Source organism: Pelophylax lessonae (genome assembly GCF_965119305.1).
Source record: "Pelophylax lessonae genome assembly, chromosome: 12".
Taxonomy (NCBI): domain Eukaryota; kingdom Metazoa; phylum Chordata; class Amphibia; order Anura; family Ranidae; genus Pelophylax; species Pelophylax lessonae.
In genome coordinates this window covers 62949262-63093440 of record NC_138779.1, presented here as the reverse complement: position 1 = coordinate 63093440, position 144179 = coordinate 62949262, and the positions used below count along the sequence as shown (strand labels likewise).

General features: G+C 41.8%; 1 protein-coding gene across 4 annotated transcripts; it reads left to right on the top strand.

Moving 5' to 3' along the window:
• The first annotated feature begins 23220 nt into the window (after positions 1 to 23220).
• Positions 23221 to 134732, top strand: TMPRSS5 (transmembrane serine protease 5). Of its 4 annotated transcripts, none has more exons than XM_082274230.1 (13): positions 23221 to 23580; positions 28671 to 28761; positions 48743 to 48847; positions 69260 to 69379; positions 73221 to 73356; positions 76654 to 76767; positions 88094 to 88137; positions 99048 to 99210; positions 105919 to 106094; positions 120916 to 121014; positions 121848 to 121990; positions 134231 to 134383; positions 134486 to 134732. In XM_082274230.1, exons 1-13 carry the CDS (start codon positions 23542 to 23544, stop codon positions 134492 to 134494), a joined length of 1392 nt encoding a protein of 463 aa, XP_082130356.1. In that variant the 5' UTR covers positions 23221 to 23541; the 3' UTR covers positions 134495 to 134732. The 4 variants fall into 4 exon arrangements, with proteins under 4 accessions (XP_082130356.1, XP_082130355.1, XP_082130357.1 ...); XM_082274229.1 differs by having other exon boundaries at positions 105913 to 106094; XM_082274231.1 differs by lacking the exon at positions 48743 to 48847 and having other exon boundaries at positions 105913 to 106094.
• Positions 134733 to 144179: the final 9447 nt, after the last annotated feature.

The following is a 144179-nucleotide window of genomic DNA, read 5'->3' as shown; positions in this document are numbered from 1 at the left end:
AAAAGTGTTGTTACTCTTTAATATTACAACAGATTAGCACTCTATTGGGTTTACCTTAGCATAATTGTCTCAAACAGGGGAGAGCAGAAGAAAGAGTATATACAGTATAATGTACATTATAATGTATAATGTAACGTTAACTAGAATTCTTTAACCACTTCCCTGTACATTGGCTAGGAGAAGTGGTTGTACCAGGATGACGCCTGCAGGCATCATCCTGATACCATTCTTTAGAGCGGTTGGCTTTCATAAGATAACAGCCGATGTGGCTCGGGAGCTGCTCGGCCGTTATCCCAGCGAGCGGGAGGGGACATCCCACCCTTCCGCGGCTCTGCCCGGGTCTCCCTTCCTACCGGGAGACCCGAGCAACATGCTGGCACATCCGCCGAATTTGGCTTCTATCGGGTCTCCAATGTATTAACCCAGAAGCGGTGTCATAACACCACTTTCGGTTTACTTGGCGGCTAACGGCGCCGAATTAGAAAAAGCTGTCATTATTAAAAAATTTAGATTTCAATGGAGGGGTCTGGGGTCTTTTAGACCCCTGATCCCTCCATAAAGAGTACCTGTCACTGCCTATTACTGTCAAAAGAGATGTTTACATTATTTGTGACAGCTATAAAAGTGATCAGATTTTTTTTTTTAAAAACAGTGCTAAAAATAAAAAATGAAATAAAATAAATAAGAAAAAAAGAAAAATAATTTTAAGGCGCCCCCATCGCCGTGAGCTTGCGCACGAAAGAAAACGTATACGTTAGTCGTGCCCACAAATGAAAATGGTGTTCAAACCACACGTTAGGTATCGCTGCAATCGCCAGAGCGAGAGCAAAAATTCTAAAAAAAAGACCTGCGCGTAACTCTCAACTGGTATCTGTTAAAAAATTTTAAAGCGTCGCCTTTGGAGATTTTTAAGTACCTTTGTTTTTCGCCATTCCAGGAGTGTATTACATTTTTAAACCGTGACATGTTAGGTGTCTATTTACTTGGCGTGACATCATCTTTCACAAAAAAAATTGGGCGCAGTGAAATCTATTTTTTCCAAAATATTGTGTTTTAAAGACCGCTGTGCAATTACCACGTGACAAAAAATATTGCAATGACCGCCATTATATTCTCCAGAGTCTTTGCTAAAAAAAATATATATATATATAATGTTTGGGGTTCTAAGTAACTTTCTAGCTAAAAATACTGAATTTAACGTGTAAACAACGTGTCAGAAATAGGCCTGGTCCTTAAGTGGTTAAAGTGACTGTGTTATTTAAAAAACAATACATAAAATTGCTAGCAGGTTTAAATCTTTACTGCCAGAGCCATTTTTGTCATTCAGACAGACATGTATAAGTGCTCATTTTTTGTCTGAAAATTACTTAAAACCTCAAAACAGTTCTGAAAGCAGAAGGCCTCTAGAGTAACATGATGCTAGCAGCAATTTTTGTTATATTGCACAATGCTATAACAGCTGTTTTTTAAATCAAATTTTCTGTAAAAATACACTGAAATTAATTTTAGTGCAGGCAACCACAATATCGTTTCCATTTTTTTTTTTTTTTGTGAAATATAAAGATACGATTTTGTCAAGTAAATAGATACCAAATATGACAAATCTAAAAACTGTAAGCATCCTTAAAACTGCAGAAAACTACATTGCACTAGAATCAATCCTCTCATTTGAGCGTAGGGGGGTAAAATCAAATATGTTTTGTAAAATCCTTTTTTTGCACAGGTGCGCATCCAATGTGTGTGTGTGTTTTTTTTTTTTTTTTTTACCTAACTTTATTGCTGAATTTATTTAGGAAAAAATGGGGCCTCCTGTAATTTTAAATTCTCAATTAGAGTGCAGCTGCCATCAATTTTGGAATAACCAAAATAAATAAATGAATAGTTTAATTTTGAGGTGCTACTTTAAATCGTGATATGTGTTCATATACGTGCATACGACATGGTGAACTTATACTACATACAATCAACAACAATCTATATTTAAATATATATATATATATATATATTGATCAAAAGATGTCCATATTTATATTCCTTTCACACCACGTGCTTATATGTGCTCAATTTTCTTCTAAATCATGCTCCTTAATGGTGCTCTTCCACTGTCATATAAGGGGGCCACTCACCAGATGGATCTGGCCCACCAGGACCCTCATCGCTTTATTCGATTTTTAACCTCAACGTCAATCTTCCATCCCCAGAAGAAGTTGTATATCACAAAGTATCCTCGATCTTGACAATTTTGTATGCCTTTCCTTTATATCAAATGAGGTTCCAGGTCACCCATAAAGATCCCTAAAATAAAGCATATAGGATATGATCGTGCAATACATTTGTAGCACTCTCCCAGGTAGGTGCTAGGCAAAACATATGTGTGGCCCTGTTCTGCATATCAGGAGGGTCTGATCTGTTATTTAGCCTGTCACATGCTTTCAGGTGTGACTGTTGAGTCTGGGGAGTCTCCCCACTGTATCCTATGAGGGGCATTGTTGGACAGTGGAGGGGACCTAGCCAATAGCACACCAGGGTTTATGACTGTCCCAGTGGGTGGGCATTGCCGCAATGCATCCTGGGATTGGGAATAAATCCGGAGGGGGCATGTGACAGGGTGTCTTTTGGCGGGAGCAAAGTCCCAGGAGGATGTGGACGGCTGTCTCTCCTCCTGTTGAAGTGAGGAAGGCGGTCCAGGCAGTCGGCCTAGGGACCAGGGGTTGAGCTGTGTTGCAGAAGGATCCAGTGTGCTGACCAAGTGGAGCTGCTGGGCAGACTACTTCTGGAAAAACAGTGTCGTGAGTACTCAAGAATCTGCCCAGGGGTCTGCCTAAGAGAGGGGACCACTCCAGCGGGGTCTAGGGGATCAAGGAGCCAACCCAGGTGATACAGTAAAGGGGGTGCAAAGTTTCAAGCCCTGAAGATTAGAAGACAAAGGGGGCACCAGGAAGGGCCCTGAAGTCTTAGCGATACAGTCTACCTTAAAGATTAGCTACCTCAGGAACCTTTAAGGACTCTTTCACAGCCACGGGCAAATTGAATCATCAGCCTAGCCGTGACTAGCTCAACATAGCGTTAACCAGCATTAATCAGCATTTAACCAGCAATGTTCCAGATCGTCCCTGCCTATTGTGCATAGTTCAGTTCAGTTGGAGTATCCCACTCATCCCTTCTCCTATCCAAGTTCCTAATAAAACATAAAAACCAAAGAAACTGGACTGGTTCTTGTCTGAGGTAAAAACACTTGGAAATATGTCAGAATGTTCTGCTGTTGCTCATGGTAACCCAGGGGAATCCACACTCAGCAGCTCCCATGGGAGTAGTGCTACACATTTATTAAAACTTCTTTTTACAATCAAAATAGTAGGTAACAGACTCACATTAAAATGTGCATCCAAGCGGCACCCACTGTAATTAGTTTGGTATGGCGCGATCAACACCATCTGCTCCCCGAATTGGCATGCTTGTCGTCACCTGCATTCAACTGAAATGGGAAATTGCGAACCAGGAAGTATCACCGCTAGGGACCTCAATGCATTTCACCCGAAAAGGCGTCATCAGGAAGTCAACTTAGCAAGTTAACTTTATTGGTATCACATGGGAGCTGAAAACTTGCTTCTGTGATATCATAGTGCAGGTTACAGTTTCTCTTTAAGGAGACTATTTAAATAATAACTAAAGGCAAAAACTTGTTTTTTTGTTTTTTAGTTTTGGATAGAGTGGAGAGGGATTAGATCCCCTTCAGTTTTTATTGCAGTCTGTGCCGCCTGTTAGGGAGATTCGCCCTCTCTATGTGTCCTGTATACCTTATCATTTAAAGTGAAAGTAAAAGAAAATCCCAAATTTAGAGTTGTCCCCAGAAAAGTAACAGAGGGGAAATCTTCCAATGATGGCACTAGTTCTGGTGACCCGGGGATCCCCAAGGAATTACCTTAATTTGTAGGGATTTCCTCTCACGTCCTGTTTGGCTATGGGTCAGAAAGTAAAGGGAAATCTCTGCAATGGGACACAGATGTTAAAAAAAATCTGACAGGGTTTATAACCTTCCCTTGCTCTATCCAAAATTTAAAAAAAATGTTTGCCTATACATGCACTCTCATCACTGTACCCTCCCTTAGCAGAATGGGCAGAAACTGTGCTCAGTCTGCCGTTTCCTCAACTGCAGCAAGTGGGGATTGACAGCTCTGAACATAGAGGTGGTCGAAACTGAGTACCTCTGGGTTCAGTGATCACAGGAAAAATCAGTGAACAGAATTCTGCTGCTCTCCCAACACTCTCCATCCTGACACCCTCCATGGAGATCCTGGGCAGGAGGGACAGGTAACCCTGGGACAAAGAATGAAGGGCGTAGCATGTTTCATAACATTTAGAAGTGATTGGATGGCTTCTACCATGGAGCTGGCAGTGGAGAGAAAAAAGTTACAGCTCCCAACTGCTATAATTACCGAGTGTTTGTTTAAATGCTATTCTGCCAACACCAAAATACTTACAGCTGTGACAGCAAACTGTTTAAAGGGCATACCTGCAGCAATTTCTGTTCTCCCCTCTACACCAAAATCTTGGCCCAATCTGAACAAGAAAATTCTCACACCTCTAGATAATATCAGGATTTGCCCACCTCTGCCCTCTCTCAATAGCATCATAGGCACCTGGGCAAATAATGCTCTGGGGCCCCTACCAGCCAGCCCCCAAATTACGCACTTACTCTTAAGAATTAAAGTATAAAAAGTTGACAGAATTAAACATATATTTATTAGTACTTTCAATGAAATTTGATTTTAGACAATAAGAAAAATGCCATAAATCAAAAATCAGCAGCGTATGTAGCTTTCCATTGCAATTAGCAGTCATGGTCAGGTTGGGCCTAACAGTGGGAATGTCTTAAAGGGGATAATTAAACAGAACCTGAGCCTAGTCCCTGTATACACACACATATGCCAAAGTCCTGGTACCCACATAATAGTCCTAATTATTGTGCCACAAGTGACATCTTCACAAACATACATAAACCTCAGGACAAAGGATCATTTGTAACGTTCATTAACATATGCTTTTCTGCACACAAAAAGATATAATTTTCCTGACTCAGCCTTTATTAACTTTAATAAAAAACCAGCAACTTTTGAGATAATGAACACTTTGGTCAGGGCCATGTAATGTACAATATATAGAGTAAGAGCAGAAGTCAGGAATTAAGATGCCCATAGATTAATCAGGTTTTTGGTTTAGTCAGTGGGCAAAATAAAATTAATAAAAGCCTATTATTATTATTAAGCCAAATATAAGCCTACATCAGCACCCCCTAGTTCAAGCTCTGATGGGGCCCTCATGCACCCGGGGGCCCCTGGGCAGTGACCAGGGGTACACATGCATTAAGATAGCCCTGCCTTCTCCCACACATTTTTCTTTGCCCATCACTATAAAGTATTCCCAAACTTGTCAACAGAAAAGTATGAGAGATGAAGATGGGAGTGGGAGAACAAGCCCCATGAGTACCAGAAATTGCTAGAGCTTTACTGGATCAGTACCATTCTGCATTTATGCTAACAATGTGCTGTGAAAGCGGGTATATATAGCTGCCTGCACCACATACCTGCCATCAACTTTATGTTTTTTTAAAGTGTCAAAGTCAATTTAAGCAATAAAAACTTTTGAAGTTACTGTAAGCTTAAGATGTGCTAGGATAAAGCCTGCATGTTTGGAATATACCCAAGACTCACAGAATCATATGACATGGACCTGTCAGGGGCTGAGAACATAAAAAAAGATTTTTGTCTGAGCCTTTGAATTTCAATTTCACTCAACTCTATCTACTTTCATGTAAAAGTCCCCTGTGATGTGAAAATTATCCCCTTCGGTACTGGAAGATTCATCGATGCACACAAATATAACCAAAGGAGCTGTTGAATCCAAGTGAAGAAGACCTGAAGTTTGAACTCTTGGGATGATGTGCAGCAATCTATGTCACTCTTCTACTGGTCTGACTTTTCACACCAAGACACATGACAGCACAACTTGACCATATTCTTTCACTAGCTGTCAATGAAACAGTCAGCTGTATCACACAGTGGGACAGGGTCACTTTCTCAATGTGTTTCACAGAGATCTGCTTCCATGGGAGATATAAGGAAAAGATTTAGGCGCTATGTGATTGATTCACTAAAGCAAAATTAGCTGTTCATTTCCCAATGGGATTTTCCCTTAGTTTAGCGGGGTGAAGCTCTGCTGACTTTCATCGTACAACCATGTGCTTGCAAAAATACTGTCTTTCCTTGCTCCTTATTGAATATTCTTTGCAAAGTGAATTTTCATCACATCCAAAAACTAAAGGAAAATTCCCCTGCAAAGTAAAAATTCTCTTGTTTAATGAAGAGCTTCTTTGCCTTTATTAAAGCAGTTGTAAACCACTGGGTGCATTTTTTAAGACCTGCAAGGTAAAGCCATAATGTGCTAGTATGCATGGCTTACTAGCGCATTATGTGAAACTTACCTGAAAACGAAGCATTCCAGCGATGAGATGTCATCACTAAAGGCCGCTTCCATCTTCACCCATCTTTCTTTTGGGTCCACGGACTCCAGCTGTGTGACTGCAGGAGCCGCTATGACGTCACTCCCGCACATGCGTGGCGGAGCCGCCATTTACGGCACAGGATTCTGAAGGAACGGTCCGGGTGGCCGCTCATTCAGTGCGCATGCGCCAATGACGTCATCTGCTGCGTATATAGTAAATATCTCCTACACGATGCACGTTTAGGAGATATGTACAGTACATATAGGTAAGCCTTATTATAGGCTTACCTATAGGTACAAGTACAAGATTAAAGTTTACAACCACTTTAAATCACCCCCAATGTGTAAGCTCGAGAGGGCTGTAGCCACCTATCATGTAACACAAGCATTGCTGTTTGTTTGCCTTAAAAAATAAATTGTCCTCTCCTTACTACATAGCTAGGAGATGCTCTGTATAGCGATTCCCACCATCTTTTCAGTGTGTCCTTAGTATCTTTTCTGAGCACATGTAATTACTGGAGCTAGAAATTCTATATCTTTTTTTTAATATCTATCTGATGTTTATTTGTGAAAATCTGCACAAAGTGTTTGGATTAAAGCTTTCTACAATCTGCAGGATGTCATTTGGTTTGAGTTACCGTCTGTAATTCTATAGTTATAGTTATCTTGCCACAACTGGATCAGTTATATAATTTTTAATGCCTGGAATGGAGAAGCAAAACACCATCTTTTAAAAAAATGTTCTCAGGGAGATTGCAGGAGATACAGTATGTATGTATGTAAATCCAGACCACAAGAAATAGATAGTCCTATTGATTATCAGATGTAACAATTTTACTGATGTATTAGGAATAAATATCCAAAAAAGAAAGGGAACATTCCAGTAGATAACATACAAGACAGCAATGATCCTATTGATTGTCAGACATGACACTTTCAATGTTGCATTAGAAATAAATATGCAAAAATGTAAAGTGAACATCATACTGACCGCCCGCCGCAGTTTTCCTGTGGCAGGCTGGCTCGGCTGCGCGAACCAACGTAGTACTACGTCGGTCGCGTGCGTGGTGCTGGGGGGCGAGCTTGCACCGCCAACAGCGCGCTTCCGCCCCCACTAGGCAGCGGGGATTGCTGCCCGCAAAGAGAGAACTGTCAGCTTTTGTAAACACAGCTGACAGTTCTTCTCTCTGAAATGATCACAGAGCGCCTGTGATCCTTCTAAATAGGATCAAAGGTCTCTATGATCATTTCACAAGTCCCTCCCCCACAGTCAGTAAACACGCCCCTAGGCTCACATTTAACCCCTTGATCACCCACTAGGTTAACCCCTTCATTGCCAGTGTCATTAATACAGTAACAGTGCATATTTTTAGCACTGATTACTGTAGTAATGTCATTGGTCTCCCCAAAAGTGTCAAAAAGGTCAGTTAGGGGTCCGATCTGTCGTAGTCCCGCTAAAAATCGCAGATCGCCGCCATTACAACAATAATAATAAAGTAAAATAATAAAGTAAAACAATAAATAATAAATAAAAATGACATAAATCTTTCCCCTAGTTTGTAGACGCAATAACGTTTGTGCAAACCAATCAAAATATGCTTATTGCGATTATGTTTACCAAAAATATGTAGCAGAATACAAATTGTCCTAAAAGGATGAAAAAAATTGATTTTTACATTTTTTTGGGGGGAATGTTATATAGCAAAATGTGAAAAATATTGTTTTTTTTTTTGTTTTGTTTTTTTAGAATTGCCGCTCTTTTTTTTGTTTATAACGCAAAAAATAAAAATCACAGATGTGATCAAATATCACCAAAAGAAAGCTCTATTTGTGGGAAAAAAGGACATCAATTTAATTTCGGTACAGCATTGCATGACTGAGCAATTTTTCATTAAAGTAACGCAGTGCCGAATCGCAAAAAAATGGCCATTAAGGGGGGCAAATCCTTCCGGTCCAGAACTGGATAATAGATGAAAAAATGGCAACAATGATCCTTTTAACAGTTGGATTTAATAACTTCACTGCTGTTTTAGAGATTGATGTAAAAAAACTGAAAATAAACATTCAAATGGCTATCCTGCATTTGATTTTGTGGGGGGAAAAAAACTGCAAGAACACAAACTCCTAAATATGCATCCACCCTTAAAAAGAAGCTATGATAATAGAAATATTGGAGCTGCCATAAGTGACCTATTTTTAAATAATATCTAAGTGGTCACTGACCTGTTAATAGCAAATTTGTTCTAGATCAGTGGCCCACCTGAAAGTGAAGCTAGGATCTGTATGACAGCCCACAGCCTAGCACACAAAACAGCAAAGTTAACTTCCACATTGCTATTCCTATGGGTTCCTTTAAATTCAGGAGGGAGCTATTAACATTCTTGTGCGTTGTTATGCAGTGCTGTTAAAATTAGTCTATGGGATAGAAAAACAAGGATTATCAGAGGTCTCAAATATCCTGAAAGGTGTAACCCTTGTTTGTAAACTGTCATTCTAATTTACCAAGGCTAACTATATACCGATTGAAATAAGCTCAAGGCAAACTACCAATTACAGTATCATCTCATTTAATAGGGGCATATATCAATGTAACAAGGATGTTCTTCTGTTCAGAATTAGAGCAGTCAAGCATGGATCTGAAAGCTCCATACCTGATTAATTAGGTGGTCTGGTATCTCAAGGTTTTTGTACCCGATAATTAACTTGGTTTAATGATGTTTTTACCTTGTAACAAAGTCTTGGGAAAAGAAGACTCATCAGTCTCTGTTACTTTGCTTGCTGTGCACTCTATTGTCAGCTCTCACAACAGCTACCATTCTCCCAATATACTGTGACATAGCATTGACAAAATAATATTCGGCCTGGATGCTGGATGCTGGAAGCTTTCCTCATCAGCTGTTCTTATCAAGACTAGAATATGTCATATCTATGCCCGTGCTTGCTTCAATGGTCACATCTGTGGGAGATCTATGTACTGTTGGATTCCAGCTCTTCTCTTCTGCAAGAGGAATTTCTGAATGTATTTTGCATGCTACAATGAATTTTTTTTTGGCATACCTTGGGGACATTAACTTGACTGCAGGAAGAAAAATGGACAGTTTAGGTAAAAAAAAAATTAAGAACCAATAACACACTGAACAAACCAATCTTAATTATAAAGACAAGCATCAATAATAGTAATAATAATATTATTATTATTATTGCTATTATTATTATTATTATTATTATTATTATTATTATTATTAACAACAATAACAATAATAATAATATTATTATTTATTATTAATAATAATAATAATAATAATAATAATAATAATATTTAATAATAATAATAATAATGACAATAATAATAATATTAAACAATAACAATAAATAGTAATAATAATAATAATAATACAAAATAATATTAATAATACTACTTAAATAACACTAAGCTAGAAGGGGTTTCAAACAGTAAATACCTAGGTAGCTTCTTGTAAGCATACATTCAATAGAGCTGATTATTTTTCTACAAAACAGAGGAGCTCATACTATACTTGACTGATTTATTTCATATTCAGCCAAGACTAGAGACCGTAAGATAAAGTTGGTTTGTTTATTTACATGGAGACACAATGAACCTAATTCATCAAGCTGTGATAACATGCTGCATGCAAAAAAAGTCATGTAAAGTGTATGTCGCTTGATTCCTGGAAAAGGAAAACCTTGAAGACATTATAAATGTCTTAAAATGTTTTAATGCAAAATTACAAAACATGCCAACTCTGCACTTCAGGCAAACAACCTAATATTTCCATGGCTAGAGAGCCAGTAAACATGAGACCAAATGCCTGCTGATTTAAGACTAAAGGCCCGTTCACACGTGCAGATTGTCTGCCGAAAAGATTCGGCCGACGACCGATCGGCCGATTTTCGGCTTGTTAGTATGATGCTTCCGACAGCCAACAGCGCACTTTCGGCCGAACAGAATCTGTCGTGCAAGCATTAAAATTTTTGTATGCCGACACCAGAACGGCCGATTGTTCGCCAGTCAGTACAGAATTCGGCCGACAGACAGCAGATTTGCAAGACTGGGCATGCTCAGAAAAGAAAAAACACAGGGAAAGTTAACCATCACATGACATCACTTCTGCAGTCGGCTGTTGTTGGCCGACAAAATTCGTGTGCAGTCTTTTGCACTTTTCAGCGGATACGACAGCCCGGGGACAAAAGACGGCCGATCGTTCGGCCGACGATCGGTACGTGTTTACGGGGCTTTAATGTGCTTCACAAACAATACATGCTTCAAGGAGGAAAGCCAATTATGCTTTTCCTTGGCTCCTGTTAAAAACTTTATGTGCATCACAATTTTTTTTTGTTTTTTTTACTATATCTACCACTAACACCCCCAGCAAAGGCTATCTGCAAAGAACAATACTCAATGGCAGCTAAATCAGAAGCCAAGCCTCCCCATCCCTATATCAAAATGTTGGGTGCAAAAAAGCAACCAGGTCTTGTGTGCCTCACAATTACTTATTTAGAGACCCCTTAGTATTTGTCTCACACACATTGCTAATTTTTCCAGTTCGCTAGACTGCCTTGTTGATTTTATCAGTATTTGTACATTCTATCCTTTACCTTGTTACATAAGCAACTACTGCTGCAGGTTTATTTACTTTAGGCAAAATATAATTAGATGACAGGAAAAAAACTATAAAGACAAAATATGTATTTGTGCTTTTTTAATAATCCATTATGCAGACAGATGGTAAGTGTGCAGATAGAGAAAAAATGTGGCATAACACATTGTTGTTATAGACTCCATAAAGTTGTATATATTTTAAAGAGATTTTCACTTTGCACAGTGTAATTTTTGTTGTTGTAAAAAAAAAAGAAAACAAGTGTTGTGAAAATCAGATCTACAACTAAATTGAACATTACAAAATTTAAAGCAAAATCAGAAATCCACTGAAGAACACTAGTAATATCTTTGTCTCTATTATTTGCTCAGTGATTCTATATTTATTGGTGGCTTTTCCCTCAACTAAATAATGTGGCTACTGCGACGGAGGCTGCAGTAGTTTACACATACAAAACTCTGGCCAATTCCTGATGGCCCACTGTTGGCACAATATGGTTTAAAATATTTGCACCAGCTCTACTCCCAAGGCTCTTTAAATCCTTTTTGATACTAGAGCAGGAGCTGGAGATCTTAGCACACTGGTATTTTTACCATATACAGCTACACTGCAGAAGTTCAGTTCAGGCTATGTGCATCTCTCTAACTCTAAACTGGAAAGAGCCCTTCTCCACCCTACTCACACACGATTCACTTCTTCCTTCTATCGCCAGCTGCTGGATGACAAATGTCAGCCACTTCTTCTTAACCACTTTACCACCGGAGGATTTTGCTGTCTTACGTCCAGGCTACTTTTTGCGATTCGGCGCTGAGCGACTTTAACTGACAATTGCGCGGTCGTGCGATGCCGTACCCAAACAAAATTTACGTCCTTTTTTTCCCACAAACAGAGCTTTCTTTTGGTGGTATTTGATCACCTGTGCGATTTTTACTTTTTGCGCTATAAACAAAAAAATAGCGTTTATTTTGAAAAAATAACAATATTTTTAACATTTTTTTATATGAAATCCCCCCCCCCCCCCCAAAAATGTAAAAATCAAATTTTTTTTACATTTTTGGCCAATTTGTTTTCTGCTACCTATGTTTGGTAAAAAAAATCACAATAAGCGTATTTTAATTGGTATGCGCAAAAGTTATTGCGTTTACTAACTAAGGGAAAGATTTCTGTCATTTTTGGTGTTTTTCTTTTAACGCGTAATGGCGGCGATCTGCGTTTTTTTTGTGGGACTGCGACATTGCGGCGGACAGATCGGACCCCTAACTGACATTTTTGACACTTTTGGTGGTACCAGTGACATTACTACAGTAATCAGTGCTATATATATGCACTGTTACTGTAAAAATGACACTGGCAGGGAAGGGGTTAATTTTATTGGAGAGGGAGGGGTTAATGTATGCCTGGTGCTTACTAACGTGTGGGGGGGGAGGTGACTGTGTGACACAAGGACAGATCGCATGTTCAGCTATGCTGAACACTCCGATCTGTCACTCCCTGTCACTTAGGAGATCTGCCCGCTCTGTTTACACAGGCGGGCGGATCTCCAAACTAGATTCCCCGACGATCTAGGTCTACATCGCTGGACGATAACGAGCCACATTGCTGCAGTAGCAGCAATGTGAGCGGAGGCAAAGTGGTTAAAGTACAGACACGATGGTAAACTGATATTCCAGATATTACTATGGAAAATTGTCAGGAAGTCTTTAACTCCTATAAACACTTATTTTATCCAGAGATAAGATGATTCAATTAAGATATTTACACAGACAGGATATACTACACCCCACAAAATCACAAGACATGGGTATAGTTTGCTCTATGGTAAGTGTTTGTTTTTGTTTTATTTGGTTTAGATGGCAGGTGAAAGGTCATGATCTGGCAAGTCCTTTCGTACTTTTATATGATGCTATCTTGGTTTTGTTTTCCCTCCATAGTTTTGGAGTAGGATTGTTCTTTTACATACAGTATATCGCTTGTGGTTTATCATTTCCTATATAAGCTGGTTTATCATTTCCTATATTATGCTGGTTTATCATTTTCTATAAATGCTGTACATTTCTCGTGACGTTTTACTCAATACCACTTCTTCCGAAAACATTGTAAACTACGTGCACACAACTTTGCATTGCAAATGTACATGTATTTCTTTTTTGTGCATATACAATAAAACAAGTTTAAAAAAAAAAGAACACTAGTATTATGTTTCTAGTAGTAAAGGTTAAACATTTGAAGCCCAAAACAATGAAAATAGTACTGTTCAAATGCCCCCCAAACTTGTATCAGTCAGATCAGCATGTGAACAGACTAGTGAGAGACAGACAGGGTCAGCTTGTCAGTGAGGATGATCTTCAAGTTTGAGTCGAACATTGCATGACATCATCTTTCACAATATACAAAAAAAATGGGCTAACTTTACTGTTTAGTTTTTTTTTTAAATGCAGTGAATTGTGATTTTTCGTAATTTCTCTAAAAAAATGGTGTTTGAAAGACCGCTGCGTAAATACCGCGTGACAAAAAATATTGCAATGACTGCCATTTTATTCTCCAGAGTCTTTGCGAAAAAAAAAAAAAAAAAAATATATATATATATATATATATATATATATATATATATATATATAATGTTTGTGGGTTATAAGGTTATAAGTAGTTTTCTAGCAAAAAATACTGATTTTAATTTGTAAACAAAAAGTGTCAAAAATAGGCTCGGTCCTTAAGTGGTTAAAATGAGAACTTTTGATTTTTCATATTCGAGTCCCATAGACTTCAATGGATTTCGCATGGCCTAACAAACTTTTCCCCGGTTCGCGGTGTTTTGGTGTGAACTGAACCGGGGGGGGGGTATTCGGCTCATCACTACTTGTCAGGTTCTAGTAGACTTGGCAGCTGTCTCCACACAACATTGACTCCCTGTTGCATGAATGTGAATAAAATGAGTAAAAAGTGGCTTCAGCTCCGGTTCTCCACCTGTTGAGAACTCCTCAGATGCTTTTCACCCTACGATTAGGCCTCAAAAGGGTGAAACGCATCTGAGAAGTTCTCTACAGGTGGAGAAAAGAGCCAACATATCCCTGAGTGAGCATGGAAGCACATAACCATAGGATTCACTAAAAAGGAAAAATAATATACAGTATTTGACCACATACCTAAATACACAAAAATTTAGTGAGTGAGAATTACTCACTTACACTGATAAACGAAACAAGGTATGCAAGGTAACAGATTCATCTTATATGGAAAATGTTCTTGGTCTCAAACTAGAGCTACAGACTCAGGCTCGGTTCATACTGGTGCAACATAGGCTCCGACTTTGGGAGCACATGTCGCATGACGTGTACAAATCAATGCTTCCCTATGAGAGCCGTCTTAACTGATCTGGCACAAGTCGGCCCTGCACTACTTTGGTCCAACTTTGGTCTGACTTGAGCCCATTCAATATCATTAAAGTTGGATCAAAGTAGGATCCTCGTCCTAGCCATCTGACTTGCGACATCCGACATGGTAATTACAGCAGCAGGAAAAGGAATTTATGTCACACTGGGATTGTTTTGCTTTGGTCAAAGGCCAAGTTGGACTATCTCAAAGTTGGAGCAAAATCGTATCCTGTTCATTCAAGTAGGATGGAAGTAGGACCAATGTAGGACCGATGTCGCAGAGCAAAGTCGGGTCGACAGTTGTACAACAGTCATGTCGAACCAGTGTGAACCCGGCCAAATACTTATGATGCTGCAGGTTTATATTATATTTGCCTATTTTGTGGAAATATGGCAAAAATTGTCAAGTATGTCACATACTTGACTAGCAAACCAATATATTCTTTGATCAATAAAACCCATCTTAAAAGGAGCATCCAAAATCAGCAATGTTCTAAATATTTTATTAAAACCGTAAGCATAAATAAAAACATCCTATGTCTAAAATCCTGAAAAGGCTTTTGTTTGATAATGATAATATATTGCCTTTGGTTTTTACAGGGGGTATTTTTACCAGATTGCATGATCCTTATTAAAAGTTTAACTTTTTCTATTTTTTCCAGAGCCCTTTAAAATTAACCGATACACATTAACCACCATCAGATAAGCATCAACTGTTTTGCACTTCAAAATTACTATTACAGTCTCCAACTGCAGCTGCTCATTTACATTTATGTAATTCCCACTTACCCAGGTGTAGGCATCAGACTATGCCTTATTATGTATTTTCATATCAAGCTTGGATTGGATGAACATTTTCATTTCAGTGTTTTATATTCGACCCCTGCAGATGATACCACATGGCTAAAGGTTTTCTTTCAAACACTCCAACTGGCAAAACATGACTCACTGGCCAGAACAGCTTTGGCTCAGCAGGGAAGAAACAGGCCGCTGTGAATATGAGACATATAAGATAAATTATTATTTTCTGTGTGCAAGCTACTGAAAAAGCAAACTTAGAATGAAAAAGTTCAACTCTACCTGCTAAACAGCATTGATAGTACTGCCAGATTAGTTGGGTAATTGCTTTAGGATAAGTGTCATAAGGTCAATATCCCAGTGGGATTTTCTTATATAAATTGCATTCAGACCTCAACTAAAGCAAAACTATTTACATATACTTTGAGTTTACTAGTTTAAAACTGCTGATTTTTTAAATTCTAATAAAAAATTGCAGCGCTTCTAAGAATCATGAAACCCCAGCTAGTAGTGTACTAGTCCACAACTGGGTGATAAAACCCAAAAAATGTCCATACAGAGTCCAACTGCGTTCCTCATTTCTTTAGAATGAAAAAGTCACTCACCACAGAACTGCAGGCTATGCGAATTTATGAAGATACCTGCATAAGTCTCCAAAAGGGGCTGTTTGTGTTGAATAGTAATTGCAACTCTTTCACCATCATACCCAGAAAGAAATATAAAAAATATTCATAGCGCAGTATGTTATTAAGATGATAGCCAAGGGGATAGAGCACCCGTGATAAAAATTAACGTATAAATCCAATGCTTTGCTCTATCTTCCCCGCATGCAGTGCAAACTCACCAGATATTCAAATCCAATGAGCCTATCACCATCATGTGCATATCATAGGTGGTAGATCGATTTCCACAGCAACATCCCTAGGGTTTCAGCCCATGTATCGCTGAGGGACCTTCAATTACTCTCACCTCATCCAGATGCCCAACAGAGTAGACAGGATATCTTAATGTAGCATCTTCTAACTCTTGTCCATGTGATTTGGTTGATATTGAAGACCAGGCCTAGAGACCCTTGGCATCTTTGACAGAGTTGTGGAGCGAAGGGGATAGATCACCCGTGATGAAAATGAAAGTATAAATCCAGTGCTTCGATCTGTCTTCCCCGCATGCAGTGCAAACTCACCAGATATTCAAATCCAATGAGTCTTTCACCATCATCTGAATATCATAGCTGGTAGATCGATTTCCACAGCAGCGTCCATAGGGTTTCAGCCCATGTATCGCTGAGGGACCTTCAATTACTCTCACCTCATCCAGATGCCCAACAGAGTAGACAGGATATCTTAATGTAGCATCTTCTAACTCTTGTCCATGTGATTTGGTTGATGTTGAAGACCAGGCCTAGAGACCTTTGGCATCTTTGACAGAGTTGTGGAACATGAGAAGCTACCCAAGGAACACTGAGCTGAGGTGCTGAAGGAACAACATACTGCTACTAAGTATTATCTTCAGGATCTGCACTTCAAACCAGCAACCCGGACTTCTGTATAAAACAAATTCCTGTTTGATTATTTTCCATTGTTATAAATGGGTATTTTTTTCTGGGTATGATGGTGAAAGAATTGCAAGTACAGTAAAACCTTGGATTGCGAGCATAATTCGTTCTGGAAACATGCTTGTAATCCAAAGCACTCTTATATCAAAGCGAATTTCCCCATAAGAAATAATGGAAACTCAGATGATTCGTTGCACAAGTCCTTCAGTTTATAGTCTATATACAAAGATTATAGCAATGTGATAGGTTGTGTAACCATAAAATGTCCATCCACGAGATGAGAGTGTAGCAATATGGTTACATTTAATGAAGGTTCAACATTTAGCAACTCACATGGTTGATGATTAAAATAGGCACACCTAAGTATGCAGGCATCTGGGGTAAAACTGTCCACATAGACCATCTTCTGAACCACCGGCTCTCACCACTGTCAGTCTGCAATCATGACCGGGAAGAATAGCCTGCAGTAGAGTGATCTGAAAGTGAGGCTTTGAATCACTCGTGCAGTGCAGCGGGGAAGGGATGATGAAGATTGCTGTGCAGAGTATGGTCTATGTGGACAGCTTTACCCCAGATGCCTGCATTCTTAGATGTGCCTGTTTTAATCATCAACCATGTGAGTTGCTAAATATTGAACCTTCATTAAATGTAACCATATTGCTACACTTTAGAGGCTCCTCTCTTCTTTTTTATACATGACGCTACTTGTACTGTATATCAAGACATCACTTGTATATCAAGTCAAAATTTATTTAAAAAATTTGCTTGTCTTGCAAAGCGCTCTCAAACCAAGTTACTCTCAAACCACGGTTTTACTGTACTCTTCAACACAATCAGTCCCTTTTGGAGACTTATGCAAGTATCTTCATGGATTTGCATAGCCTGCAGTTCTGTGGTGAGTGACTTTTTCATTCTAAAGGAAGGAGGAACGCAGTTGGACTTTGTATGACATTTTTTGGGTTTTATCACCCAATTGTGGACTATTACACTACTAATTGGTGTTTCATGATTCTTAGAAGCGCTGCAACTTTTTATTACTGTTGATTTGAAGGAAGTGTGTTTTCCTTTCATTGCTAGCAGCTCGTTATTAGATGCTTGCGCTGATCTTTATCTTATATATGATTTTTTTTAATTGTTCAGGTTTTGTATAAAATAATAAAAAATAAATAAATAAAACTTAGTCTTAAATTAAAGGACTTACAAATTTCACTTCTATCCTCCAGCTTAACAGTCAGAGGAAAGCCTTTAATTTACAATATCACCTCGCAGCCACCTTTACAAGGGATTACATACTTAAATAACATAAAACATCCTTTTTGTAAGTCCTTTAATATATTTTGCTTGACTTGTGCCCTTGGTTAGGGTGTCCCCCAGGGGAAGTTGTTAGATATGGTGCTCTGGGGGACACCTATTAGCAGTTCTAGTCTTTGAATTAGTGAATTAATGAGTCAGCTGGGACACTAAAACCCTGCCCTATAGAGGCGGATTGGTTGTCTGATCATCAGCTGTAGTTGTGTATTTATAGAGCAGAGATGAGCCAGAGTTTCACCCCCAAATGAGGAAGTCCATGCCCAGGGACGATAAACGTGTAGGGGACAGAGCCTTCCGATTGAATATCATCCCGCGGCCATCTCTGAAGTGTTTTACTGATATGTCTGTACCAGCTACCGCCACTTAAGTGCACATTTATGTGAGTGTACCACTTTTTTCTTGGTTTTGGAATTAAAATTCATGCAGAGAGCACTAGATCTTTTGTTTTGTCTTTCATTTGGAATTGCCATATGCTATCTGTTCCCATGACTGAGAGTTGACAGGAGTACATTGGAGATATGGGGAGACAGATCGCTGCAGAGACCTAACATTATCCCAAGAGGGGAACAACTGATTATGACCCACTGGTGAAACAGGAGTCATAATGTGAGGTGACACATGCATTTTATAGATTTGTTTCATTCACATTACGGTGGATCAACACTTGGATGAGATTGTTTTTTGTTTGGATTTATAATTGGCTCATTGGAGCATATTTATGGACTATTTGCACTTTATCATACTAAATTAGTTTACATTGCACTTTATGTATATATCCATTTTCATTGTATGTATTTTTGCACTTCAGGAAATTTTTTATATGTTGGATTTAAACTATTTATTTTACTAAGTATTTACATGAGTTTCACTATATAAGGTGGTTTTGGGAGTTTACAGTGTAGCGCTGCACTAATTTTTGGTTTTATGGGGATCCACCCACATGCCTGGAACAGCACCCACTCTCTGCGAGCCCCTGTGAGCCTGAGCCGGCGGCTCCCGCAACCTCCACAGCCCAGGGCTCCAGTGAGCACGGTGGGGGGGGGGGGGGCAGAGCAGAGAGTCGGTGACTGCCAGAGATGAGCTCTCTGCTCACAAAGCACTGTATTTTATCACTCGGTTTTCAGTCTAAGAGCCCACGGGGAACAGATGCAGCATTGGACCGATACTGCATCCACCTAGGTAAATATGATTCCAAAACAAAAACCCATTCCCATACTTCTCTTTTAATAGAATTTGTTTTTCTGTTAATCTATTTGCAGAGTGTGATAGAAGTAAAATTAGACAAGAACATGCTATGAAGCTGGGACCATCAATAAGTGCAATATTAGTGCACTATTTACCAAACGGAAAAGCACACCCTCCTGCCTGCATTCCTGAGTTAAGGGCAGATAAATTCCAGGAAGCAAATGCTACCTAAATCATCTGCCCTCACGCAAAATGGCGGCAGCAAGAAATGCTAGGAGGAGTGTTTTTCAAAGTGAGTTAGTTTGCTTTGAATATAAAAAATGAATTAAATAGCCTTTTCAGTTTTTGGTGTTCAGATACAGGTTAGGCTTAGCTATGTACAGAGGAGTGCCTGGTACAAAAGTTCTGCCTACTTAAAAGACGTTTTGAAACATTAAGTGGTTAAAAACATCAAATGCAGTTTCTTGGGAAATGCATCACACGAAAGGAATGACACCTGGCATGCTTAGGGGGTCAGAGGGGGCAGGGTTAATCTAGATTTCTATAGGCATAATCAAGGTCAGCATATCATTTTTGCTGCCTTTTAGGGATGATCGAAAGGTTCAGGTTGGGTGTTCACATTGGGTGTTCGAAATACGGCCGAATTCCGAACTTTTTGCGGTAAATGTTCGGAATTCGGCCACCAGAACCGCCCAAAATGCAATGGGACAGGAACTGGGCTTTAAAAGCCCATGATTGGCCCAGAAACATCAGTAAAATGTGATTGGAGTGACTACGGGGTCCAGAGGCCAATCAGGAGTGAATACGCCCCTCCATACGCCCCCAGTATATAACATTGCCCCGCCAAAATTCTAGAACTGTAATACAGAGGCTGTGGAAGAGAGTGGAAGCATTTGTGTTTCTCCTGCTGCTTGTAAAGCTCCAGTGTCATTTTGCAATTATTAGTGTGAGGAAAGGGATATGCAGTGTAGTTAGGGTACTATATACCACTATAGTTAGATTCAAAAATCTAGTTTTTGTAGGGATAGCTTTAAGTGTCAGGGTGACCATAGTGTAGTTTAGGGTGACCTGACTCTGCCATGTCAGGGTGACCGTAGTGTAATATAGGTGACCTGACTGTGCCATGTCAGGGTGACTGTAGTGTAGTTTAGGGTGAACTGACTCTGCCATGTCAGGGTGACCGTAGTGTAGTTTAGGGTGAACTGACTCTGCCATGTCAGGGTGACCGTAGTGTAGTTTAGTGTGAACTGACTCTGCCATGTCAGGATGACCGAACTCTGCCATGTCAGGGTGACCCCACTATGCAGATTCTGGGTTAGGGGTATACATATATACATATATACAGGTCCTTTTCAAAAAATTAGCATATTGTGATAAAGTTCATTATTTTCTGTAATGTACTGATAAACATTAGACTTTCATATATTTTAGATTCATTACACACAACTGAAGTAGTGCAAACCTTTTATTGTTTTAATATTGTTGATTTTGGCATACAGCTCATGAAAACCCCAAATTCCTATCTCAAAAAATTAGCATATTTCATCCGACCAATAAAAGAAAAGTGTTTTTAATTCAAAAATTCAACCTTCAAATAATTATGTTCAGTTATGCACTCAATACTTGGTCAGGAATCCTTTTGCAGAAATGACTGCTTCAATGCGGCGTGGCATGGAGGCAATCAGCCTGTGGCACTGCTGAGGTGTTATGGAGGCCCAGGATGCTTCGATACCGGCCTTGAGCTCATCCAGAGTGTTGGGTCTTGCGTCTCTCAACTTTCTCTTCACAACATCCCACAGAAGCTCTATGGGGTTCAGGTCAGGAGAGTTGGCAGGCCAATTGAGCACAGTAATACCATGGTCAGTAAACAATTTGCCAGTGGTTTTGGCACTGTGAGCAGGTGCCAGGTCGTGCTGAAAAATGAAATCTTCATCTCCATAAAGCTTTTCAGCAGATGGAAGCATGAAGTGCTCCAAAATCTCCTGATAGCTAGCTGCATTGACCCTGCCCTTGATAAAACACAGTGGACCAACACCAGCAGCTGACATGGCACCCCAGACCATCACTGACTGTGGGTACTTGACACTGGACTTCAGGCATTTTGGCATCTCCCCAGTCTTCCTCCAGACTCTGGCACCTTGATTTCCGAATGACATGCAAAATTTGCTTTCATCCGAAAAAAGTACTTTGGACCACTGAGCAACAGTCCAGTGCTGCTTCTCTGTAGCCCAGGTCAGGCGCTTCTGCTGCTGTTTCTGGTTCAAAAGTGGCTTGACCTGGGGAATGCAGCACCTGTAGCCCATTTCCTGCACACGCCTGTACACGGTGGCTCTAGATGTTTCTACTCCAGACTCAGTCCACTGCTTCCGCAGGTCCCCCAAGGTCTGGAATCGGTCCTTCTCCACAATCTTCCTCAGGGTCCGGTCACCTCTTCTCGTTGTGCAGCGTTTTCTGCCACACTTTTTCCTTCCCACAGACTTCCCACTGAGGTGCCTTGATACAGCACTCTGGGAACAGCCTATTCGTTCAGAAATTTCTTTCTGTGTCTTACCCTCTTGCTTGAGGGTGTCAATGATGGCCTTCTGGACAGCAGTCAGGTCGGCAGTCTTACCCATGATTGCGGTTTTGAGTAATGAACCAGGCTGGGAGTTTTTAAAAGCCTCAGGAATCTTTTGCAGGTGTTTAGAGTTAATTAGTTGATTCAGATGATTAGGTTAATAGCTCGTTTAGAGAACCTTTTCATGATATGCTAATTTTTTGAGATAGGAATTTTGGGTTTTCATGAGCTGTATGCCAAAATCATCAATATTAAAACAATAAAAGGCTTGCACTACTTCAGTTGTGTGTAATGAATCTAAAATATATGAAAGTCTAATGTTTATCAATACATTACAGAAAATAATGAACTTTATCACAATATGCTAATTTTTTGAAAAGGACCTGTATATATATCAAAAACAAAAAATTTTAAGAACTTTTTTTAGCCTGATTCATAGTCCCTGGGGCATGACCCAGCACCCTAACCACATTTTAGGGGCATTTATTGGGTTACAGTTTTAGAGCTTCAAAATTGTGTTTTTTGATTCCAGAAGTTCGGGTCCCATTGATTTCAATGGGGTTCTGGAATCCGAACCGAACTTTCGGGAAATTTGGGTGTTCTGGTCGAACCGTACTTTTCAAAAGTTCGATCATCCCTACTGCCTATACTTCTAGATCTACTGGTTTATTTTATTTTTGTTTTTTCATTAAAAGTAAACACTGATTTTCTTTCATTGTATACCATTTGAAGTATACAATGTTTCCTACCAGTAATAACAGGTCACTGCTTAGGCCCCTTTCACACATATGGTCCGTTTGTCCATTTTTCATCCAACCGTTGACAGATGAAAAATGGACATCAATGCATTCCTATGGAAAAACGGATGACCATCCGTTTACATCCTTTTTCATCCGCTTCCGTCAATATCCGTTTTTTTGTTGTTGTTTTTTTAACGGATGAAAGCCCTATTTTTCTTCTGTTAAAAAAATGGATCGGACTAAAAACAGATGTAAACTGACAAACGGTCCTTTTTTTATCCGTTTTTGCATTGGTAGTGGATGTAAGAAAAACGGACAAAAACGGATGAAAAATGGATGAAAAACAGATAAATACTTGATCCATTTTGATGTGACTGAACTTATGAAATGAAAGGTCCATATGTGTGAAAGGGGCCTTAATCTATAATAAAGAGAATGCTCCTCTCTTACCTATTAGTGTTTGATCCAAATATTTCCAGTTTATCACTGCAATGGTTGGATGTAATATTTTGAGCATATTCCTGATACATTCAGCACACCAGTCTGCTCATAGAAATAGATAGCTGTGTATAACAGAAGTTGTTACTGGTCCTCTACCCCTGACCCGAGTACAAACAACAATCCTATTCAGCTGAGCTCTGCTGATTTGGCTCTCTCGTTTGACTAGATAACAATCTGTTCTAGCTGACAACAAGAAGTCGCCATTGAGATCCCTTCATCATTCAGCAACTGTGAGCAGCGAAATGCATTATGATGCTACTATTCTGTTCTCGGAACTAACAAGGTCTTGGATCTGTTATATTAATGAGTGTGGATTATAAGTAAACTTCACATAAAGCCTTCTTGTTTTTTTTTTTTTTATTTGTTTTTTTTTTGTGTATTGCACATTTCAAACAAGCTAAAAATGTGCCCGAAATACACAGACACAGACAGAAAAAAACAGGTAAGTCAACTTATAACTATTATTTTGTGATAATGATTACAATATATTCTGTAAATATTAAAAAAAGGAATGTTTTAGATAATACTAAACTATAAATATTAGAGTAATGGTGTTTTATGATGTATTAATATAGTAGGTCTGGGTAAAATATAGTAAAATGAACTGAGCAGATCAATTAAAACCAGATGCTAACAGCATTTAAAGAAGCTAGGAACTACCTTGCAGGTACGAGTGAATCTCAAAAAATTAGAATAACATCAAAAACTTAATGAATTTAATTGATTTTGATGATTATGACTTACAGTTAGTGAAAACCCAAAATTCTGTATCCCAGACAATTAGAATATTACCTAAGACCAATGAAAAAGGATTTTTATTACTGAAATGTTGGCTTACTAAAAAGTAGGTCCATGTACAGCATAGTATGCATTCAATACTTAGTTATGGCTCCTTTTGCATGCATTACTGCATCAATGTGGCATGTCGTGGAGGCAATCAGCCTGTGGCACTGCTGAGGTGTTATGGAAGCCCGGGTTGCTTTGAAAACGGCCTTCAGCTCTTATGCATTGTTGGGTCTGGTGTCTCTCATCTTCCTCTTGACAACACCCCACAGATTCTTTATGGGGTTTAGGTCAGGCGAGTTTGCTTACCATTCAAGCATAGTTATACCATGATCATTAAACCAGGTATTGGTACTTTTGGCAGAGTGGGCCAAGTTCTGCTGGAAAATGAAACCAGCATCTTCATAAAGATGGTCAGGAGAATGAAGCATGAAGTGCTCTAGAATTTCCTGGTAGAGGGCTGCGCTGACTTTGGACTTGATAAAACACAGTGGGCCAACACCAGCAGATGACATGGCTCCCCAAATCATCACTGACTGTAGAAACTTCAAATTGGACCTAATGCAACTTGGATTCTACAACTCTCCACTCTTCCTCCAGACTCTGGGACCTTGATTTCCAAACGAAATGCAAAATTACGTTTCCGAAAAGATGACTTTGGACCACTGAGCAACAGTCCAGTCTTTTTTCTCCTTAGCTCAGTTAAGATGCTTCTGACGTTGTCTCTGGCTCAGGAGAGGCTTAACACAAGGAATGCGAAAGTTGTAGCCCATGTCCTGGATATTTTTTTCTGTTTGTGACTCTACTGGTGGGATCCCCTGCCCTATGTGTCTCAGTGACACCTCGGTGACACCAGTAAAAAAGAGAAACTATGCTCACTGAGACAGGAAGGTCGATGTAACAATAATGACCTAATCAAAGTTCTAACTTTTCAAACAATTCTCTTGTTAAAATTGTTAAAATAGGTACGTTTTAACAATATTATAGTCAACAAAACATTATAATTTTTCCTATCTAAAATACCTAGGTTAGGCTTTAAAGAGAAGTATGGCCAAAGTACAAAACGAAATGCACTTCTGTGACCCACAAGGGATATATGGCCAAAAGGGCTTTGGCCCTACTTTTCCTTTAACCCCTGATAAGCAGTAATCTTCCCCAAGATTGCTGTGATACCTGTATAGCATTTAGTTCTGCACTCCTGTGACCAAGATTCAGCCGGCAGCGTGCCTAAAGGGTAACTCCACTTTCATGGGGAAAAAAAATAGCAAATAAAGAAAAAACAATATAGCGTATACAATTGCGACACAAATCATATTGTGTTTGAATGTTATTAAAAATGACCTTTCCTTTTCAATCTGCAGCTGTTGTAATTTTCTAAAAATGCCATGCAACATGGCTACCTGGAGCTGTTCTGTACACAGAATGTGTACTGACCACACCCCAGAAACATAATTTCCTGCTTGTGTTATTGACTCACCAATTTTCCCAGAAGTCTGTCTAAGATACAAGTCAGATTTCTGGCATCCCCTGCAACAAAAATGCCATTTTTGGTCAGATACTTCCAATAGGAAGTATTTTGGTGAGATACTTCTAATAAGAACACTAAAGGGAAGCAGGCCCAGCATATTTCCTAATTAGAGCCCTGCAGCTGCCACAGCCGATAGATAATTATGAAACCACTCCCATTAGACCCACTCAGCACAGAGGCACAGAGGAACAAACAGTTATTTCTTCAGAATAACAAAAGGTAAGTATCTGCAACAAAGTTTGTTAAAATCCTTGTAATGTCCATAGATCACCCAGAGGGGAATGTTTTTTTTTTTTCACCAAAAGTGGAGTTACGCTTTAAGAGCCGATCTAGACTCTGGAGAGATCCTGACAATAATGACAGGCACTAGGTTGTCACTAGATGCCTTACAGGCAGCTGGCTCAGCCTCTCAGTGCACTGCTGAGAGAATGAGCCAGCTGCTCCCACCCTCTCTCTAACCGAACGCTTCAGTGAGCACTGGATGGGCAGAGCAGAGAACAGTGATTGACAATCACCACTCTCTGCTCAAAGTAGATCGAAGAACTGAGCCATCAGCAAGCATATGATCACTCAGTTCTCAGACTTACAAGTGGAGGGGGACAGCATGCAGAATCAGACCAATGCTACAGTAGGTAGGTATGTATGTATGTTTATTTTATTTTTTTTTTGTTCCTGCGCTTCTTCTTTAAAGCACAAGACCGTACAGGGTCCATACAGTGTACTGGTCTGCGTACTGACATTCCCAGAAACAGGCAACTATTGAGATGCATTCGAATAAGCAGCTGTACCTGGTTGTACACTGGGGGTTGCATAAAGTACTCACATGTAGATTTCCAGGACTGTCAGTACACAGGCTCTGCACGCTGTAAGGCCCTTTTACAGCCATGTGCATGAGGCCTTACTGTGTGTTATTTTCTCATTGATATGTTAATGACAGTCTAGTGATCAACTGCCTAAACTTTATACAGATTCATTACTAAGCCTTTTATAAAGGCTAATTTATTCTGTCTATGAAAACACATAAGTGGATGTGATATAATCTGCATAAATTAAAGCTGAAGTTTAGGTTTAAAAAATGCTACAACTTTATTATTATCACTTACCTTGTAGGAAGTTTGTCTAGCATTGTGCAGGCAGCTGGATCCTGGAAACATTTACTGCAGGGATGCCTGTCCTCTTCCTGTGTTTACATTTCCAGAGCGGCATTTACCAGTTATAACAAATTGCTTGCAAAGGTATATTTAACAGACCAAAAGGAAGCAAAAAAGCAAACTTTATTCATATTTCTGAATTTCATTTATTATGGCAGTGGAAAGTGAGTACAGTGCCAAATAGGCTAAGATGGTACTTGTAAAGGGTTTAGGTGCCACAACATTTTACTGCAGTAAAGTATATCTTTAGAATTTAATGCATTACTTGTTCACACTTAAGGTCTAATTGAATTTAAATGAAAAATTATTCCTCTAAATTAATTTGGCAGTACAACAATTGTAAACGTCTACTACTGCCATATGATAACTATTTGAACTTTAGCTTGAGTATAAAGCCTTGAGCCCCAGGCAGAAGACTGGGGACAGGAGGACAACTGCTATCTGTGTGTGAGGATTAGCCATGTTGATCCTGCATTGTGCTGACAGTGGTTTGCCAAAAAACGATCCTATGGGGCTCTGTGTAGAAAGATCTGAACTGAAGTCGATTCAGCTCTTGCGTTTAGTGGTGGATGCTGGCTGTCTTTGTAACAGCTTTCAGGAATCATAGTCCCCTTTATATTGTTGGTGACGCTCCAGTATCTTTTTCCCACCCTTTTCCCGGTGTCTTTAGATCTGACTAATAAAATCCCCCTCCATCCTTCTCCAGTGGAGCGTCCAGAGACGAAACATGTAGAGCTGAGATCCTAGATTGGATTTTTTGACTGGGGTCACCCGAATTGGAACACCACACTCATTATCCAACTGGAGGAAGTGTGATACTGTTTAACCTTTTAAGCTATGTTGGCCATATTTTTTTTTTGCTGACACACTTTGTTACGTTCTGTTTCGCTCTTTATGGATGTTGTTTCATGTAATATTGTTATTAATACATTTTGTATACAAATCTTGTCTGTGTAATCCATACCATACCATGAAAGTCCTAAGTGCCTCTAACCCCCAGTTTTTTGTATTCCAGTATCATTGGTCTGTTAAATTAAAAAAAAAGGTTACTATTAATTATTTTTACTCTGTATTCCAAAGGTTGATTGTTGTATCTAAAATACACTATATTGTCAAAAATATTAGAACATCTGCCTTTACACGCACATGAACTTTAATCGTATCCCAGTTTTAGTCCGTAGGGTTCAATATTGAGTTGGCCCACCCTTTGCCGCTATAACAGCTTCAACTCTTCTGGGAAGGCTGTCCATAAGATTTAGTAGTGCGTCTATGGGAATGTTTGCCCTTTCTTCCAGAAGCGCATTTGTGAGGTCAGGCACTAATGTTGAAGAGAAGGCTTAACTCACAGTCTCTCCTCTAGTTCATCCCAAAGGTGTTCTATCGGGTTCAGGTCATGACTCTGTGCAGGCCAGTCAAGTTCCTCCACCCTAAACACGCTCATCCATGTCTTTATGGACCTTGCTCTGTACACTGGCCAAAATCATTTGATGGAGGGGGGCTTATGGTGTGCGGTGGTTTTTCAGAGGTTGTGGCCCCTTAGTTTCAGTGAAGGGAACACTTAAGGCGTCAGCATACCAAGACATTTTGGACAATTTCATGTTTCCAAATTTGTGGGAACAGTTTGGGGATGGCCCCTTCCTGTTCCAACATGACTGTGCACCAGTGCATAAAGCAAGGTCCTAAAATATATAAATGAGGGAGTTTGGGGTGGAGGAACTTGACTGACCTGCACAGAGTCCTGACCTCAACTCGATAGAACAACTTTGGGATGAATATGAGCAGGGACTGCAAGCCAGGCCTTCTCGCCCAATATCAGTGCCTGACCTCACAAATGCGCCTCACAACATTCCCATAGGCACACTCCTAAAAAGTTGAAGCTGGTATAGCTGCAAAGTGTGGGCCAACTCAATATTGAACCCTATGGACTAAGATTGGGATGCCATTTAAGTATGTGTGTATGTGTAAGGGCAGGCATCCTAATACTTTTTACAACATAGTGTAATGGTCACTGTGTGTTGCCTATGTAGCATTTGCTAATAAGTCCTATTTATCGCTGGTTTCTCTTCACAGAGTACTTCAGAAACGCACAGTGTTAATATTCCTAAAGCTACAATCAACATTAGAGGGGATCTCTTTGAAATTGTTAATTCTCTTGAAGCAGGTGAGATATAAAGTGACATTGTATTTGGTATGAATATTATATTGTAAATTGACATAAAATGACATTTACTTTCACAAGCTGCTTTGAGCTCTGAGAAGGGCAGTGGAGAGTTTTCTAAGCATATTTCAAAGAAGCCAGTCCTTTTCATTAGTCTGTTTAAATGGAGAAGGTGAAAGGGTAAGGATTCGTAATGACAAGAGAAGGACATGTGTGATAATAAACCACACTGGAAGTACTGTACCTACCAATATTCCCCAAATTGCTTCAGTTTCTATACAGATAAAGTTAGGAGACATTTTGACCACAATTCTTAACCCCTTGCCATCTATTTTTAAAAGGGTAAGAAGTGGCAAACAGGTAATTAATTTAGAATAGATAGTACAAAGTTAATTCAAATGTGCTATTAAAAAAATTCACAAGCTCTCAGCTACACCTAGCACTCCAAGGGGCACTACAATAAGTAGCCAGTCAGTTAATCTCCAATAAAAAAATATTTCACTCCGGTTTGGTTTTCCTGGCCAATAGCTGTTATATTCCTGAGATAACTGTTTAGTGGACATTTCTCTGTGCTATAAATATGCACAATATACCATGACAACCAAAAACATTGTCTAACCCATATGGAAGAAAAATGTATTTCCAATATATTTAGGGAAAAAATATTTTGAAATATATTGAATATGGCCAAAATTGTAGCATTTCAAATATATTTCCAATATATTTGGGAAAAATAAAAAATGTTTTTTTTAAAATATACTTTTAATATATTTTTCTTCCATGTGGGTAAAGCCAGCCATAGATGGATCAAGTCGTGGCAGGTTCAGCTATGGGAAGGCTGGCTGAACTGAAGTTGATCCATCAATTGACTTCAGTGCAACCAGACTGTCAAATCTTTTTAATGCGAGTGATTATTGTGTTCTGCTGTTATAGAAATCTATGGCAAATTGCAGATAACCCACATGGAAGCTGTGGGTAAAAAGTGCTGCACCCACACTGTGGGGAAACCACAGCAGATCAGTGTGAAAGGAGCCTTAAACACAAAACTAGAGAAAATTCCCAGCTCAACTCACCAACAAGTCTGCTTACCAACCAAATTAACCTGTCTACCAGTATGCGTTAAAAACAGGGGTTTCAGTAGCACACATTTGCAAATGCATACGTAACCTGCAAAGCCCCTTCAGGGCACCCTGTTTTACTTGCAGTCCTAACCCTTCTAAATTGATGAGAGTCTCCACAGTGGAAGCACATGCATTCTAATGGATAGATAAGGAGGTCTGGAGGCAACCCAATCCTCCTTAAAGGCACAGGGGCACCCAGCACATAGCACAATGGCAGCAAAGGTGTACAGTGTGTCCCCTCACCAGTATTTACACCAGTAACAAAGAGATGGTGAGGGGACACAATGGACACCTTTGCTGCCATTGTGCTTTGTGCTGGGTGTCCAGGGTGCCCCTAAGCCTTTAAGGAGGGTTGAGCTACCTTCAGGCCCACCTGTTCTTTATCTATCCATTGGAATGCATGTGCTCCCACTGTGGAAACTCTCAAGTAAGTAATACTCGCAAGTAATACAGGGTGCCATGAAGGGGCCTTGCAGCTTTTGCATGCGTTTGCAAATGTTTGCTAACTAAACCCCTGTATTAACGCATACTGTTGGACAGGTTCATTTGGTTGGTAAGCAGACTGGTTGGTGAATTTAGCTGGGAATTTTCTCTGGTTTTAGTCTTCAATGCGTTTGCCCTTCTATGTGCTCCTTACTGTGAAAGCCAGTTATAGATAGGGGCAGGGGCCAAAACTGCAAACTTAAAGTGACACCCAGTGATGTGAATGGACTCTTACCACAATAGAGAGAGAATGGAGCATGTACTGTGGTACCAAGGCATCCAGTCAAACGGCCACACTAAATAAAATATCCAGAGGGATGGATGGATGGACGGAGCTTCCCGGTATCTTTTTATGGGTCTGGAGGCTTCTACAGGTAGAATTGCCAGCAGGAGGGCCACAATAAAGAAGAGGAAGGGACTGATGCGTTACCCACAGTTTATTGAATAAAAAATGGTAAAAACACTTACAAGCATCCTTTGAGGTGTACAGCAAAATGCTCAGAAGAAGTCACGGTCGCCTGCAGTGCGATCCGGGACCTGTAGCAGCACGGCTGGCTCCTCCCAACGCGTTTCTACTGAAGAGTCGGCTTCTGGGATTGGAGCCTTATTATTATAATATTATTATTATTATAATTTTTTTTTTATTACAAATTATTAAAGTGGTTCTAAAGGCAGAAGGTTTTTTACCTTAGTCTATTCTCTGCATTAAGGTAGAAAAACCTTCTGAGTGTAACCCCCCCCCCCCTTTCAGCTCTCTCCCTCCTCATGGGCTCAGAAATAGACAGTGAACAGGGCGTGGGGGTGGAACTGAGCCATGCTCTGTAAGTCTATGGACACACAGAGCCGGCTCAGGAGCGAGCCCACACGTGTGCCCTCATAGCATGCAGCTTGCTATGGTGAGCACTTGGCAGGGAGGGGCAGGAGCACCAGCAGGGGACACGAGGAGAGGAGGATCAAAATCATTGCACAGAGCGGATAAGTATAACAAGTTTTTTTATTTAAAAAAAAAGGGTTTGCAATCACTTTAAAACCATAGGAGGAAAGAATCTGATAATATAAGAACTCTTACACCCTTGGAGACTAGAACCGAGGAGACAACACTGGGATGGGAAATACATATGTATTGTTTAAAATAATAATTATAATAATACTTATTATTATTCAGTTTTAGCTATAGCAGTTTCCATTTGAATCATCCACAGTTTCTGAATACCTATTAATATTCTTTACATTTTCAGTATTAGGATTAAATGGTAAGAATTCAATGTACAAAATAAGATAACTGTTTTACCCTGTTATTCTATAACATTTTAAAGTCAAACAACAGAAAGTTATAGATGACTATGACTTTCATAGCAGAACAACATAATCATAACATAATTGTATTTTACTGGCTGAAGAGGCTGCTTTTACAATAGTGATAACATTTTGTCCATAGCAATACTAATTTAATGTAACAAAGCTCTATTATAGAGAAATTTAATGAGGACCTTTAAAATATCATTGTTGGAGTAGAAATTACAAAAACCCTACAAAACTCTTACATGAAAAAATATCCAGCAGCAACCAATGTGACGAGCAGAATATTGGCATTCATTATAAGGGATAAGAAGATTGTGCATTGCCCTTTCATAAACATGATTTAACTGTAAATAAATGGATTTCAATGAAACTGTATTTTTTTTTTATAAACTCCCAAAGAGATAACATACCACAATAGGAATGGTTACAGAAATGTTTGAAATTATATGAAAAAAAAACAGTTTACAAATGCTGCTCTAGAAAGGTTCTTTCAGGAAATAATTACGTTGTGTCACATGATTTGAACACTTCAGAGGCCCTTTCGGTGCTTCAGTTTTACTTGACTCATGTAAGTTTTGAATCATTTAGTGGTCTGGGTTGGATTACTTTCATATACAAATATCACCCGCAGTGCTATCTGTAGGTGAAATGTCCTGATTTTGGATTAATTTTTGTAAATTTATAAGGCATAGTCCACACTAAAGGAACACGCAACACAATGGGGTTGATTTATTAAAGGCAAATACATTTCTCACTTTGCAAGAGAAGTTGTGCTCTGCAAGGGAACTTTGCCCAAAGCTTAGTGAATGAGATGAAACGTCACTTTGCAAAGAATACCCAATCATGTGCAAGGAAAGAAAAGCACTTTTGCTTGCATGTAATTGGATGATAAGTATAATATTGATCCATGGAGTTGCCTTGTTATAAAGTATCAGAATGTCATGATAATTAAAACTAAAATTACGTTTATCAGGAAGTCAGATTTACATGTAACAGCACCCCCATTTCATATCAGGAGTCCTCCCTTAACATCAGGAGCGCTATATTTGCCATCAGGAGCCCCCTATGTAACATCAAGAGTCTCCTTTTACATCAGAAGTCCCCCCCCTTTACATTAGGAGTCTCTCGCGGCTTTTGTTCTTCTACCCCCTATGCGCGTGCCTGTGTCCTCCCAGGGCTGCTGTTAGAAATCGCGGGGCCCCGTACAGACTACCTGGCAGGGCCCCCCCAAGAAAATATTAAAGATATATTTAGCTAAAATTACAACAAAATCACTATTATCAGACACAAATATAACATAACTCGCATAATTCCTGCTAAATCTAAAAAAAAACTATGTTAAATAAAAAAGAAGATGAGATGAGAAAAGTATACAGGCTGGGCAGTTGGAGCTCAGTGATCAGAGAGACAGAGACAAATAAACTCCTGAGCAGAGATAAGTGCTGGGAGGGGGGCCCACACAGGGAGGGGGGATTAGGGAGGGACAACTGCCTCTTTCTCAACAGATAAAAGCTGATAGCAGGGAGAGGGACAGATCAGATTCAGGTGCTGGAGGAAGATTTCTGTTTTTGTTGTCCATCACTAATCCCCCTCTCTGTGTGGGCCCCCCTGTGTGCTCGGGCCCCCTACAAGAGGGCTGGTGGTCCCCCCCTATCAGCAGCCCTGTGTCCTCCTCCGTGCGAGTGCGCAGGTCCGGCCCCAGAACATGCACAGGCTGGTGAGGTTAACAAACAGCCTGCTGGCCCCAACCTCCATCACCACCAGTGGCTGCTCGACAGCCTACAAACTTTTGCACCCTAAACTATCTTTTCCATGTGGAGCAAGCTGAGGAGCCCGCTCAGCTGCTGGCGCCCTCTTGCCATTGGCTGAGCCGGGAAGGGGATGGAGGGTGTGCACAGCCTTTAAAGAAGAGGTGCGGCCCTTACATGGGACATCAGTGTGGGCCGGGGGGAATTTGGCACCCTGCCCCCCCTAGGGTGACAATATTTCCAAAATGCCATTAAGGGACATTTTTGCCAAGGACAGGGACGGGGGATGAGGGGGGGGGGGATGTAATCTCGGGGTTGATCAGCGGTGGGGTTGATTTGTCAGGCAACTGTCTGGTGTTAGCACTTAAATCATCCCGACACCATGCTTGATATGGTGTCAGGATGATCAAAACACATTATTTCTTTTACTACATTGTAATATATAATGAAATTATTTAACTCACCATAATGCAGAATCAGTGGGAACACTAAGCTTGCCACTTGCCACCAGATGCAGCATGCCACCATTGCCTGCTGCCAGATGCAGCATGTCACTTGCCACTGTCACCTGCCGCCAGATGCAGCATGTGACTTGCCACCGTCGCCTGCTACCAGATGCAGCGTGTCACTTGCCATGTCACCTGCCACCAGATGCAGCATGTCATTTGCCACGTCACCTGCCACCAGATGCAGCTTGTCACTTGCCATGTTGCCTGCCACCAGATGCAGCTTGTCACTTGCCATGTCACCTGCCACCAGATGCAGCGTGTCAATTTGCACTGTTGTTTGCACAGTGAGAGGAGGGGCAGAGAGAGCAGGAGGCGGGGAGAGAGAGAGGAGACAGAGAGAGAGGGGAGCTGTTGGCTGCTTGTTTAATCTTCCTGCCCTCACATCACCTCCACAGATGCAGTACACTGGCAGGGAGAGAGGGGTGGGAGAAGGGATGTGTGTGTGACAAGCTCAGGCATTCTGGATGGAGCAGTGTGTGGATCCCCTCCTTCTAGGACAGCTGCAGTGAGTCGGCTGTCATCCGCTGCCCGCACAGTAACACCAGAGATTATCAGGAGGATGGAGCGGCAGCGGCCGTCTGAGGACTTCTGTCCCCGCCCACCACCTATCAGACACCTATCACAGAGCCAAAGGAAGTGCTCCAAAACCCTGTTGGCTCTGTGCTACAAGTGGTTGGCAGGCCAGCAGAGAGAAGAAGCCTGCAGCTTTGGGAGCAGCAGAGAAGCCCAAAGTTCCGCTGAACCCTGAAGCTCCCAGCACACGCACCCCCCCCCTCAACATTTTGTCCCTGCCTCTCTTCCGCATGCCTTACACCCTACCCTCCGGCCCAGTCCACCCCTGATTTGCTGCCCCTATCAGAGTTCCACCTGGGCCAATGGACCCCCCGGGACCCTAGGATTAAATTCAAATCAGTCAGCAATCCCAAAGATTAAGGAGGCATAAGCCTCTGGGTTTCCAAAAATACTATTATGCTGCACACCTCCTCAGAATTGTCATGGAATTGCCATGATGGTAATAAAGACAGGAAAGAATTAGAAAGCAACCTCACCTCAATACCACTAAAATACTGTCCCTGGGTATCATGGTCATGCCTATCTAAACATCTGAAACAGTACCCATTGACAGGAATCACACTTAAAGTGTTTCATTGAGCAATTGCACAACACAATATCGCATATTCGCCAGGTTCACTGACCCCCATAGCAGATAATCCAGAATTTCCACAAGGTGGATATACTTACAATTGTCTTGTTATATTGTTAATCATAAACAAAAACATAACTTTATCAGACCTCTACAATTTAGGAGAAAATGTGTCTAAGTCCCCGTTCACACTAAGGCGACCTGTGAGGCGACCTGGTCGCCTCACAGGTCGCCGTAGGTCGCCTCCCATAGGGAAGCTGCGGACCCGTTCTAATAGGAGCGACACAAGTCGCTCCGACTTAGAAAAAGGGTCCGGAGCTTCTTTGGGGCGACCAGGAGGCGACCGCCATAGACTTCAATGTTATGAAGTCCGTGGCGGCCACTCCGAGGTCACGGCGCGCTGCTCGCACCGCGACCTCGGAGGTCACGGTGCGAAGTAGCGTCGCCCCTATGTGAACGGGGCCTAAAGGGTTTAGAGTTCAAAATAAACACCTCAAAAGCATATACCTGGCTATAACAAACAGAAAACACCACAACAGATAGATTTAACCACTTGCCGACTGCCTAACGACTATTTACGTCGGCTGTGAGGCTCTAGGGAGCGAGCCCGCGCCGCGGGAGGCGCGCTCCCGCTCGCTCACGGACCCCCCGCGCGAGTGACCAGCGGACCTGATGTCCGCCAGTCACTCGCAATCGTCGGTTACACCGGGAGAAAGGCAGGCGGCTAATGTAAACAAAGCCGCCTGTCTTTCTCCCCTGTGTAACAGCACAGACCATACGGTCCTGCTATGTAGGACCGTAGATCTCTGCTGTTACATCACAAGCCACATCCAATCACAGTAAGAATCACGCCCCTAGGGACACACTTAACCCCTCCTTCTCAAATAAAGTTAACCCCTTCCCTGCCAGTGTCATTTTTACAGTAACAGTGCACATGTATAGCACTGATTACTGTAGTAATGTCACTGGTAACCCCAAAAGTGTCAAAAAATGTCAGTCAAGGGTCCGATCTGTCTGCCGCAATGTCGCAGTCCAGCAAAAAAATCGCAGATCGCCACCATTACTCGTTAAAAAAAAGCAATAAAAGTGACAAAAATCTTTCCCTTAGTTAGTAAATGCAATAACTTTTGCGCAAATCAATCAAAATACGCTTTTTGATTTTTTTTTACCAAACATATGTAGCAGAAAACAAATTGGCTTAAAATGTTAAAAAAATTAGATTTTTACATTTTTTTGGGGGGGGGGGGGAATTTCATATAAAAAAATTTGAAAAATATTGTTATTTTTGCAAAATTGTCGCTTTTTTTTTTGTTTATAGCGCATGAGCAAAAAATCACACAGGTGATCAAATACCACCAAAAGAAAGCTCTGTTTGTGGGAAAAAAAGGATGTCAAATTCATTTATGTACAGCATCGCACGACCGCGCAATTGTCCGTTAAAGTCACGCAGTGCCGAATCGCAAAATAGGCCCTGGTCAGGAAGGGGGTAAAATCTTCCGGGGCTTAAGTGGTTAAGGAATGGTGGGAAAACACATTCTAATCTCCAATTCAGGAGAACCAGTAGATAATAGCCAGCATTATGGTCAACAAGGGTTCAATAAGCACACGTATTCATGAAAGTGCTCCATTTTGGAAACAGATTTGTGACCTGACTATTTATATCACAGACATAAGAATAAGTCTCACACCAGCATGTTGTCTGTTACACATCTCTACATGCTCCATATAAACTTTCTCTGACTAAACACATGCTAAATGCAGACCAATCCCTAATTCCACAACACTGGAAATCGACACGTTCTCCTTCGATCAGAAAATAGCTACACAACTATTAACTACTATCTAAACTTCGGATAAAATATGTATATTCCTTTACCACCCCCTACGCTTCCTACTAACCATAAATTGCTGATATTAACCCATTTCATGTACCTGTATCTCCTACACAATTGTCATATACGACTATGTAAAATGCTGCTGTACCAATATGACATACTACAGTAATATACCATGTCTCTGTAATTCTTTTTTTTTTTTTTGTAATTAATAAAAATTCATATTGTGAAATTTGGCAGCAGAAACTCTGAAATATGGAGGTGTTCACAAATCCTCCCTATAGCTTCATTTTTTTTTAGCAAGTTTGCAATATAGATGTGGTTTGTTTGGAATTGTTTGGAAGCAGCATGATTTATAGTGAAAGCTTCCCTTAATTCCATTAGTATAAACTGTTCTTTTTGTTACATTGTTAATATGCATGAACATAGTCTCATAGTTATGTACATAACAAGGATATTAAAATCACAATGGGGTTGATTTACTGGAAGCAAATAGACAGTGCACTTTGCAAGCACAGTTGCACTCTCCAAAGGCATTTGCTCCAGAGGTTTAAATGTAGGATTAGGCATAAAATGCTTTATTAAGAATATTTAAAATGATTGATTTTGATCATTCAACAAGCAGTTGTGCAGGATGTATATGTTTATATACACATCATTTATGCAATATGGAATGCATCAGAGATTTGTATTCATGAATTCTAAATGATCTGTATGCTTGCATGTATATGTATATGTATGGATGGATGCATGTTGAATGTCCAGGGGTTTATTACTTGATTTATTAAAGGAAAGGGAATTTGTGAAAAAAAAGTCTGTATAAATTTATGTTAAGTATTGTTTAATATTATTAAAAAAGAATAGCGCAACCATGCAAAAGAAATGACTATCAAATATGGAGACGATCCATAAATAAAAATGGGGATTTAGTTCCACCATATGGCCATATCGTGCTCAAGCCCACCACTGCGTCAAAGTACCCCATTATCGGTGGGTCCTACACTATCCATAAAAAAGGGGTGAATCCAGCCTCTCTTACCCTTGGAGACAACACTCCTTGCTGGGAAGGTGTGCTAATGCACTGCAGGGGACTCCTCCTATATCTACTTGATAGAGGACACCAATAGAGTACAGGTGTGTGTGGGGGATGGGATGCTCAACCCCATAAGTCTGGTCAGACCGAATACATAATAAACAAGCAAAAAATTGGGGGAGCAAACCCTGAACATGTATATCTAAAGCCGGTGCAGCTATGGACCAAGCAACATGTATAATATTAACCACTTTACCACTAGAGCATTTTGCTGTCTTACGTCTGGGCCACTTTTTGCGATTCGGCACTGTGCGACTTTAACTGACAATTGCGCGGTCGTGCAACGCCGTACCCAAACGAAATTTACGTCCTTTTTTTCCCACAAACAGAGCTTTCTTTTGGTGGTATTTGATCACCTGTGCGATTTTTACTTTTTGCGCTATAAACAAAAAAAGAGCGTTTATTTTGAAAAAATAACAATATTTTTAACATTTTTTTATTTGAAATTCCCCCCAAAAAAGATGTAAAAACCAATTTTTTTTTTAAATTTTTGGCCAATTTGTTTTCTGCTACCCATGTTTGGTAAAAAAATTGCAATAAGTGCATTTTGATTGGTTTGCGCAAAAGTTATTGCGTTTACTAACTAAGGGAAAGATTTATGTAATTTTTGGTGGTTTTTTTTAACGAGTAATGGCGGCGATCTGCGATTTTTTTTGCGGGACTGCGACATTGCGGCGGACAGATCGGACCCTTGACTGACATTTTTGACACTTTTGGGGGTACCAGTGACATTACTGCAGTAATCAGTGCTATAAATATGCACTGTTACTGTAAAAATGACACTGGCAGGGAAGGGGTTAATTTTATTGGAGAGGGAGGGGTTAATGTATGCCTGGTGCTTACTGATGTGTGGGGGGGGGGAGGTGACTGTGTGAGCCAGGGACAGATCGGATGTTCAGCTATGCTGAACACTCCGATCTGTCACTCCCTGTCACTTAGGAGATCCGCCCGCTCTGTTTACACAGGCGGGCGGATCTCCAAACTGGATTCCCCGACGATCGGGGCAGAGCAGCGGCGATCGCCGACGCTCGTCCCCTGGCCCAACTCCCGCTGTGAATGAAAACAGCGGGAGCGCGCCTCCGGCGGCGTGCGAGCGCCGCCTACAGCGGGGGAGTCTAGCGACGTAGGTCTACGTCGCTAGACAATAACGAGCCACTGTGCCGCAGTAGCAGCACAGTGGCTAGTGGGGAAATGGTTAAGCTATATTTTTACGAAGAACTGCTTTGACGTTTTAGAATTATTAATTATGGATCAATTGTTTAAAGAGAGTGTTATAACAACTGGTGATATTTCTATGTAATTTTCTATTACTGGAGTATAAGGTAGGTAGATGTAATATAAAAATGAATCAGGTTAGTGATGTATTTGTCTAGCAAGATAAATTAATCTAATAAGAAGATGGGTTGTATAAGCAAAAGGGTTAGGGTTCATATAAAATGAAGAGTCTTGTTTTACTATGACATACCCTTGACTATTGAAAGTAGTGCGGTGAGTATTGTGGGAGGAATTTGTGTATCCTGGAGAGGACCAGGTACCACTTGGTAAGCACCTTGTAGTTAGTTTCTAGGGCGGCTATGTTTGAGGAGGAGGATTTAATCGCCTGTCAGATGAACGATCAATCAGCATGGTCAAGCGTGAGCTTGAGGTCTCCTTCCTATCTGCTAACATAATCCTGGGGAATTTGCTGTTTTTGGGGCAACTAGGAAGGTTAAAAGCTCTGAGATAAGCCCCTATCTGTGAGGGTCAGACTTGTACGCTCATTAAAACGCTGTAAAACCTGAGTCTGAGGCATCAGAGGGGATAAATGGTGTAAGAAAATGTTTGATTTGCAGGAATCGGAAGGGATCAGAGGAAGGAATGTTATAGGACTTGGTGAGTGTCTGGAAGGGTTTGAAGCAGGTGAACGCAAAGAATTGATGAGCCATAATAAGGCCAACTTTCAACCAGGCCGAGAATGTAGTCAGGAAGGACCAGGCTGAATAAAAGGATGGGTTGCGAAGAAAAGAGTGTAAGGGATTATGAGGGGACTGGAGGCCAAATCGAGTCCTAAGTCTATCCCAGATCATGAGGCTATGTTTCGTAACCGGGTTGGTGATGGTTCTATGCTGGGTTGGGGCCAACCAAAAGAGATTGGCTGTGGAGAGGGGATCACAATCCACTGATTCTATGGCTACTCATAGTGGGGTTTCAGTTGTAGCGTGGTATTTTGAGAGTTGGGCCAACTGCACAGCATAATAATACTTCTGAAAATTTGGTACACCTAGGCCCCCTAATTCTAGAAGTATATAGAGTAGGTTTAAGTAGGTTTAGGTAGTCGGGGTCTCAGTTTGTTCCAGATAAAGGCGGATGCGCGGCGCTGCAAAATTTGCAGTTAGTAAGAAAGTACCGTGGTAGGGAGTACCCAGAATAGGTAGAGGAGTTTTGGGAGGAAGGACATTTTCACAACAGTAATTCAGGCCATCCAGGACAGTGGTAGCGGGGCCCATTAGGACATTAGGGCTGTGAGGTGGGAGAGGATAAGTGGATAGTTCACTGAGAAGAGGTGGGAGGGGTTAGCGGTAAGGATATTACCCAGGTATGGGATGTGTCTATTAGCCAAGGGAAAAGGGTGGACCTCACTAAGGTGGGTTTGGAGAGAGCACGGTAATGATATGGTAAGGGCTGTCGATTTCTTAGGGTTAATCTATAAATATATATTTTTCTTGTTTTGAAATTACATTAAACCCCCAAACAGGAATATATTTTCTGCAAGCAGCCTCTAGAATAAAATAGCGACAGTGGTAATTTTTTATATTGCATGATATATGCACAACTGTTTATCAAATTTATATCTCAGGAAAAATACACTAAAATTAATTTTAGCACAAACAAACACAATATAATACCCATTTTTTTAAATATAAAAGAAGGGGTTTGCATTGAGTAAATAGATATCAAACATGTTAAAGAGGAAGTAAACACTACCTCTTTTTATATTTTTTTTGGTCACCTGCAAAGTAAAAGCATAATGTGCTAGTATGCATCGCATACTATGAAGCGTGCCCAGCAAAAGAAGCCCCCGTCGTCCCTGCTGGATGCCGCATCCACCTTCACCTGTCTTCCTAACGGGTCCGCAGACGTCACTCCCACGCATGTGCGCGGGAGCCGCTGGTCACGGCACAGGGCCCTGAAAAAACGGCACGGGCGGCAGTATACAGTAAATATCTCCTAAATGGTGCAAGTTTAGGGAATATTTACAGTACCTATAGGAAAGCCTTATTATAGGCTTACCTATAGGTACTAACATTAGGGGGAAGTTTACTTCCTCTTTAAGGCTCAAAACTTTGTGCACCCAAAATTCTCCATAAGCAAAGTTTTAAAAGCCTTTACAGGTTATCATTTTGGCACCTCACATACGTGCGGATCCTACATTTAGGTGCACATGGGGGTGAAGGGGTGTTTTTAAAGGTTTTTTATTATTATTTTTTTGGGGTTTTTTTTGTTACAATTTATATTTTTTACACTTTTTTATTTTTATTATTTCATTTAAGTTTATTGCCATCACAAGAGGGTAAACACGCTGGGATTTGACTGTAAAAATAAATCCCAAGCACACGGCTACAGCAGCAGCTGTGAGCTTGTTTAAACTCCTTGACTACCAAGACGTTTATAAATGCACCTTGGTCAATAAAGCATCATGTTAATCAATATCCGTACTTACGAAGAGTTAATCATCTTCACCCCTCTCTCACATGATAGTGTTCAGGTCTGGTGATTGGCTGCTCAGGCCACAGTACTGCATCCTGGGAGTAGAGAGAGAAGGGCAGAGAGCCCCTCCATAGTTGGAAATGCTTCCTATCACTGAAGGGGTTCTCTTTAAATTTTCTATGATATCAAATATACTCCAAAATTAAAAAAGGAGAGTGAGAACCCCTTAAAATTGCCTAGTGTCTTTAACCATTTCCCCCAAATGTATGGGACAGAGGGGGAGGGTTATGAAGGCAAGTATAAACGGTTATATATCTACCAAGTGCCACCAAATCCCAAATAATAAAAATGTTAACCTTTTAAATGAATAACATTTCTTGTAAATTTAAATCTGAACTCCAGCAAGCTGCAAAGTACAAAGATGAAATACAAAAAGGGGTGGCATTTTACTTAAGCTGCATAGGGGGGTTTTCACTGTCAGGGTGGTAGGAATGTGGAACTGTCTTCCACAAGTGGTGGTGTTAGCGTGGAGTATTGATACTTTTAAAAGACTCTTGGACGTGCATCTCAAAGAACACAATATACAGGGATTTGGGAAATGATTATTAACACTGACACACACCTACACAGGATGAACTGGATGGACTATTGTCTTTATTCAACCTTAACTACTATGTTACTATCTTACTATGTATTTTATTTGCCAAGGATTTGTAAATCTTTCTATCAAGTTCTTACATTTTCCAAAGTTGCAGCACTTGAAGTAAGATTCCTCCTTTGTCATTTCCACTGCTAAAATGTGACTTCCGTCACAGAACAGAAATAGCAACCAGACAGTGAGACCTCAGACATTGATAAATCAAAAGTCTACTTCACGTTGTAGATCAAACTTTATAAAGTGAAGCACTTAGCTATGTACTCATCAACCACCATTTAGCTGGAGAGGTGGATGGACACTTAACATTTGCAGGGTATGATCCTGAGCTCCACACAAGGTCCACAGCCTGACTCCATGGCAATGTCTACAGCAGGAACATCCCTGCAATCATAGCACTCTAGGAATACCTTTGCTTTGGCATTTGTTATGCCTCCCCATCATTGTTTCTGATGCTATTTACATGCTCTACGGTTATGCACTTTAACCGCTTGCCGACTGCTCACAGTATATTTACTGCGGCAGTCAGCCCCTCACAGGCAGAGCGACGTAGGTCTACGTCGCTAGCCTGTGAGGCTCTGGGGAGCAAGCGCGCGCCCGCGGAGGCACGCTCCCGTGCGGTCACGGACTCCCCCGCGCGGTCACGGACCCCCCCGCGCGTGTGACCGGCGGACCCGATGTCCGCCGGTCACTCGGCGATCGTCGGGGGAGAGGGAGAAAGTCAGGTGGCTTGTGTAAACAAGCCACCTGTCATTCTCCTCGGTGTAAAAACACTGATCACACGGTTCTACAATGTAGAACCGTTGATCAGTGTCCCTACAGCTCAAGCCACAGCCAATCACAGTAAGAATCACGCCCCTAGGGACACACACAGCACCTCCCTCTCAAATAAAGTTAACCCCTTCACTACCAGTGTATTTTTACAGTAACAGTGCATATGTATAGCACTGATTACTGTAGAAATGTCACTGGTAACCCCAAAAGTGTCAAAAATGTCAGTCAAGGGTCCGATCTGTCCGCCGCAATGTCGCAGTACCGCAAAAAAATCGCAGATCGCCGCCATTACGCGTTAAAAAAAAAATACAACAAAAATGACAAAAATCATTCCCTTTGTTAGTAAACGCGATAACTTTTGCGCAAACCAATAAAAATACGCTTTTTGTGATTTTTTTTTTACCAAACATAGGTAGCATAAAACAAATTGGCCGAAAATGTAAAAAAATTTTGATTTTTAAATTTTTTTGGGGGAATTTCATATGAAAAAAATTGAAAAATATTGTTATTTTTGCAAAATTGACGCTCTTTTTTTGTTTATAGCGCGTGATCAAAAAAATCGCACAGGTGATCAAATACCACCAAAAGAAAGCTCTGTTTGTGGGAAAAAAAGGACGTCAAATTCGTTTAGGTACAGCGTCGCACGACCGCGCAATTGTCCGTTAAAGTCACGCAGTGCCGAATCGCAAAATACCCCCTGGTCGTTTAGCAGCCAAATCCTCCGGAGCTTAAGTGGTTAAGGAACATTTTAATTGAGATATGCTTCAGTGAATGCTAACATCAAATCTCTGTTATTTAGGTATCTCATGTTATTCTTACTTATGGAACTCATTAGGTGGATGTCCTCTATATCTCCATTTTTTCGTGTTGCTTGAGTTTAACTTTTCCTCTACATTACAGCCAACAGTGCAATATCACACTTCATTTTTTTTGCGTACATCCATACCGTGTAGATACTGACATTGTTAGCTTTGAAGGCCTGGTTTGAGCAACATGACATGGTGGGCGCATTCAATATGAGGTTGATATGCAGGAATTTATTCATAATTCTGTCATTTTGAGTCTGGGCCCTGTTTGTTTCGTTTTTAGGTAACAACGTTGTTATTTTTAAGTGATGGGTGGCGGCATATGATTGCTACTTTTTTGTGGTGTTGTCTAATATGTTTCTCAAGTCCAACAAAGGAGTATATTCATATCTTTGACATTATGATTTGGAGTCCCTTGAATATCTACTTTACTTTGGGGGTACTTTCCCCATTTTTTCCTCTATACTAACCAACCACCAATAAAAGCTAAACACAATATTTTACCAAAAGATTGGACCCCAAATGTTACAAGGCAAAATGTGCTTATGAATGACAAATTTACATACAGGATTAACCACTTTCCAACCGCCAGCAATACATATACTGCGGCAGATTGGCTTTGTCCCGCGACACGACGTACAGTTACGTCGTTTTGCGGGACCACGTGCTTATTCGCCACAGGGGGATCTCTAGCTCACTCATCACCTCCTCCCATGCTCGCCTCCAGGACTTTTCCAGAGCCTCTCCAATCCTATGGAACTCCTTACCCTTATCTGTCCGATTATCCCCCACTCTATTAGCTTTTAGGCGATCTCTGAAAACCCTCCTCTTCAGAGAAGCCTATCCTACCAACCCCTAACAAATGTACCTCCTTTTCCCCATCAACCCATCCCCCACAGTTATTGCCTTTTGTTTCACTTGACCCTCCCTTCTAGATTGTAAGCTCTAACGAGCAGGGCCCTCTAATTCCTCCTGTTTTGAACTGTATTGTAACTGTATTGTCTTCCTTCACATTGTAAAGCGCTGCGCAAACTGTTGGCGCTATATAAATCCTGTATTATAATAATAATAATAATAATCAGCTGGTCCGGTGGCCACAATTGCCGTCGGGCTCCCCGCAGAGACAGAATGGCTGTTCTGTAATGAACACAGTGATCCTGTGTTCCTTTTATTTAGAAACACAGGTCTCTGTGTTCATTCAGTAAATACATACCCACCACAGTTAGAAAGCACCCCCTAGGGACACATTTAACCCTTTCATCGCCCCTAGTGTTAACCCCCTTCCCTGTCAGTGTAATCAGTACAGTAACTGTGCAGATTTTTAGCACTGATTACTGTAGTAATGTCACTGGTCCCCCCAAAAGTGTCAAAAATGTCAGTTAGGTGTCCAATCTGTCTGCCGCAATGTCGCAGTCTCGCTACAAATCGCTAATTGCCACCATTACTACTAAAAAATAAATAAATAAAAATGACATAAATCTTTCCCCTAGTTTGTTAACGCAATAACTTTTGTGCTAACCAATTAATATACACTTATTGGGATTTTTTATGTAGCAGAATACAAATTAGCCAAAATGATGAAAAAAATGTGATTTAAAAAAAAAAAAATTATTGGGAATGTTATATATATAGCAGAAAGTAAAAAATATTGTTTTTTTTCAGAATTGTCACTCTTTTTTGTTTAAAGCGCAAAAAATAAAAATCGCACAGGGGATCAAATACCACCAAAAGAAAGCTCTATTTGTGGGGAAAAAAAGACATCAATTTTATTTGGGTACAGCGTCGCACGACCACGCAATTGTCAGTTAAAGTAACGCAGTGTCGTATCGCAAAAATATGGCCTGGTCATTAAGGGGGAAAACCTTCTGGCCCAGAAGTTGTTAAAAAGGAACGCGAAGTTGTGAACCACCAGAACCGCTCTCCCAACAATGTACTGTCAGCATTCCTTCACATGCCCCCAAAATAAATAACAATGCTCCAATAGTACAGGTCAACCATTACTTAATTATAAATCTATAAGATATTACATTTACCTTGTGTTGGTGGTTGATGCATGCACATCTATGGAATCTAACTTTAAGTGTTTCAATTTAAAAGGATTTGATCTACAAAGTGCATTTGACCTCTGATTTATCTGGATTTCACTGTCTGGTGAGTTGCTATTTCTGTTCTATAGTGGAAGTCATGTTCCAGCAGTTGTGATTACAAATAGCTGCCATTTTTGAAAGTTTACTTTTATGGAATTCAAAAGCAAATGTGGCCTCTCTGTATGCTGCTATGCTTTTGTAATTTATTTTGTATCACACATATTTATCATTTATGATATTAGTGTAGATTTACCTAAAACCTATAGTAAAGTTCAAAGCTTTACACAGCTCTGCCACACAGCACAACCTTATCTGGCAGGATAGGAGACTTGATTTTTTCTGTCTGTTAGGGTTAACACTTACAGGTCTTGTCCCTCCCCTAGCCTATGAATGGACAGTAAAAGGAGAAGCAGCACACAAATGTGTTCATCCCTGTGTCACTCTGTCCCCCCCCTCTCCATATTTCTTGTCCGAATTAAGCAGAGCCATACACCTCCCTGGATCCTTGCGTTGCTTCTCTCTTTTCCAGTTGGAGCTCTGCTTCATAGAAGATTGCAAGGTGCTGATACCAGGTTACATTTAAGTACTTACACTGCTTGCATTAAAAAAAGTAAATTTAGTTATAAACTAGAGCAGGGTTTCAAACTCAATTGAATCGCAGGCTGCATCAGCGATATGGTTGCCCTCAAAGGGCCAGTTGAATCTGCAAGATTATATAGATTTATTCAAGGCTTTTTTTCTCAGAGAATATGTGCAGGAACTCAATCAAACCCCCCCCCCCCCCCCCGCGGCACAGTAGGAATCTTAAAGGACCAAAAAATACCAGGAGTGTGTTATGTGCAGAGTTCGGGAGTGTGCTATGTACGAAGTACGAAGTATAGATTTCAGGTGTGCGTCATGCACAGAGTGCAGTTTCATTCAGGGATACCCTATGCACAGGGTGCATAGTTCAGGGGTGTGATATGTACAGAGTTCAGGAGTGAGCAACATATAGAGTGCAGAGTTCAGAGGTGCTCTACGTACGGTGTGTAGGGTTCAGAGTTGCGCTATGTACAGAGTGCTGGGTTGAGGAGTGCACTTCATACATATTGCAGGGTTTAGGAGTGCGCTACATACAGGGGTGTGCTATGCACAGTGTGCAGATTTAAGCTCTCTTTCACAGGCTGTCCACATCTCACTTCCACCCCTTCTCGGCTCTGACCTCTGAACCACTCTCCTCATTCCCCACCTCTGCATACATCTCCCTCCACAGCCCTCATTTCTAACCCCCCCCCCCCAAAGCTTTCTCTCATTTCACCTACCTGGCCCAGCTCTAGTACCGCCCAGCAGTGTAGGTGGTTTTTGCCTCTTTCTCTCACTTGCAGGGAGATCACTGGTTGGTATCTGTGCACTTTGGGGATGGGGATCACAGTGCAGCTTACCATGTGATGACCCATCTCACACTGAACCTGCATCTCTCTTGTCCCCACTGTTAGTGCAGGGCAGACAGGGATCTGTGAGAGCTGCCGAGAGGACAGCTGTCCTTGAAAAACCAAAAGGTTTCAGTGTTTACAACTGACAGTGGTGAGCAGGGAGCAGAGGACGAGAGCCAGAGGTGACGGAACAGAGTTCTGCCACGTTTCAGCTGAAAAAAAAACCCTGGGTACAAGGGCCACATGAAATAGCCAGACGAGCCTTGTGTTTGACCTGTGTGACGAACGCCCATTTGCTGGGACGTTCGCCACGGGCTACTGGAGGAGTGTGGAGGCCTGCCTCCTGCCCACGGACTATGGGCCCTGGCTTGTGCGGCTCTGTGTGGGGGTGTATGCTGGGGGACCTTTGGAGCACTGTTGCTTTGAATTCAAGTCCATGTCACCTCAAGAGACACAGACTCTGGGCCTAAGCTGCCTATTACAACAAAGTACTTCACACAAGGAGAGACTAAACAGACTAAACAGATGCAAATGACATAAGACTCTACTGTGGGGATGTGTATTGACACTTATAATAAGGTGTGTTGAAAACGGAGATGGGCAGTCTGCGAGCCTATGTCTTCTGCTTTCATCTGTTTAGAGGTGGTGTGTGTTCACACTTCTAGGAATGAATATTCGGCTATGTTTTGGGCTTGTTGTTTATTGAGTCAATTATTATAATGCTAATCCTGTCTGAGCCTGCAGTGTCATTCACCTATTGTTTCTGTCCAGATGGTCAGGTATGTTAATTATGTTCTGTATACAATACATTTGCATATGATGTAATCAAGCACCTAAGACATTGGAAGTGAGTTGTTGAATAAAGAGCCTTGGGTTTACCCTTCATCGAGCTTAGGCTGATGTGTGGGGGGAATTGGGAGCCATAGTCACTGCATCACGTGGGATTCGGGAGACCTAAGACGGAAATACTTGGTCGAAGTATTGGGGGACCGTTACAACCTGTATAAAGAGACAATACAGAGTTTCTTTAACCTATATCTTAGACATTATCATCTTTGTTAAGTATGACAGCAACAATGCCCAGTAGTATTTACAATGCCAATCCAAAGCCTACATTAAAAAGTCATGGGGAAGTGATTGTATAAATGGTATGTTTCATGGTCATAATAGGGGTTGACTACAATGCCTAGGTATCACTGGTTATCTTCTAGGTAAGAGCCACTGATATAAAGCCCTGAAATCATAGTGATTGAACTAAATCATACAAAGTGTATTTTGTGCATCATCAATTGTTTTATACCAAATCTGATAACTGTTTTGTATTTCAGATCTAGATAAATCAAGAAAGCAACAATGTAGTGCCCGGAAGATTCTGATCCTCCTTTTTGCTGCTGGAGTTGTCACAGGGACAGCTGTGGGAGTTTACATACTAGGTATACTTATTATATAACACATTTTAGTTTGTGGTGGTTGCCAAGTAGACAGCAAACACCAGATAAATCTTGATGATAATGGTTACCTTTTTCCATACACATATGCAGTCCTATTTGGTGCATAATTAGCTATAGCAGGTACTGTATACTAAACAATATACACTATATTGTCAAAAGTATTGGGAGGCCTGACTTTACACGCACATGAACTTTAATGGCATCCCAGCCTTAGTCCGTAGGGTTCAATATTGAGTTGTCCCACCCTTTGCAGCTATAACAGCTTCAACCCTTCTGGGAAGCTGTCCATAAGGTTTAGGAGTGTGTCTATAGGAATTCTTGACCATTCTTCCAGAAGCTCATCTTTGAGGTAAGGCACTGTTGTTGAAAGAGAAGGCCTGGTTCCCAGTCTCCACTCTAATTCATCCCAAAGGTGTTTTATTGGGTTGTATAAAGGTGTGTGTTCAGGTATGTGTAAAGGCAGGCAACCCATTACTTTTGACACTATAGTGTATATATATCCAATGATTAATGATTATGGATAATTAATAAACAATTTGTAGTCTTTTTGGTTAACTTGTTTTGAATTATTGCTTCCTAATCCCGCTGCAAACATATTGAAGAGCCCTGTTTAACCAAACAGGAATTCCAAAAATTATAAAAATAACATACAGCATTATGAGTAATAAATGAAAACAACTAAATACTATCAACAATAATTAACAACAAATAATATAACAACTCTTATTGATCTTTATATATAATCAACATATTTTAAAGTGACCAGCGCAACATAACAAAAAATATAGGGATTGGCTTTTCACCCATTCGACAAACATCCGAATTATATGGGCGTTCAGCTGTTTGTTCGGCCTGATGAATGACCACAATGCACTGCGCCACTGCACAGTGCATTGGAAGCCCTGATTGGCTGAATCAATGAAAGCTTTGCCCAATCGAGGCACAGAGCACTGTCCAGAGCATCCAATCATGGCTCATTGATCGTAGTCCCACGCCACACTATAAAAGTATTCTTTCAATAGTGGCCATTTGTAGTGTGATATTGGTGTAGAGAGAGATAGAACAGGGCTCTGTCCAATGCTACTAGAGAGTTAGAGTGCTATAGTGTGCCATTCTGATTCTATTGTCAGTGTAGAACAGCGATGGCAAACCTTGGCAGCCCAGATGTTTTGGAACTACATTTCCCATGATGCTCGTGCACTCTGCAGTGTTGAGGAGTATTATGGGAAATGTAGTTCCAAAACATCTGGGGTGCCAAGGTTCACCATCACTGGTGTAGAATATCAGTTTAGAGTGAATCTAGTGATAGTTCAGTCAGTGTGAGTGAAGTTAACATTAATTTTTACTTTAGTGTGAATCTAATGATAGTTCAGTGAGTGTAGTGAGTGACCATTCGTTTTTACCTTAGTGTCAGTTTGTTTTGTCAGGGCAGGTTTACTGCATTATAGTTCAGTGCATTAGTGCATGTTTAGCGCAGTATATTTCAGTGCGTTATGTGCCATTTAACGCAGTATATTTTTGTGCGTAGTGCACATTTAATGCAGCTTTTTTATGTACGTTACTGCATGTTTAACGCAATATATTTCAGTGCATTATGTGTACCGTTTAACACAGTATATTTCTGTGCCTTAGTGCACATTTAACTCAGTATATTACTGTGCTTTAATGCACGTTTAACACAATATATTTCAGCGTGTTACATGCCGTTTAATGCAGTATATTTCTGTGCGTTAGTGCACGTTAAACTCAGTATATTTTCATGCGTTACGTGGTATTTAACGCAATATATCTCTGTGTATTAGTGAAGTTTTACTGCAGAATATTTTAGTGTGTCGGTGAAGTGTGTCTGTGTAGTGTTAAAGTGCACCAAACACCACTTTCCATCAATTAAAGTGCATCCACGTACACATTTCCACATCTTTGTTACATTTTGGTTATAAGCACCTTTCCATTATGTATGGGAGTTCAACAAGGAGAGGCAGGCGTTCCCATGGCACTGTGCGGGGGCCAGCAGCATATGTGTCCACAGGCAAAGGTGGACGTGGTCAGTCCTCAGGCAGGGTATCATTCCCTCTGTTTAGTGATGTTACCCATGCTATCCAACCACAGCATGCAGAGGAGGTGGCTCCCCATCCTCCTCATCCTCCGTCACCCAAGCAGAGGATAGTGCGCAGTCCACTGCAGCTGCCAGAGTGGCTAAATCTGCCTCCTTGTCGACAGCTATTCCTACCATAGACCTAGTATCAGGCATAGAGGAGTCAGCTGAATTATTTGAACACAACATCAGCCACTTTCTCCTTGACAATTCACAGTCATTACTTGATTCAGATGTTGGTTCTGAGGTTGATGAAGGTAGGAACATGAGCCTTCAGAGAGAGGAAAACGCTGGTACACAAATTGGCAGTCATGCTCCCCCAGCCGCAGCATATTGCCAAGTTGTCTCCAGTGGTAATGAGGATGGAGGAGATGATGATGAGGTCACTAATGCGACTTGGGTGCTGGATAGAGCAGAGGAGGAACGTGAGGGTGAGGCACAACCCCAACGAGGCAGCCATCATGGAAGAGTAGAGAGCAGCCACCCTATTCCATTACAATGTGGAGCAGTTATCACACGGCACCCTTCCCACAGCTCAGCTGTCTGGGCCTTTTTTAGCACATGTGCAGTCGATTGCACTGTTGCATGCAGTTTGCAAACGTTGTCTCAAGCACATCAAGCTTGGCAAAATCACCAGCCATTTGGGTACCACATTCTTGACAAGTCATTTAACCTCCCACCACTCAGCTCCTTGGCAAGAGCACCTGAAAGCCACACAAAAGGGATGCAATTCTGTTCTTCCCCCTTACCTCAGTCTAACCCACTATACCTCATGAACTCTCAGCAGCCTCCACTGACAGGGATGATGGTATAGCGCAGTGTGTCCCAGGTCCGTGCAGCACATCTGCCAGTAGCACACCACCAGCTGTAGACTATAGCTGGCAAATTTCTCTGCCCCATCTGCTGGAGTGAAAAAAAAATACAGTCACTGCCACCCACATGGTCAGTGTCTCAATGCAAGCTTGTCAAAGCTGCTGGCTTTACAACTTCTGCCTTTCCATCTGGTGGATTCTGCCCCTTCCGTGAATTTGCAGAATGTGCTGTACCACAATGGCAGGTTCCCAGTCGGTATTTCTTTTCATGTAAGGCCATTCCAACTCTGTACCATCACGTGGAAGACAATGTTGTGGCATAGTTGCGCAAGGCAGTCAGCTGTAAAGTCCATGTTACTGCTGACACGTGGTCCAGCAAGGATGGTCAGGGACGCTATATTTCATTCACAGAACACTGAGTAATTCTGCTTGCAAGTTGGAAGGATGCAGGACAGGGCTCAGTGCTTCAGCCTTTTGTTCTGCTATGTCTCCATACAGCTAGTGGTGATGATTGAGATTTTTCAGCTCTACCCCCTCCCCCTCCTCCTCCTTCTCCTCTGCTAAATTGTCCTATGAACCACAAGTACCCCTTTAAGCATTAAAGGGGCTATTCAATGAGTCAAGCTAAAAGGTGCTATACAGCAAAGGGCCATCAATGAGTGCCTGTGAGTATGCTTTAGGCCGACTCAGATTTTTTTTCCCCACGCCAATGGGTGATGATAAAGGATGCATGCACTGTACTGTCATCATTTGAGGAGGCCACAATGATATTGAGCCATAAAAATCCATGCATCAGTGACACAATCCCAGTTGTGTTCTTGCTGGAGCACACTCTGCATGGCATTATGGACAGGACACTCAAGACAGAGCAGCGGAAGGAAGGAGGAGGAGGAGGACTTACTTTCCTCTCAAGGCCTGCTTTATGCAAACACCATTCTTCCTATGCCACAGAACGCACAAGAGGAAAGGTAGGAGGAAGATTCTGGCAGTTTTGGAAGAATTGAAGCAGAGGAAGACATACGTCAACCCTCGACAGATTGTTTTCCATCCCCAGAACCCTTGGGAGTAGTATGTGGCTAAGAAGGAGGCAATTCCAGATACTGTAATTCCCAGTGACCCAGAGGAGTCTGCTTCTCATGCCTCCGAAAAATTTGTGGTGCATGGGCTCCCTCATGCTTCAAGGCGTACGAAAGGACCCAAGAATAGGTAGCATCAAGGAGAAGGATTACTACTGGTTGGCAACCCTCCTTGACCACCATTAGAAGGGGAAAGTCTCAGAACTCATCCCGTCCCCACAGAAGGCGCAGAAGATGAACTCTCTTGAGGACACTTTAAAGAGGAGAATATCTAATGCTTTTCCCGACTAGGTTACAGTGTCATGGAAAACATAGTTTTGAGGCTTCTGTTGGTCAAGAGAGGAGCGGCAAAGAAGGGTGGCGCCTAAGTGATGCATTTCACAATTATTTTAGTCTCCGCTGCCCAGGGCTTTCAGCTTTCATGTCCCATTGGCAGCCTCTGCATCATATGGTGGACGAATATCTAGGGGCGGAAACAGAGATGGAGAGCTTTCCAGTTTACTATCCATTACTGGGTCATGACAATAGACCACTGGCCAGGTCTTGCCCAGTATTCAATTGAGCTGCTGGGCTGCCCTGCATCCAGCGTGCTTTCCAGTGCTGCTGGAGGTTTTATTACTGATAATAGAATGCGTCTATCCACAGACTCCGGGGATCGTCTGACATTTATCAAAATTAATCAGTCCTGGATTACCAGCAGCTATGAAGCCCCTGATGCTGATGTCACTGATTAAGTGTTTTTGGGATGTGGAATCTCTGCAAGACTTCTAGGCTGCCTAGTGTTGTGAGTGTTGATTTTATCTGAACTACATTTTTTTGGTGTAGGTTTCATGGGCACAATTAACACCCAAAGACCAATTTTTCCGCACCTGTTTTTTGACAGCAAGGCCAATTCTTACTTTCATCAAGAGTACCTCTATAGGGTTACCATGTAAAGGCACCACAGACACCTAAAGGCAAATTTTTCCGCACCTGTGTGGCAGGTGCATATCATTTCAATTTTTGACAGCAAGGCAATTCGTGCTTTCATCAAGAGTACCTCTATAGAGTTACGGTGTGAAGGCGCCTTCGACACCCAAAAACCAATTGTTCCACACCTGTTACTTCTATCCAAAGTCTGTGGAAGACACCAGAATTTATCCAAAGAATCTTTAATCTTGTTCCCAGTGATCTACATTGGGCCTCATCATACAGACTGGCTCCCCAAGCCGTTAACAAAATAAAGCTTGCAGGGAAAATATATTTTTTTGGCTTTCTTTCACTTTAGGCATCAGTAAATCACTGCTCATTTAAAAATTACTTTTTTACAACATTTTTCATTGATACGTGTCCCCCAAGGCAGTACCCAGACCCCATAACCATTGTACGTCCAATTACTTGCATATAAGTCTTCAAAATGGGCTCTATTGATTTTTTCAGTTTGGTTCCCATGGACTTCAATGGGGTTCGTTATTCGGTTCCAAACTTTCGCAATGTTCAAAAGTTTTTGTGCGAACTGAACAGGGTGTTGTTCGGCCCATCCCTAAAAAAATATATCACTCCATTCCAGCATATGTGCAACATAAGAGAATATATTATTTCATTCTACCTTTTGGGAAGAAATAAATGATTAAAGTCCAAAATAAATATCCAACCTGTGCAACAACTTTTAGTGTTCAAAAACACTCTCAGTGTTATTCCATCTCGAAATTAATGCCAGTATCAAACTGGGATTGTGTAAATGGTAATTTCGGACCTGGAGCAACAAAAAGTGCAAACGACCCACTCATGAAAATAAGAAGTCTCCTAATCTGGTGAGTGCTCGCTGTATGTTGTTTATTAAATATTATAGATAGCAAGGTGATATCTAATACAACACTTAGTAGGACTTGCAGAGAGAAGAAGGGCGTGAGGACTGTGTGTGCATTTAACAGTTTGTTACCCCAACACTTCATATTTCTGATATATGTCTGCTGCTACCCTGTACTTGTATGAGAAAGTACCCTGTTCTCTTTGTATTGCTTTCTTTTACGTGAAATATCTGGCGTTCCTGCCATCTTTCCTATTAAAAACTTTCCTATTAAAAACTGACCACACTAAGTAGGAGAGCACACCGTTCTCTAGCTGTGCTTGGAACTCAGCCTGCTCTCCTCCACTGATCAGACTTGTCCTGACATGTCCCCCTGCACAACCATTCACTGGGAAGCTCAGTGTGCTGCTGTTTCTCTGCCCCCCCCCCCGGGCTCTTATGCGCCTGAGAACAGAGGGAATGTGATCACTTATAAGAAAAGGGGAGAAAAGGTATTTATAATGTTTTTTTATATCTATACAAAAATATTTTGCCTTTCATTTCTATTTTGAATTGAATGGGTTGTTTTACAAGGTGATCATTTACAATCATTTTAAGCAAAGTAAACAAGCTTCAAACAGGCATGAAATAGTCCAAGTTACTAAAATTGTTCATAAACTGGTCATATAAGACCTCTTGCACAGCTTGAAAAAGCGCAGTACAGCTTTTTTCTATACTGAGCTAAAATACAGACCATTAATTATAATTTGCCTGTGCACACAGGCACGTAATTAAGCGCCATGCATTCTTCAGTAAAAAAAAATAGAAAAATCTGCATTTTTGGTGAGTAATTTACGCCTTATGCACGCAAATAGGCGCAATTGCACACAAATGTGTGCAGATGCCAATTTACAAACTATACAGAACAAGAACGCAGAAATACGTTTTTGCACATTCGCATTTGCGTGAAAATACGTGAAAAAAAAATATAAAAAATGTCTGAAAAAGTAGATGCTTAAATAGGAGTATCATGTCCAAGAGGCCCAAAACAGCAAACAAACATTACCTTCCCATCAGTGCTACAAGACAATTGCATAACACAATAATAAAAGTAGAATTTGGCATTTAAATATGAATCTATTTGATTATAAACAATGTGTTAATAAAATGATGCAGTTTTAATTACATGTGGTTTATATTCAAAATCTATGCATATTTAGATGTAAAGTTTTACTTTTGTGACTAGTTTCTGTAATTGTCTTGTTGCCCTGATGGAGTGTTCTGGCCTATGAACAATTGCACAATTATAAATAAAATAAAGCAGTATTAAACCCAGAAGCAAACATTTATATAATTGCAGCTTACCAATTCTTAGCTTTAATGGCTGTGTTGGTTTTCTTTTTTTGGGGATTTTTTTATTTTCATCTGTTGATCCAACCAGTAAGTCAGTGGTTTTGCAAAAGAACAAGTTCTCTTGCTGATTGTATGCATTAGTATAAGACAAACTATTTAATGCTGACAGGGGTGATTACAATAATCAGCATAAAAAGCTTTATCCTAAAAGGAAAAGACTGTTGCTGTAGCTGATTATAAAGTGTTAATTGGAGTTTGGCTTCAAGTTGTTAGTGTATCTAAATCTGCTAGTACATCTACCAATCTAACAGTCCACTTCCCCCACCCAGACTGACAATACTGCTCTCCAAAGGTGCCCCTGTGCTCTTTTTTCCAGAGTGGTGCCTGTATATTACAGGAGGCATGACGTGCCAGATCACCAGGTGAAAACAGAGGGGAAAAAGCCTAAAAAAGTAAACGAATGCAGCCGCCACATCCAATGATTGGTAAACTGCGATATATTACATTTTTGATTTGGGTTTAACAGGGTTTAAGAAATCTTGGATTATTTAATTTCTTTTTTTGTCTGGCACTTCTGTATTTCTTATGGCTTGAGTAACCACATAGGAAATGCATGTAAACTGGCTCCCAGTCTACTAGATAAGTGACTCTAATAAAATGTTAGTCTACTGCAACTGGATGCCCCATTTTTTAAATCCATACTATTTCTAATCATTTTTAACAATGTAGTAGCCCATAAACCTATCCTGGTAAATGATGGTTACTTGTACCCTTATTTACGCACAGCTCTCTTTCTAGGCACAATATAATATACATTGGAAGAGGCAGGTTAGAAATCATAGAATTATATGACAGGAGCAGCTTTAGCAATGTTGCAATATTTCTGGAGTAGCATTAGAGGTTCAATAAAAGGCTTGAATTGTTGTATTAAAGTGTTACTAAACCCAGGAGCCTGCATTCACTATATCTGGTCTCCCACAGTACACAGAACATGGAAATACAATTATTTTAGTAAATATAAACTGATAAATACCTTTTCTCATCAGCAGTATATAGCAGTCTTGTGACTTCTATCTGTGTCTGGTTAAAGCTTGTAAAAGGAGTTTTCATTCTCCCATGATTGTCCTATGAGAATGCAGGACCCCTGCCCTCCTGTCTGGACAGTGCTGATTGGCCCTGTGCTGATCACATGCACTCTCCCAAGAAAAAAAATCTCTAGCAATACTCACCAAACTGAGCATGTGCAGCTTGCCCCCTAACCTCTATACTATTAGGAGATGGATTGGGACTCTGAAAGAAGGGGAGGATCAGAGAAGACAGGATTAAACAGCCTTTTTACACAATATGGACAATTAACCGCTTAGGTTCCACAGTGAGTGTAACAAGCACGATTTACTGCATATAAACACTGATTTTACTGTTGTGGGTTTAGCAACACTTTTAATTTCCCTTGTATAACCTCTTTTACATAATTTACATTCGCTAGTCCATCATTTGCCAGTAATTAGTGAAAGGTATTTGTTTTACTTCTCCCCACCAATCCCTGCCGTCTAAAGTCCCAGAACTTACGAACAGAATCCTCCTAAAATTAACAAGCACTTTGCAGAATTCCCCCTGTGCGTGAGAAATAAATATAAAATATGAACTAATAAGGAGCTCTGCAAGCACATTATGCAAACTCCCGTTGAGAATAAAATATTCATAAAGAAAGAAATTAAATCATAAGGCTTTTTATGGCTTCTATACATTTCTTCTATGTGAAACCCATGAAACTGCACTGCAGGCAAAATGCGCTACTATAAAGTATAAAATATACCACATTAGGAAACTTTGGTGATGAGGATATATATATTTACAGCATTGCATAAGAACGTTGTATGAAATTGCTTAAAATCGAAAACTGTTTGAAATGGGGAATTCTCATTCCATCAGCATTAGGTTGTATGATAGCTTGTTATTCAGAGATCTATGTCTGCCAATGCCCATACATTTAATTTAAAGGAGAGAACAGGTTTTTAATAGTCCCCAGTCTACCACTTGATGCACTGCAGCCAGACACAGCTCATGCTATTACCAAAATGCAATGAACTGTGCTAAAGTAAACAAATATGGATGAAGATGCAGAATATGAATGAGTTTGAAGAGTATATACAATATATAAGCCCTGATAGCAGCTTTTAGTTAAAGCGGCCCTCGATATTAAACTAAATCTTTCCCTGCCTCCTCCCCCTTCCCTCTCTTGCGGTAGGACATCATTTTTTAATTTTATAATTTAAAAAAAAAAAATATATATATATATATATATATATATATATATTGTGGTTCAAAGCAGTCACCTAGGCAGACCGTCCTGTAGCACATCTGCCCAGGCACAGGTTTCATCTGCATGCATGACTTTTCCCCATGCAAAGGGTATTATGGGAAATCCAAAACATTTGCCATTTTCGCGCACAAGAGGAAAATCTCCGAAGTGTATGCACAAGTGCCGAAGGGCTCTGCCGGCATACGACTGCCGGGCACAGCCCTTTTGTATTTCTGTGCATGTGCCATAATGGCGGCCCCTAAGGGAGCAGAGTCTAAATGAGACTGAAGTTCCTCTTTAAATATTCACCCTCTGCACCCTTTTGCCACTTATTCCACAGAGGGTGGTGGGTTCATGCACAGTGGGCTTACACCCCTCTTCTGGATTGGATGATGTCTAGCATCACTTCAGTGTGTCCTTTAGACAGCAGCATATAATATGACCCCTACTGAAGACGTCGAATGCCCACAAGTGCATGACGACACGCGTATAGGGGGCGGGGACTCCAGAAGGACGTGACCCGGCAGCAGCACAGGAGAGCTTCCTGTGTTTCCCTTAATTCATTACAATGCCTTCTCCAGCCTGCTCAGCTCATGTGCATATATATGTGAGTGTATTCCTGCTTTATTTCTAATAAAATATATATAAACAGAGAGCATTAGATCTCCCTATTCTTTCCTTCTTGGCCATACGCTGGGACCTGAATCACTGATCGGGAAGACAGAGTCATTTATTAGCCTGCACAGTGTCTTAGGATTCCCTGGCTTGGTGACACGACCTGGCATACTGTAGTATGGTAAGCAACGGGTTAAGTTGCTGTCTGCAAAATGTTACAATTATGTATATGTCTGGGAGCTGGGTGTGGCTGAAGTTAGTGGCATGCGTGATGTCCAGAGAATAAAGAAGCAACCTGTACAGCCTGGTCTGTGTTAATACACTACATTTTGGCGACGAGGATGGCTAGTTTTCTGGATTTACCGGCTATCGGACCGTTTGATGTGTCTGGAGACCACACTAGTCTCTCACAGCGCTGGGACAAGTGGAAGAAGGGATTTCAGCTCTATGTTATAGCCACAGGAGTGACTGCACCTGCTCAGAAGAGAGCCATGCTGCTGCATCTAGCTGGACCTCAAGTTCAGGACATTTTTGAAACCCTGGGAGCAACAGGGGATGATTCAGACTACGAGACAGCTATGAATAGTACTTCGAGCCAAAGAAAAATATTCCCTATGAAAGATATAAGTTTAGACAGGCTGTGCAAGAATCGGGAGAAACCACAGACAGTTATGTGACTAGGCTGAAATATCTGGCAAAGTCTTGTGATTTTGGGACTGTAACTGAGGAGATAATCAGAGATCAGGTCATAGAGAAATGCACATCTGTGCACCTCAGGAGGAGATTATTGAGAGAACCTAGTCTCACACTTAATAGGAGATTGCAAGAGCCATTGAACTGTCTGAGCTCCAGGCTCTGCATATTGAAACCAAGGACACTGCATCTGTCAATACAGTCTCCAAACCTACCTATAGTTATAGGAATATCTGGAGTAGGAAAGAGAGTTTTCCAAAGAGGACTTTACATATAACCTGCAGTAAATGTGGCAGAGAGGGACACACAAGTCAGGACTGCACTGTGGTACAGAATAAAATGTGTTATGCTTGTAGAAAGACAGGTCATTTTGCAGCTGTGTGTAGAAGTACAACCAGAGATAACAAAACCAAAGGACCATCAGCACAAGTAAATGTTATAGCTGAGGATAAAGAGAGTGCTCCTGACTGTGAATTTATATTCTCCCTGTGTTCTCTGCAAGCTGGGACATTAACCATTAAGATTGGAAATACAGAAGTGTCAGTGTTGATTGACTCTGGAGCTACATGCAATGTTATGGACTTAGCTTCTTGGCACAGTCTTAATAGCGGAGAAAACCACCTTAAATTGTGTAACACCACTAAACAGATTTATACTTATGGCTCCAGTACACCACTACAACTTAAAGGCAAATTTTATACTTCTGTTCAAACACATGAGACTGGTCCTCCATTGCAGACCGAATTCTATGTTGTAGATGGCACAGAATCGCCTCTGCTTGGTCGTCAAACCGCAATGGCACTAGGGGTGTTAAAGATTGGCCGTGATGTAGGCAGCGCAAGAGTGAATATGCTGTCTCCTGCTATTTCTGCATTGAAAGAGAAATTTAAAGATTGCTTCTCTGGGTTTGGAAAATTAAAGGATTTTCAGTTGGAGCTTCACATCGATCCACATGTAAAGCCTATTGCACAGCCAGTACGCAGACTTCCTTATAGCCTGAGATCACCCGTTGAGCACAAACTGGCAGAGCTGCTAGACCTTGACATTATTGAACCTGTGGAAGGACCCACTCCGTGGGTATCGCCGTTAGTTGTTGTACCAAAGGGCACAGATATTCGGATTTGTGTGGACATGAGATGTGCTAACCAAGCTGTGCAGAGAGAGAGACATCCAATTCCCACTATTGAAGATGTTTTACATGCAATGAATGGGGCAAGTGTCTTCAGTAAACTGGATTTGAAATGGGGTTATCATCAGATTGAATTGACCCCAGCATCTAGAGTCATCACTACTTTTGCAAGCCATAAAGGTCTTTTTAGATACAAGAGGTTGATGTTTGGCGTATCGTCAGCACCGGAGGCCTATCAACATGTGATTCAGCAAGTGCTACATGGTTGTGAAGGCACGCATAACATTTCTGATGATATAATTGTGTGGGGAACAAACACACAGGAGCACGATGAACGTCTCCGTGCAGTGCTAAATCGCTTGAAGGAGAAAGGGTTAACTTTAAATGAGAAGAAGTGCACATTTCAAATGAATAAAATGACTTTTATGGGCCATGTGCTGTCTGACAGGGGCATTGGTCCGGAGGACTGTAAAATTAAAGCTGTGTCTGATGCCAGAAATCCTGAAAGCCCTGCAGAAGTGCGCAGTTTTCTTGGGCTAGTGAATTACTGTGCCAAGTTTATTCCAGATATGGCGACTGTCAGTGAACCTCTGAGAGTGTTAACTCGCAAAGCAGTCCCTTGGAAGTGGGGCCTTTTGGAACAAGGTGCATTTGATGAACTTAAGAGACGGCTGATTTGCGCCACAACTTTGGCTTATTTCAATCCTACTGCACACACCCAAGTTATTGTCGATGCTAGCCCTGTGGGGTTAGGCGCCATCTTGGTTCAGAGACAATGCACAGGCGATTACAGGCCTATTCAGTATGCAAGCAGATCCCTTACTGATGTAGAGAGACGTTATTCTCAGACCGAGATGGAAGCTTTGGCTGTTGTTTGGGGATGTGAAAGGTTTCACACCTATCTCTACGGCCTTGATTTTGAAATCATCACAGACCACAAGCCTCTGGAAGTGATATATTCGCCACGCTCAAAACCATCCGCCAGAATTGAAAGATGAGTTCTCAGATTGTTACCGTACCAATTTACAGTGCGGTAACCTAGACCTAGACCGACTAATGCGGCAGATGCACTTTCCAGATTGCCTCAGTCTTCAGCACCTGTTCATAACCTAGCAGAAGAGTACATTCGTTTTGTGGCTACTAACGCCATGCCTCAGGCATTGACACCGCGGGAGGTTGAAGAATTGTCATCTGTGGATCCGGACATTGCTCGATTGAGAAAATGCGTAAGACAAGGGATTTGGGTGGATTGTGACCCAAGCTATCACAGAATCAAACAAGAGCTGAGTATTGCTGGACAACTAGTTTTACGTGGCAATCGTATTGTTATGCCTAGAGACTTACGGAAACGTACATTACATTTAGCCCATGAGGGCCATCAAGGCATTGTGCGCACCAAACAAAGATTACGTGAGAAAGTCTGGTGGCCAGGAATTGACAAGGATGTGGAACGTTTGGTTTCTTCATGTCGAGCATGTCAGTTGATGGGCAGCAACCTAAACCAGAACCAGTAACTCACACTGTTCTACCTAAGGGACCATGGGAAGATTTAGCCATTGATCTGTGTGACATTCCATCTGGACACCATCTTTTAGTTGTTGTGGACTATTATTCAAGGTGGCAAGAGGTGGTAGTTCTCACTAAAGCTACATCATCAACTGTAATTGAGGGGTTGGAGAGCATTTTTGCGTCTCATGGGTTGCCTAAACAGATTGTGAGTGATAATGGTGCCCAATTTACTTCTCAGGAATTTCAGGACTATCTGAAATCAAATGCTATTGAACATCATCGTACAACTCCATACTGGCCACAGGCAAATGGGGAAGTGGAACGCCAGAATCGAACCTTGCTGAAAGCTTTGCGGATTGCTCATTTAGAGAGAAGAGACTGGAAAAAGGAACTGTGGCGTTTTCTTTTGGCTTATCGCACAACTCCGCATACTGTCACTGGAGTTAGTCCTGCAGAACTTCTTTGTGGTCGCAAATTAAGGACAAAATTGCCAGACATTGGGGGTTCTCCTACGAGTCAGAAACCTTTTCGGCATATTGATGAGGAAAGGAAGATCCGGGCTGAACAGTATGCAAACCACCGCCGCCATTGTCAACCTAGTGGCCTTCAACAGGGTGATAAGGTGTTGCTTCAAAATGATCGGTTTAACAAACTGGCTCCGTCCTTTGAACCTGAGCCTTATGTTGTAAAGGAGAAAAGAGGTACTCAAGTGGTTTTAGAGGATTTAGATGGACACACAAAAGTGCGTAATTCCTCATTTGTGAAGAAATTTATTGAGTCAGAAGGTCAAGTATCGGACGACGGCGAACAGGCAAAGAGTAGTGATGATACTGCCAGTGATCCAGACTTCAATCCACAACCATCCACATCGGAATGGCCAAGAGAAAAACGAGCAACTAATCCACTGGCCTACCTTAAGGACTATGTGTATAGTCAGGAGTTTATAGTTTAAATTTCTAGTTGTTCATCCATGCATTTTGGAGGGAATGTAGTATGGTAAGCAACGGGTTAAGTTGCTGTCTTCCCTAGGATACTGAGCGTTTGTTGACACAGTGGTGAAACACAGGTCAGAACCTAAGGTGAGAGGCCACTTTGGTTGTAGGAACACGAGCACCAACGGCATCTATTTTAGCACGTGTGCACTTTATGGTCACTGAAGAGACTTTGTGATTGCACTCGGTAACAGTGTTAACATACTATCCATTTTTCATCCACTGGATAAGCACTGAGCACTTTGTTTCTCTTTTTGCATGGACTTTTGTCTTTATGCCACTCATACCGCATTATAGGTTATGAGGTTTTTTGTTTTTTTTTTGTCAATTTGCACAATTTATTTGATGTGGTCAAGTAAGATACACACCAGTTATTGAGGTCAGCACTTATATTTGTTGATTTAGTATTTATGTTTTTTTTCTTTTTGCTAATTTGCATATTTTATTTGATGCGTTTATGTACAGTGGTGATCGAAAGTTTGGGCACCCCAGGTAAAAATTTGTATTAATGTGCATAAAGAAGCCAAGGATAAATGGAAAAATCTCCAAAAGGCATCAAATTAAAGATTATACATTCTTATAATATGTCAACAAAAGTTAGATTTTATTTCCATCATTGACACTTTCAAAATTACAGAAAACAAAAAAATGGCATCTGCAAAAGTTTGGGCACCCTGCAGAATTTATAGCATGCACTGCCCCCTTTGCAAGGCTGAGACCTGCCAGTGTCATGGATTGTTCTCAATCATCATCTGGGAAGACCAGGTGTTGTTCATCTCAAAAGTTTAAAATGCCCAGACTCATCTGACCTTGCCCCAACAATCAGCACCATGGGATCTTCTAAGCAGTTGTCTAGAAAACTGAAACTGAAAATAGTTGACGCTCACAAACCTGGAGAAGGCTATAAGAAGATAGCAAAGCGTTTTCAGATGTCAATATCCTCTGTTCGGAATGTAATTAAGAAATGGCAGTCATCAGGAACAGTGGAAGTTAAAGCAAGATCTGGAAGACCAAGAAAAATATCAGACAGAACAGCTCGCAGGATTGTGAGAAAAACAATTCAAAATCCACGTTTGACTGCACGATCCCTCCAGAAAGATCTGGCAGACACTGGAGTTGTGGAACACTATTCCACTGTAAAGAGATACTTGTACAAATATGGTCTGAATGGAAGAGTCATCAGAAGAAAACCTCTTCTACCTCCTCACCACAAAAATCAGCGTTTGAACTTTGCAAATTAACATATAGACAAGCCTGATTCATTTTGGAAACAAGTTCTGTGGACCGATGAGGTTAAAATTGAACTTTTTGGCCGGAATGAGCAAAGGTACGTTTGGAGAAGAAGGGGCACAGAAATTAATGAAAAGAACCTCTGTCCAACTGTTAAGCATGGGGGTGGATCAATCATGCTTTGGGGTTGTATTGCAGCCAGTGGCACAGGGAACATCTCACGAGTAGAAGGAAAAATGGATTCAATAAAATTTCAGCAAATTTTGGATGGTAACTTGATGCCATCTGTGAAAGGGCGGAAGTTAAAGAGAGGATGGCTTCTACAAATGGATAATGATCCTAAACACACCTCGAAATCTACGGGGGATTACATCAAAAGGCGTAAATTGAAGGTTTTGCCATGGCCTTCACAATCTCCTGACCTCAACATAATTGAAAATCTATGGATAGACCTTAAAAGAGCTGTGCGTGACAGACAGCCCAGAAATCTCAATGAACTGGAAGACTTTTGTAAGGAAGAATGGCAAAGATACCTCAAACAAGAATTGAAAGACTCTTGGCTGGCTACAAAAAGCGTTTACAAGCTATGATACTTGCCAAAGGAGGCAGTACAAGATATTAACTCTGCAGAGTGCCCAAACTTTTGCAGACGCCATTTTTTTTATTTTCTGTTATTTTGAAAGTGTAAATGATGGAAATAAATTCTAACTTTTGTTGACATATTATAAGAATGTCTAATCTGTAATTTGATGCCTTTTGGATATTTTTCCATCTTTCCTTGGCTTCTTTATGCACATTAATACAAATTTTACCCTGGGGTGCCCAAACTTTCGATCACCACTGTAAGATATATATCAGTTATTGATGTGAGCACTTTATATTTATCTAGTAATTATTTGCATTTGGATTGCAATAGCATATTTAGCACTTATTTGCACACTTCCTTTTGCACTATATTGAGATCAGTGGTGCTGTATCCCCTTACTTATTTATTTAGCAGCATATAATATACCTGCCCCAGTGTGGGCATTTCTGCTAGTGGTGACCAGGTGTAATTACCCCACCCAAAGCACCCTTTGCAAAATATTGATACTGGTTTCCTAGCAGCATACAGATGATAGAAAAGTAGCATGTCATAGCTATGCAACATATGTATGCAGTAGTAATGGGGTATATTTCGCAATAAGTGTTGTGTGTACATAAATGTCTATGCAGAACAGCAAAAAGTTCATACGGTCCAATTGGAATGTTCAGGATAACTTTCCAATGATCTCAATGTACCAGATGCAGCAACTCTGAAGAGACTGAAGTATCTCTAGGCAGAACAATAAGAACAGCAGTGTGCATACTGAGTGTAGTAAATGAACAGATTTATTTTGGTGAAAGGACAAATGGCAACTCACATTATAACAGTTAAAATCAGGCTCATCACATAGTAAGGGCTTCTGATGGACAGTCTCACAACAACAGTGAACCTCAGACTAAGAAAAGAGTACTGGGTGGATATATACACCTGCAGGACCAAGAGAACACACCGGAGGGCACCAAACTAAGTGCAGCATTAATAGTACTGAAAAATACTTGTAAATTAGTAACTCACATGGTAGGAAGAAATGCCACTTTTGGTTTGTAATCCGTGAGCAGTTGGCTCATGCATCTCAAGCTTGAGAAAGAGGCTTGGGCGGCCTTGAAATGCATTGTTTCGCCCCCAACATCCAGATGACATCACTTCCAGTCTACTCTGCATCCCACAAGAAGCTCTCCGCCATCTTGTTTGTTTCCACTTCTTCATCTAAGCTGTCATCCAGCCTGACGTCCAGACTTTCCAGGCTGCAAGTTGTAGGAAGAGGCTCCCCATCTCAGATGCATAAGCCGACTGCTTACAAATTACATACAAAAAGGGTGATTTCTTCTTCCCATGTGAGTTCCTAAATTACAAGCATTTCTCAGTACTATTAATGCTGCCTCCGGTGTTTTCTCTTGGTCTTGCAGGTGTGTACATCCACCCAGTACTCCTATCTTGGTCTTAGGTTCCCTGTTGTTGTGAGACTGTCCATCAGAAGCCCTTATTATGTAATGAGCTTGATTTTAACTGTCACAATGCAACAGTTGCCATTTGTCTTTTCACCACAATAAATCTGTTAAAATACTACACTCAGATTGCACACTGCTGTTCTTATCTGTATGCAACATGTGTATGCTATTCTACTTCACCCACAACCTAGCTCTAGATGGAAGATTGCAGAGATCACCTGATAAACACTTTTGGAGAAAAAAATTACTTTTTCAGAAAAATAAATGTAAACTTTCTAGAACTATAGCAGAGTTATGTTTTAGTCATAAATAATTATGGGTTCACTTTATTAGTTCAGCATCAGCCAACTGGATGTTTGGGCATAGGGACTACAAGTTCCAGCCCTGTTATGTTAAGTTTTGTCTTGTATCAAATTCTACATCATAGTTGTCTCTTCTCTTCAGTGATTCAGGCTGCTAGGATCCCTATAGAAAGAGTGCCAGTACATCTTCCTGAGATAGTGGCAGTAGTATGCTTGTGTTTCAAAAGAAAAGTGGTCCAAAAAAATGTCTTTTAAATTCTAGCTTGGTATTGATGGACCAGGCTCTTTCATGCTTTAATTGACTAGAAAAAGGATGTAGGGGCACCCTTGTCTCCGCTCTCTTTTTCTGCTAGTTGTAGTATTGGAAAATAACAAAACCTCTTCATAGATGTGTACACCCGGATTAGAAGGAGAGCTTGCCCTATTAATGTGCATTTAGAAGTTGGGGGGGAATCTGGTGGTGGGTCCTTACCGGGCCATTAGAAAGATCCCGGTGGGGCTCGTCAGCCCTCCTCCGGTCCTACTTCTCACCTCCCTTAGCTTTGGGCTATAGTTCTCTCCATCAGATGAAGACGAGGGATGACAGTAATGTCTTATTTGCTATGGTACGACTTGTTCAAGAGTTTGTCTTTGGATGCAATGTGATGTTGATCTACATATTGACTATGTTTGGCATGTATTATTGCTTCTCAAGTTACGGCTACCATTGTTTTCACCTATTGATGAACCATGTGTTAATGGATTTTTTGTTCTTGCACATCTTTTAAATAAAAAAAAAAAAGGATGTAAAGGATGGGGGTATTTATATGGCACAATGCTACACTCTGCCTCAGTAAAGAAAAAAAAAGTTAGAAGCAATATATTCATTATGTAAAATATTTTAAAAATCTGTTTTGTTACTGGATTAATTGGTTTTCCAATTTAGGGCTCTTTCACACGGGCGATCCGATCAGATCTGCCTGTTAGTTTTTTAGGCGGATCTGATCAGATCCTCCATGCAGCTCTATGTCACCCGCTGACATCCGTATCCGGTCCTGTCCGTGAAATCTGGATGGATGGAAACCCTATTTTTCCATCCATTCAGGGATTGGATCGGATCGGATGAGAGCGGACAGGCGGTCCGCTCTCATCCGATCCCCCATAGAGAGCAGCGGGGCTCTGGCACCTCCTTCTCCGCACTGCAATCCCCGCTGAGCAGCACAGATCCGCCTACGGAGGTGGACCGTGTGAAAGAGCCCTAACTCAGTTGAGGAAAAGCCATAAGACCCTCTTCTTACACATACTCCTGCATTACCTTGATTTCAGGCATCAGAAAAATCCTTGTGCTGTTGTTTTAGATGTAAGGCACACGTGTTCTTCTTGCTGCAACACCAGCACAATACTTATGGGCCTATGGGCTAGATTCTGTATAATAAAGGGCCAAATATTCACCAACCCTCTTATAGGCATTTTGGGGTAAGCAGTTCCGATTTTAATTAATAAGATTATAGGAGCAGACTCAACCAACTACTGGGGGAGTAAATGTTTGCATATCGCAAGTACTAGTGAGGTTAGTTAGCTAGCAAGTTTTTAAATGCTGTAGAGAATGTGTAGGAGATGAATGGCAAAAGATGCACATTCCCAGAGTGCCTTATCTCCAGAGAGAACAAGAGTGAGTAAGATGGGTTCCCTAACGTGCCCATTTGATGTTCTTTAAAGGGATGTCTACCAGTCTGCATTAGCATACCACCATGGACCTATGTTTGGCCCGATCCTACCCATCTAGCTGAAGGCTTGAGTGTCTAAATATAATTTAAATGTATTTTCATGTCCTACACCCCAGAACTTTAGAAGAGAAATATCTATATTTTGCTTTACACACATCAGTTTGTTTATATAGGTGGTAAATTCTGAGCACTTAAAAGGAAACCTACATCATTCATGTCTCTCTATTTTAATTGGTTTTCCTTGACAGCTTGTTTGGCAGTGCACCCTGCAGAGATCATACAGACTCTTACACTGAGCTAACCACTGCTCAGACATTCCTGCTTGGAAAAGGTGTGCATAATTAATACATGTTTTACTGTGTGATTTATTACCAACATTATGTATAATTAATTAGGATCTTAACAGCAACAAGATAGCGTTCCGTTATTTCTCATTTACATTTGAAGTAGCAAGTTCAATTTTATGACAGGACTACATGTGATTTTTCCCTTTTTAAAAATGTAAAACTAGAAATTCAGAAAATGAATTGCTAGTAAGTGCTACTTTTCAGAGATAAATCTTATTATGTTAATTTTGTAGAGGTAAATCACATATGTAACTGTGACTACTGTTCCATAATGAGTGACCGTAATAGCAGGGAGGAACAATGTCTTGCCAAGCATGATGATTATGTAACCACCGTCAACCCATTCTTATTGTTTTATTTTACAACTGATAAACTGTTTCAATGATTACACAACCCAAGAACTATCATTTTATTGCTTTTAACGTTTGCAGTGCAGTATTTGATGAAGCCCCTCATTTACCAAGGTTCCATTTCATTACAAGATGCTGAGGTGACCTCTCGATGCAATGACACTGACAACAACGAAGTGGCTACAGTTCCACGCCGAAAAGGTTTGTGAAGATCATTACTAATTAGTCATCGAGTGTATCACTATGAAATTAGTTAATATGCTTTGGCTGATTTTTTTTGCATTCAGAAAGATGAAGCATACATTTTAGTTTATCAAAGAAAACATACCTAACGGCCCTTAATTAATAAGGCAAACAGCAAAGAACACAGAGTGAAAGCTTTTGCCAACCAATTATAAATCACATTTAATTGCTCCAACTGCATTAGGCATCTGGATATCACTGTGCTTAATGCCATGTTATTTCAAATTCCCTTTAAAATATTTACATAAAGGGTGTTTAACAGGGACCTTTTGATAAAGTCCCACAATTACAGCTACTATCAGATGAGAAACCCGAAAACAGGTTGTCCCATTCTGATATTATGAGCATTGATAAGGAGTTACCCAACTAGCTTCTATCTTTGCAGCCAAAACGACCTTTCCATGATTTTGGAGTTTGTCAATTGGAATTTGTGCCCATTTATCAAAGAGCATTTGTGAAGAGGTATTTGGTTAAGAAGGCTTGGATCACAATTTGTGTTTCAATTCGTCCCAAAGGTTTTAATTAGGTCAGGTAATGGCTCTGTGCAGGCCACTAGAGTTGCTCCACACCAAACTTGTCAACCTATGTATTTGTGAACTTGGTTTTATTCTGCTAGGACAGAAAAGGGCCTTCTACAATTTGTTTCCATGGTTGGAAGCATCTACATTGTCTCTGTATACTATAGCAAGACTTACTGGTTTACCTTACTGGAAACATCTAAACTCAATATTTTGGAGGGGTATCTACATACTTTTGGTCACATAGGTAGGTGTGATGGTCAGTTATCCACAAATATCAGGGCATTTAGTGTAAGGAAAAAGTGAGCACTCCTTTCCACCATTCTCTTTATAGTGACCCTACTTTAAAAATGCTTAAGGCCCCTTTCACACATGCGGACCATTCAGATCCACCTGTCAGTTTTTCCGGTAGATCTGAACGGATGCCCCATGCATCTCTATGGGGCAGCGGATGTCAGTGGAGACATGTCCGCTGACATCCGATCCGATCCGATCCTGTCCGTCAAATCCAGATGGATAGAAACCCTATTTTCCATCCGTCTGGCGGATTGGATCGGATGAGAGCGGAAAGGTGGTCCGTTCTCATCCAATTCCCCCATAGAGGAAAGCGGGGATCTGACACCTTTGTCTCTGCACACAGAGTGGAGACGGAGCTGTCATCCGCCTGCTCAGTGGGGATCAGCGGATCGATCCCCCCGCTGAGCAGAAAACGGAATGGACAGGTGTGAAAGGGGCCTTACTGTTTGCAAGAAAGCATAGTAGAAGGTCCAGTAAAGCTCTTAATGTCAGAGAATGCACAGCAGTGGTGCTGGTAAAAGATTATATGGGGTAGTAAATAACTTCATGTTTGGCTGTGCTTCTTGGATGAAGATAGTAGTTATAGATGCAATGATTTCTTGATGGAGAAAAAATGGAAATGGAGAGAAAGTGGCAGAAAGGAAATGATGGAGGAACTATCCTGATTAGACAGCCCCATCACTTCTATAATGATTTGAAAGTTTTAAATCAAAGATGTCTTTTCAGATTTGACCAGAATTTGATTTGAAGCGGAGTTCCGGCCTCGGGGTTGAAATTTAGATAAAAATACCCCCGGGACAGTCAGGGCTAGTACATTCCACAATGGATAGCCTCTGAACTGTCCCGGGTCGCACTTAGCTTTTAGAAGAAATACTTACCTTGAAAATTTCTTCTCCAGCGCTGCCATCTCGGATGTGGACAGCTGAAGCCAGCGCGTCCTCTTCTGCGTCCTCTTCCGTGTCCTCTTCTCCCAGAATGCGCCTGCACCGGCCCCGCTCATCACTTCCGGTGCGGGCGCGTCATCCCTCCACAGCTTCTGGGCATGCCCAGAAGCTATTTAGCAGGTAATGACGTGCCTGCACTGGAACTGACAAGCGGGGCCGGTGCAGGCGCATTGATTCCTGGGAGCGATGACGTTCAGCTCCCAGGAATCAATGCAAGGAGGAAGTGAAGGCGTGGGCCGCGGCTGCAGAGGGAGGAAGTGGAAGAAAGGTGAGTATATTTTCTTCAATAACAAGATAAGTAAACGGATGGCCCAAAATCGATTTTGTCGATTTTGAGGCTGGAACTCCGCTTTAAAACATTTCATGTGGTCATTTAAGCTAACTGGATATGTTACCCTTGTGTAAATTAAAGTGGCTGTAAACCTCAGTCATGAAATCTGAATAAAACGCAAAACTGTAGTGTTTACTTATCTGTCTCCAAAAGCTTTTAGGCCGGCCGCACCCGGTTCCAATCTGCTGAACCAGCTGAAATTCGAACCCTTAGTGGGCAGGATAAATTAACAAAGTTGATCAATTGATTGATCAACTTCGTTACAACCAGCCTGCTGGATTCTCTTTAGCGGCTGCTATAGCAGCTAGTGATAGTCACTGTCTTCTCCGGGCATGGACAGCTTCCCCTGCCCCCTTCAGGAGAAGAAAATTGTCAATTCCCCAGAATTTTGCACTATGTATGACTGGCCTAAGTGTCGTTTCTCTTTGGTGCTTAATTTCTCTGTTATCAGCATGAGTCACTTCTGTGAAATTTTCCTGATAAATTTGATAAATTTGTGAGAGGGGAGGAGAGCTCAGCACTCAGCTTGTCTATTCACTGTCACATATATAGAAGCAGTAGAAATATTGCCATTATATAAGTTGCTCAGCTCCAACCGAACAAGGTGCTGTATAGGGAAAAGTTCAGGCAGTTGTCTGAATGTCTGAACAGCAAAAGTTTGGTCCGATGCTATTTACAAAATAAACCATTGGCTCATCCCCAGTGCCTACACTTCATACCTGCAGCAGTTTTCCTCCCCGTCCCCCTTCCCAGTATTAGGGTCTCTTTATATATGAAAAAACACCACTCGCTATCACATTGCTTTCTTTTCCCTAAAAGTGATATTCCAGTTATAACATAAAAAAGAAACTAAACCCACCAATTTAACTGTTTCCCAAAACAGTGTCATTCAGGACATACATCATGTCACAGTTGTCAACATGTTTATATCAGCTATCAGCCAAACTTTCAAGTCCTCAAATGGCTGAGCAGCACCAACTGCAGATCTAAACAGAGGTTAAGATGGCACCTTGTTCAGCTGTAAAACTTAGGAGAGTTTAGTTCTGCTTTATTACAGGGAGACGGAGCGACTTCTGGCTTCTTACATCTCTTGGGGATTCCAGCATTGAGCTATCTGCCATGGCTAGTGACTTTCTTTTCACAACCTTCTTGGAACTATGAGTGTTCCCACCTATCTTTGAGAGTTTCCCTTTCCTCCATTGGTGTTATTTAAAATATATAATGCATCACAAATCCAACATAAGGAAGGAGACCCCCTCCTAATGGATCCATCAGATGTGGAGACTTGAGAACAGAGATCTCTTTACTAGAGTCCTGAAAGACCTTAATCTTTGTGGTGGAATAAACCCTGCATGACTTACCCAAAAATGAAACTGTATGTTCCCTTACCAAATCAACAGTAAACCCAGTCTTGTTCAGGAGGCGGGAAAATGCACTCATATCTTTGCAAAGATGAGAATCCAAATATGTATTTGAGAAATGTTTAAAAATGACCAAGCCATCTGTTTCCAAGCACAACCACTTGCATTTGGTAATGTCATATGGTCTAGTGAGATCTAATAAGGCAAAGTTACAGGGCTTTCAAGGTATATTACATAAAGTATTACCATTTGGTCATGTCAGCAGTGACCTAATACATAAAGATTTAATTTTATTGCAAGCTTTTTTTTTAACTTAAGAAAACATTCTTTCATATAAAATGGTTTCAGTATCTTTCAGAATAAACACAGAAAACTTCTTGTTGGAAGTACAGGTGGAATATAGACAAGAATGGCTCCTAACCTGCCATGAAGGATGGAACTCAGCTTGGGCAACACTTGTATGTAAACATCTAGGTTATATCAGGTAGGAAATTTCACTGCAATATAATAGAGTAACATGTAAACTATCAACCTGTTCTTTCATTTTTAAATCTATTACATTCCCAAAGTCTGCACGTGGCTGCACCCCTATAGAAGCAGTCATTTAAAGTAGACAATCTTATCTATCTATCTATCTATCTATCTATCTATCTATCTATCTATCTATCTATCTATCTATCTATCTATCTATCTATCTATCTATCTATCTATCTATCTATCTATCTATCTATCTATCTATCTATCTATCTATCTATCTATCTATCTATCTATCTATCTATCTATCTATCTATCTATCCTGTCAATAGCATGCTAATTAGACAAAGGGATTGTAAAGTCAGAAGTTTTTTTATCTTAATGCATTCTATGCATTTAGATCAAAAAGCTTTCTGTGTGTAGCAGCCGTCTGAGCCCCATCTCTATCCAGCGATGTCCTCGAGTACCTTGGCCATCCTGGACTCTTCCTCCTGATTGGCTGAGACACAGCAGCTGTGCCATTGGCTCCCACTGGTGTCAATCAAATTCAGTTGGCCAATCAATAGAGATGGGGCGGAGCCGCAGGCAGCTCCATGTCTGAATAGGTGCTGTGGGGGAACTCGACAGGAGGGAGGGGCCAGGAGCGCCAAAGCGGTACCCTAGAAGAGGAGGATCTGGGCTGCTCTGTGCAAAAACACTGCACAGAGAAGCTAAGTATAACATGTTTGTTATTTAAAAATTAAATAAATAAATACGAGACTTTACAATCATTTTGATGGCAATTCTGGCAGTGTAACTCTAAAATGATATAGCTATTTCATTTCAATGTTAATGCTATACACATTGGTCATGTCTCTCGTGTACATCATGCATTTTGGGAAATTTTCGGTTTTAGATGTTTGTTGTGTTTTTTGTTTTTTTGAGTTACGATTAGAATCTTTTTTATTATCAATAATTACACTGAACCACAAATGTTGTCAAACATTTTTTCTTCCTGAAAAACATTTGGTGATTAATATGCACCCTGTTACCAAAAATATATGAGAGTTAATTTATCTCAGACAATATTTGGGTTAATAAAGAGAGTTCTATGACTGTGTGAAAACTTTAACACAACAATTATTTATTCGTATAAGGTTTGCACAGCCTACGTAATTTACAACAATAATAACTATTGTACATACTACACAATGTATAATTTCCCTAGTTTAACTGAACAAATACAATGCATAGAGTATATACTCATATACACACACTATGACCGACACACAAATAAAATATACAATGTAAACTTACTCCTTAATCCATAATTACCTCTAGTGATGGCTCTAGCTCTCCCATGCCAAACAGGAAGTCACCCTGTCTCACCGAACCTAATATAGACCCATATCCCATAGCCTTGTATAGGGCCATTCTCATTGGTTCAGCTATCTTGCTTGTCACTTCCTGTGGGCGTATCTCTTCCCAGATTGGACCATTTCCCCCTCCCATAGTTACGCCTCTTTCTAACCACTCCTTTTCTGTTGGGGGGGGGGGATTCACTCCTATAAATCATGTATAATAATACCTGGGGTGCCCTGGCTCCACAAAGTCTCGCTTCCAAAAATGTAATCACAGGTAATACTATCCGTAGTTGTTTATATGTAAACAGCAGTTGCCTGCATTTTAAATGGACTGGTTAAACCGGTTCCTTTAACTGACTGCTAAAGAAAGTCTCACAGCTTCATATAATTGACAATCCTCTCTCAACTAAATGTAAAATCCAAAACTCAATATCTTGAAAAATAAATATTTACATCCATCTATTTACAATTATTATAGGAGATTTATGCATAACTCCTCATCCTCACAACACGTTAAGGTAGATTACGCCTAAACTCCATATGGCAACACACCCTTTCAAACTGAACACAAATATAATTTTTGAATGACTATATCACATAGGAATCTTCTGACATATGAAATATATTTTTATAGACTATAATGTATTTATTCACATAATGTTTCTGATACACTGCGTGAGTTCATCAAGGCTACAAACGTTTTTTTCTGCTGATTTTAATTTGTACTCAGTCTGATGCATGTTGATGCAGTGTCAAACAATAGTCAGCCATCCTTGTTGGATTCCAGTTGCCCTGATACAGTTTTTCCATTGTGGCAATGTCCTTGTGAAATCTTTACCCAGTAAAGAATTCCTGTAGTGGATGCAGAAAATTAATTTTCAGTGACATGTTGCACTTAATGGTCTTGTATGCTGTAGGAACTTGGTAAACCAACTGAATGTAGCTTGGTGTTTTGTAGTTGTAAAGAAAATTCTCAACAACATTCTTAAATGCTTTCCAAGCGATTTTCTCTGGCCCCATTAACAGATCTTCAAACTGCTTGTCATTGATGATGTATATGATCTGTGTACCAACAAAAATGCCATCCTTATTCTTGGTATCAGTTATTCTAGGAAATATCTGTCTCAAATAATGAAAACCTTAACCTGCTTATTCATCTCTTTCAATAAATTTTTCATCAGTCCAAGTTTCATGTGAAGTGTAGGCAAAAATATCTGTCACAAAAAATATCTTTGGCACATCAACAAGTTGTTCATGTGCCACATTTTTCTGTTCCAGAACCAAATTCTTTTGGGGTGGCCATTTCTTTTTAATGGAATATGACTCTTTTGCATGGCTAATGGAAAAGGGAAAAGTCCTGGAAGTCACAAATCTCTGCAATACCCCATAAGAAAGTGTATGACAGCCTTAGCCTGGGCACCAACAAGGGCCACGCTCTTAACGTATATCACTCTGCCCATGGATCTTAGTCATGGGGATTTCTCTTTCCCATTAGATATCTAGAGTGGGGACAAGCTCTCTCCTTGTCTGCACTCCAATCAGTTGCTACATAAGAGGACCCAGTGGAGCCTTGAGCGGCACCTGTAAATTTTGCTTGGCTGTCCCATTTTCTTGGGTCTCTTGCATTCACTGCCCCATTGGCTGCAGAGCCACTACTTTTATATTTCCACAGATATTGCAATTGTACTTGGAGTACTGGATGTGCTTCAACAACAGTCCCATGTTTTTGTATCTTTTTTTATGTGTGCAGCATAACCATAGGTACTGCAAATTGCAAAAACAAGGGATTTCTATAAAACAGTACATGATATGTTAAGTTACAAGTTTTCGTGATTAGTAGCAAAAAATCTAGAAGATATACCAATAATGTTTAGGAAGTAAAATTTCTGTTGTCCAGTGTTATCAAAGTATCCAGAAATGTATAACTTACTCTTCCTGTTGTGTTTCTAAATTCCATTCCAAAGGCTTATGCAACACAAAGCTGTAAATCTGACAAACTACAGGCTAAATCACACTCAAGGATTTGCGCAGATCCCTCTTGCTCAGACCACATCAGCAAAACATATTTGGCAAACCAGGTATGCTATTCCTTGAACTAAGTACAGATTTTAAAGCAAAATATTTTGACATATTCAATATTCAAATTAAAAGCTGGTCATACACTATTGGAATTCTTTCATTTAGGCTGCAGGAAAATTAAAGGCTAATTCACTTTTCTGAAAATGTTACACGTTACAATCCTGTTTAGGGACGTATAAGAACACAGCTGTTCTGAGAGTGTGCAGGAGTCTGATATTGCAGCCGCAATCAGCTGATCATGAGAGCAATGCTCTGCAGGTTCTTCACAAAAAATTAATACATTTTTAGTTTTTACCTGCAAAAAAATGTGCATTTTTTATTTTCTTTCAAAAGGTGAACTTGAACTTCTCCTTTAAAATATTTATATAAAGGATTCCTTCATCCACTATTTACAGCATGGATGGGTGCATTTCCCCCTGCTGGGCTATTGTATTCTGATAGCTAGCATTATGGCTGTCAGAATACCTGAACAGCAGCTACATTCAATCAGACAACTTTCCACCTAGCTTTTTTGATTTTTCAATTGAAGGATTTCAGGTGGAAGGAGCCAACTGAACCCCCCACTAATTTATTCTCGGACGGTTCATCAGGAATAGACTGAAATTCAAATAGTCTGTAGCTAAGGCTGGGTTATAGATGGAGCATATTTATTTCCTGCAACCACTCGATTCCCCCATCAACAGAGACAGTGTTGACAGAGGAATCCCTTGTGTTCTTCCGGTGGGGCAAACCGTCCCCACCAGGAGAACAGTGATTTCTGCTTCCAGCATGGCTATAAATGGCTATAGATGTAAAATCTTGCAGGCTGGTTGTATCCAAGTTGATTGGGACAACTTGGGTACATTCAGCCTGCTCATACATGGTTCGAATCTCGGCCGGTTTCTGCTGAGCCGGCCAAGATTCAAACCGTCTATGGCCAGCTTAAGTGTCTGGTCTTTAATCCCAAACCTCAGCTCAGTTATTTTTTACTTCAGCTAATTAGCCACTCATTTCCTCTAAATAAAATAGTCTTATCCTGACTTAACATACGCTGAACAAAATTATAAATGCAACACTTTTGTTTTTGCCCCCATTTTTCATGAGCTGAACTCAAAGATCTAAGACTTTTTCTATGTACACAAAAGGCCTATTTCTCTCAAATATTGTTACAAATCTGTCTAAATCTGTTAGTGAGCACTTCTCCTTTGCTGAGATAATCCATCCACCTCACAGGTGTGGCATATCAAGATGCTGATTAGACAGCATGATTATTGCACAGGTGTGTCTTAGGCTGGCCACAATAAAAGGCCACTCTAAAATGTGCAGTTTTATCACACAGCACAATGCCACAGATGTCGCAATTTTGAGGGAGCATGCAATTAGCATGCTGACTGCAGGAATGTCCACCAGAGCTGTTGCCCGTGAATTTAATGTTCATTTCTCTATCATAAGCTGTCTCCAAAGGCGTTTCAGAGAATTTGGCAGTACATCCAACTGGCCTCACAACTGCAGACCACGTTTAACCACACCAGCCCAGGACCTTCACATCCAGCATCTTCACCTCCAAGATCCTCTGAGACCAGCCACCCGGACAGCTGCTGTAACAACCGGTTTACATAACCAAAGAATTTCTGCACAAACTGTCAGAAACCATCTCAGGGAAGCTCATCTTCATGCTCATCATCCTCATTGGGGTCTTGACCTGACTGCAGTTCTTCATTGTAACCGACTTGAGTGGGCAAATGCTCACTTTCAATGGCGTCTGGCACTTTGGATAGGTGTTCTCATTACGGAAAAATCCTGGTTTTCACTGTACAGGGCAGATGGCAGACAGTGTGTATGGCAATGTGTGGGTGAGCAGTTTGCTGATGTCAACATTGTGGATTGAGTGGCCCATGGTGGCGGTGGAGTTATGGTATGGGCAGACGTATGTTATGGACAACGAACACGGGTGCATTTTATTGACGGCATTTTGAATGCACAGAGATACCGTGATGATATCCTGACGCCCATTGTTGTGCCATTCATCCACAACCATCACCTCATGTTGAAGCATGATAATGCACTGCCCCATGTTGCAATAATCTGTACACAATTCTTGGAAACTGAAAACATCCCGGTTCTTGCATGGCCAGTATTCTTCGCTGGACATGTCAGCCATTGAGCATGTTTGGGATGCTCTGGATTGGCATATACGACAGCGTGTACCAGGTCCTGCCAATATCCAGCAACTTCACAGCAACTTGAAGAAGAGTGGACCAACATTCCACAATCAACAACCCGATCAACTCTATGCCAAGGAGATGTGTTGCATTGCATGAGGCAAATGGTGGTCACACCAGATACTGACTGGTATTCAGACCCCCCCCCGGCCCCTCAATAAAGTAAAACTGCACATTTTAAAGTGGCCTTTATTGTGGCCAGCCCAAGGCACGACTGTGCAATAATCATGCTGTCTAATGAGCATCTTGATCTGCCACACCTGTGAGGTGGATGGATTATCTCGACAAAGGAGAAGTGCTCACTAACACAGATTTAGACAGATTTGTGAACAATATTTGAGAGAAATAGGCCTTTTGTGTACATAGAAAAAGTCTTAGATATTTGAGTTCAGCTCATGAAAAATGGGGGGGAAAAACAAAAGTGTTGCGTTTATAATTTTGTTCAGTGTATATCATTAATCATTTCCTTTGTCTTGTTATAAAAACTGCAATCCTAATAACATTTTTTCTTTTTTACTCAAACTAAAAATAACATTTGTTGTGTTAAATGGTATACTGATGTGCTACCATTTCTTTCATTTTACTGCTCGAGACTCTTTCTTGCATGTGCCTGGCATAACTTTAATAATGTTAAAACCAAAATTTATACACTGGCAGAAGCAGATGTAAAGCAGTTAGCATCAGTAAATATCTCAATTCAAAACATAATTTCTACTACTTTGGATAGAATAGGGAATAGGTAAAACCAATCATTTTTTTTTTCAACAATGTCCTATTGATGAGATTAGTCTCCATTCTCTGCTTTGTAGATGCAATGGCAAGTAAAAGGAAATTTCTCCAAATTGAGAGAAATCCACTCGTAGACAGTTATCACCAGAACAAGTGGAACATTTTGCTTATACTCTTTTCTACTGATAACTCATAAATTTGAATTTTTCTTTTAGTCCCAGTGGTAATGTTCTGCCAGGACACAGGCACAGTATGAATCTCCTTATCTGGGACACTGACAGCAAAAAAAAAGAAAGTTGGATAATGGTAGAAAAGGGCCAAAAAGGTGCATAACGTCAACCATTTCTTATTTCTTAAGTCTCATACAGTAAAATAGTCAATCATTATTGTGACTGAAAGGGTGCATCTTCATCAGGGCTGGGTAAAGGGTATAGACAGCACATATTGAACTTATGAGCCTGGGGTGTTTCTAAATGGCACTTAAAAAGCGCTTTGCAGAATAATAAAGGGAAAGCTGCCTTTTGCTCCTGATGCCTTGACTTGCTGTTAAAATGACAAATTCACATTTTAAGTCCTTATGGTAAGTGGAAGTCCTGATAGACCACTTCAGGGTGGCCCTTTTTGCAAGTATATCTATGTAAAACATTAAAAATAAGTGCCTGTGGGGGGTGTGTCTGAGCGGCTGAGGGTGCCTGATTAGGGAGCTTTGCTGATCACTGGCCTTTCACAGCAACCCCGAGCAATGACATCCACCCAGGCACTCACCACTACCTCGGGTAACCCTGCCTGACACAGAGGGGGATTCTTCAGGGGAAAAGCTGCCCCGTTCAGCCTCGCAGACTCATAGATCTTTTCCCCAGGTCGAGCATGGAGGGAGTCCAAGACGGAGCCGACACACCGGCAGTTCCGGTCCCAGCTGCACAGCCGTTCTCTCCCCCTGACACTGACACTCTGGAAGAAACAGACCTCACAGAGGATATTGCAGATCCATATTCACCACAGAAGAAACACTATAAATGTCCAGCCTCCTCTCCACCGCAATCTCCATACTCCAAGGCTCATGTGAATAAAAAACTAAACAAACAATGCCGCTGATTGTGGAATCTAACACCCTACTTGAGGAATTCCCACCCACTTACAAACCTGCATCCACCCTAGAACCTAAAAAAATGCTACAATCCCTATATAAGGACATTTAATGTAACAAACAAAGCGATTGGCCATACACAATTACAAATAACGCAGATCACAGAATGCACAGATGACCCGTTAAAGGTAGGGGAAAGCGTAACAGCCCACAATGACTTGGTAGACACATATCAAGACCAATCACACGAAATTCAGCATCTTAAAGACAAATTGGTAGACACATATCAGACCAATCACACGAAATTCAGCATCTTAAAGACAAAATAGCAGATATCGAGGACAGATCTCGATGAAATAATCTCAAAATTAGGGGCATACCAGAATCCGTGACACAGACGGAACTAATTGGATACCTGCAATCCCTATTTAATAAATTCTACCATGAGCCTCAAAACAAGAGCTTCTTATTGACCGAGCTCATCACCTTGTAAAAACCAAGCTACCTTCCAGCATCAATACCTGGCGATGTTATTGCAAGAGTGCATTTTTTTCATATTAAAGAAATGCTAATGTCTACAGCTAGAAAAATCAAAACCTTGCCGAATCCATTTTCCCGCTTCACCATCTTTGCTGACATATCCCAGGCTACAGCAGTGAGACGCAGGGAGTTCAGACCCATAACAGAAACCCTGAAAGTCCAACAGATCAAACACACCTGGGGACAACCCACAAAACTCTCGGTGATTTACCAAGAAAAAAACATCCCCATAATGACACCAAACGATGGCCTCAAATACTTGGCCCAATGGGGTCTTAAAGCAACCACTCCTCCATCCAACACAGGGAATCACAATACCCAGCATCTCACTAAAGCCTGGGAGACATGGTCATGCTACCTAAGTTTTTGTATATTTTGGCCAACTCCCCGGTCTTTATACTGAATATGTTTTTTGTGGAGCTTGACTCTCTCCTATCCGTGTTCCTGTGGTACCCCAAGGCAGCCCGGCTCTCCTTTGCTACGCTTCAACAACCAGTGGCCCTGGGGGGCTTAGCTCTCCCGAACCTGCGCCTGCTGCAAAGCTGGTGCATATCCATGGGTGGCTCTTCCCTCAACGGGGCAATGCACCTATGGCTGCTGAAGTGAAGCTGCGGTGGTTTCCTCATACAAAACCCTCACAAACCTTATCTACCGCCGCACTGTTGCCTCCCTTGAGGGTACGGCACTTTTGGAATCCTCCCTTAAGATCTATACCAGGTGTGAATTATTGCTACCGGACCCACTGGATCTCTCCGAATCAGCCTCTATGGTGTAATCCTAGTTTGCTTAATTTTGCTTACTCTCAGAATGCTGCTCTGTGGGCGGGGAGGGGCCTCAAGTATGCCCACCAATTGTTTGTAGAGGGGTTTTTTAAGACATTTCAGCGATTTCTGATGGATTTTGGGATACCCGGCTCCTGGCATTTCCGCTATCTCCAATTGCGGCACGCGGCCATAGCCCAATTTGGGCCTGGCCCAGTCTCAGTGGCCCAGTGCTTATTATCTTATGTGACAGGAGTCACTTTGGGCATGGGGGTTGTGGACTCCAAATTCCTTTAGAGAGGTTGGGGGGCACCATGCCCAGCCTTATGGGGCTCTCTTATGTTTAAGTCACCCTGCATCTGTTATGGATGCAGGGTGACCAAGAGGGTGGTGAACACTGAGAATATGGTTGGACTCCTTCAAATGGGACAATAATTAACCATATCTCTCAGGAAATATGGAGATCTATCATATTTCTTTAGACTGTCAGGCACAGGAAGTGCAGCTCCTAATTTGGGCGTCCAGGAACTAGGAGAGACAGCATGTCTGCTAATCATTGAAGTGCTTTTGTCTAAAATAGGGTCTGAGACAGCTTTTCCATTCACCTATTGTTAAGTGTGCTAATGAGCTCACCTTTGTTCTGTCTGTCTGCCTTAAGAGAAACTTATAGGAATGTGGATTAGATGCTAAGGGGGAGGGGGGATTGTCCCACATTGTATATTTTGTACACTGTATGAGAGTGTAAAACTCTGTTCCTATTGGATGGTGAATATTATGTTCAGTCTTCAACAAGGTCCATCTGGGTGGTAACTTTGTGGGTGAAAACTGTATATAAGTTCCTTCACCTCAATCTAGAGTTCTGTCTCTTATTGGGGGAATCTGCTGCAAGGGATTGCTATGTCCTCCATACTCCTTGGAGAATCACTGAGCTCTTGTAAAAGCTTGTGTAAGAGCTTGTTCTGCTGCACTCTCTGGGGAAAGGAGGTTCACCCACAGGAACCTGGAGCCTTGTCGTAGGTCCAGGGTGGGTAGGAGATTGCGAGACCCTAACCAAGCTGCGGCGGTTCATGGGGTCTGAAGTGCTTACGGTGTCTGGTGGAGTGCTTGAAGCCCTTGGAAAGCACTAGGAGCATCTGTCAACGGAGGTACCCGCTCAGGGGTGCCCTGTTCCATTACATCTTATGTGACAAAATCCAATAAAGTTGAAGTATAAAAAAAAAAGCCTGTGAGACAGTCCCTCTTATTTTAGCCTGTACTTTTCTTCAGGGCACTTCTGGTGGATGTTTATCCTTTCTCCCACCTGCTAGTACCAAAGAGAGGTCGAGGTGACACGAGAACCCTGATGTACCCTGATTTACCTTACACCCCCTGGTTGACGAGTCTGCAAAGCAAACTCAAATTTTTTTTCTTTGTTGCTGACAGTATCCTTTCACAGTGCAGTCAGATGTACTTACCTGTTACAGTTAATGTGTAGCTTTTTATATCTGTATTTCAATGTTAGATGTTGCGTTTACTTTCATTTCAAAGTTGAAGTACCGAAATGTATTGGGTCGCCCTCCTTTCTTGCATACATCTGGTATCAGTCCCCCTTTAGACATCGCCAAGCATGCTATTACTGAATTATGGTAAAAAATGCCTCTATAAATGCCAAGGGCTTTAATACGCCCTATAAACGATCAGTTTTATATAAGGAAGCCAAACGCCTCCACACAGAGATTTTATTCGTCCAGGAGACCCAATTAACCACTTGCCGACCGCTCACTGAGCTGCTACTGCGGCAATGTGTTTCGTTATCATCTGGAGACGTAGACCTACGTCACCAGACTCTCCACTCTCTCGGCGGCGCGCACGGTGCCGGAGGCTCGCTCCCGCTGTATTCAGACGCAGCGGGAGTTGGGCCAGGGGAGGAGAGGCAGTGATTACCGCCGCTCTTCCCCGATCGTCGGGGATCGAGTGAGGAAATTTGCCCGCTTGTGTAAACAAAGAGGGCAGATCTCCTATGTGACAGACAGGGACAGATTACAGGATTCAGCACAGCTGAACCTGCGATCTGTGTCTGTGTCACACAATGCCCTCCCCCCACACACGTCAGTAAGCATGAGGCATACATTTAACCCCTTGATCACCAATAAAGTTAACCCCTTCCCTGCCAGTGTCATTATTACAGTAACAGTGCATATTTATAGCACTGATTACTGTAGTAATGTCACTGGTACCCCCAAAAGTGTCAAAAATGTCAGTTAGGGGTCCGATCTGTCCGTCGCAATGTCGCAGTCCCGCAAAAAAAAACGCAGATCGCCGCCATTACTAGTAAAAAAAAAAACAATAAAACAGACAAATCTTTCCCGTAGTTAGTAAACGCGATAACTTTTGCGCAAACCAATCAAAATACGCCTATTGTGATTTTTTTTACCAAAAATATGTAGCAGAAAACAAATTGGCTTAAAATGTTAAAAAAATTTGATTTTTAAATTTTCTTTTGGGAATGTTATATATCAGAATGTAAAAAATATTGGGTTTTTTTTTTTCAAAATTGTCGCTCTTTTTTTCAAAAATTAAAAATCGCACAGGTGATCAAATACCACCAAAAGCAAGCTCTATTTGTGGGGGAAAAAAAGGACATAAATTTAATTTGGGTACAGCATCGTACGACCGCGCAATTGTCCGTTAAAGTAACGCAGTACCAAATCGCAAATTATAGCCTGGTCAGGAATGGGGTAAAATCTTATGGTCTTAAAGCGGTTAAAAATACGTTCATTGAGGATTTTTTTGTTTAAGACATGTAGCTAAATACATTTTGGCCTAAATATATGACAAAAATGGAATATATTGGATATTTTTTAACTGTCAAAGTAGAAAATGTCAATTTGTTTGCAAAATGTTTGCTCTTTTTTTATTAATATCGGAAAAAAACAAAAAGTGCAGAGGTGATCAAATACCCCCAAAAGGAAGCTCTTTTTGTGGGAAAAAAAAGGACATAAATTTTGTTTGGGTGCAGGGTTGCATGACCGCGCAATTGTCAGTTAAAGTCACGCAGTGCCAAGTTGCGAAAAGTGGCCTGGACGTTAGGCAGGAAAATCCTCCGGTGGTAAAGTGGTTAAAGCAATCTAACCCCCCCCCCCAACTAAAAAGAATTTGCGCACTTTTTTTGCCAACGCTGATATTAAATCAAAAGGTGTTGGATAGCCATCAAATACTCGGTGCAGTTTCAGTTTCACTCCTTTTACTTGGACTCAGCTGCTCGCTTTTTTTTACTACATGCCACCATAAATAACGTTCAAATCATTCTGATTAACATATATGCGTCTAACTCACGTCAATGCTCATTTTTTCATTAAATTCGCTCAAACATCACGCCAAAGGCCACTTTGTACTATGCGGGGATCTCAATGACACCCAAATGCTCATCTACCCTCTCTTACTTTATTACTTACACAAATTTATTTTTTGACGCCTGGAGATGTCTACATGGGAACGAAAGGGATTATACATTATTTTTTAAGCCACAACATTCTTATTCGAGGATTGATCAGTTCCTTGTAGATAAACTCACCTTTCAGTACATCTCTAAGACGGAGATAGATTCTATTACATGGTCCGACCATGCTCCTGTATCCCTAGACATTTTTGTATCCCCATTCAAAAAGAATATATCTCTTTGGTGTTTGAGCACCTTTCTTCTTACAAATCCTAGACACAAGGACCAGATCAAACAAGAAATAATCTCCTTCTTTCAGTTGAATGCAAGTGAGGATATAGATAAGTCTGTGTTATGGAATTCACACAAATCTGTCATAAGAGGCATTTTGTTTTAAAATGGGTGCATTCGAGAAACGGAGGAGAACCAGAGAGATCTCATATTTACTAACTCAGATTCAAACTCTAGAACAACAACATAAAACAGCGCTAAATGCGACCACAGCTCAAACTCTTGACAATTTGAGGCAAACTCTTGTCAACTGTATTCTTAGTCAGCAAGAACATGCCCTTAATAAGTCCAAACCAAATTTTTCTACCCAAGCAAATAAAGCAGGAACCAGGGATGGGCTATGTGCTTGAGTCGAATGTAAGTTTGGCTCGAAAATCAGCTGTTCGTGTGTTCGCTGAACACACAAACAAATGGGGCTCTTGGCGGGAAATTCTTGCAGTGCATTGATTGCTGATGATTGGCCAAAGCATGCACCCGATCTGTATGCCTTTGGCCAATCATGGCTCAGGGGCTAAGTCTACGCCCCACACTATATAAGGCTGCTGCTTACAAGGTAGCCATGTATAGTGTGTGACAATGGAGATTAGGCAGGTAGTTCGTGGATAGTGTGTTCAGTCAGTTTAGTCAAGTCAGTGCAGTTTACAGGCATACCCCACTCTTAAAATGTGTAGATATGTTGTAGTCCTGGGTCCCCTCTCGGTGCTCCCCAAGTTTGGTGTCCCTGTCACATATGGTTCAGGAGCCGTGTGATGTCAAGCTGACCAAGATTTCCCTTAGACTCCAATGTTAAAAACTGGGAGCAGTGCAATGTCAAGCTGACCAATATTTCCCATAGATGCCAATGTTAAAGACCGGGAGCAGTGCAATGTCAAGCAGATTAAGATTTCCCATAAATGCCAAGGAGCACTGAAAGCTGAAAATTGGTCTGGGCAGGAAGGGCTGAAAGTGCCTTGTATTTCAGTAGTTAAGGGTAACCCTATGAGGGATTTTTTTTTTTTTTTTAAATGGCGTGGGGTCCCCTCCAAAATTCATACCAGACCCTTATCCGAGCATGCAGCCTGGCAGGCTCGCTCGTTCCCCCCCTTAACCATACCAGGCCGCTTGCCCTCAACATTCCCTCTACATTTTGTTTTAAACCTTTCTAACAAAAATCACAAACTGATTGACTCAAATACTCCACTTTCTTATCACTGATGATCCCGGACCTGGACATCACTTCCTGGATGAGCCGGGGTCTCAAACTAATGGTTCAACTGTTTGATCAACAACAGATGCTCTCTTTCCAGGACATTACCAAATCCTTTGACATCTATTATAAAGACTTTTATAAATACTTGCAAATTCGCCATCTCCTCTCCACTTTAAAGAAAGGGGATGACCCCCTACTAAACTCAATCTACACAGCCTTGTGTTCTAAGGTGCTCCCGGACAAGCTACCAGCCACGAAGTTATAGGAACATGATTAAGGAGCTGCATACACACTACAGCAATGGCGACATGCCCTCCAACGACCCAAGAAAATGTCCCGCTGCATATCACACTGGGAAACAACCCAAGAAGATATCCTGCTGCATATCACACTGGGAAACAAGCCAAGAAGATGTCCTGCTGCATATCACACTGGGAAACAACCCAAGAAGATATCCTGCTGCATATCACACTGGGAAACAACCCAAGAAGATGTCCTGCTGCATATCACATTGGGGAACAATTCAAAAAGTCGTACACAGATGGTACCTCACACCACAAATATTAGCTAAGCGCTAACCTGGTGCCCAATCCCCATTATGCTGGAGAAAGTGTGGGAGCGTAAGATCCATTAGCCACATCTGGCGTCCTTGCTGGGAGAAGACAGTGATTATTGCTAGCGGCTATAGCTATAGTAAAACCCGACATCCTGGTTGTACCCAAGTTGATCGATCACCTTGGCACATTCAGCCTGCCCATGCATGCTTTGAACTTTGCCCAGTTCCTGCTGAACTGGCTGAGATTCGAACCGAGTATGGCCTGCCTCACCCTGCTCTGCACATGCTCAGGTACTCTATTTTTAGGCACTGTGCCCAACTTGTAGAGGCCGATCTGCTAACAGCCTAAAGATTTACTGCTGCTCATGGGCTCCGGTCTTCAGCAAAATGGCAGCCTGGAGGCTATTTACAGCACACTTATTTTGGTAGCATAATTATTCATGTGAAATGTATGTTTCTTGCTAATAAACATTATTTTATCAAGCTGTTATGGATAAAGTTCCGCTTTAATTTTTGTAGTGTATTCCTGTTAATTTTCACCATTTTTTTCTAGACGTGAATGTCTTTCGGGTCACGTTGTTGCACTGAAGTGTTCAGGTGAGTAATTTTCCCTGCACTTTTCTCATACTGTTGAACTTCGATAATTAAAAATGGTAATTCATGTAATCATAGTAATTATCTAAGTATAAATGTTCTCTTCAGATGCTTTCTGTAGCCAAAATAAATGTCTGGCTTAGGATAACGCCTACCCGGCACATTAAGGCTTGTTTCCATTTGTAGACAACTTTCAGACACAGAAACATACAAGGATTGCAGAGAAGCAAAAGAAGTGAGATACTGGTTTTACTGAGACAGCAGAGTTGTTTTAGTCAACTATTTCTTAACCACTTCTGGACCGGAAGGATTTGTCCCCTTAATGACCAGGCCATTTTTTTGCGATTCAGCACTGCGTTATTTTAACGGACAATTGCGCAGTTGTGCAACACTGTACCCAAACAAAATGTATGTCCTTTTTTCCCACAAATAGAGCTTTCTTTTGGTGGTATTTGATCACCTCTGTGATTTTTATTTTTTACGCTATAAACAAAAAAAGCGAAAATTCTGAAAAAAAATATATATATTTTTCACTTTCTGCTATATAACATTCCCCCAAAAAAATTTAAAAATCTAAATTTTTTAACATTTTAGGCCAATTCGTTTTCTGCTACATATTTTTCGTAAAAAAATCGCAATAAGCGTATTTTGATTGGTTTGCGCAAATGTTATCACGTCCACTAACTACGGGAAAGACTTATGTAATTTTTATTGTTTTTTTTTCTTTACTAATAATGGCGGTGATCTGCGATTTGTAGCGGGACTGCGAAATTTCGGCGGACAGATCGGACCCCTAACTGACATTTTTGACACTTTTGAGGGGACCAGTGACATTACTATAGTAATCAGTGCTAAAAATATGCACTGTTACTGTAATAATGACACTGGCAGGGAAGGGGTTAACACTGTGGGTGATCAAGGGGTTAAATGTGAGCCTAGGGGAGTAATTCTATCTGTATGGGGTCGGGGCTGGTGAAATGAACATAGAGACCTGTGATCCTATATAGAAGGATCACAGGAGCTCTGTGATCATTCCAGAGAGAAGAATGGACAGCTGTGTTTACAACAGCTGACCGTTCTTCTCTCTCAGGGGGCAATGATCGCGGGTGGCAGGTGGCAATCGGAGCCGCCTGCCCCGTGCATCGGAGTCCCCGCTGCCGAGTGGGAGCAGGAGCGCACTGCCGGCGGGGCGCGCTCGCCCCCTAGCTGCAGGCACGCAACCAACGTAGCCCTACATCGGTTTTGTGCAGGAGAGGCTGCCTGCCGCAGTATATCTGTGGCGGACGGTCCGGAAGTGGTTAATGAATCATTCGTTATTGTAAATATACAGCTTAACTGAATTTAGTTGGCTAAAGCACTGTGCATCATAAACAAATGCTGTTTTTTTTTTTTTTTTTTTTATTGTGGACATCTTTTTTAAATCCTGTGATGCATATCCACCTTGCTGATCTCCCACAGCGTCCTACAGCCACTTCCTGTCTACCTAGGTGTACTGCTGATTGGTATTTCTCAAGGCAGGTTTCCTGATGGTGACAACGGTTTAACATGTCTGTGCAATGTGTGTCTGCATGGTCATTTGTAGTCTCCTTTAGGACAGCATATGACAGGAAGCAGGAGCACAATTGGGTAACAGAAATTGAGCATTGTCACCCTAAAACAAAAAGTCTCTGTACAAACACCCTTATCAAAAACTAAAAATCACTGCACCAAAGATTATAAATTACTGCACACCGAAATGTGTTATACCCCTGCAGCTAAACCAATAAAACCTGTGTTGTTAACAGAAATGAATCAAAAAATATTTAAAAATATGGGTGCTAGGTATCGATATTCCAGTGTCCAAAAAAATACATGCAAAATATACCCTCAAAATTATAATCTATGATTCTACATTATACAGTGTCCATGTGACAGTCCAATATTAATATTTAAATCCACTAATGTGTGTCTTGATAGATCCAAAGACTCCCAGTCGTGCTCCAGTCATGCAAAAAAGTTTGCTGAAAATCGTGTCCTCCGTGAAGGTGGCATAGTGGCAAAGAGGACACGATTTTCATCAAACTGTCACATGGACATTGTATAATGATGTAGAATCATATATTTTAGATGTAGCACCCTCCTAGGTAGGTACTAGAAAAAGGCATATATGGGGCCCTGTCTGCTTATCAGGGGGTCCTGACCATTTAGTTAGGCTGTCACATGTTTCCAGGTGTGATCTGTTGAGTCTGGGGAGTCTCCCCACTGTTTCCAATGAGGGCTCTTGTTGGACAGTGGAGGAAACCTGGCCAATAGCACACCAGGGCTTGTAGCTGTCTCAGTGAGCGGAGTTTGCCGCAATGCACCCTGGGATCGGATATAAGTCTGAGGGGAGCATGTGACAGGGCGTCTTTGGTGGGAAGCAGAGTCCCAGGAGGAGGCTGACAGCTGTCTCTCCTCCTGTCAGAGCAAGTGAAGGTGTCCTGGGCAGTCGACCTAGAGGACCGGAGGTTGAGCTGGGCTTCAGGAAGGATCCAGAGTGCCGTGGACCGAGTGGAGCTGCTGGGCAGAAGTTTCCAGGAAAAAGAGTGTTGCAAGTACTCGAAATTGCCCAGGGGTCTGCCTGAGAGAGGGGGCCACTCCAGAGAGGTAAAAGGGATCCAGGAGCCAGCTAACCAGTAGTTGTGATTGAGAAAGTGGGTACCAGTCTCTAAGTCCTGAAGATTAGTGAGAGAAAAGAGGGCGCCGGTGCGGGCCCTGAAGTGTTCAGCAGTGTATTCAAATAGCTACCTCAGCAGGAGCGCTTAGGGGGAGCTTTCAAGAGGACTTCTTTAGTGAGAAAGCAGTCTCAAGCCAAGTCAGCGTGAACCGACATCCGGCCAGCGTTAGCCAGCATCAAGTCAGCTTTGATAGGCATTCAGCCAGCGTCAAGTCAGCGCCAAATACCAATATTCAAGTGTCTCCGCCAAATGTGCCTAGTTTAGTTCAAGAAGTATCCCACTCATCCCTTCTCCTATCCAAGTTACAAAATAAATACAAAAACCCAAAGATACTGGACTGGTCATTGTCTCAGTGCTCACACTTGGAGAAACATGCTCAAGGGTACTTTTGTTGCACCCGGTGACCCAGGGGGACCCATATCCAGCAAAACGAATGGGAATTGTGCTACATAATTTTGAGGGTATATTGTGCACAGCGGCGGCGGGCGGCTTCTCATCAGTCTCTCGGCGTCGGCTTCTCCTCAGTCCCAGTCCTCCCGCTCCCACCTCCTCCTCGGCCAATGGCATGGGGTTTGCCTTGCGGCAAATCAGGAAGCGCGTATCGGACGCGCTTCCTGATTGGCCAGGAGGAGGATCGTTGTGGCAATAGCGAATTTTCATTCGCTATTGTCACACAATGGGTGGGCTCGGGGCGCACTGCTCTGCTCAGGTGATTTAAAAAAAAAAAAACACATTAAGCTCCATGCGTCCGGCGCCCCTGCATGCAGATTAGGGGGCCGGACGCATGGATGGGGAAGCGGCGCCCCTGCACCCTCAATAGACCGGCCGCCACTGATTGTGCATATGTCTTATTTGGACAAGCACCCTTATGGCAGGATCACCAGTGCATGTGAACCCAAAGGTTTTTAGTCAGTTTATTGCTGCTTGTGTCCTATTGGAGAAATCTTAAAGTGATTGTAAACTCTCGTTTTTCATATAAAAATAACAAACATGTTAAACTAAAACATCAATGACTAAAACATCCTCCCTGCGCTAAATAAATATCTCATACTTCAAAGACTGCTGTTGCTGTTCATCACTCAGTGACTCAAAGATAAATAACAATAACACAGCGCAAAAAAACAGTGCAACAAACCAAATATAAAAGGTGCTATCATATATAACCTGTTAAACACACCGTGTGTGAAAAAAATGAAATAAGATGAAATATATAATCAACCTGTGGTTATAGACTAGTGAAGTGAGTCCATGTTCCCATATGACTATATGGGAGGAAATGCAAATCAAAAATATAAAAAAATAAAAAAATAAACACGAGCAAGCAAGTGTCCAGTGAAAGTTTGTGAAAAGTGCTCTTATTCCAAAAAGTCCATGCCAATCTGTGACTTTCATGGCGCATGCGGAAGTGTGGTGGCACGCAGGCCGCCGTATCCACAGTGTTACGGAGTGTAATAGCTTTCAGGAGCTCCATCAGCATTATCATTATTATTCATTTTTTTCACACACAGTGTGTTTAACAGGTTATATGTGATAGCACCTTTTATATTTGGCTTGTTGCACTGTGTTATTGTTATTTATGTTATACTTACCTGCTCTGTTGCAGTGGATTTGCACAGAGCAGCCCCAATCCTCCTCTTCTCAGGTCCCTCTTCGCTGTTCCTGGCCCCTCCCTCCTGTCGAGTGCCCCCACAGCAAGAAGCTTAATATGAGGGCACCCGAGCCGAGTGTCCATTTAGACATGGAGCCCCGACCCGGGCCCCGCCCCCTATCTCTCCTGATTGGATAGCTTACTTTGATTGACAGCAGCAGCAGCCAGTGTCTCAACCAATCAGGAGGGAGAATCTCAGACGGTTGAGACACTCGTAGACATCGCTGGGCAGAGAGGGACCTCAGGTAAGTATTAGGGGGGGCTGAGGGGGGCTTCTGCACACAGAAGGCTTTTTATCTTAATGCAAAGAATGCATTAAGATAAAAAAAACTTCTGACTTTACAACTCCTTTAACAAAGTGATGGGACATCCCGTCTTAGACATTTGTTGCAGAAACAAAGGAACCAGAAGAAGGAAAGGAAAGAAAACCACAGGAGAAATCCAAAGTACAGTAAAACAAACAAAAAGTTGAAAGTTCAGAAAAAGAGCAGTCTACATACGGTGCTTTTCCACTGCATGGAACGGATCGGTTTGGCTCAGTTTGGCGCTTTTCCACTGCATGGTACCGCGTGGTACGTGTTAGAACGGTTCGGGACGGTTCGGTACAGCAGCGCTTTTCCACTACATGGTACGGCTCAGTACGGCTCGCTTAAACAGTACCACCTCGGTTGGGGTTCCAAGCGGGCCGTACCTATACCATATCCCACAATCCTTTGCATGCAGCCTTGATTGTTTGTCACTGCTAGCCACTGATTGGTCAGAGAATTGTTGTAATCCCACCCACTTACTACTTTAGTGGAAAAGCAAACCGAGCCGAGTAGAGCCAATACAGTGCTGAAACGTGCCGACTCATACCACGCAGTGGAAAAGCAAACTGAGCCGAGCTGGGCCAAGCAGGGCTGAGTGGAGCCGAGCCAGTACTTGCAGTGGAAAAGTGCCATTACATCTGTAGGGTTGTATGAAGCTCAGATAGGGATTAAGCAACCTCATAAGAAGCTTGTGGAGTACCTGGCAATATAGGGATCCTGGGGTGCAATGAGGTTAGACATCTCAACATCAAAAAAGTGGAGGGGAAATCAGCAGAGGTGCCCATGGTAAATAGCATAGATTCAAGGGCTTTTCATCAAAAGATAAGTGTTCATTTGGTGTGTAATAATTACCAACACCATCAACACCTTTCTTGACACCTTTATCAGGATCAGTGAGCCTGGACTGCATATGTAGTTTCTGCCGGGAGAGTTTTGTTTTAGGCCCCTTTCACACTATGAGTCCGTCAGATGGACTCAGTTTTTCTCAGCGGGGGATCGATCCACCAATCCCCCGCTAAGCAGGAGAATGACAGCTGTTCTCCGCACTGTGTGCAGAAACACAGCTGTCAGAGCCCCATACATCTCTATGGGGGAATTGGATGGGAACGGACCGTCGGTCCGTTCTCATCCGATCCCATCTGATCCGATCCGCTGGACTCATGGAAAATAGGGTTTCCATCCGTCCAGATTTGACGGATCGGATCGGATGTCAGCGGACATGTCTCTGCTGACATCCGATGCCCCATAGGGATGCATGGGTGGACCGTTCAGTTCCCCAAAAAAAACGAACAGGCGGATCTGAACGGTCCGCCTGTGTGAAAGAGCCCTTATGTTCTGTTGATAAATGAAGGATTTTGGATTTCCCAATTTCCCACTTCATGTCTTGTTGTTTGTCATGACCAGGACAAACATAAAAGGCAAATCTTATTACTGGGGAATTAAACAGCATTAGAATATGACAGCTATTGTACTCCATTTCTGTTCTATCCAAAACATAAACAAATGTGTTTTGGTCCTTTCTACACTTTAAAGCAAGCTGTAGACTTAGTCCCCGTTCACACTGGGGCGACCTGTGAGGCGACCTGGTCGCCTCACAGGTCGCAGTAGGTCGCCTTCCATAGGGAAGCTGTGGACCCGTTCTAATAGGAGCGACACAAGTCGCTCCGACTTAGAAAAAGGGTCCGGAGCTTCTTTGGGGCGACCCGGAGCGATCGTCATAGACTTCAATGTTATGAAGTCCGTGCCGGCCACTCCGAGGTCGCGGCGCGCTGCTCGCACCGCGACCTCGGAGGTCGTCCCGGGAAGTCGGATCGCCCCAGTGTGAACGGGGCCTTAAAATGTTGAGTGTTTTGTGTAAAGTGATGGTAAAGTCTGTTATTATTTTTTTAAATAACAAATATATACAAACCCACTCTGTGTAATGTGTACCCCCTTCTGTGTCTGCCCCTCATAACAAACAGCTTGCTATGGGGGCAGACATGCGGGCTCAATCCCAAACCGAACTGTGTGCATCCATAGACACACAGCACCGTTCAGCCCCACCCCCTACTCCCTCCTTACATGATTTGACTGACAGCAGCAGGAGCCAATGATTCTTGCTGCTCTCAGTGAAACTTGTGGGAGAAAGACGAGGGGAGAGAAGAACTGAAGCCAGGAACAGGGCTGGATCGACACAGATAAGTGTTTTGCCTTTACAACCACTTTAAAAATGTTGCCATCCACGTAACACCTATGTGTGGTGGTAAGAGGGTGATTTTTAACACCCATACACTGCACATTCGCCTCTGTGGGTGGCAGAGGTGTACCCACTGCTTGCTCCCAGTGCAAAGACTGAGCTATCAAAGACAGCTCTCTGTCTGTACTAGAGAAAAAAAAGTGCTGGGACCAGCTCCAGGTCATGTGACCACTGTGACAGCCAATCACAGTGGTCACATAATGAGACAAACCTTCTCGCCCTCTGGGCATTTGCCCAGTTAAAGAGCTGGCGGGGCAGGCAGGAAGGGGTTAACATGTTAAAAATTATATGAGATTTTAGTGATTGGGTTCACTTCCAAAGTAAACTTAACATAACCACGATGACATAAATGCCAACTCTGAAACTAGAACAGAAAGGTAGTAATAGTAACACAGGTTTAAATGAAATTAGTTATTAGGTGTATAGGGTTGACCATAAGCCAGCTATCATTTTCTTTTTTTGGTCTATGAAAATGAAATATTACCCATCAAAAGTGTTTTATTATTCTACCTCTGAACTATTTCATTTGTTATACTGAAAAGCTAGTATTTGTTTTTCCTTTATAACATAAGCGGGGCTATTTTACCTCCATGCATTCTATGTCCCCTCTCGATCCAGTGATGTCAATGAGAGCCTTGGCTGTCCGGGGAATTGCACTCCTGATTGGCTTTTGGCAGCAGCGGGAATCACCGCCTGTGAGCCAATCAGGAGATGGAGGTGTCGGGGGTCAAGCCACGGCTGTGTTAATGGACACACAGAGCCGTGACTCAGGAGCGCGCCTGCTTGGGTGCCCCCAGAACAAGCTGCTTGCTGTGGGGCTGTGGGGGCACCCAGCAGGAGGGAGGGGCCAGGAGCGCCAGCGTGGGACCCAAGAAGAGGAGGATCAGGGCTGCTTTGTGCAAAACAGAGCAGGTAAGTATGACATGTTTGTTTAAAAAAAAAAAAACATGAGACTTTACAATCACTTTAAGGTACCTCATGTGTTGAGTTTGTAGGATTTATCACTGCATACATAGTAGTTTAACAACTTACTGTCCGCCCACCGTCAAATGACGGCAGAGCGGTGCAGCTATTGTTCTGGGACACCGTCATATGACGGCGCACCACAACTGCCTCTCTCGTGCGCCCACCGGGGTGTGCAGTGTGGCGATCATGGCCGCGCCATGTTGCTAGGACATGGCGCGACCCAGATCTTGGTAAAGAGCCAATGACATGGCTCTTTACCCATGTGATCGGCTGTGTCCAATCACAGCCAGTCACATGTAAATGAGGAAGTGCCATTTATCGGCTCTCCTCGCCTCACACTGTCAGAGTGTGAGGCGAGGAGAGATAATCAGCGGCTCCTCCTCACAGGGGAGGCAAGGACATGTAAGCAGGGCACTGATCATCAGTGCCCTAATTACAGAAAAGTGAAAAACAGTGCCAATCAGTGCCCACCATCAGTGCCCACAGTGCCCACAATCAGTGTCCATAGTGCTGCCAATCAGTACCCATCAGTGCCTGCTCATCTGTGCTGCCCATCAGTGTCCACCAGTGCCGCCCGTCAGTGCCCATCAGTGCCACCCGTTAGTGATCATCAGTGCCACCCGTTAGTGATCATCAGTGCCGCCCGTCAGTGTCCATCAGTGCTGCCTATCAGTGCTCATTAGTGCTGCCTATCAGTGCCACCTATCAGTGCCCATCAGTGCAGCATATTAGTACCTCATCATCAGTGCCCATAAGTGCCACCTCATCAGTGCAGCCTATCAGTGCCCATCAGTGCCCCTTCATCAGCGCACGTCAGTGAAGAAGAAAAATTATTTATTTTCATAATTTACTCACAGAAAATAAGAAAAACTTATTTTTTTTTCAAAATTTTCTGTCTTTTATTTTTGTAAGAAATAAAAAATCCAGCGGTGATTAAATACCACCAAAAGAAAGGTCTATTTGTGTGGAAAAAAATGAAAAATGTTTCATATGAGTACAGTGTAGCATGATCGCGCAATTATCATTCAAAGTGTGACAGCGCTGAAAGCTGAAAATTGGCCTGGGCAGGAAGGGAGTGAAAGTGCCCGGTATTGAAGTGGTTAAAGCTGGATAAAAGCAAACATTTATTATATTGCCGCTTACCAATTTATAGATGTGAGGTTGGCATTGATTTTCTTTTTTAGGTTCTCATTTTTCTATTTTCATCTAGTGATCTGGCCAGTAAGTCTGCTGTTTATCAAAAGAGCAAACTCTCTTCATGTATCAGATTACAGGGATGATACAAACCATTTAACACTGGCAGGGGTGCTTACAATGATCAGCTGTTTTTTATTTATGTGAAACCCTTATCCCAAAAGAAGAAAACAGTTTGCTGTAACTGCTTATAATGCGTATGCTAGAGTTTGGCTTCAATTTGTTGATGTATTTAACCACTTTCAGACCGGAGGATTTTCCCCTTAATGACCAGGCCCTATTTTGCGATTCGGCACTGCGTTACTTCAACAGATAGCAATATCAAGGGAGAAGGGGAGGGGGGGGGGAAACAGGTGAGAACCACCAGGAAATCACTCTGACACCCTGAAAGAACCTGGGGCGTGAGGATATGGCACATAGCTCAATGCAAATACAAATACCTAATGATGTATGACCGGTGAGCCAAGCAACTGAACATATACAGAAAAACAAGCAAATGGAAGTTGCATAGGATGGCTCAAACACTTGCCACGCTGTACCTAAATAAAATTGACGTCCTTTTTTTCCCACAAATAGAACTTTCTTCTGGTGGTATTTGATAACCTGTGCATTTTTTATTTTTTGCGCTATAAACAAAAAAATAGCGCCAATTTTGCAAAAAAAAAAAAAAAAAAACATTTTTCACATTCTGCTATATAACATTTCCAAAAAAAAAAAATTAAAAATCAAAATGTTTTTTAACATTTTAGGCCAATTTGTTTTCTGCTATATATTTATGGTAAAAAAAAAAAATCGCAATAAGCGTATTTTGATTGGTTTGCCCAAAAGTTATAGCATTTACTAACTATGGGAAAAATTTATGTCATTTTTTTTATTTTTTTATTTTTTTACTAGTAATGGCGGCAGATTGTTTGCAGGACTGTGGCATTGCGGTGGACAGATCGAACCCCTAACTGATATTTTTGACACTTTTGGGGATATCAGGTACATTACTACAGTAATCAGTGCCATAAATATGCACTGTTACTGTAATAATGACACTGGCAGGGAAGGGGTTAACATTGTTGGTGATCAAGGGGTTAAATGTAAGCCTAGGGGTGTGATTCTAACTGTGGGGGGGTTGGGCTTGTTAGATGAACATAGAGACATGCAATCCTATATAACAGGATCACATGGTCTCTGTGATCATTGCAGGGAGAAGGACGGACGGCTGTGTTTACATCAGCCGTCCATCCTTCTCTGTCAGCGGGGAGAGATCGAGAGTGTCAGGCGGCAATCAGAGCCGCCTGACACACGCGCCAGCTTCCCTGCTGATGATCGGCGGTGGGAGTGCGCCGCCGGCAGCGCGCGCTCACCCCCTAGCTCCTCCCAGGCAAATGATGTACTGATACGTGGTTTTGCCTGGGAGAGCCAGCTTGCCAATGTATATATACAGTATACGGTCGACAAGTGGTTAAATCTGATAGTACATCTACACTTCCCTCCCCCTAGACTGACAATGCTGCTGTCCAAAGGTGTCTCCGTTGCTCCTTCATCCAGAGTGGGGACACTAATACAGGAGGTGTGTTACTGGCCAGATAACCAGGTGAAAAACAGAGGGGAAAAAGCATAAAAAGAAATGTGCAGCTACCTGTAATGTCTGGTAAACTGCAATATATCACTTTTTTTATTTTGGGGTTAAAATCACTTTAAAGTTTATTAATTCTCTCTTTTATTAATCTTTCTTTAATTATGACAATAAAGTGTCCTACTACGCTTACTTACGCCATACTCCTAATATGCAGAAACTGCGCTGTAGCTACCTTGAGTTGTTTAAAAGTTCATCCAGCTTTTTTTTCTTCAATCCAAACTTGCAATTTCTGCAGAATGTGGAACTCGTTCCAAGTCTTCCAGGATTATTGGAGGTAGTGATGTCGCCGTAGGTCGCTGGCCATGGCAAATCAGCTTATACCTTAATAATAAGCATGTCTGTGGCGGCTCCATCGTGGCACCGAAGTGGATCATAACTGCTGCACACTGTGTCCACAAGTAAGTGGTAAAAGGAAAGCTTTCTCTGGTGTTCAAAGTATCATTACGGCCCCTTTCACATTTGTGCCACTTGTCCTGCGATTTGGGACTGCAAAAGTCACACGACAAGTTGTACTCCATGATTTCCAATGAGTACCGTTCATATCTGTGCGATTTCAAGTTGCAATAGTTACATAGTTACATACATAGTTTGTGAGGTTGAAAAAAGACATCAGTCCACCCAGTTCAACCTATGAGGTGTGTGTGTGTTTGCTGTTAACCATACATTGTATACCCCTTGTTGTGGTCTTTAAGGTGCCCATCTAATAGTTTTTTGAAACGATGCTCCCTGCTGATATGACTGCTTCTGGAAGAGAATTCCACATCCTTACTGCTCTGACAGTGAAGAACCCCTTACGCATTTTAAGGTTAAACCGTTTTTCCTCTAGTTGCAATGACTTCAAAGTGGTCCCTGCACTACTTTGAAAAACAAACACAGAGCGCTAAGACGACCTCCAGCATATGAGGAATAGACAAAAAATCTAATATGCAACTGAGGACAGGGGAGGGGGGAGGGGGGTAAGGGGTAAAGGAAGAGAGGAAAAAGGCACTGACAAGTAATAAAATTGTACTACAAATGAGCATAACCATGAAATGGTACAAATCAATTAGGTACAACAAGATACCCTGAGCAGGTGGATGATCCTAAAGGGAAATGTCCATAGGCACTGAGCAGCTCTTCCACAGATGAGAAGGAAGAATCTGTATAGACAAAAAGAAGAGGGGAGAAGCGCTTTAAGTGCAGACAGTTTAATGTTGATAACAAGGCAAGGTTAAATACACTCACTAGACGTAAAAGATCAAAGGCTATGTCTGTCCAACAGTCCTGCAGCCATCCTCTGAGGGGTGTCCTCCGTTCACATGAAGCCGTGTACGGTTCCAACACTGGTGGTGGGAGGAAAGGAAGCCGGCTGCCTCCCACAAACGATCAGCGGTGGGCGATCAAAAGGCTCCGGTCTGCGGCTACGTAGTGCGGATGATAACTGGAGGCACTCTCAAGACAGGGATGGTAGGGTCTGTCCAATGGGTTACGGCATGCACGACGCGTTTCTGAGCATGCGCGGGGTCATCTACACCCGCTCGAGCACCTGATGAAAGAGCGCGCCGGGTGTAGATGACCGCGCGCATGCTCAGAAACGCGTCGTGCATGCCGTAACCCATTGGACAGACCCTACCATCCCTGTCTTGAGAGTGCCTCCAGTTATCATCCGCACTACGTAGCCGCAGACCGGAGCCTTTTGATCGCCCACCGCTGATCGTTTGTGGGAGGCAGCCGGCTTCCTTTCCTCCCACCACCAGTGTTGGAACCGTACACGGCTTCATGTGAACGGAGGACACCCCTCAGAGGATGGCTGCAGGACTGTTGGACAGACATAGCCTTTGATCTTTTACGTCTAGTGAGTGTATTTAACCTTGCCTTGTTATCAACATTAAACTGTCTGCACTTAGAGCGCTTCTCCCCTCTTCTTCTTCCTGCACTACTTTGGTCTGACTTTGATGCATTTTGAGGTCCAAAGACATCGGCATTGCTTCAAGTCCAGTCAAAATCGCGGCAAAATCATGGCAAAAAAATTGCAGGAAAATCGCGTGACTTTTAGGTCACAAAAGTGTGAAAGGGGCCTAGAACGGAGTTCCACCCATTTTGCACATGTCCAGTCATTATCATTGCCATCCTGAATGCTTTTACAAATGGCAATATTTATTTATTTATTTTTTAATTAGTAAATTTGCATTCATTTTCCACAGAAGTTTTGGTTGCGGACGCCCAGGCGATTTCATCACTAGGCGATTCGCATGGACTCCTGGGATATTCGCGTCAGCTATCCCAGGAGTCCATGTGAATTGCCTAGTGACCAAATCTTACTTTATTTCCTAATGGGTTTTTCTTTGATTGGCAGTTTGCTATAGCAACGGGGTGGGAACTGCCGCCGACACCACCATTGCTCTAGCAACATGTAAGGATGAAAGAGCGCTGCGCAGTGGCATTAATGCATAGGTGCGAGGTCAGAAGGTGCATGCATACCTCCCAACTTTTTGAGATGAGAATGAGGGACACCTATTAGCAAAAGTATGTAGGCATAAGCCACTCCCCCTGCCACCTTAAAGTAGAATTCTGAAAAAAGAATGTAATTTAAACCCCCATTTTTTTTTAACTACCATTCCTTTATGCTGGCTTTTGAAATTTAAAAGAATAAAAAGGAAGGATGGGACTTTGAGTGAGAGACATGACAAGGCTGGCAGGGAACAGTTGACATATTTATTGGCACCTACAATAGAATATAACATATAAAATAGTACAATGATCAAAATATTGAGAGAGCTGATAAGTAGTCCCCAAGTCCAAATACATAGAAATCAGCAAGGCGGAGTTCCAAATATAGTAGAGTCATTTGAAATATTCACAGTATCACAGACTCAAAATCCAAGTAGCAGTAGAGTAGTAGGAATATTTAAAACATTGTAACCTCAACGCGTTTCGTGACCCAAGATCGCCACTTCATCAGGAGTGGATGCATGGTAAAATCTAAAAAAACATATAAGGAAATTGGCACAATGGTGATGAATGAGAAATTAAGAAGGGGGAGGAAAGGGGAGTCAGAAATTTTAAAATTTAAAAATGCAACAATTTAGAAATTGGATGAAAGATTTAGCACTGGGGAAATACTTTTTAAAAGATAAAAAGTGCATTTTAAATACAACTATATAGATCAGGCCATAATGAGGAACAAATGAGGAGGAAAGAGGGACAGAAGGACTTTGTTCCAAATCAGGGACAGCCCCTCGAAATCAGGGACAGTTGGGAGCTATGGGTGCATGCTGAGTAGCGAGCTGCAACGAATCATGGAAAGTAATTGAAGAGGGCTTCAGATGCCCACAGCAGAGATGGACCCTGTCTGCTTCATAGATTAGGTTAGATTTAAATGATTTATAGATTATCTAAATTAATGTCATTATCTAAAGGCCCGTACACACTTGACGAAAATCGGACAAAATATCCTCCGATTTTCCTCTGTCTTCTCAGCGTTCATTACCGTTTTTAGTTGACAGTGCATAAATGTTCACAAAATTTCTCGTCCAATTTTTCTTTTTTTTGGCACATTTGTTCCTAGACTTCCGGGTTGTCAGCAACTTCAGATCATGCGCGGTCTTTCGTATCCGATTTTTCACAGACGTACTGCATACACATTAAACGAAAATCGGTCGTCTGGGGGCGGACGAAAAAAATGTTGGTGTTTGTCCCGCCGTTTTTTTTTCGTTGAAAATGTCAGCATCGGCTGCTGAAAGTTGTGTACACACTAGGCGAAAATGGGACGATTTCACATCGGGCGGGAATTTTCGGCAGATTTTCTACTAGTGTGTACCCTGCTTTAATGTTAGATTTGAATTGGAGACAATTAGGGCGGAGTATTTTTGTTTTATTTTTTTAAATGATCTGAGGGACTGGAGCGTCACTTTAAAAAGGAACCATTAGCATAGCAACACTTTTTCATTTGGACAGAGCAAGGGAGGGTTATACCCTCTGTCAGATTTTCTTTCACCATCTGTGTCCCATTGCAGAGATTTCCCTTCACTTCCTGTCCCATAGCCAAACAGGAAGTGAGAATAAATCCCTGCAAATTAAAGGGATTTCTTGGGGACCCCCAGGTCACTAGAACCATTGGAAGATTTCCCCTCTATTTCTTTACTGGGGACAACCCAAAATGTAGGATTTTCTTTTATTTTCACTTTTAATGATATTGGTAAACTGGAGAAATAGAGAGGATAAATCTCCTTAATAGGGGTACAGGTAGAAATAAAAATCTGACCCATGTTCTTTAGAGCTGCACAATTCTGGATAAAAGGAGAATTACAATTTTTTTTGTATAGAATAAAGATCATGATTCTCAGCGTAACATCATCTTTCATATTATACAAAAAAAAGTGGGCTAACTTTTTACTGTTTGGTTTTTTTTTTAATTCATTAAAGTGAATGAATTTTTTTCAAACAAATTGCATTTGAAAGAATACAGTGTGTTGTAAAATATTGCATTGACTGCCATTTTATTCTCTAGGGTCTCTGCTAAAAAAAATATATAAAATGTTTGGTAGTTTTAAGTAATTTTCTAGCAAAAAAATACTGATTTTAACTTGTAAGCAACAAGTGTCAGAAAAAGGCCTAGTCTTTAAGTGGGTAAACTGACCTCATTTACAGACTGAAGATCAACCCTTTGATCTAAGGCTCCATGTACACGGGACGTTAGAAAAAACGTCCTGCAAAGGTATTTCTGACGCCGGGAAAAAGCAGCTGTTAAACGTGCTTTCAGTAGCTTTTTCCATTTGCGTTATTGCACGTTTGGCCACGTTGCTTTTAGCAGCGTTTTTCTGCCTCCATTCAAAATCAATGGTTCCCTATGGGAGCCTATTGATTTGAATGGAAGTCGCACCGCAAGTCGGATCCAACTTGCGGCGCGACCTGCACTGTGAGAATCTTGAGGGGGAACTCCACGCCAAAAATGGGAAAAAAACTGCGTGGGGTCCCCCCCAAAATCCATACCAGACCCTTATCTGAGCATGCAGCCCGGCAGGCCAGGAAAGGGGAGGGGACGAGCGAGCGGCCCCACCCCCCCTGGACCACACCAAGCCACATGCCCTCAACATGGGGGGGGTGTTGGTGCTTTGGGGCAGGGGGAGCTCTGCACCCCCCACCTCAAAGCACCTTGCCCCCATGTTGATGAGGACAAGGGCCTCATCCCCACAACCCTGGCCGGTGGTTGTGCGGGTCTGCGGCCAGGGGGCTCATCGGAATCTGGAAGCCCCCTTTAACAAGGGGGCCCCCCAGATCCCGGACCCCCTCCCTATGTGAATGGGTATGGGGTACACTGTACCCCTACTCATTCACCACATAAAAGGCAGTGTATGGAAATAACGACAGGAGACGTTTTGGAAAGTTTATTAAAAATCTTCATCCGGCTCTTCTTGTCTTCTCCTCTCCGGGGTGTTCTGCTCTTTTGCTGTCCGCTCTTCTTGTGTTCTCCTCTCCGGGGTCTTCTGCTGTCCTCTCTTCTTTTCTTCTCCTCTCCGGTCTTCTGCTCTTTTGCTGTCGTCTCTTCTTCTTCCTCCGGTCCTCCTCCGACGACGTCTCCGGTAATTATGCCGGTCTCCGGTCTCTGCAGCTTATTATATAGCCATTAGGGGCGTGGCCCCGATGACATCATCGGGAGACCCCGCCCCCTCGTGTCACAGATGACGTAAGAACCAAATGATACTTTGTTTATAGTTATCTCCCAGCTCTAAGCAATGTTGGGAAACTCTTGCCAGAGGGTTTTTTTTTTTTTTTTCTTGCTGTGAGTGAGCGGAGAACGGCTCTGCACTGTATGAATCATTGAAATGCTGGATTAAAGCAGTTGAAAAGTCAGGAAGGTTTTTTTTATCTTAATGCATTATATGCAATTTATCAACTGTACAAACAAATGGCAACCACCCCAACCTAAAACTGGCCTTTGTAAGCAAGGAGCACATGGAAGGGTAACACGTATCAAAAAAACAAACCAAAAGCTTTCTGATGTGTCAGTCAACCCCCCTCTCCAGTGACACAACTCAAGTTGGGTTTACCAAGAGCCTTTCTTTACTGCCAGAGACAATGACTTGATATGACTTCTATATATTATAATCTGAAAACCTTCAAATACAAATATAAATTACCCTAATTTCCTTGTGTGAATGTCTAAACATTTGCAAAGCTATCACAACTAATCACTGTATTGTGTCTAATACGTTTATTTCCTATGATCAACAGCACCAATTAGTGACCCTAATATGGCATTTTCCTGATTGAGGTAATTTAGGAAAATACTGCATTATTGCCACTAGAAGGAGTTGATAATTATGGTAAATAAACATATTAGACACATTACGGTGTGTACACCCTTATAATGTCAACCACTAAAAGTCCAAATATCAATTGGCACTATCTTCAGACCTAGAAAGCAACATGAGCTTTATGTGTATCCTTATTTCAGGATGTACATAATCAGGAATATGATCAGTATCATTATGTGCCAGTTACTGGTGTCTAGTAAATGTCCGCCTTAACATGAATGACTGATGTTTAATGTTAAGGGGGGGGGCCTGTGCTTCTTCAGTAAGTCGGAGCTACATTAATACAATACTGTAGTCAGCTAAGGAGAATATAGATAAATGTCCATGAAGCTCAACCTCTTTGTTTTAAATGAAGTCCATGTGATCAAATCAGCTTACATAATTGGATAACGGATAATGCATAGGTGGGCTGCAGGGAGTAAATGTAAGGTTGCATACATACAGCATTATGCTGATCTTCCCAGTGAAGAGCTGTGCAGGAGGGGTGTCAGCACAAGTCTGACCATTGGAGGACATGCAGGCTGTGTTCCCAGCACAGCCAGAAAACTGACCAGGCTGGGGTCACGGAGTGGATGTGCTTCTATGCCTGGCATGGTCAGTTTGAAATAGGAAAGCACGGTTCACCAGGTATTTCATACAAAGGAAGAAATACAAAGAGAACAGGATATGTTTTAACCCAAATACATGCTACAGACACAGACACCTATCAGGAATATGAAATGCTGGGATGAAAAGCACTTTAAATACTACTGACATATCAATAACAGTGATTTATCAATGCTTTATTGGTTGATCCTCTTTAAGTTACAGGTCTCCTCAAGTGTCCAGCTGGTCGGTGCTTGCGGGCGTTATTAGCCACTCCTCAGTGGGACAGAAAGCCTCGGTGTCTGCAGTGGAGAAAATAATTTATCATCAGAAGTATGATGATAGAAACCACGACTATGATATTGCCCTGATGAAACTGGACAAACCCTTAAACTACTCAGGTTATCTAACCATTCTAATTTACTGGATATACTTTATTTGGTTTAAAAAAAAAAAAAAAAAAAACATGAAATAATCTTTTGTCTTTATTACCAAACTGAATCACTGTTAACCATTAACAGACCAACATGTTGAGACATCAAAATTCACACAGTAATATCTTACACCAACTAAATTAGAGTTTATTAACCACAGTCCACACACAAAGTGGGTGACATTTCCCCATAAAGATTGACCCTGACAAGGGAAAAATAAAACAAAGGGCAGGGTGGGTGGGAGAACAGGTCAGAAGTTCCAAAAGGAAGGCTGAATCCAGAGGTGAGTCCAGGTGACAGTTCTGAGATAACTGCTGACACCACCCAGTGACAGGAGTGAAGATGCAGGTGAAAAGTTACACTCATTGGCCAATTGTTTTCCTAAAACAGGATCACTGTCATCGATGCAGAACTCAGTTGACTGAAATGTGGTAAATATTCCCAGTAGGCACCACCACAGCACTGACCTTCTGGTGTTGCTGGGGTTGACATCCTTACTGAAAGAGTTGTGCCACTCACCTGCTCCTTCTGTCCGCCTCCTTCATTCATAGAACTTACAGTATTTTCCAGAAGTGTTCTGTAAGAAGGCCTGAGGACGCACATTGGTGAGAAACATGTTGGGCGGAGCTGTCCACGTGACGTCACGCCACCAAGCCGGTCAAGGAGGTGGCACCGTTTTGATGTGCGTTTTCGAACGACATTCTATATATATCTTTGTACATAACTGGCTGATTACTACTTATTGATAGTAATTGCTTTGTTGCTGCATTCGGTATTCACAATATACTACTATGCTATGTATGATTCATTACCTTTGTTTGGTTGTGACTGAATGAGCCGCTCAGTTTCCGGTCAGCCAGCTCAGGTAGCGAGCGGTCGGTTTTCGGTGAGGCAGCAAAGGACCAACGGCTGATATACAGTGCCTTGCAAAAGTATTCGGCCCCCTTGAAATTTGTGACCTTTGCCACATTTCAAACTTCAAACATAAAGATATAAAACTGTAATTTTTTTGTGAAGAATTAACAACAAGTGGGACACAATCATGAAGTGGAACGAAATTTATTGGATATTTCAAACTTTTTTAACAAATAAAAAACTGAAAAATTGGGCGTACAAAATTATTCAGCCCCTTTAAGTTAATACTTTGTAGCGCCACCTTTTGCTGCGATTACAGTTGTAAGTCGCTTGGGGTATGTCTCTATCAGTTTTGCACATCGAGAGACTGACATTTTTGCCCATTCCTCCTTGCAAAACAGCTCGAGCTCAGTGAGGTTGGATGGAGAGCGTTTGTGAACAGCAGTTTTCAGTTCTTTCCACAGATTCTCGATTGGATTCAGGTCTGGACTTTGACTTGGCCATTCTAACACCTGGATATGTTTATTTGTGAACCATTCTATTGTAGATTTTGCTTTATGTTTTGGATCATTGTCTTGTTGGAAGACAAATCTCCGTCCCAGTCTCAGGTCTTTTGCAGACTCCATCAGGTTTTCTTCCAGAATGGTCCTCTATTTGGCTCCATCCATCTTCCCATCAATTTTAACCATCTTCCCTGTCCCTGCTGAAGAAAAGCAGGCCCAAACCATAATGCTGCCACCACCATGTTTGTGTAAGATCCTGGTACTTTCAGTACCTTTCTAGCCTCTTACTTCCGCATTGCGTTCCACCATTCAGGTAGCCGGAACGCATATAGCTGCATGTCTCTAACATCTGATGACGTCATCACTAGGCGCCGCTCTGAGCGGCTATTTCAACCGACGCTGTGCACTCACAAGGTGTTCGTGCAACTGCTCGTTATACATCCCTGTCTGACGCTGCCGAATCCTCCAGCTATCTTCCTATACCTGGATTGACCGAAGCCTCGCTACCTGATCCTTTACCTCGCTACCTGATCCTTTACCTCGCTTATCAGCTAGTGATAAGTACCCCGCAGGGGATCCCTTCCTATCAAGTCACATGCTATTTATTCTTGCATATTAAGAACTGTTGCTAAACTCTAGGATATATGCACTACAATATCTATCACCTGCATCGTTACCTAGATTGCTAGCTCTTGAGCCTACTACCACCTGTAACTTATATCCTTGCATTAACTTAGCATCTCCTGTACACTTCATCTGCTATCCCCTACCACCTGTTACTTGTACATGATTGCTAACCCTCCTGCATACTATCTATCACCATCTGCTATCGCTCCTGCAACATTACTACCTGAGTGCCTATCATTAATTGCTATCACTACTCAAGCCTATTCCTTCAGTATATCACCTCAATACTATTGCATAGATATCTATCACTCCAGCAACATCTTATCTGAGTGTTTGTGTATGTGCATACTGAAGCGGGCTTAGCCACTATGATGAGTCAGGAGAGTTGGATAAGGTGATTCAACACATCTCTACAAGACTACTGAGTGGAAATTCTGCAGCTGCAAATCCAGTTCACTAAATCAAACCTCAGAGCGTTACAGATTGCACGAACCAGAAACAATGGATTCAGCAGAATTAGCCACTCATGTGATGCACCTAACACAAAAGGTAGATGCATTAATTGTTTCTCTTACCGAAGTGCAAAAAGAAAATCAGACTTTGAGACAGCAGATAGCCCGTGTATCACAGCTCACTGCTGCTCAACCCCGTGAGCCCAAAATAAACCCTCCACAAGTGTTTACAGGTGATCGGAAAAAATTTTGTGAATTTAAAAACGCATGTCAATTGCTTTTTAATTTAAAACCTCGTACTTACAATATAGACCAAATTAAAGTCTGCACCACTATCTCATATATGTCAGGTGATCCACGGGCTTGGGCAGACTCTCTCTTTGAGAAAAATGACCCTCTTCTCAACTCCTATCCTGCGTTCCTAGCAGAACTCTCTAGCCTGTATGAAGACCCAAATAGGCAGAGTACTGCTGACAGCCAATTGAGGGCTTTAAAACAGGGAAGGAGACCTGTTGAAGACTTCGTAGCAGAGTTCAAGAGATGGACCCTTGATTCAGGGTGGAATGATGCATCTCTGCGAACCCAGTTCAGGCTCGGGTTATCCGAAGCCGTTAAAGACGAGCTCGCCCGAGCGGATTTACCTGGCACTTTGGATGCCTTAATACAACTCAGCATCAATATTGACAGACGTTTACGAGAAAGGAAGGCTGAGAAAATGGGAGTACCATTACCCAATCCTTCTCGGTTTTCGTCCTTTGATCCTACTCCTATGGAGGTAGGAATCATACGCCCACCATTATCGTCTGTTGAACGAGCCAGGAGAAAATCTCAAAATCTCTGCATGTATTGCGCTTCCGCTGATCATCTGATAAGTGTCTGTCCCCTTGTCCGCAAAAAAGAGGGTGAGTGTTCACATGTATTACTGGCGGGATTAACGACTTCTTTTTCTAATCCCTATCTTTTCATTCATTTGATCTTACAGTGGGACCAAAATAGAATCACTACCAAGGCTATGATCGACACAGGATCTTGTGGGAACTACATTGATACTAGTTTTGTTGCTTTGAATAAAATACCTATTATTTCAAAACCTATTCCTGTCTCTGTTAGTTTAATTAACGGTATTCCGTTATCTTCTGGTCCAATTACCAATCAGACACAAGCACTTCTTGTTACTACTAACGAGTCTCATGTTGAGACCACCTCCTTTGATGTATTACCTTCACCACATTTTCCCATTATTTTGGGGCTTCCCTGGTTACACATACATCAACCAAACATTGATTGGAAGACACGGACTCTAACCTTCCCTTCTCACTATTGCGAGATCACGTGTAACCTCCAATCTTATAAAAAAATCCTGTCCATGGTGTCAGATGAAATCACACCACCACCATGCTATCAGGATCTATCTGAAGTCTTCCTTGAGAAAAATGCTCAAGTATTGCCTCCCCATAGGGACTATGATTGTTCTATTGATCTACTCCCTAATAGTAAACTACCTTTCGGACATGTTTATCCTCTATCTCAGGATGAACTTTCTCATCTTAAGGAATACTTGGATGAGAATTTAGCGAAAGGGTTTATTAGACCCTCTACTTCTTCCACAGCTGCAGGACTTTTCTTTGTCCGCAATAAGGATCTAAGTCTCAGGCCTATCATTGACTATAGGCAGTTAAATACTATCACAATAAAGGATCGCTATCCTTTACCTCTCATTCCGGAACTCATTGAACAAGTGCGTGGAGCCACCTACTTTTCGAAGTTGGACCTAAAAGGGGCATACAATCTCATCCGTATCCGTAATGGGGATGAGTGGAAGACGGCATTCAGAACTAGATACGGACTATTCGAATATCTAGTGATGCCCTTTGGATTGTGTAATGCTCCCGCAGCATTCCAGCGGTTTATAAATTACATCTTCAGAGACCTACTCGATGTTTGTGTTGTAGTATATCTGGATGATATACTCATTTACTCTCAATCCTTGTCTGAACATGTAAGACATGTAAGACTTGTGTTGTCCAGATTACTCGCACACAATTTATATGTAAAGCTGAAGAAATGCCTATTTCATAAGGAAGAAGTATTATTCCTAGGATACATCATATCAAAGAATGGCATCAAGATGGATATGAGCAAGATATCGTGTATTCTGGATTGGCCTGTACCAACAACTCGTAAGGCATTACAACAATTCCTTGGGTTCTCAAACTTTTATAGGAAGTTCATCAAGAACTTCTCTTCTATTGTAAGACCGCTCACACAACTTACAAGTGTGAAAAAAACATACAAATGGTCTAAAGAAGCAAATAAAGCTTTCCGCTTGTTAAAATCAAGCTTCACTACTGCTCCCATACTACGCCATCCAGACCCATCCCTCCAATACATCCTAGAGGTGGATGCGTCAAATATGGCTGTAGGAGCAGTTCTTTCCCAACGACCAACGAATACTTCACCACTCCACCCAGTTGCTTTCTTCTCTAAAGCACTAACTAGCCCAGAGGTGAACTACCCAGTGGGTGAAAAAGAGTTGCTTGCCATAAAACTGGCACTTGAAAATTGGCGACATTTACTTGAAGGTACCCGCTTGCAAATACTCATATATACAGATCATAAGAATCTCCAATACCTTCAGACCAACAAGACCCTTTCCCATCGGCAGGTACGTTGGTCATTATTCTTCCTAAGATTCAATTTCTTAGTGACCTACACACCTGCAGATAAGAACAAGAAGGCGGATGCGTTATCACGGTTAACCAAAGATAACTGTGCTGAAATCCCTTCACTTCCTATAATACCCCATGACCGTATTATTGGTGTTGTTCGTTCCTTAAAGGAAGAGATTCTGCACAGTCTAGGACTGGATTCACCACCACCACAACTAAGTGCTGATGCAGAAGGCTTCCTCTACTTTGACAACAAACTCTACATACCTCCTGGTATGCGTACTAAAATCTTGGAACTATCACACGACGTACCTATGGCAGGACATATGGGTATGACTAAGACATTTAATTTGCTCACCAGGCAATTTTGGTGGCCTGGAATGAAGACGTCTGTACAGAAATTTGTTTCCTCATGTGACATCTGTGCAAGGTCCAAAATTTACACTACAAAACCATCTGGTCTACTTTGCAGTCTACCAATACCCAAAGTTCCATGGGAAGTTGTGTCTCTAGACTTCATAGTAGAATTACCACCTTCCAAAGGATTTACTACCATCCTAGTGTCAGTGGACCATCTGACAAAGATGGCACATTTCATTCCTATTCGCAGACTACCTTCATCTAAGGAAACAGCGGAATTACTAGTGAAACATGTGTTCAAACTACATGGAATTCCAAAGACTCTTCTATCTGACCGGGGTTCACAGTTCATCTCTAAGTTTTGGCAAGCTCTATGTCATATACTACGTATTGAGCGAAAACTTACTTCCCCTTATCACCCACAGACCAATGGACAAACTGAAAGAGTCAACCAGTGTATTGAACAATATTTGCGTTGCTACACCTCATACCTACAGGATGATTGGGAGGACCTCCTCCCTTTGGCGAAATTTGCTTATAATAATGCAACCCACAGTACTACTAAGCAAAGTCCGTTCTACCTAAACTATGGGTTTCATCCCACACTTCTTCCACCACGCATCCTACCATCAAGTAATCCAGTAGCCTCTGACTATCTTACCCAAATAAAAGACTCTCTGGGTTTACTTAACACCACCATCTCACATGCTCATAGCCAACAAAAAAGGTACTACGACCTTCGTAGAAGACCTTCTCCTCAATATACTATTGGGGATCTTGTTTGGCTATCTACAAAAAACTTGAGGTTGAAAATCCCCAGTAAAAAGCTTGGACCTCTGTTTTTGGGACCTTTCCCAATCGAGAAACTCATTGGGACATCTGCAGTTCGACTTACTTTACCGGCAGATCTTAAGATACACCCCATTTTCCACGTATCTCTACTAAAGCCACATATACCCAACCAAGGAATTAGACCTACCATCTTGCCTCCACCTCCAGTACAAGTTGAAGGGGGAGAAGAATTTGAGATTAGGGAGATTTTGGATTCTCGTATCCACAGAGGAAAACTCCAATATCTCATCAGATGGAAAAACTATGGACCCCAAGATGACACCTGGTTGGATGCTTCTGACGTTCACGCATCCAGGCCTATAAGAAGGTTCCACTCTAAATACCCTGAGAGACCAGTGCTATAGGCCTTCTGGAGCCGGCCTTATGGGGGGGGGGGGGGGTACTGTAAGATCCTGGTACTTTCAGTACCTTTCTAGCCTCTTACTTCCGCATTGCGTTCCACCATTCAGGTAGGTGGAACGCATATAGCTGCATGTCTCTTTAACATCTGATGACGTCATCACTAGGCGCCGCTCTGAGCGGCTATTTCAACCGACGCTGTGCACTCACAAGGTGTTCGTGCAACCGCTCGTTATACATCCCTGTCTGACGCTGCCGGATCCTCCAGCTATCTTCCTATACCTGGATTGACCGAAGCCTCGCTACCTGATCCTTTACCTCGCTACCTGATCCTTTACCTCGCTTACCAGCTAGTGATAAGTACCCCGCAGGGGATCCCTTCCTATCAAGTCACATGCTATCTATTCTTGCATATTAAGAACTGTTGCTAAACTCTAGGATATATGCACTACAATATCTATCACCTGCATCATTACCTAGATTGCTAGCTCTTGAGCCTACTACCACCTGTAACTTATATCCTTGCATTAACTTAGCATCTCCTGTACACTTCATCTGCTATACCCTACCACCTGTTACTTGTACATGATTGCTAACCCTCCTGCATACTATCTATTACCATCTGCTATCGCTCCTGCAACATTACTACCTGAGTGCCTATCATTAATTGCTATCACTACTCAAGCCTATTCCTTCAGTATATCACCTCAATACTATTGCATAGATATCTATCACTCCAGCAACATCTTATCTGAGTGTTTGTGTATGTGCATACTGAAGCGGGCTGAGCCACTATGATGAGTCAGGAGAGTTGGATAAGGTGATTCAACACATCTCTACAAGACTACTGAGTGGAAATTCTGCAGCTGCAAATCCAGTTCACTAAATCAAACCCCAGAGCGTTACAGTTTGACAGTGGGGATGGTGTTTTCAGGGTGATGAGCTGTGTTGCTTTTACGCCAAACATAACGTTTTGCATTGTTGCCAAAAAGTTCGATTTTGGTTTCATTTGACCAGAGCACCTTCTTCCACATGTTTGGTGTGTCTCCCAGGTGGCTTGTGGCAAACTTTAAATTACACTTTTTATGGATATCTTTAAGAAATGGCTTTCTTCTTGCCACTCTTCCATAAAGGCCAGCTTTGTGCAGTATACGACTGATTGTTGTCCTATGGACAGAGTCTCCCATCTCAGCTGTAGATCTCTGCAGTTCATCCAGAGTGATCATGGGCCTCTTGGCTGCATCTCTGATCAGTCTTCTCCTTGTATGAGCTGAAAGTTTAGATGGACGGGCAGGTCTTTGTAGATTTGCAGTGGTCTGATACTCCTTCCATTTCAATATTATCGCTTGCACAGTGCTCCTTGGGATGTTTAAAGCTTGGGAAATTGTTTTGTATCCAAATCCAGCTTTAAACTTCTCCACAACAGTATCTCGGACCTGCCTGGTGTGTTCCTTGTTCTTCATGATGCTCTCTGCGCTTTAAACGGACCTCTGAGACTATCACAGTGCAGGTGCATTTATACGGAGACTTGATTACACACAGGTGGATTCTATTTATGATCATTAGTCATTTAGGTCAACATTGGATCATTCAGAGATCCTCACTGAACTTCTGGAGAGAGTTTGCTGCACTGAAAGTAAAGGGGCTGAATAATTTTGCACGCCCAATTTTTCAGTTTTTTATTTGTTAAAAAAGTTTGAAATATCCAATAAATTTCGTTCCACTTCATGATTGTGTCCCACTTGTTTTTGATTCTTCACAAAAAATTACAGTTTTATATCTTTATGTTTGAAGCCTGAAATGTGGCAAAAGGTTGCAAAGTTCAAGAGGGCCGAATACTTTCGCAAGGCACTGTATATGCAACGCTTATATTGTTCTGCAAATATTGTGAGTTGCATTTCAATGGGAAGGGGGAATGCTTTTATTGGGTGATTTTTAATAATAAAAATACAGAATTACGCTATGAGTCCCCGCTTATATGCTTACTTACATGTCACTGCCGCTATGAGTGATCTATGATTGGAGACACAGATCCTTTGGAATTGTGCTGCAGCCATTACCTTTTGAGGTGGATGAACATTCATTTTGTTCTATAGGTGCAGATTGATCATCCTTGTGGTGAGTGTCCAGTCTGACGGGTGGCGGCACCGTTTGATGGTGGAGGCACACGAGTGTATGAGAGGACTATATATTTCCACTGTGGATTTTAAGGACTTTTTCCTGAATTTCCACCAAATCCGTGTTCACCGGTGTTTGTCACTCATTATTTTATATCATTTTATGTTTATACATAGATAATTTAGTGCTGCTAGTGTTACTGATTCTCTACTGAAAATTGAATTGGTAACACCTTTTTTTTATATATTTACTTATTTATAGCAGCTGCTGCTAGGGCACTGTGTGCCACAATTCTATGCTGGATTTTTATGCAACATTTTAGTAAAAATGTTTTATTATCAGTATTAAGCCAGCGCTGGGGGAGTCGGATATTTGTCATTCATATAATTTTCCTACTCCTAATTTTATAGCATTGCTGATAGGCATGACTCCTGAAGACCCCTGTTCTGTCCCTGAACTAATTCCACACATGTCTCTTCAAATAGTGGCTGAGCTCTGTCTTTTATATCAGAGCTAACAGAAAATGGTGGACAAAATCTCGTTCCAAATCAGAACATGAGGCTTCCCAAAGATGGCTGCTGGAGACAAGTTCAGAGAACAGCAACAGCCTCAACAGGATTTCACAACACAGCAGGAAAACACAAATATTGAAAATCTTCATATAACATGACATTTCTGCATGAGAAAGTGAGTATGATACAATTGTAGTCCCACTTCTCTCAGCCAGCAAAACTGTCCTGTCACAGTTAACTGTATGTGAGGAGGCATCTTTCCCATCCCCCCCCCCCCACTTAAAGAATGCAGTCCTTGGCATTCACCTAGGTAAAGCCAATTAAACAGAGTAATAACATAACAAAGAGAAAAACAGTCAACAGTCATAACAGTTCAAGTAATAAAATCAGAATACTTGACAGGTTTCAGTCCCCTGGTAGTGCACCTGGGTAAGCGAAGCTCTGGAACTTGCAACTGTCCATCTCCCTCTGGGGAAACAGGGAACAGTTCCTCTTCTACATCAGAATCAACAGGCGATGCTTTATTCACATGAGGCTCAGTTTCAACAGGAGTGGGAGAAGCCTGAGCCTAAGGCCATTAAGGATTCTTCGACCCGTGGCAACGGGTAAGCATCTCAATGAGTACATGTGTTCAGTCTGCGATAGTCCACACAAAAATGTCAATTTCCATCCTTCTTTCAGACAAGGACTATGGGAGCAGCCAAAGGACTGCGACCCCCCCTTGTAGCATCCCTCGTAGGTCTTTAACTTCCTGACAAAGGGCAGGGGGTACATTATGATAATTTTCACGGATGAGAGCAGTGTCACCAGTGTGGTTTGGATGATTCAAAGCAGTAGTACAGCCATAGTCTTCAAGGCCCAGAGAGAATGCAATCATATGTTTGTGAACCAACTGCTGTATTTTAGTTATTTGATCAGGAGTCAACTTTTGAACTGGAAGTGTGAGCTGTGCTAATAACTGCAAAAGATAGGAGTCCTTGGAATCAGGCAGAGCAGATTAGCACATGCAGCTTTCATCCCAGGGTAAGGATCAGCGATGCAGTTTTTAGGTACTGAATTCACATCTGCAATAGGCAAGTCATTCGGTACTTAGAGAGGGGCAGCCAAGTTGCACCAATACTTGTCCCTGCTGGACAATAGACAAAGTCCTGGCTACTAACCATTCACCTTTTATTTCTAGATTGTTGTGTTTCTACCATCACAGTGGCTTTTTCTACGTGCCTTGTAGCCACTACAGGAAGTGGGCACACCAGCTTTTGACAGGGTTGTATAGGTACCTGCTGGCGTGCAAGAAGGTGAATGACCCCAACTTTCTCTGTAGATTTGTGACGTGATGTCCAAACAGCCCGGCAAGCATTAATCAGATTCTGTAGTTGGGTTTCTGGCCGTTTAGACCCCTGTGTAGAAGCCTTCTGAAGAAGGCGGGTTAAGTCCAATTCCTTCAGGGCATTCTCGCCCAACACCACTGGAATATCTGGGAAAGAAGCATCACAGGCCACAACCACCCCAACCCAAGTGAGGGTCTGCCCATAGACCTTTAAAGACATCCAGGTGACCCCTACTACCGAAATAGGCAGAATATTTGCAGCTTTTACATTTAACCAGGAAGGATCTTGAGTTAGGGTGTTGCCAAAATGGTGCTGGTAGAAGTGAGATGCCATGGTAGTGACCTCTGATCCAGAGTCCACCAAACAGCTGGCCGGCTGACCGTTGAAAGTCACAGTTACTACTAGGCATGTGGATACCATCATAGGATCCAGTTGGGGCTGTGAAAAAATGCTTCCCGTGAGGTACCCCTCTGCCACGGGAACCTCTGGTTTAGGATGGTGTTGGCCAATCTTTGCTCCCTTTTCCATACAGTTCCTGAAAATGTGGCCTGTCTGCACTGCCAGCACCTGCGATCTGTATCCAGGCCTCTCTGGAGTGGGCTGTGAGTAGCACTAGGTTGGGTAGATCCGCTCCGAGTAGCTGACATTTCCTGTTTGAGGGAGGTCACAGAACCAGCTAGGTCTTTTACAATTCTTTCTATTGAGGACAACACAACAGCTGGGTTTGGTGAGGGGCATGGAGCAGTCCCTTCTTTGATGGCCACCTGACTCCATGAGTGGAGGTAACCTGGCTTCTGGCAATAGCCTGTTCATGTTCCAGCTCCTCCTGTTCACTCTCAAGGGCCTCTTGCAGGATAACGACAAACTTTACTGTGTCATCAGCCCTCACTCTATCCCTAAAGGCTCTCTTTAATAAGGAGGATCTGACACCAAGGAGAAAATGGTCCCGGATGAGTTGATCAGGGTTATATACTCCTGTTCCAGTGGGTGCAATTTGTTTCTCCAGCTGGCACCAGATTTCCTGCAGTGAAACAGAATATTGAGACATAGTCTCTCGGTCATGCTGGCTCCGGGTAAATAATCTCCTCCAAAGTTCAGCTATAGGGGTATTCCGACCATACAAGCTCTCCAGGCGAACCACAATAGCTGTTCTGCTGTCTCTGTCCTTTTCTGGCAGAACCATCACAGCCCGGTGGGCTTCACCTTCTAGTGCATTATTAGCCAAATCTGCAATGTGTTCTGCAGGTATTTGGAACAAGTGGGCTGAACTGTCCAATCTCTCCACCCAGTCTGCCAGGGAAAACTTGTGCCATAAAATTTAGGGATCAGTGCCAGAGCTGCTCCATAAAGTGTAATGCTTAACCCTCTAGCCACTCCCGCCGCCAAGGATGATGGTTCTGACCTTCTGCTGACTACGTCAAAATGTAAGTGGGGAATTAGCGTGGCTGTATTATAGAGGGAATAACGCTGCGTGATATTGTAAATGAAGCCATTTTAATTGCCTGATAAGCAGCAGTGGAAAACGATGTATACAAAACTGGAGTAAACATAGTTACATAGTTACATAGTAGGTGAGGTTGAATAAAGACAATAGTCCATCCAGTTCAACCTGTGTAGGTGTGTGTGGCTGTAATCATCTCACATACCCCTGAATGTTCTGATCCTTGAGATGTAAGTCTAAGAGTCTTTTGAAAGCCACCATACTACCCGCAGAAACCACCTCTTGTGGTAGAGAATTCCACAATCTTGTAGCCCTAACAGTAAAGAACCCCCCACGTTGCCTGAGGTTAAAACGCTTCTCCTCTAATCGCATTGTATGCCCTCGAGTCCTCATGCAATCCCTTCGAATGAACAGCTTTTTTTCTAAGCTGGGATCCCCATTAAGAAATTTATAAATTGCTATCATGTCCCCCCTCAGACGTCTCTTCTCCAGGGAGAATAAATCGAGCGATTGTAGACGCTCTTCATAGTCAAGGTCCTCCAATCCCCTAATTAGTTTAGTTGCCCTTCTCTGGACTCTCTCCAGCTCCAAAACATCCCTCCTGAGGACTGGCGACCAGAACTGGACAGAATACTCCAGATGCGGTCGGACCAGAGTTTTATAAAGTGGAAGGATTATAGTCTTATCTCTGGAATACATCCCTTTCTTTATGCATGCCAATATTCTGCTGGCTTTGGCAGCTGCCGCTTGACATTGCATGCTGTTGCCTAACCTATCATCAACCAAGACTCCCAGATCCTTCTCCATTTTTGATTCCCCCAAGGGTTCCCCTCCTAACGTGTATTGTGCTTTTATGTTTTTAGTCCCCAAGTGCAAAACCTTACACTTCTCCACGTTAAACCTCATTTGCCATGTCGTTGCCCACTCTGTAATTTTGTCCAGGTCATTCTGTAGGATATCTGCTTCATGCTGTGCAGTTATTGCTCTGGCCAGTTCCCTTGTTAGCATATAAGGCAAAGATTCACAGTACATTCACCAAAGATATAGAATGCAGCTTGGTAAACTGGAGCTGTAGTTATTATTCCTCTCTTCAGGCACATCAGTGGTGTACAAGGCACATATTGATTACTTGCCATAGGCTGGTGTCCATAAGCAGGTTCCACCAATGCAGCAAAGATGTAAACAAAAAACTGACCTAAGTCAGTAAGTCAGCGCTCACTGACTCACAGTGGAAGGTAACTGCATAGACCATATGTGCAAAAAACACACAAGCATATATAAACATATAAAATGGTAAGGCAAAAAATTTCTAAAGGAAGAGGGGGGGAAAAAATGTATATATAACAAACAAGTCAAAGATGGGAGTGCAAAAACCTCATCTATGAACAAAGTCCTTCCACAGTCCGGAAAAAATCACAGTGTAGATGATTCCTTGTAGTGGATGGTCATGGAGTCCAAATCAAGGTGTATGTGGCATATAGAGTGCAGGCAGCTCCTCGGGAGGTGAGGGACCCTCCAGGCATATAGCAAAAAAGGAAGAAGACAAAGGGCGCCAGGTCACAATATAGTATGAGAAATATGACAATTTATTGTAGTGACTTACATGTACAAACGATCCAAAATACAGCCAGTAAACCATGAACAACGGTACTCGCAATGGGACACATCCGGGATGATCAGATCCGGGGACCTGCTGAACGATCCTGTGCTGTGTGGCAGTGTCTATGATACAGGTGCCGGTTACTGCTGTAGGTGGTGCAGGCTCCCTGGATGGGCAACCTTGCAGATGTCTGTGTACAGCAGGGTCGATGAAAGCAGTGACCCGGACCTGGAAGTGATGTCAGCAACCTCTCAGTTCCTCCACGGAGTCTGACAGGAACCAGAGAGCTGGATAGAGTGTGGAGGGCGGGCCGCAACGTCGTTTCGGAGGTCCTCCTCCTTCATCAGGCAGGAGAGATGATTTACCTGGAAGATACACTGTCTCTGGTGATCTTCTATTGCAAGCATTGCTGATAGGAAGAACTTCTGAGGATCCCTGTTCTCCACTTCTCTCAGCCAGCAAGACTGTCCTGTCACAGGTAACTGTATGTGAGGAGGCTACCTACATGTGCTCCTGGTTGAGACAGCATTTATTTCTGGTAAGTTGCCATTTCTCCCGCTTGTTACACATGATTATGAAAATTTTGGAAAGACATATGGACTGTTTATAGTACACTTGGACTTTTTTAATTTGTTCTTTAGCGCTGCAATTTTGTTGATTTAGTTCCAGCAATTCATCTGCCTGTCCTCCATTCACATGCTTTGTATTCCAGAAAAGAATAGTACATGCTCTATGAATAGAGAAGGCCGGAGGAAGGTGTGGACAGGTGAAACAACTCTTTCATGCTTCGGCTTTAGATATGCTTTTATTTATTGAAGCATCTTAGCAAAGCACAGGGAAACGCACAATGAAAGCACAGATCAAAGATCAGATAGCACAGATCAAAGATCATTGTTATAGTTAGGTTCATCTAGTTCAAGCAATAGAAAACAAATCACTTAAAAACTTTAAAAAGTTGAAAGTGTAAAATTGTGTGAAAATGATTGTAAAAGCATACTTTACAGATGCTTATGCATAGATGGGGGCCTTAAAAAGATAGGATGACCTGTTGTTTTCCGTTTGAACAAATAAAAAATGAATTTTAAAAAAGTAATGTGATTACTGTAACTTTGCCTGATATGGTTTTGCACAGACAGTATACGTCCAGTATGTCTACCACAATATGATCAGGATCTCGCTGCCGGTTCGGAGTGCTGGGTCTCAGGCTGGGGTCATACGCATCCTGACAACAGTGAGTATAAGTTTGTAAAGACCTACCTCTGACACTATCTCCTTCTCTGACAACAGTGCTTAGGTTTTTGCACCTTAAAGAGTAGTGATTATCCTTTTTCCACAAGAGGTCCCATTCACACTCTTCCTCTCTTCACACCAGCTATAGCCATTGTGGCTGATAGGGCCTTCATCCAACTTTATCTTGGAGTAATTAAATCAAACCCTTTTTTACAGCTAATCTTAGTTGAAGAACAGCCCTTGATTAGTGCAGAATCAATTTATTGGTGAACCAGCAGCCATTGTCAGAAGAAGAATATTGTTGTTAGTTTATCACTATCTGAAAGAAGTTCAGGGCTGGTATTTAGCTTATAGCTGACTGCTGGTCTCCCCAAAGTAGGCTTTGGGGTGCAGTAAGATGGCAGCACTAGGGGAGAAAAATGATTTGACATTATATCCACATATTTGGCTGCCTAACACGGTGCACCAATCAAGATAATATCAACAAAATGTGAATATTTTTTACAGTATTACATTTTTTTATGAGAAGGTGCTACTGTTCTGTTTACAGCGATGGGTGGAATAAGCATCAAAGCGGGACCTTTTACATAGGTAGTCATTATATATGAATATTTCATGTTTACCACCTTTAACCTGATGGTAGAAAGCTCACTGCACAGTTTATGATCTGTGAAGACTCATTCTTAGAGCTTTTTAAAAATTTAATAATATATAAAATATCAATGTTAAAATTAGGTAATGTTGGGAAAAAACATTATAGTTTTCATTTTATATGTAAATTTACTGGTGATTGTTATCCTACCTAACATTCCCCTATAATATGTATTCCTTTAGCACATATGCCCCGCAGCCTGAAGGAAGCTATGGTGCCTTTAATTAGCACTAAAAAGTGCAATAGTTCCTGTATATACGATGGTGACATAACTCCCAGAATGCTCTGTGCCGGCTACCTTGATGGAAAAGTTGATGCTTGCCAGGTAAGGGTTTGCTAATCTTATTTATAGATTAGGTTCCTAAAAAGCAGAAATAAAGAAAATATTATCACCCATAGCAACCAATCAGGTTTTTTTGCCAATTGTTTGCAATAAAAAGGTGAAACCTAAATGGTTGCTATAAGCATCACCTGCACTTTTGTTGTCTAGTTTATTTTTTCGGTTTTGTCAATAAGCCCTCATGATTTGTATATATTAATATGATAGATAGATAGATAGATAGATAGATAGATAGATAGATAGATAGATAGATAGATAGATAGATAGATAGATAGATAGATAGATAGATAGATAGATAGATAGATAGATAGATAGATAGATAGATAGATAGATAGATAGATAGATAGATAGATATGGAAATGCTTATAACATATACAGGTTCTGTTTCCTTCACTATAGGAATTTTTTACACAGTTGGGGAGGAGTAAAAACAGGCAGCTGAGCCATGTTTTTCCACCCATCCACTCCCCCACCGCTCACATGCTGCAATGGTACCCAGACGGGGTTGTACACATGCCACGGCTGTGTTAAAAAAAACAATGCATTCCCTGTGCAACTTATATCTTATCCTAACAGCTGTTAGACAGAGTAATTTCACAGAGACATTTTTTTCTTTCTTCCCGTATCTAAAAATACTGTATATGTGTATATATATATATATATATATAGACGGACGGACGGACGGACGGACGGACGGGTAGGAGTGTCTTTGAAAAATGTGAGTGTTGTACAAAAATGACTTGACTTGACAAAAAAACCCTCTTACCACCTGCTACACTGATAAGCGACACTTCTGAAAGTGCCAGATGCAAAGGTATATGTTCTTGGTCACCTGGTGATCTGAGAACCTCTGCTTGTGATGCAGAAAAAGAATTCCCCACTGCAGGTCCTTTGCTACCTCCAGTAAAAAATGTTATTACTTAGAAGTTACTTTCGGGCATGTGTCACATTGACATTCTTGAAGTTTGAAGTTTGAATTAAAAAAAACCAGAGAAAGTCACACAGTACACTTCACACAATCCCAGTGATCATGGTAAAATTTTGTATATTACACAAAACTTGGATAAAGTACATTCAGTGAACAGCATATTGGCTAAGTGGTTAGCACATCTGCATGGCAGCACTAGCATTGACGGTTTGAATCCCAAATATGGCACTACCTGCACAGAGTTGTATTTTCTCCAACACTCTAAATACATGGTGGTAGGCTAATTGGATCCTGTCCAGAGGCATAACAAGAATCTTCAGGGCCCCGGTGCAAGAAACCTTGAAGGGTCCCCCTGACCCCACACATCGGTCCTGCGGCTCTCACTACTATTCCCGGTGTCCCTTTAGTCCTGTTGCAGGGCCCTTTATCACAGTCCTGCAGAAGAACCCTTTCACATGTTCTACAGTGGACCCCTGCGGATTCCTACTATCTTGGGGGGGGGGGGGGGACCAGGGAACTCCATATAAGGGTCCAATGCAGTGGCAGAACAACCTGGGTTGCAAAGGTCACACTTGCACCTGGCCTTGGAGTTCCACCACCATGGGGGTCCCCATCCTCCTCTTGCTGTCCTGCTCCTGCTGTTGACAGCACTGGTCTGGTGTCTGTCTCTTTGGCAGGGGTGGCAGTCTATTTAGGACCCAGTGCCGGTTACATTATGGGGCTGATGCGTGCACGCGGAGGAGGGCTTGCACTATTAGTTGTAGGCTAATCCGATCGGTCTGCTGGTATGAATGGGGCCTACTGGTTGAATGAAAAAAAAATGTCCAATGGACGAGAGAAATCAGTTTTTCAAACTGTCACTAAGATAATTAGGTTAGGCAACACTGCTTGTCCATCTCCACCCCCCCCCCCCCCTGTTCCTCCACAGTGGTGAAACTCCAGGACCCAGTCATAAGTGCAACTTCTGCGACCCTGGTAGTTCCGCCACTGATCCTGTCTAAATTGGCATTAGTGTGTGAATGTGAGTTAGGGACCTTAGATTGTAAGCTCCTTGAGAGCAGGGACAAATGTGAATGTACAATATACACAGCTCAAAAAAATTAAAGGAACACCTTGAAAACACATCAAATCTCAATAGGAAAAAATATCATGCTGGAAATCTATACTGATATGGACTGGGTAATGTGTTAGGAACCTGTTTACGAACGCCCGCCGCAGATGTACTGCGGCAGGCAGACGCTCCTGGGCCAATCTCCGTACATGTATGGCGCTCGCTCTCGGGAGTCTAGGGGCGAGCGCGCCGCCGGTGCCGCGCTCCCGTCCCCGCTTGTCAGTGGGGATGCCGATGCCTTGGTCAGGCAGCTCCAATTGCCGCCTGACACCCGCGATCGTTCCCCACTGAGAGAGAAGGACGGTCAGCTGTTGTAAACACAGCTGACCGTCCTTCTCCCTGGGATGATCACAGAGCTCATGTGATCCTGCTATATAAGATCACATGTCTCTGTGATCATTTCAGAAGCCCAACCCTCATACAGTTAGAATCACTCCCCTAGGCTTACATTTAACCCCTTGATCATCCACAGGGTTAACCCCTTCCCTGCCAATGGCATTATTACAGTAACAGTGCATATTTTAGCACTGATTATTGTAGTAATGTCACTGGTACCCTCAAAAGTGTCAAAAATGTCAGTCAGGGGTCCGATCTGTCCGCCGCAATGTTGCAGTCCTGCTAAAAATCACAGATCGCCGCCATTACTAGTAAAAAAAAAAAAAACAATAAAAATGACAAATATTTCCCGTAGTTAGTAGACGCGATAACCTTTGCTCAAAATCGCTTTATTACCAAAAATACTGTATGTAGCAGAAAACAAATTGACCTAAAATGTTAAAAAATTTAGATTTTTACTTTTTTTGGGGGGAATGTCCTATAGCAGAATGTGAAAAATGTATTTATTTTTTTTAAATTGTCGCTCTTTTTTTGTTTATAGCGCAAAAAATTAAAATTGGATAGGTGATCAAATACCACCAAAAGAAAGCTCTATTTGTGGGAAAAAAAGGACATCAATTTTGTTTAGGTACAGCATCGCACAACCCCGCAAGTGTCCGTTAAAATAACACAATGCCGAATCGCAAAATAGGGCCTGGTCAGGAAGGGGGTAAAATCTTCCGGGGCTTAAGTGGTTAAAGGATGCCACATCATTTGATGGAAATTAAAACTATCAACCTACAGAGGGCTGAATTCAAAGACACTCCAACAATTAAAGTGAAAAAACGATGCAGCAGGCTAGTAGATTTTGCTGAGATTTAATTGCAGCAACTTAAAATGATACTCAGCAGTTTGTATGGCCCCCACATGCTTGTATGCATGCCTGACAACATCGGCGCATGCTCCTAATAAGACAGATGGTGTTCTGGGGTATTTCCTCCCAGATCTGGTCCAGGGCATCACTGAGCTCCTGAACAGACTGAGGTGCAACCTAGCGGTGTCAGATGGATGAAACATAATGTCCCAGAGGTGTTCTATTTGATTTAGGTCAAGCGAGCGTGGGGGCCATTGAATGGTATCAAATCCTTCATCCTCCAGGAACTGGCTGCATACCCTCACCACATGAGGCCGGGCATTGTCGTGCACCAGGAGGAACCCAGGAACCACTGCACTAGCGTAGGGTCTGACAATGAGTCCAAGGATTTCATCCTAATACCTAATGGTAGGCAGGGTGCCATTGTCTAGCCTGTAGAAGTCGGTGTGCCCCTCCATGGATATGCCTCTCCAGACCATCACTGACCTATCACCAAATCAGTCATGCTGAACGAGGTTACAGGCAGCATAATGTTTTCCATGGCTTCTCATCACGTCTGTCACATGTGCTCAGGGTGAACCTGCTCTCATCTGTGAAAAGCACATTGCGCCAGTGGTGGACCTGCCAATTCTGGTGTTCAATGGCAAATGCCAATCGAGCTCCATGGTGCCAGGCAGTGAGCACAGGACACATTAGAAGATGCTGGGCCCTCAGGCCACCCTCATGAAGTCTGTTTTTGATTATCTGGTCAGACATTCACACCAATGGCCTGCTGGAATACTTTTCTTTAATAGTGTAGAAGAAGGCTGCCCCTGTCCCCTGTTGCAGATTTTTCCTCACTTCCTGTCTGCTAAAACCATTGGGTATTTGTCAGCAGGGCAGATTCCTCCATCCAAAGTGTTTAGCATGGATAAGGAAATTGATAGATTTCTTTTGCTCAACCCAAGGGGCCTGCACAAGAGAAATGTTAGAGTATGGTCAGCTTAGCTTGTAGTTCAGTTGTCAATAACATTCTAAAATAATGCTCATGGATATAAGTCCTAATTTTCCAATGTTCCTACATATACATACATCTTTTTGCTAAATCATCTTCTATGACTGATCCAATTAACTTGTACAGCCTATCCATACTTTGGCCCACTTTAAACCTGGTGATGAAGAAGCTGGTATTAACTGAACTGACACACCGCTAAGCCTACAGTAATATTTAACTTCATGAATCACCTTTAGAAACTCTTGTTAAGATCTGTGTAGCTTTGTCAAACTGCAATTCATCATCTGCCAAAACTTAAAGTCTGCTATTATATGCACATAAAAGGAATATTCTTATTTTTCTATCTACATCTCCTCCAATCTAACAAAAGATTAGCATTTGTATAGTGGAGCTCTTTTCCATAATAATTCTTCAATGTATGTTGAAATTACTGTTGGATTAGGTTGTCATTCATTTAATAAGTAAAGTTAGTAAGTTAGTAAAATACTGTATATAGGGTACTGTTTTAAGAATAACATTCTGAGATATTTTACTTAACATTACAAGGTTTTGTCACTGTAACATTATCTTTATTATACTGCAATGTGGGGCAGAGTAAGTAGGTATTAACAACTATTTCCCAGCCTAAACTTTTGTCCGTTGATTCTATGTTTTCTTTGAATGGAGATCCAATTCTTTCTCTAAACACAAGACTGCTAAATAATGGAAAATTGTATACTCACCTTTCCGTAATTTTCCTTTCCCGGTGCATCTTCATGTCAGCATACAATGGGTTGTGGCTCTGCCCCACACCTGATAGGATTGGATAACTATAAATCGAAGACAGATCCGGCTTGCAGCATTCTATGTAACTCTCATCATCATTAACTCTCATCATTTGAATCTGTATGCTGCCATGAAGATGCACCAGGAAAGGAAAATTACGGAAAGGTGAATTTACAATTTTCCATTTTCCTGGTGCATCATGGCAGCATACAATAGGAACTATCTCTCCATATGGGAGGGTGCAAGTAAATTTTTAATAGTCAGTAGCGTAAGTATGCACAACAAATTTTCCAGATTTTACTGTTGTGAGCTGATCTGGGTTCACCTAAAAAAAAAGCGTAATAAAGAGGTGTTCTGGGAGAACCATATTGCTGACTTGCAAATAGCCTCAGGAGACACTCGACACTGCTCTGTCCACAGAGCTGGCATTGCCCTGGTTGAATGTGCTTTTAAGTCTTCTGGAACAGGAAGGTCCTTTAAAGTGTAGACTCTTTTATTGTCTTAACAATCTAGGAGGTGACTTTACGTGTTGACGCTGACTGACCCTGCCTTAAGCCATCCGGAACCAAGCTTGGATTTTAGCTTTCCAGAATGAAAAGGTAGCTGCCAAGCAGGCCATGAGAGTTAGATCAACATTCAGGGGATGTGGTTCTCCTGCTTAACCAAAGAAAGATGGTAAATTGACTTTCTGGTTAAAGTGGAAGGAGAAAGACACTTTAGGGACAAAAGCGGTCTGAGGGTTTTAGGACTATTCTGTCCGGGTAGAGCGTTAGGTGAGGCTCCTTGAGTGCAAACTAGCCTGCAGCTCTGACACCCTTTTCACAAAGGTTGTAGCCACTAGAAATACGGTCTTTAGGGTTAGATTGCAGAGTGTAGCCAATTCTTTAGGATAGAAATGAGGCCTTGATAGCGCTGAGGACCAAAAGCAAGTCTTACTTAGGGAAAAAAGGTTTCCTGGCAGGTCTACAACTTCATGCAGGCCTTTTAAGAATTGCATCACTAAAGGGTTAGGGGCTCCTCAAACCCCTGTAAATGCCGACAAGGCTGAAGTTTTGAACTGTCCAGTCCCAGTTGTAAGAACTGAAAAACCTTGGCATGTTTGGTGATAAAGAACTTGAGGTTTTTGCTGCGAAAGATCTGCAAATTTTACCCATATTCTCTGGTTAGTCTTTTTCATGGAGACCTCTCTGGCTTTACGCAAGGTAGCCACTACCTGCTCTGAGCACCCTTGACTTGGTGACTCAAGGTTAGCACTGAGCACAAATTGCCTGATTTTTTTTTTTTTTACTGGGAACAGAGGTGAACCGAATCATCATCTTCTCTGGGCACTTGGAACCTTCATGACTGCCTGTTTTTTTATTTATTGTGGCTACAAACTGGACCAGAATTTTTTACTTTTCCATCAAATCCGGTAGCCTGGCTGGCTGGAAGAGATCGAAAGGTGGACATCCCGTAAACTTCCACCAATGTCACACTAATATAGCTGATATGGTCTGGTGATCCTAAATTTTTCCATCAAGGTGTCATCAAAGCTTCATCTGGCTCCCACAGGCACCCCGTGGATAAGCGCACGCTTAAAAGGACTTCTGCTATTCTCCCAAGACAGGTGCCTTAAATGTTTAAGGCTTTAACTATGAAGATAAGGTGCTTCTCCAATTCCTTTAGTAATTTTTTCCCGGTCTATAAGATTTTGCCTCCTCGTATCTACCTGGGAGTTGCTGCCTGTATGCTGGACCTTTCTGATTTTTCTGTTTTTTGTCAATGATATCCACCCTGACCTGCCAGTGGTCACCCTTGAAATGGCTGTATCCTCCCAAATAGGTTGAATCCATTGTCTGGTATCTTGCACCAGTTTAATTTTTTAGTCAGGAACCGCCAACCATGGCTTCAGCCATAATGCCCTCCTTGCTGTTACTGTGGGTAACATCGCTCTTGAAAAACATCAATTGATGTCTACTGACGCCTCCACCACAGAGTCCCCTGCCAATTTCAGCTCTTACAAAGCTGTTACCAACTTGTCTCTCTCCGCCCTCTCCAGAAGGGCCTCTTTATTACCATCCTATTTACCTTCCAACTCAATATTGCTCTGCCTACCACTGCAAATGTTATTGCTGGTCTGCAGACACTTGCAGATGCTACAGTATGTAGGAGCACTTCAGATCTAGATCTATTTTTCGGACTAGAGAGTCTTCAAACATAACCACAAGGTGACGTGTCTTGCCAGTCGCATTAATGATGCATCCACCATTGAAGGAGACAGCAGTAGGTTGTCCTTTGGCTTTTCAGGGGATACAGTTTGGACAACCTGTTGTTTATACAGGCCTTTTTCTCCGGCCCCTGCCTTTCTTCCTGGAGTAACTTCTCCAGTCGTTCAATGAAGGGAAATGATTACTTTCTAACCTTGTGGGGAGTTTCCTCCACTTCACCTCAGGCAATTGCGTCCTTAACTGCCCTTGCAAAAGGCTCTATTGGGCAAACGTCAATGCTCTGACAATTCTCTGACAAGCTTTGGACATGATCTATTGGTTTGGCAAGTGCTAGGCAATTCAGCAGCCAACTGAGGAGTACAGACTTCATGTATCGACTCCTTGGCTGATTCTTTAACTGCCTCTTTCCAAGCCTATTCTGACACTTTGCTTCTATATGAAAAAATCTACCTTTTTTTTTGCAAGAAAATTACTTAGAACCCCCAAACATTATATAAATATTTGTATGACAATTTTTTATGTCACATGGTATTTGCGCAGCAGTTTTTCAAACGTAATTTTTTGGGGAAAAGAAAAAAAGCAGTAAAGTTAGCCCAATTTTTTTTTATAATGGGAAAGATGTTGTTATACTGAGTAAATAGATACCCAACATGTCACGCTTTAAAATTGCGTCTGCCCGTGGAATGACAGCAAACTATGGTGCTTAAAATTCTCCATAGGCGATGCTTTAAACGCCTTCACAGGTTACCAGTTTAGAGTTGCACAGGCAGTTCAGTGCTAGAATTATTGCTCTTGCACAGGCGTTTGCAACAATACCTCATGTGTGGTGCGATCACTGTTTACATATGCGTGATCGTAAAGTAAAGTACTGTATGTGTTCGCATTTGCGCTTAAGCACGGTGGGATCGGGGCACTTTACATTTTGTTATATTATTATTTATTTATTTTTTTTTTTAAACAAAAATATTATTTTTTACACTTTTTTATTAATATATTTTGTTTGTACAAACGTTATTGCTATCACAAGGGATGAACAGCATCCCTTGTGACTGCATGGGCCGTGACAGCATGGGCCGTGACAGCATGGGCCGTGACAGGCCCTCTTTATGGAGAGATTTGGGATCTATTAGACCTAGATTGGTCCAATCGGCTGCTTCTATGGCCGCTAGTGGTCAGGTAAACAAAGGGGGGGAACCGTAAGTGACGAATACTCATCACTCCCGGTTTCCAGAGTTACAGAGAAACACGTCAGTATCCCAGCCTCCGCGATGGAACCGGAGAGCTCAGGAGAGGCAGCGGCAGGAGGGGGGTGGGACCCCATTCCACCACCTGCAGAAGTAATCAAGTGGCTAATTAGCCTCTCAGGAAAACACTTCTGCATTGTAGAGAATCGCTGGCTGCAAACAATGGTAACGTAATGGTGCCTGTAGGTGCAGGCATCATCCCAGAATAACAACTTAAACCGTATAATTGTACAACACATACATCCTTCGGTGGGAAGTTGTTAATCAAGGCTGCTACTTTTTTACATCCCCTTCTTTGTCAGTTGTCGCATTGTCCAAGTGGACTTGACATACTAGCTTGTCATGCAATGTCATACAAAACTTTCCGCTACAAAGCAGCAACCATTAGAGCTGGTAACCTGTGATATTTGTAGACGGGGAGCAATAATAATCAAAGGTGCGATGTTGACTTTGATCGATGTTGCCTAGATGTCTGTGCCTAAATGGTGACTGTTCTGGCTTTTAGAGGTCTCCCTCCATCTTGGGGCCCTTGCAGGGCTGTACACTGCTTGCTCCAGGCAGACTTAACATACTAGCTTGTCGGACAATGGCGTTCCACCACAAATGCAGCAACTATTAGGGCTGTTAACCTGTGATATTTGTAGACAGGAAGCAATCATAATGAGAGGTGAGGTGATGACCTTGATCAACATTGCCTGGATCTCTGCTCTTAGACGGTGACTTGTCTTGATGTTTAGAGGGCTCCCTCCATCTTGAGGTCCTTACAGGGCTGTAGATATTACGACAGTATTGGCTCTCTTTTTCTCAATATCTTCACTACTTACCTAATCCCTTTACCTTAAAAGCAATAGGTTGTCTGACTGGTCAGCATTCCCCAACAGAGCAAAGCAGCAGACTGAAATGAAAAACAGCATGACACAGTGATCTCAGAGCAAGCATTAACAAGGGGATAGGAAGAACCAAGACAAATGCCATAAAGAGCACAGTGATCCCAGAGCAACACTAAGAAGGAGATAGGCAAAGCCCAGGTGAATGCCATAAAAAGGGAAAACATACCTGCAAACAATGACCACATAAGCATCCAACATGCATAGGTAAAGAACTCAACCATGTGTTGCCGAAAAGCACTAGAAAAGAGAGAAAAGAAGTAAAAAGCATATGGAAAGCAAAGAAAAAAAGGCTGCCACTTATGCCAAAGCTTGTTTAAAGCTTTCTTTAACAGGCCTGTACCACCAGAATAGGGCTCCAACCATATAGCTCATTTAGAGGCTGTACAGGAAGGATTTCCACCCAGGAGAGGCTGAACCTGACTGGGGCGATAAACGGTAAGGGATACCTCACAACTCCAGTCCTGATCAGATGAGGACAAAAAGGAGAATGTGCGAGCCGGGTCTGTCTTTGATTTATAGTTATCCAGTCCTATCAGGTTGTGGGGGCGGAACCACAACCCATTGTATGCTGCCATGATGTACAGGGAAACATTGTTTAGTGATGTACATATTTTGTGTTTCTCCTGCTCTGATAAGCTGGCTATAAACTAGTAGATTTTCTAAAAAATATTTGTATAAATATTTGTAAAAACATTTGCAAGAAAATTCTTTGTGCATTCAATATGCTTCAAAATTTTGTTTGCTTTTAACATTCGATTTTTGAATGAATGTAATTTCCCATTCAAAAACCACATGCACTGTTGGAAGTTTGTTCAAGAAAAAGTGTCTGTTCTGCTTCTTCTAATTTTCTCACCACTGTGGACAAACATGAATGCCAGTTTCACCCCACTAATGATTAGAAAATCAAACAAACTTTCTTAAAACAAAAAATGTCAAATAAAATTCTACTAGTATATGGCCAGCTTTATGTATATATTCATAGTATTAAAGGACTTCCTGCAGTTTCACAGGTTCTATGACGTTTTCCTCTTGCACCCATTAGGTACAAAGCAGTTATTCTCAGTTAAAGTAGAATATCAACTTTCATCTGGGGTATGAAAACACGCTTTAAAGTAAACCAGTCATAGACATTTTACGTAGTCTGCCAATGCCGAAACTTCCTTTTAAGAATGTTACTTGTTTTATTGACTTACAGATGCTAATGCTTTAGCAGTTTCTGAGGTATTGACCAGGAATAATTATAGAGGGAGACACTTCTCTGACATAGGGTTGTATACACATGCCACAGCTGTGATGCCTTGCTTCATGGCTGTGGTAGAATTTATACCTCCTGTCAAATTGTGTTTGGCAGTACTGCCGCCAAATGCAATCCATTCAAGTGCATAGGGTCAAGCCCCAACCACCCTGCAACCGAGCATATTACATGTGGTTGCAGGGTGGTGGTGTGGTATTTACAGGGTTACAACCAGTGATGATGAGGCCTCCTCGCCACCTATAAACTACTCTGAATGGTGATCCACCGCAGACAGATTTTCAGAGATTAAGAAAAGTCTGCCACACATCTAAACTTGGCCCCACTATTCCTTTTCACAAAGCAAGTTTAGGAGTCATCAGACTAAATAAAACCAATTCATTCCCTGTGCAGCTGACATCTTATCCCAACAGCCAAGAGTCATATTTTTCTTCCTGTGGGGGCTAATCTACAAATTAATACTGTATGGTTAACACAATAGCAAAAATGTGAGGGAAAAAGGTTCTTGAAAAATGTGAGTGTTGTACAAAAATGACTCACAAGAAAAATGACAGGTGCCACTCAAGGCTCCACTGGGTCCCGTTGCATGACAAACTGCTAGGAGTGCCGAAAAGAACAGAGTTATTCCTAGCTCAATACATCTAGTAGGGAAAGAAAGTTTTAAAATTCGCACATCACAAAAAAACCCTGTAAGGAGGTGTATGATAGCCTCAGTCTGGTTCTAACCAGGCCCTGCCCCCCCCCCCCCGATTATACTCAATGGGTGGAGTGAAACGCATTGCAGGGAATCACCTGGTTGGAGCCTGGGTTGAGGCTGTCATACACCTCCTTACATTGTTTTGCTGTGATGTGCGACTTTTAGGACTTCCTTAGCCTACCAGTTATACGAAAATGACTTGACTTGACAAAAAAAACCCTCTCACCACCTGCTACCCTGACAAGTAAACACAAACAACAAATCTATATTGGTTTTGTAAGGTGAACATACAAAAGCTCTGCTGTAGCAACTAGAGATACTTCTCAAAGCGTTGATTTTGTAGCAATACTGCTACAAAATCGACACTTCTGCTTGTGATGAAGAAAAAATATTCCCAGATGCACCCAATGCAGATCCTTTTATGCCTCCAGTAGAAAAAAAGGTTTGATTGTGTATCATATTTAAACCTATTCTTGAAGTTTGAATATGAATGGTGATGACAGGAGCAAAAAAAGAGAAATTCACATAGTACACTTCAGGACACTCCCAGTGATCATGGGGATATTCTGTTAATGTCTTAAAACTCAGATATAGAACATTCAGTGAACAGCACAGTGGCTAAATAGTTAGCACTTATGCCTGGCAACACTTGGGTTGTTGGTTTGAATCCCAACCATGGCATAATCTAGATACAATAGAAACAGTTCAAGTATCACTATAGAGGAGATTCCTGTCAACTGTTCCAAAATTGGTATGCTGCCAATTCCACCCTGAACTGGTGGGTAAATGCCAAGTAAATAACATTCAGCTTTATTAAATAACGAACTAGAGATATTCAGTATTTGGTTGCACACCGTTTTCTACCCAATGCTACATTTTTACTGAAGGACAGATCCTTACATGGGGAGATGAAGTCCTCCCAGAAGCTGATTTCCCTTGTTCTTACAGGGTGACAGTGGTGGCCCCTTGGTATGTCAGACCGACTACACCTGGCGCCTAATAGGAGTGGTGAGTTGGGGCATAGGATGTGCTGAGCCAAATCGTCCTGGAGTCTACACTAAGATTGCATCATTTTTAGATTGGATTCACAATACCATTGAGGTTAGTTTCTTTATTTCCTGGATTTAGATTTATTTTTTATAATTTTCATATACACACTAACTAGATACTAGATGAATCAGAATATTTTTGCTAATATTACAGGATGATTAGACGAAATAAAGAAGACAGAAGATGCCTGTATCTCTGAGTTTCCAAACTCCAAATTGTATGGGTGATATCTCCAATCAGTACAGTGTCAATCAGTGTTGAATCTTCCAGAGACCTCCAACTGTTACATTGCTGTAGCCACCATACTCCATATAAATCTGTGTCAGTTATTTCTGTCTGTAGTGGTGTGAGTAGCTCACATACAGGACTGGGCATGCACGTCTGTGCTATGTAGCTACACCCACCATATCATCTCAATGAAAAGCCAGTGTATCACTGGTTTATAAATACAATACATAAGAGCAACACCGGGAATGGTTTCAAATATCACCATATTATAAAATACAGCTTTCGGTATTATGTAAAAAAAAGTGTTAATGGTAGTTTAAGTACCCAACCAGAGTTTTCTACCTGAGTATTATCTGCCACCTAATTAGCTAACTGATTGGTGTATCATTCTTTCTTCTGCACCACATTGCCTAAAATGATTGTTCTGGGAAAAATATTTTTTGCAAATCTTTGTTTTGGGAGGTCAAAACTGTACTTTCAAATTAGCAGTAGAGCTAGAATCCTCCAGTTTCAGGCTTGATATGCAGGGTCAATGAAACATCCATGGTTTCCACTGGTTCCTCCATAAACAGGTTTTCTGCAAGATGCTGCCATTTTGCAACCCCTTGGTTTGCTTTACCAGTAATAGTTGATATTATTGTCAGGAGAAAGGAGTGAGACAAGAAAGATAAGTACATCTATGGACTTCTATTAAACAATTTGCTCACAATACAAGCATTTTGGACTTACTGTATAACAACACACAAATATAATAGGGCTTTTAAGGTACTACATTTTCCAATGTTCAAACAATTTAGTATTAAAAAAAAAAAAGTTTTTTTTTTTTTTTATATCTTACCCTAAAATAGCACCTGTAACTTTTCCAAAAACATGCTGCAGTTGTGCTGCATTAATGTGACCGGGCATCATTGAAAATACTGTGAATTCCTTTGTAAATGGTGTGTGTGTACGGGGGCTTGAAAACAATCATGTACATAATTAATGAAGACAATATTTAGAGCATGTACATAAAAATACACATCCTGGCTCTAACCTCAAAGTAATCAATAAATGTTGTTAAAATGGGACCCCTTGTATATCTGTATATGAATAACCATGCTACTTGATTGAAAAGTATCTAGTGAGCGGTGTTGAATAGGTCACTTCATTACATTTTTGTAGAGCCAGCTCAAAAACAAGTTTACTTTCATGCACTAAATGTTGTTTTTATAAAATATGTACATTATTGTTTTTAAGATGTATACATTTAAAAACTCTTTAAAAAAAAACACTCAATTGTCATCCGTTAAGAAATGTGGTACCAATAAAATCCCATTATATTTTTGCGTTGTTTCTAAAGACAAAGGAGTGCTGGAGGGAACGAGCAATGATTGGGTTAGGTGATTTTTATGTATTGACTGAGGATGGGTCTGGCACCAGTTATGAGTACCTGGCATGGCCACAGTAGGTAGCAACAAGATATATCTGATCCCAAAACAAAAAAAGGAAAGGTTGGTACTAGAATATCAGCAAGAAATAAAAGTACAGTACAAAGGGTCAGCATTTTGTTCAAAACTGTCCCAGGGAACTGCCCAGAATTTATGTCTATGGTTTGGATTATCAGAAGCAATTTGGGAAAGACATTCTTAGTATGAAAACATAACTGGTCAGAGGAAAGGAACACTGGCATCCCAGGTAAATCCAGAAAAAGGTAAGCAGGTGCTGTTTTCTTGTTTCTTCTGACAAGGTGATCTGAATTAGGTGAAGGAATGGCCACTCAGAGGCTCACTTTCCACCTCCTAAAGCCCCGTACACACGAGTCGAAATTCGGCCGGGAATTTTCGTCCGACGACCGATCGGCCGATTTTTGACTTGTTAGTACGATGCTTCCGACAACCAACTCCGACTTTTCGCCTGAAAAAATCCTGGTGTGTAGGCTATAAAATTTTTGTCCTCCGTCAAAACACGTCCGATTTTCGTGCAGTCAGTACAGATTTCGATGGGGAAAAATCTTATGAGCAAGACTGGGCATGCTCAGAGAAGAAAGAACACAAAGAAAGCAAACCAACACATGACGTCACTTCTGAAGTAGAATTCTGTCGTGCGGGAAAATTTGTGTGCAATCTAGAGCACATTCCAACCAACAAACACCACTCTGGACAAAAGACGGACGAGCGGTCGGCGGAAATTCATTGCGTGTGTACGAGGCTTAAGATTACTTTGTGTTTAGAACCAAGAAGAGCCTCAGGTTCAGCAGAAACCTAGCTGGTGTTAGTTTGAGTGAATCAAAGTGCAATCCATGGGCAGGAAAGTCTGCACTTCCCAACCCCTGAGCCAGCAATTATACAATCACTCTTCAGACTCAGACTGGTGCCGCTGACACTGGGTCCCATACCATTTACGGTGCATGGGCTGCTGTGACTGTAGTTAAGCCTTTGGGAGGAACCTTTAATAGCAAGATCTTTTTCAGAATGCTACAAGTTACCAGTATCTTACATAACACACTAGATGCTACTCATGACTCTGTATTCATTTATTGGTGGAATATTCCTAAAAATGTCGAACAAAACAAAAACTGCCAGTCCTGAGCAGTAACAGGTTGCAGTACTGCCGATCAGTGTTCTATAAAGGATATGAAATGAATCTAGAAACCCGTTTCCTGGTGACTAAACTTATTAGAGTCCGTTAAGTAATTCAGTGAGCAGCCCTGAGCAAATCGTAAGACCTCTCTCAGAACGAGAATACAAAACATTTATAAATGTTATCATAGCCCTGAGTTCTGCGGACGTGTGTTAAATATAGTGCATGCATAGATAATGTGAATTACATTTCATATCCATTTATAAAAAGATTTGCGTGATGGATTTTCATGTAATTAGTATAATTGATTGCTTCCGTAATTACTCTCAGTCATGTGCTGGTGTTTTTGCTCCATTCTTGTTGAAGTGATATAATAAATCTTCTTTAACTAGTTTTGACAGTTGTATGCTCCATGGGGATTTTTTTCACATTTAGATATTTTATAGCTTGGCTAGGCAAATACAGATATTGTAGCTGAATTGCCAGTTCTGTAATTCAGCCTGGCAAAGAGCACAGAGAAAAATCTGATACACGGTTTTGTTTTGCTTTTATGTTTTGTAAAAATGTATTACAGGTTTTTTTTCTTTCCGCTATCCTTTGTATGTAAAGATGTTTTATTTTCCTTTTTTTGCTCTATCAGGCCATGATATGTAAGATGACATCATTTGTGGGCGCACTTTGATGATATTATCAAGGTGCATGGCAAACAAAATTGTCTCTAAAAGGATTTCCAAAAAACTGTAACATCATACAGTAGCTTCCAACTGTCCCTGATTTTGAGGGATTGTCCCTCATTCGGAAAAAAATGTCCCTCTGTCATCCTTATTTGTCCCTCATGTGGTCTCTGTGGTCTGATCTATATAATTGTATATAAAATATACAAATTTACAGTGCTAAACCTTTCATCCAATTTCTAATTTGCTGCGATTGTAAATTCCAAAAGGTCATTTAAAGGAATAGTAGTGGTAAAAAGGCACTTGTGGGTTTAGCCAATCATTTATTGCACAATTATCCATTATGGGGATGTGGCAGGGGGTGTGGCCTATTCCTACATACATTCGCGAATAGGTGTCCCTCATTCCCATCTCAAAAAGGTAGAAGGTATGGTAACATCCTTTAACAGTTTACACAGATGATAAACAGTTTGTAAAGCATTACATGCAGCAGACATTTAGCTAGCTTTAGCAGACATTTAATAAGCATTTAGCGAGTATTAGCACATTTACACTCAAGACAAAGGCTGCTTAGATGGCTGCAAGAAAAATGTTTGATGCTTTTTTTTTTAGAAAGCTATACTTGTCAGTAGTATTTACAAAGTAATTATACGTATTTGAGGTTAGTTGTAAATGCAGGCAAAATCTGCCCAGGTAATCGTAGCCTCGAGCAATCATTAATGTTCAGCTCAGAACTCTATTGCCGTCTTAGGTTTGCCACACGTTACATTAGAAATCTGATTGTAAATTTTCCTTTAGAGAATAGAGGTACTGATGCAGAGAGTTTATATATATATATATATTTTATATATATTTATATATATATATAGTTTATATATATAGTCCAGCCAGCAATTAACGTCTAAAATGCCAATGATCAGGGTAGAGGATAATCCATAAAATGTCACTGGTCTGTGGTTGTGGGGGTACAATAAAGCAAGGCACAGGACCACCTGCAGCTGCTATCCTCAGAGTTGTGATAGTCTCTGTATAAACCAAGAGGAAAGAAACAAAAGGGGAAGGAAGAGCCAGCTAAGTGTAATATCCCGGTTAAAAAATGTTAATGGCAAAGAATTATAAACACTCACAAAAGGTAAAATATAAATGTGCTCATCTGGTATCAGAGTCTGTGAATGGGGATCCTCCTAAAACCGTCCTGCAGGACCGCTGATATCTGTTCTGGCTGCTGGAGGGAGAGACAGCTGGTGCGGTAGCCTGGAGGAACCCCAGCAAACCACACTGACCAGTGTGGAACGCGCGGTGGAAGTGACATCACCGGAAGCATAGGAGGTACAGTGCTATGCGCTAGGAGCATCTGGCACCTTTTAGAGGTCTGTAGATGCCAGATGCTCCGATCGCATAGCCTTGTTTCTCCTCTCGTCTGGTACCTCCTATTCTTCCAATGCTGTCACTTCCGCCGTGCGTTCCTCGCTGGTTAGCACGGCTTCCTCCTCAAGGCTCCCGAGCCAGCCATCTCTCCTTCTCTCAGCTAGAACAGATATCAGCGGGCCTGCAGGATGGTTTTAGGAGGATCCCTATCCACTGACTCTGATATCCTATGACCACATTTATATTTTACCTATTGTGAGTGTTTTTATTTCTTTGCCATTAAAATGTTTAACCAGGATATTACACTTAGCTGGCTCTTCCTTCCCCTTTTGTTTCTTTTCTCTTACAATTTCCGTTCGGTCTAACAACAGGTGTATAGCGCAAGGGCCTGTCGGATAGTTTAGGAAGGTTGTCATTTTACATTGTTTTGGTAAATCTCAGGTTAATTGTTCAGAGATTGTAAAGTGTATGTTGAGCCTTAGTGCCGGTTCACACTAGGGCGACCTGTAAGGCGACCTGGTCGCCTCACAGGTCGCCTCCCATAGGGAAGCTGCGGACCCGTTCTAATAGGAGCGACACAAGTCGCTCCGACCTAGAAAAAGGGTCCGGAGCTTCTTTGGGGCGACCCGGAGGCGACCGCCATAGACTTCAATGTTATGAAGTCCGTGGCGGCCGCTCCGAGGTAGCGGCGCGCTGCTCGCACCGCGACCTCGGAGGTCGCGGTGCGAGGTAGCGTCGCTGCAATGTGAACCGGCGCTTAGGGGCAAACAAAAATCACTGGACAAAGTTTAGCTACATGTCCAGTTGTTTATCTCCCAACAAGCTTTGCTTTACAATGTCTTTTGGTGTTCTTTTACATTAGTTTATCCCCAGAGATGAGCTCCAGCATCCTCCAAATTCCCTCCATCTGACTTTCAAAGTCATACAATTTTATTAGTCGATTCAGCTGTGGGCAAGGTCTTTTACGCCCCAAAGCACATGTACACAAAAAGGCGGGATGCTGGTGACGTCAGTGCCCATATATATAGAAATTGACTAAATATGGGTATGTTTTAACATAAGGGCACTGACATCTCCAGTATCCTGCTACTATGCTTACTTATGCTGCAGTGACTGACCTACATCTGATTGGACTAAAAAAGAGCACAACTTTCAAGTTCAAAGAATGCCCTGGACTTCGCTGAGAGACTGTACTCTCTTGTCACCTGGAAGCATAGCTCAAGACAGAAAAATAGCCATATATGTTTAGTTAGCCTTCTGTAGCATATTCATACAACACAAAGCCTGGTTCTTTATGAATTTCTTTATGAATTTCAATGGGAAGTCAATGGAGAAGCTGCAACTGGAAACTTCTGAAGTTTTCTGCACAAACGCAGACAATCCCATTTTTTTTGATGATGAGCCACCTATCATTGTCACCTAACCCTAAGGGTTGATGACACTTAGGAAAACTGTTTCACTTTAAGGTCCAGTTCACACCACAAAAATGCACTCCGGATACTTCCAGGATGAGTTTTTGCTTACAGTTCACACCACACGCAGTTCCGGTGTGTTTTTGATACTTTTTTCCTGTGTTCCAGTACAGTTCTGTGCAGAAAAAATGCAGCATGTTCTACTTTTTTTTTTTGCACCGGGAACAGACTGCACCAGTGTGAACTAGGGCCATTGAAATGCATGGAAAACACTGTGCATGCATTTTTCATGCAGAAAAAAATGCAATGAACTGCATCTGATGTGAATTAGCATTTACACTATTTGGTACCATATGCTTCCTGCCAACAATGAGACTTTCCTGATAATGTTCTGCTCATCCCAGGGGTGTACTCCAGAAACGGTCCCTTCCACGGGATCCTTGATGTGGCCAGCAGTCACAGATTTGTTTAAAGTGTATCTGTTGTAGGGAAGTATGGAGTCTGCTAATGATAACATGTTTTAAAATGCTGGTTGCCTGGCTGTGTTTGACTTCTAAGTCTCAGACCGAGAAACGGAATGCTGTAATTAAAGCGAAGTTCCGGCCTCAAAAATGATTTTGGGCCATCCGCTTGCTAACATTCACCTGAAAAAGAAATGGATAATGCCGATTTTGTTTTTTCTTTACTTACCTTGTTATTGAAGAAAATATACTCACCTTCCTTCCACTTCCTCCCTCTGCGCCATCACTTCCTGCTTGCATTGAATCCTGGGAGCTGAACGTCATCGCTCCCAGGAATAAATACGCCTGCACCGGCCCCGCTCGTCAGTTCCGGTGCAGACGCGTCATTCCCTGCTAAATAGCTTCTGGGCATGCCCAGAAGCTGTGCAGGGAGGACGCGCCTGCCCCGAAAGTGATGAGCGGGGCCCGGTGCAGGGCATTGTGGGACCGAAGAGGACACAGAAGAGGACGCCGAAGAGGATGCGCTGGCTTCAGCTGCCCACACCTGAGATGACAGCGCTGGACAAGACATTTTCAAGGTAAGTATTTCTTCTAAAAGGTAAATGCAACCTGGGACAGTTCAGAGGCTATCCATTATGAAATGTACTAGCCCTGATTGTCCCGGGGGTATTTTTTTTGAAAAATAGTTTCCGAGGCCGGAACTCCGCTTTAAGTGTCAAAATGCTTTTATACATTAGTTGCACTAGGTCAATGACTGACACAGCATTGAAGTCAAAGCATCATCAAGGCATCAGGGAAGCTAAAATTCTCAGAAGAAGAGGTCAGCAGACAGATTCCATTATTCTCAAGGATCTAGCACACCTCCCACACACCTATTTGCAGAGGGATTTCACACTGTGTGTCTGTATGCCTGCACTGAATGCCTTTTCCCTATCTGCTAGTAAGTTTGTTCAGACTGTAATCTCAGCATTTGAAAAGACAAAAACTCACTGCTCAAGGTGGTGTGATTGCCTGATGACTCACACCGGGTCGCCTCCGTGAAAACTTGATAAAGAAAAAGGAATTGGCAGCACTCCAGGTTGAGTCAAAATCCAGATTTATTGACTGGACATCCAAATATGACAATCGTGACAAGGTAGACGCGTTTCACACACTGACTGTGTGCTTAATAATTACAAAATGATTAAGCACACAGTCAGTGTGTGAAACGCGTCTACCTTGTAATCTCAGCATGCCTTGGGTGCTGAGATGAATTAACTCCTGTGTGCATACATAGGAGTCAAGTAATTCCTTGTTGACCATTCATGATGGCCAAATATGCCTAACAAAGAAGAGAACACAGAAAATATGTCAGCAGTGGCGTTGAAGCAATAAGGGGATTGTTGACATCACATATGTAGAGAGTTGCTTTGGGAGGCGAATGTAGCAGACTTTTATCCTGCTTTAAGTCTCTACCTCTATAGTCAGGTCAGTTTCAAGTGTACAGTTTCAGATAAACTTCTCTACAGCTAGCAGGTTCTAACAGGGCTGTCACATAGAATACCCTTGTCATAGATAATATATAGACTGGTGGGTGGGGATCCTTAGTCAGAGTGCACGCCACAGATACTGCAGATAAGACTTTCTTGGTAAAATGGGCTGCAAATTATACTTCACCATAGACTGTAAGTACACCTTTTGGAAAGAAATGCCTTTGGGATTGAGAAAGACATGCATGATTAGGAAAAAGCACCCTAATTATGGGGATGTAAAATGTACTTATTGAGCACTAGGATACTTGGAAAAAATATAATCATCGTCACTTAAAAATGTATTGTTACAACCATGCTGAAGAAGTTATTGTTCACTTTGCCGTTTACTACTGGAGTAACTGTTATGTTAAAACTTTGTGAACCACAGCTGTGTTTTAACTGAACACAGCTTGACATTCTCCTGTTATGTGCTGAGAAGTTAAGGAGAGATGCTTAGCATCTGTTTTTGTACTGTGGGTTGGTATGCCTGATGTCTGCTCTGTCTTAGGTAAAGGTAGTGCTGAAGTCTACACTCATGGTCTCTGCTTGTGATCCCTTTATTGTGTATAGGGGAACCAGAGAAAGCTAGCTTATGGACTGTGGAAGCTTGTCCTGAGAGTAGGAGCTCCCCTTGAGGGACCATGCCTGTTCTAACCTATGTTTTGAGTTACTAGAATAGGCCTTTGGCTACATGCAAATGGGCAAAATCCTGTGACCACCAAGGACCAGAAAAATGATGATACCCATCCCAAACACTAGGGAGAGAGGGAGAGACTTACTCTTTGTTACAAAGTGGTACCTGGATCATTCTCTTCTTTATTTATTTATTTTTTTGGATTCTCTATGTCTCTGTCTAATTGCCTGTGGAATTCCCTGATGAATTTATCAGATGTAGGAAACATACAGATTTGTATCTGGTTGGCATCCAAAGAGTAAAGACAAAGGGACCCATTCCTCCAAAGCATAAACCTTAGGAGTACACAAAGGAAGATGAGCCTTGAAGGTAGGATCCGGAAGACAGACGACACCCCATCATATACTTTTTTTTTAGCAAGCATTAACTTTAAAAGGTGCTTATTGTTCTTTTATTTGATTTTCTTATACATTTGAAATGTGGTGTACTGGAATGGGGCTCAAAGAAGCCTTTTATCAATTCACTGAGGATCAACCTACCTATGGCCACACGAGGGCAAGTAAGTTGCACATAGCCATTGAATATATTACCTTAATTCCTCCTAGGGATCAATTTGAAGTAAAGCCACACAGTGTGTTTTTAGAATGGCAAATAGGTGGCCAAAAAGCATGAGACATGAGGAGATGGATTGCACATGCATTCTGACACTTACCTACAATGTGCACATATGTGATTCAGGAAGGGGCCACACAACTCCAGAGAGGACTGTCTCACATTCACCCACTGAAGACCACATGCAGAAAATGAGCTCAATGCCCCAAATTGCTCAGCCTATCATCCAAAAAAAATAAAGAAATAGAAGAATCCAATTTTTTTCCACTAACTTATTATAAACCTGTCAGCGGCAACACTTGTAGGAAAAAAAGTCCAATAATTGACAGGTGAAGTGCTATGCAAACACTGATTTAGAGACACTAATGAGAACAAGCACACCTCTCTA

Excerpts from the sequence above, each read along its gene's own strand:
- TMPRSS5 (XM_082274229.1), top strand. The coding sequence starts at position 23,542 with ATGTGCCCGAAATACACAGACACAGACAGAAAAAAACAG. Across the intron at positions 73,357-76,653 it reads AAACATCTAGGTTATATCAG|GCTTATGCAACACAAAGCTG; the intron begins GTAGGAAATTTC and ends TCCATTCCAAAG. Across the intron at positions 99,211-105,912 it reads GCTGCACACTGTGTCCACAA|TTACAGGTCTCCTCAAGTGT; the intron begins GTAAGTGGTAAA and ends ATCCTCTTTAAG.